Below are 144179 nucleotides of genomic sequence, written 5' to 3' on the forward strand. Positions count from 1 at the left end.
AGTTAATGGAATGCGTTGGATTGTTTTCCCACCCAGTGGGCGTGGTTTTCAGATTATGACGCGTGTCGCTCTGTCTCTATAGCTAGGGGAAGGAAAGTCCTAAGTCAATTCCACGCTGCCAGCACAAGAGGAGAGGGCGCAGACAATCAGCTCACACCAAAGCCTACTAAGCCTTTTTACATAGACTCTCCAACTTTAAGACAGCACAATGGCAGAAGAAAAGATCTCCATAGAAGATGTAAAGACGTCCAACGGTGAAGCGCACCAGGACGACCCGACCGTCGCCAACGGCTTGGGTGATCACACGTGGAGCGAGCCGGAGACCACCGGGCAGAAGCTGAAACGCTTCGTCATGGCCAATCTGCTGGTCATCCTGACGGTGTCCGCGGTCATCGTCGGCGTCTTCATCGGGCTCGGCGTGCGAAGCGCCGGGTTGAGCCGCACGCAGATCCTTTACTTCGGATTCCCCGGCGAGCTCCTCATCCGCCTGCTCAAGATGATCATCATCCCTCTGGTGGTCTGCAGTCTGGTGTCAGGGGCTGCCAGCCTCGACCCCAAAGCCCTGGGCAAGCTGGGCGGCTGGGCGATGCTCTTCTTTCTGGTGACCACTCTGATCTCGTCTGCCATCGGCGTTATTATGGCGTTCATCATACAGCCTGGATCCAGCGACGGGAAAAAATTATCCCAACTCACGCAGGATGACAGCGGCGTCCCCGAAGCCAAAGAAGTCATCGATTCGTTTTTAGACTTGATAAGGTGAGTCTAGGCGAGGTGAACCTCTAAAGTTACGCCAGCGAACACATGGCCGCACATTTAGCTACTATTAAAACCGAATCGTGAAATGGTCAGCAATGTACAGTAAATGCCAGCGCAGCACTGAGCTTTGCCTAACAGGAAGAGGAAAGGAACATTCATTAAATGTGTCAACGAACAAAAAAGGCTACATAACATCATGTAGCTCGTAAAGCTACACAAACTGCGATCTCCGATATGTGTAGGCTACTCTGAAAGTTGTTATTTCTCAGGAATTATTTAAGTATGGTAGGCTGTGTTTTAATAATCGTTTCTGTAATTAACGCTTCTTATTCTGACCTCGATGATCGTGACGTTAAATTCATTCAGCAGCATGTTCTGTAAACACACTCTTAAGTTGCATCAGCTGCGCGTGGCGTGACTGACGCAATTAATCCGTTTTGAAGAGGATGCAGCTTTAAGGTCAGTTTTATGAACGTAACACATACCTTCCCTTTCTGGGTGTGTGTGGTTTCTATTACTCGAGGAAGTAAAAGCCGAAGTTGGGTTTTAGCGGTAGCCTAGCCTATATGTCGAAAATGTGACTTTTAGTAATTCAAATAAATAGAAATTGTAAAGGACGCGGTCATTTATTCTTTCAGCAGAGGCAGAGATTCCGTAAGGAAACCTAAATCATACAGTTTGTGTGTGGGGTTAAGGGGCTGGTCCATGTTATCCTGTAAACAGGTCAAATTTCATGAACAGAATGATGTGAAGAGAACATTCTGTTCTCATTTACCTTCAAAAGCAACAGCAGCAGAAGGCATTCTCTAAACAACTTGTCAAATTTCTCACTGCCTCTGAAGACGAGCATGTTGTTCCGAATACATACAAAAAGCAAATATTTACGCTGACACAATTTAGGGTGACCCGACCCAAGAGAAACAGGGTTTTCCTGTTATTGGTGGCCTGTCCTTGGAAATATATTTTGGCCCACAAAGTCAAAAATTAAATGTGCCAGTTACAACCTTTGCTTATTTAAAAAAAAAAAAAAAAAAAATCACAGAGTAACTTAAGACCAATAAAGGAATAATGGTTGATAATTGTTGAGATTTTCAGTTGCTAACATTCCTGTATTCATTCCTATGTGACAAAAAGATCTAAAGAGCCAAAGCATGTTTTATAACGGCATTGAGATCACAGTTTAATTACTTAATTCCAACCAAAGTTAGATTTTCTGCTAAAGTTCTGTTGTTGTTTTTTCTCTTCCTGTAACATACAGTCTCTTTCTGGTGGCACAGCTATTTTAGTTTCCATGCGCTTCGTTGTTTCATACTTTATGACCAGTTTCTCAAAATATACAATTCACCAGAATTCAGCAGTAACCTATTGTTTAAAAGAGTGGTTTTGGCCAAAATTAGAACCCTAATTTAAAGCCAAACTGGAACCTTTGTAATGTTTCTTCTTTGGCTGTGTCTCGGCGTATGCCTGACGCATGCACACACATGCAGACATGCACAATAGAAGCAGGGTTAATTAGGCAGCTGATGTGGCTTGTGTCATCCATCAAAGTGGCTTCTCTCTTGGGGTTTCACTGTGACTAAATCCTGCCATACATTCGCAAGGACCACTGTGGAGCCCTGCTAATTTCACACTCTGACAAGTTGGATGGTATTTCTATAGAACGTCTACAAACAGGTTCTGACATGTTTAGTAGGTTTGCTTGACAGCATATATGTTTTAACTCTTACATTAGGCTAGATTTTTCGGTTTCTGCAAGTTTAGACTTGGTTCATCTGTTATCTGTAGTTGCAGTGCCTTATCAAGTTCAGTGCGACGGAAAGACCCCTGACAACGACAACATTTGTGGAACAAGCCATCCTTGCCCCCCGTTACGCAAAATATATAACCTTATAAAACCTTTATGGCTTTCTTTCTTTGTGGAACACAAAAGGAGAAGTTTTGAAGAATGTTCATGCTGCTCTTTTCCCATACAGTTAAAGTGAATGGGCTGTTCAGGCCAAAACACACTATTGTAATGGTTGACACAACTCATGCACTACATCTTCCAAGCTCTATACTGATTGGTTTATGCGGGAAAGAGCAGCTTGGACATTCTGCTAATTTTCTTTTTTTGCGCTTTACTGAAGAAAGGCAGTCAGATGGGTTCAGAATGACATGGCAGTCAGTAAATGATTTCTTTTAATGCACTTTTTTGTGAAGTCGTGGCCTAGTGGTTAGAGAGTTTGACTCCTAACCCTAAGGTTGTGGGTTCGAGTCTCGGGCCGGCAATACTACGACTGACTGCCTTGAGCAAGGCATCGAACCCCCAACTGCTCCCCGGGCGCTGCAGCATAAATGGCTGCCCACTGCTCTGGGGGTGTGTGTTTGTTCACTGCTGTGTGTGTGCACTTTGGACAGGTTAAATGCAGAGCAGGAATTCTGAGTATGGGTCACCATACTTGGCTGTATGTCACGTCACACACATACGCTTTTTGTACGATGCATGTGAAACCCACAATTTCCCCATCATGGCATTTTTTTTTTTTTGTGTGTAAATTTTGTGAAAGTTTATTTTAGACAGGGCAAAGTCAGAGTACATTTACCTGTTAATAGTTACTTTTAATATGTCAACAAACACTGAACCTAAGATAAATCTTTGACGTAAGCTTTAAAAAGGTGTGTAGAGTGCCACGTTTCGAAGAGGTCCTGTTTGACGTGTCTCACTGTTTACACTCCTACGTAGAAAGCAGACGCATCCATCACATCCTAAAGCCATTCTTGGAATGCAGTGAGTCATGGAATTGTCGTTGTGTGGTATTAGTAGTTGTGAATGTTGGATAAAGTGCTCGGCCCAACCAGCTCACTGGACTTGAATGTGACACTTTGAAAACATTTGAGTGCAACAATTAAATATTTCAACGGGATGAACTGGTTTTTACTAATGTTGCTATGCTGGTTTTGCATGCATCTTCAGTTCTAACTTTCCTCAATGTTCAGATGAAGGAAATTTGTGAAGGGAACGAACACTGGCATTGGTGTTTGGCAGTGACCTGCTGTCTGGGATGCAGCCTGTTGCACATAGCAAATTTTAAGCTGTTCTTTCCTCGGTTTTCCAGTCTCGTCTTGCTCCAGCTGCACTATTTTATGATAATAGTCTCCTTACACCTTCCAGGCTTCTCTAGATGTTAGAGGGAATGATTGCGATGTACTGGAAAGCTCCCTATGGGCAAATTCAGAATCTGAATTTTAGAAATGTAACTCAAGCACAGCTGCTTATGTGATTTTACTTGGAAAAAGGGTGGCACACAGGTTTCATTTTTATATGCACACCATATTAAGGTCAGGGATGCTGGAATATTCCTGAATAAATGTCTGTGTTTGGCGTTAATCCTCATCTCCAGTCTCCAGGCAGGTCCTAGTGCCCATCTCCATTGGAGGGAATGGGGTTATGTGGGAGGTAATGTGTGGAACTGGGATTAGTGGAGGGTTATAATCGGACTAAATTCTCCAAGTTATTTCCACATGAGGCATCTCGTGAGTCCAGGCCGCTTTGGGATTGGGTGTTCAGGACTTGCCAGTGGGCTGAATCTGTGTGAGGGGTAGAATTGGATCTTTGTTCTCTCACTACCTTGTTCTGGACAGTGTTTGCCAACCCCCCAAAAATATACTTCAGTTTTAATGCAAATGCTTTGCATATCTATACAGCCGAACTTCCAAAGTGTACACTATTTGATAGTGTGCGAGCACATGGGTTTGATGCAAACACACTAGTAGAGAGTTTCACTATTTCTGTCCAGGAGTTAAAATAAAAATATCTGTGAGTTATGAGTGTCTTTGACCAACTAACTCATCTATCGTTGTTGAGTCTCTGGTATTTCGACTGTGAAACATGGGGCCATGCAAGTGTTTCTTTTTTGTAATTCTGTGTTTTTTCATTTATTTTATATATAATATACTCCTTCCTTTCTTTGTCTTTCAGAAATATTTTCCCATCTAACCTGGTATCAGCTGCCTTTCAGTCGGTGAGTTTAACAGGCTTTGGTTTATGCTTTTGGTTATGTGTTTTCTATGTGACGTGCGATTTAAGACAATTCTGAACATTTCTTCTCCTTCAGTATGCCACTGGTTACAAGTTTGTAAAGAATGACACCAACTCGACCAACTTCTCTGTGGAAAAGGTACAAAGTCCTTTACCTTAGAATTGTCTTGAAAGTCCAGATTCTTTTTTTTTTTCTTAGAATTGTCTTTTTTTTTTTATTTTTTATTTTTTGTAGTAAATGAATAAATTTATTTTATGATTGTAATTTTTATTGTTTTTAATTAGTGGTTAATATAATTTTTTTGTGTGTGTGAGAATTCAGTCATTTATGTGTTTGTGTTCAGGTTCCAGTTGGCGCAGAGGTGGATGGCATGAACATCCTGGGTCTCATTGTTTTTGCTATGGCATTTGGTGTGGCCTTGAGGAAGCTTGGGGAGGAAGGAGAGATCCTTATCAAGTTCTTCAACTCTTTCAATGAGGCCACCATGGTGTTGGTCTCCTGGATCATGTGGTAAGGGAACATCATGTGCTTTCCCCAGTGTTTGTTTCGAATGTTTGAATTGTGGTGTCCTATATATATTCGCCTCTTCACTTTCCTGACACCATATCTCATGTTTTCCTGTCTGTAGGTATGCACCACTGGGTATTATGTTCCTGGTTGCTGCTAAGATTGTAGAAATGGAGGATGTTGGCTTGCTGTTCGCCAGCCTGGGGAAGTACATCGCCTGCTGCGTCGTTGGCCATGCCATCCACGGTCTTCTTGTCCTCCCACTCATTTACTTTGTGATTACAAGGAAGAACCCATACACTTTCTTGCTGGGGTTGGTCACCGCTTTGGCTACTGCCTTTGGAACGTCCTCTAGGTAAATTAATAAGCAGCTTCAACATTGGCATCTATGGTTCCATGAAGAACATTTAATATCCATGGAAACTTTCCATTGCCCAAAAGGTTCTTTATAGTGGAACTGTTCACTGAAAGGTTCTTCTTGGTACGGGTGTAACAACATCATTTTGAAGCCTTTATTTTGTATTAGTGTAGGCTGGTTTAAAACCCAGTATTTACATCAGTCTCTGATCCAAACACAAGTGGTCTGGAAGTAAGATGTGCCTCAGCTGTGACCACTTGTGATCAGATTCCTAGCCTTAAATGGATGTCTTTGATGTCTTATTACACCAGTTATACTTTGATTAGTTACCTTAGTTTGTTTACATTTTATTAATTGGATATTGCAATTGCACATCAGCTCCGCCACATTGCCCCTCATGATGAAATGTGTGGAGGAGAACAACGGTGTGTCCAAGCACATCAGCCGCTTCATCCTGCCCATCGGAGCGACCGTCAACATGGACGGCGCCGCCTGCTTCCAGTGTGTAGCTGCGGTGTTCATCGCTCAGCTTAACGGGATCCCGCTGGACTTCGTCCAGGTCATCACCATCCTGTGAGTTCATTGAATGTCTCTCAGCCACCTCCATACTCTGCTGTGATTGGAAGACGTTGACTTTGACTGACTGACTGACTTCTCATCTGTTTGTAGTGTGACTGCGACGGCCTCTAGCGTGGGAGCTGCTGGGATCCCTGCTGGAGGGGTGCTGACGCTGGCCATCATTTTGGAGTCAGTAGGCCTGCCCACCAACGATCTGTCCCTCATCTTGGCTGTGGACTGGCTTGTGTGAGTATCTGGTTTAGATATTTTTGGGGTTCAAGAGAAGGATGGTAAAGCTTTAGTATGGATAGCTGGGAGGGAGAAGAAAAAGAATGGAAAAAGTCTTGTGAATCCTAAAAGTTTTGACTTTAAGTCGGCAGTTTATTTTGAAAAAAAAAAAAACATAAACATAAATGCGCACACACACACACATAAGTATTTGTAAAAAATAATTTGAAACTAAGTGTAGTCGAGGATAAGATAAGATAAGATGATTTTTTTTTAATATAACTTGTATTCATTTCATGTCCTCATTATTTATTTTTTATTTTTTGGACCGTGAAGATAATATTATTTTTTCTTTATCTTATTTCTTTGTTTAGTGATCGCACTTGCACCGTCATCAATGTTGAAGGCGACGCCTACGGAGCAGGTCTTCTGCAGTATTTCGTGGATCGCACTTCCAGTAAAGAGGGGGCGGGGCTAAATAAGGTGCGCGTGGAGGAAGAAGATCCCGCCTCCCGGCCAGAAATTTCTCCGCTCATCGAAAAACAGGGAAGCCTTGAATTGGAAGAGGTCGCTGGACCTAAACCCTGTGAAAAGGAATCCGTCATGTAGACTTGCACACTATTTCAACAAACTTTCCTTTTGACCTGTCTGATCTCAATAAATCAATCTCTGCATCTACGCAGTGACCATTGGAGAGATACAGGTTTAGATTAAGACAGGAGAAAGACTACATCCTTTTGACCCTTCTCTATGCCCTGCTCTTTATGAAAGGAGTCTGTTAAAACTTATGCACGTTTAGATGGAAAAATACTTGAACAATTATTTATTAGAAGCTGGTCAGACATTTTGGATTTTCTCTTTATACTCTTTTTCTATGTTTGCTTTACACCCCCCCCCCCCCCCCTTTTTTTTTTTTTTTTAAGAAAACTCAGTCCGGCCTTTTAAAATAATCTATATTATTATGATCACACATGCCCTCGTAGTTCTGATTCTATGCGATTGAGTTAAACCTCATATTTCTCTCAACACCTCCTAATAAGCCAAAGCATCCGCAGAATCTCTCTGCATCTTTCAAACACACCAAATACATTTTAAGGTGGTTTAATGGTCCGTTATGCTGAAATACCTCATTCATGCTGATTCCCTTTATGCCACCTATGGCTCCTCAGATGTAGGTCCATCTAATACCTTCACTAAACTTTCTACTAGAGGAGCCAGAAGACTGGCGTAGAAGGCCTGACTGACAGTTAAGAGACAACATCTTACATTCTGCATCGTCTTTATGGAGTCACTATTACAGTTCACGGCGGGCTCTTCGGGGTCAGGTTGCACCCTAAGGTCAGACAGGAATGTATGCATAATAATATATGGCTCACATGCAAAGTAAGCCTTGTCTTAAAGCTCCAAGGCTGTTTGGGTCAGAGCCTTGAAGGTGAGCGAGATCCCTATGCAGTGGTGATACGCAAATAAACAGATCCGTTTTGATCCGTTTCAGAAGAAAGCCATAGATTAGAGTGTGAATTCAGACTGGAACTAAGGTTTTATACAGGTTTTTATTTTATTTTTTATTTAAGTTTGAAAAAGGCTAAGCAGCTTCCTTTTGTAGGGTTTGGTTTCATTTTCTTCCCTTTTTTATATATTTATATTTTTTTTTTATTTTTGTTTTTTTTTGTTTTTTATTGTTTAAAAAAAAAAAAAGCCCTTTTATGTAAAATATGCAGAAATGAAGTATTCAGTTTTGTTTGCTTTCTAAAAGCGTACTTCTGAGATCTTGTTTTTGTTTTTTTCTATGTATGTTATTGCAGAAGAGCACAAATATAAAATGCATGGCGGTTTGTGAAGGTAGTTAACTATATAATATAATATAGAAATGTTTTCTAAATGTATAACCTAAACACACCAGCTGAAAGAAAGTATCAGGTGACAGGGTGAGAGACATTTGACATTGTACTGTATGTTGACCAAATGTCTGTCACAGAAAGAAGTCGCCATAATAGTAAATTTTTGTAGAAATTGGTTTGACTCGCAGTTGATCAGTAAGAGGTTAAATCCGACCAAAGAAACATTTCTCATTTTTTTTATATATTAATGTAGCAATATATATAATTTAAATGGGTTTGGTGCATGTAATCTGCAATATTAACAGTCTCTCATTTCTGTTGTGTTCTGTTAGTGTTCAAGGTGTATTTCAAATCACATGTATTTTTTTCAAATCTCACAAATGTTCTGACATCACTCCTTTAAAAGCCAGTACTGTAAAGGCTTCTCATTCCAGGTGGCTGTAGTGTAGCTGCTCTGCTGTTGTGGCGATGTATCCGTGTACAAGTTTAATGGGTGGTTGTGTCATAAATGGATACTTGATGTCATCAGTGGAGCCAAAGAGTACTGTTAAGAGAACCAGTGAATGTACTCCACACCAACTGCAGAATAAAGTCTTTATTTTAAATAAATCTGCTGTGATGTTCTCTTTCTTATGAGTTAAATTAGCTAAAATTAGTTATGCATTGGGTCCCAGAGGATAACTGATCCACTTGTTTGGTTTTCTTATTTCTTATCTATAGCAAGTTTATTTTACAGCCCTGTGATGTACTGATTGGTTAGTCGTGACGTTCTGTGGTTAGGTATTTTGTATAATGGTTGATGATTTTCTACATAACTGTACTGGTTTGACATCATATCACGCTATACTCAACTCAGATTGAAATTTCATGATTTGAATTAAAACAATATGTTCAGTTATTTGGAAAGAAGCGTTTGATAAGCAAGATTATTCCAACATACACCCCTTTAGGGTGATACAAGACTACGTAGTTTCACGAGATATCAGCTGACTTATCTCTGTTTGATTCATTCAGAATGGGTTGTCAAATCCTTAAAGACCCAGAATGTGTTGCTGTAAACACAAGCATCATTTTTTAGGAAGGCTTTAAAGATTTGTCCTGTTATGATACTGTACAAACTGGGTAGGATATCAGTAACCAAAGCCCAGCATGAAGACTTCATGTCCTATTGCGCCACCTTGTGGTCTTTTTACAATTTTACTGTAACGTTTACAATAAAAATTCCAAAAGTAATACAGTGTGATGGTTTATTTCCAGACTTCCATCTTTAAATACACTGACATGTTAAGAAACTGTTTTGTTTGTGTTATGCTGTTTGTTAAATATTTGGTGGTCATGATGTACATTCAAACTAAATTAAGGTCAAACAGTCTGACAGTAAAAAACAAAAAAAAAAAAAACATCAAAAGTACAAAGTTATTATCATGTAACATGGTGCAAATATCATATGTGACCCTGGACCACAAAACCAGTCTTAAGTGTCAATTTTTCAAAATAGAGATTTATACATCATCTGAAAGCTGATTAAATAACCTTTACATTGATGTATGGTATGATTAGGATCAGAAAATATTTGGCCGAGATACAACTATTTGAAAATCTGAAATCTGAGGGCGCAAAAAAATCTAAATACTGAGAAAATCGCCTTTGAAGTTGTCCAAATAAACTCTTAGAAATGCATATTACTAATCAAAAATTACGTTTTGATATATTTACGATAGGAAATTAACAAAATATCTGCATGGAACAAGATCTTTACTTAATATCCTAATGATTTTTGGCATAAAAGAAAAATCGAAAATTTTGACCCATACAATGGTTTTTTGGCTTCTGCTAAAAATATACTCCAGAGACTTAAGACTGGTTTTGTGGTCCAGGGTCACATATGTGCATAAGACTGTAGCTTCTTTTCAATGGCATTTTTATTTCCATTTCCAAAGGAAAACCATTTAAAATTTGCCAAAAAAATAATAAAAAATGTTAAAAGGACATTTCAGTATCAGCATACACCAGTCACCATATATCAACAAAAAACATCCTACACTCTACAAAGTTCATTGTGGTCTAATAAAGACCACTAAGTTGAAAAGCAGTTAAGTCCTTTCAAGTTTTAATGCCGGTCTTGTTTATTAAGTGCTTAACTTGAGGACCTACAAACATGAATCAGTTTTCTAAATGCCAGCACTTACTGTAAATTATGCACTAATGCAATTGGTGATATAGACTCTTTAAAACTGTTGTTTCTCTGGCAATCAGTTTAAAAATTCTAACTTTTGTTTAGTGTTTAATTGTTACTGAAACCAATATATTAATATTCATCTATAACAAAAAAAAGATTTAACCTTTGTAATTTTCTTGGATAATGCAGTGTGAAATATTACATACTTATACATTTAGAACTTTTCATACCATTGTTACATACAGTGTGTTTAGACTACTTTTGAGACTTGTGACTCCCCAAACCACAACACACACATACAATAAATAAAATTGGCAATAAATATTAACATTCATGTGATCCGATACAGTTCAAAACCTTCAGTCTGATAGTATTACTTCTATTATTGCAATAGAAAAACAGTGTTGCATAATTGTGGCACATCGAGTAACTGCTTGCTACGATACTAACGTGCGACTCCTGTCCAGTCTTTTCTTGGCAGGGTTTGGATACTGGGGGTTCTCAATAACTCCTTCCCCAAACTTGAGTTCCAAGAAGGCACGGTGGTTGTTCGGACCGTAAGCAGTGATGCCGGCAAACTGCATTGGTACCAGGGGTTGCAAAAAATGCTCTGGGAACTCCACGTCTTGTTTGTGCTCAGTCCAAGTGTCCCTGGTCATAACGCCATTGCAAGGGTAGAAGGGCCACAAGTCCACATGCAAATGGTTGGCTTCACTATACTGCACACGGTAGAAGTCGCCTTCAACCGCTCGCTCCCAGACATAGCCGTTAGCATCCACCAGTGAGCCAGAGTCTAGGTTCTTTAGGTAGTCGCAATTCGGAACGTCCGCCAAGTAGATGCCCAAGTCCACGTCGTAGTCCCATGGGATTATGTCCTGGTGTCGGGCTGCTCCCAACAAGGAACCCCCTTCCAGCCAGTAACGTATGCCAGAGCTCTTCAAGATATTGATAACATATTTAGTGGTCTCTCGGAGGGCACGCAAGCAGCAAGGTGGAGTCCAGCGCTCTATGTAGAGGTATTCCGGTGTGTCGTCAAGCACTGTGCCGAAACATCGTGGAGTCTCTTTACTGCAGCCAAACCACTGATGCTGATCATCAGGCAGCACCACGTGCTTTAGGCCGAAGCTATGCATGAGGTGATCGGTGGAGTCTTTCAGGCGACTGTCTGCCTTCCACTGGTTGTGCGCTGAGCTAAATAGTGGCCGATGGCTTGCAGAGAACGAAAGTCCCTCCAGGAGCTTGACCTTCCAGCCACGCAGAGAAGTTTGGACAAACAAGGAAGACATGAGGGGGCGCCCTAAGGGAACTGAGAGATTGAAGAGGTCCTCAGTGCGGATAAGAACCACTGCATCTCCCTGCAGGGCTGTGCAGACGCTACCGCTGCTCCCTGAGGCCGCAGGGGTGTAGGTCGCAGTCCATTCCCGCAGATTCACACGAAGGTGCAGGCACTGCACCGCCGAGCGGGTCAGCACAGGGGCAGCAACAAGTCGTACCGGCCCGCCACCTTCCCCTTCCAGCTCCCGAATGAGACGCTCAATTTGTCGGCCGTGGTCCAGCTCCATGCCATCTGGGACCAACAAAGCAAACTCTGTCTGTACATTGAACTCCGGACGGTGAGTTTGTGGAGGCTGGTCAGGGCTCGGTGACAATACCAGGAGGCGACCTCCCACTGGAAGAGCCAGAGGAGGGTATGGTGGACTTTCGGCTACAGCAAGGAAGGGCAACTCCGGTCTCTGGCGGAAAAAGGAGCGTGCAACATCACCAACATAGTTTTCAAAGTCTTCAAATTCACGAACAAGGATTGTGATGCGTGGACCATGCATGTTGCCCTCAAGGCCTCCCATTTTGGCACCTCCAACCATATTTCCACCTACCAGATTACCCATAGCTCCCAGTCCTGCCCCAGGCCGAGAGGCCTTCTTTAAACCTTTACTTTGTTCCCGACGTTTCTCCATCATCTGCTGCTGGGCCCGTGAGACATAATATAGGATAAGCAAATTCAAAATTATTGCTCCTGTTAACAGAGCCTGTCAAAAACTGATACGCATTATGGCTCTTGTGGTTAAACACTTTTATGATGCATACAGTAAGGGAAATCTTAAATAGAAAGAGGACAGAAAATCTTGATCATCATAACCTGTCCAAATTCCTGAAATCTTGAACTTTATCATTTTGGTATGGCCAAAAAGAAAGCAAAGTGGAAAGAGTTTGGGAGCTGAATATTTGATGAAGCATCTTCTTTGACCAGATCAGTTTCTGCTGATGTCTTCCTCTGTGTCAACTGATGCCATCCAGGAGAAAAAACAAACAAACAAACAAACAAAAAAAAAAAAGAATGAGACTGACTGGCAGATTTTTTGACCCAAGTGCCTGTAGTTCACCACAATCCATTAAATAAATGCTATACAAAGACTGACTGGCAGATTCCATATTTTGACCCAAGTGCCTGTAGTTAACATTTTAATAAACAAATTCACTTTGAGCTCTTCAGAGTTTAAGGTAATTGTTTAGGAAATTCAGTTCCAAGTTTGCATTGCAAAAAGCCTTTTAGTCATCAACTACCAAGTCTAGCCAACAAAGATGACCTAGAAATATACAGAGTTGTTCCAAGCTACTGTCCCAATTAGAGATGAGCTCTAGATTTGAGTATTTAAGAAACTATAATATGATCTCTTGAGACAGGTCCTCCAAATATAGAACATGCATGCAAAATTAAACCCAAACAAGCCTTCAACCGTCGATTCCTGTAGCTCTATGCAGCCTCTTATCTTAAAAAGCATACACATAAAAAGACACGCATCTTCATTATGCAAAACGGTAGAAACCACGATTGTGAGAACTAACATTTTAAGGTTGATGCAACATTTTCCTCATCTGCACATTGTTTGCACGGTATTCTTGCTATTCTTCCTCATGCTTAATTCGGAAATGAGCAAAGGAAACATCACAAGGAGGATCACAATGTAGCAGGAAGCTTACACTACTGTGTCGCCTCGTTCAATCCCATAGAAATAGAACTAGCGCGTAGAACGACACGTAACGTGACCCTTGTGTTCTCAAATGGGCGGGGCTTAGGGGGAAACGTGCGGACGCTTCACCGTGTATTTTTAACTTGCGTGTGCTCGGATTAGATTAATTATTAATCATACAAAATATTTTTATATAACATTGATTCATATAAAATAAAAAATATATATTTTTATCTGCAACGTTATTAAAAAAAATCAATTAATGAATTATAAATTAGAATATTAACTTTCGCAGCGAACAATATAGAGCATATAAAACAAACGCGAATAAGTGTTGGTTCGTGTATCTGAAGAGAAACGTTAACTTTCGCAGCGAACAATATAGAGCATATTCGTGATGCACTCGTATTTAAAAAAAAACATCTTGCGTCCTTGTGTTCTCGCATATAACGCGAATAACCGTCGAAAAAGATTCTCAAGAACGCACGCATGGGAAGTGCCGGATGTGTTCTTGATATCGAGGATGCTCTGCAGACTTGAGAGAAAAGCCGTTAGAAATCACGTGACCCCTGTGTACGGAAGCCTGTAAGCTTTAAACTCGCTCTCTCATCGCTCTTAGTCAGGATGGATAAACCACAGCGCATTTTTTCGTGATGCTTGGACTCGCTATAAAATTTATACAATTATACGGTTAAAAAAATAATAATGACATTTTATAGAGATGCTGTGACCTATGTCTGAACGCAGTGGATTTACATTTTGTAGTCGTTCAGCAGCAAGACCGGTCTCCACGAGAACACTTCCGTTCTTTGCGTTCTTTGAGAAACATCCCAAAAAAGTCCGTTCTCTCGTATTTAAAAAAAAAATAATAATAATTTTATAGAGATTGCTGAAGTGGATTTACATTTTGTAGGTCAGCAGCAAATCTTTGTATTCAACACATTTAAAAGATTACACGTTTTAGCGGTCGTAGAAACAACAACAACAACAAAAACGTCTTTAGGTTTGAATTGACCTCAATAGAGAATCAGGCTTTAAGAGCCGCGAACCGCCCCCCTGCGGAAGCCAGCTTTATAACCTATAGGGAGCAGTTATGAGCTGGTAGCGTTTGCAGCCATTCCATAGTAGAAGTGGATCACTATTTGGCACTTTTCTGTGCGTGTGAGTACTCGCCTATCTGTCTGTATTGGGCAAGGAAACGGGAGAGGGCTTCGGTGGAGACTTCAAGCAACGGGGTGGCTTATTCTTCTGTTTTCCCACCTCCTGGCTCCGGCGACAGCTCGAACGCTCTGATGGAGGCGGAAAGATCCGGCGGGGTGGCGGGTGGAACGAATCAGAGCCCTGCAGGAAGCGGAGCGGGGCGCAATCCGAACGGGCCGAAGGCTATGCTCGGTCCCGCTCCCAGCGCAGCAGCAGCCGCCGCGGCCGGGGCGATGGCTGGATCCTCCCAGCCGCGAGATCCGCAGGACGGGGACGCGGGCCTCTCGTTGCCCGGGATCTTACATTTCATCCAGTATGAATGGAGCCGCTTTCAAGCCGAGAAATACCGCTGGGAGGCCGAACGAGACGAGCTGAGGGTAAAAAACGGGGTTTCTTTAATCGCTTGTTTTGGTCTCTTCCAGACGGATTCCTTGAGGAAGAGCTCATTTGCAGATAAGACGCAGGAAGAAGTCACGACCGCCTGCTATTGTCGCTGATTAGATGTAGTTTTGTGATTATATCGGGTTTAAGTATTCATTAAAAGTGTAGAAAACGTAACTGTAAAAATTATCCTTTTGTTGAATACCCATAACGTTACCCACCTTATGATGGGAATCGATTCTGGATCTGATTCATCTGAACGATTCGGTTCTTTTAGTATTTTTTGAGGGGGAAAAAGAAGAACAATCAAATATACAATTCATATTGTATTTATACTGCTGGCAGCAGTTTGTTGCCAATGAAGAGATCAGATTTCAAAAGCAGATACATGCATAAGCCTACATTAACCGGTCGTAACTATATCCTAACAATAATTACGAATTTGGTAACACATCTGATTAAAAACAAAAGTCCTATTGCGTATCTTTAACTACACGTTGTCATGTCATTTGAACAATAAATGAACAAGTCCACACTGATTGAAATCTGGTTGAAATATCACGTGTAAGCTTTTGCATAATTTCGAGTAGGGCATGACCAAACTAATAAAGGTATAATTCACCCAAAAATTAAAATTCTGTAATTTACTCCCCTTCAAGTTGTTCCAAACCTGTATGAGTTTCTCTTTCTGTTGAACACAAAAGAAGATATTTTGAAGAATATGGGTAACCAAACAGTTGCAGGTCCCCATTGACTTCCGTAGGTTGGAAAAAGAAATGCAGTGGAAATTCAATGGAAATGCAATGGAAATTCTTCAAAGTATCTTCTTTTGTGTTCAACAGAAGCTCATGCAGGTTGAGGGCGAGTAGATAATAAAACAATTTAAAATTTTTGGATGAACTGTCCCTTTAACTTGCAGTTCAGAAAGGGAGTTAAATGAATTCAGGAACTGAAACCAAATGTGTGTTTTGATTCTTTATAAAAAAAAAATAACCAGCTTGTTTAAGAGTCATCTGATACGTTTCATGTTTTTGATTTACTAAAAAACTGCTCATAAGTGTCATCTGTGCATGAATTGAACTAGATTGGCTGCTCTTCAAGTTAGATTGACTAAAAAAATATATATATGTATATATGTTTATTTCTATTTAAACATGACGAAAGGAATAAATTGAGGTTTAGTAAGTGATTCAGTTAAATTCAGTAAACGCTTCAAGTTCTTGTTAAATGTTTTTAACCGGATGATTTTGATTCATCTACAAGCATCATACAAACCATTCGTTGTCAAGTTATTTAGATTTGCCAAAAGAATTAGTTCATACAAGTCACTTGATGAATTGGACTACAGTGGTTGTGTACTTCGTACGATTTTGTGTTTTATAATTATCTCAAATAATCAGCTGACAAGAGTCGTTCATTCTGAAATCAGACTACACTGATATTTTATCTCGATTGATTATACAAAATATTTAATACAAGTCTTTTGTTTTGGAATCGGACTGCACAGGTTATGTACATTGTAGAAGTTTTTATTAAAATATATTTATGTATATTATTTTATTATTATTTAAGAATAGAGGTCACCTAGGGTTGCACAAAAAAGCAAATTTTTTGGTCTCCGTACAAAAAAAAGCCTGTGGGTACAGTACACTTAATTTCCTGTCCTTCACACAATTACAATGCTTTTCTGTTGTTGTTTTGCTGCTTTCTGAACCCTGGCATTAAGTGCAAGATAATTGAATCATGGCAGTTCAGAGGCAGCTCCGGCTGACATTTATTTGAAATTTACATTCGAATAAATGTTCTAATAATAATTGAATTTCTGATGTCATGTGACCCAATTGACTGCTACTTGTTTTGTAAATTATGAAGCTTCTCTTCAAGGCATGACGTAATGCAGTCCTGCTGGAGAATTAAAGCAAGTTTTGTTTTTTTTTAGTCCCAAGAGAGCCAATCTGTGTGTCTAGCACAATTTCGTCATTTAGTGCTATTACTTGCATCGTATTACAGCATCTGAGAGATGTATAGCTCAAGTTATTTTATCTGAAACCTAGAAACATCAATTCTATTAGGAAAGCTTGCACTTTGCGTCAAGAACATGTATAGAGAGCGGAGAAAAACAGTTTCAACCGAGGATTAGGGATTTGCCCCGAATAAAATTTGCTTAAACCGTCTTTTTTGAGTCTGGACTCCACTGGCCCAGTTTGCAGTAGATCTTGGCCTGAGAAAAGCTTTGCAATTAAGTGACCCCATTCAAACAGTGCCTGTAGTAGATTACATGAGGAGTTGCCAGTGTGTTCTATAAAAGGATAGGCCTTGTGGCTCTCATGGATGTGTGTTCTTCTGCCAGGCTTCTTCTGGACATGCCAATGGAAATGTGCACGGACTTCAGGAACCAACTGCTATGTTTTCCTTGTCACACACACACACACACACACATTGTTTTTGACTTGGTCTATAAAAGGGTAGTAAGGGACAGTTGTAGTGTGAGAGTTGCTCCAGTCCCCCTTGGTTTCCCCTGCCGTGGGGCGTCACATTCCCTGATGTTTTTTGTGTGGGACACCTGTGCCATTGTGTTTCCTTTGTGGCAGGCAGAACATGATCATTCAGGTATGACGTAATCTGATGCAGGGTTATTGTTAACTAAAACTATAAAATATAAAAATTAATTGAAAAAACATTAACATCTTATGAAGTGAAAAGCTGCATGTTTGTAAGAAACATACTGAAGCTACATGTGAATAAATCTGAAGCGTGCGTCTAAATAAATGAGGACATAAATACATGAGCAACATCCCTAGAACTACTCTTCATGAGCATTTTACCGTTTAATTTGAGAGAAACTATCATGTCATACACACAGGAACTTAAAGGTCCTTATGGCAAAAACCGTGGGAAAATGGCAAGAGATTTAAAACAACAACAACCTCTCTGTTGATTTTATGATTACTGAGAGAGGTTTGAGTAGTAATAAATACAATTACCACTATCCATTTTATAATTAGCCTTGTGTTGTCAATAAATATTTATTAAGCACTGTTTGTCATTATTACAACTCTTGCATGTAGTTTAATACTGTACTCTAATACTGATTTTTGCCACATAGTCAGCAACATATTATTCATGATGTGAATCTTTACTTTTTTCAGTCTAACAACAGGTAGCTTCACCTGTCCACTCCCTTACTGTCAATATAACATTGTATTGTCAATACAAACTTTTTTACATTTAAGCTTCACTAAAGGCTGAAAGACAAAGGTAAGCCCATCTAACTGAACCGAAGTGGTATAAAAACACTTTAATTTTCAGATGAATGAGTTCACTGGGTTCATATATTCTTAAAAAGGCTCGGCCCAGAAAACGTCTGCTGCTCTAGTTGTTGGACTGAGTCTCAAAGGGGTGCTAATGTGGAGAGAGAGAGTTTGTATGTGCCCTTGACCTGTTCCCACCCACAGGAAGTCACGAGAGGGATGGTCCGCCATATAAATGTGTCATGGTGGTTATACCGGCCCCTTCCCTAACCTTCAATGGCCAGAAATACTGTGTTTTTTTTTTTTTTGCAGCGCAACAACACAGTACCGAGCTTGTGTAACTAGAACTTCCTCAGTTCAAGTAGATGTATTACACTTTTGCTGCATAACTATTCTAAGCCATCGGATTTCTGTTTTATCCTTTGAGATTAATTATGTTTTTATAGGTAGATTGCAAGTGTAATTTCCAAGCAGTCTATTTCCTAGATTGACAGTGATGTCAGATTCCCAGTCATTGTGTGACAAGTATCCCAGTTTCAAAGGCCGAAAACATGGGCAATTACTTGCCTTTGTGAAAATGTCAAAGTGCTCCAAAGACCTGCCATAACAGGTTTCCTGCCCACACCATGGCAACCACAGTCAAGCCGGTCTCCATGAGGACCTGTGCCAACCTGTCATGCTTTGCTTTTCATTTTACTTTTACTTTTACTTCAAGTCAGCCTTGGAGACGGAGTGATTTTGAACATTAGCTATGGCTTGGAGTGTGTTCCAGTGGTGGCGTGTCCATGTGTCTTATATTTGGGCTGACTGGTCAAGCGCTGGTTTCTGGAATGCAAGGGGAGAGAACACGTTAGATTGCAGCTTCATGGAGAGTATGTCTCCAACACCGTCGGGCCTCACGCGGCTTATCTGGCCGCGGGCTGATGACTTCCAGTTGTGACCGATCAGCCCATGATGAGTACGTGCAGGTGTTCCTCGTCCGTTTCCAGGGCAACTCTGATGTGATGCTCGTCACAACCCCCCTCCCCAAGCCTGGTCCTGGTGGAAAAATATGGTGTTAACAAGGGGGATATTGGGGGTGGTTGGGGAGTGACCCCTGACAGACCTGCCATCTGTCCGGCCATCGGCAGTGGCGTTGGCTGCTCTGGTGTGGTGGCGGACGATGAAGTGGAGGACGAAGAAGTCCTGGAGCATGATGGTTCTATCACCCCTAACTTCAACATCTGCTGGATTTCGGTCTCAATAGCCTGCCGACAAGCTTCAGGGATCCGATAGGGCCGTTGCTTAACGATGTGTCTGCCCGGGTGTCATGGAGAACACATCGGAAAACTGACCGATCAGGTGTTGTAGCTTGGTTTTCTTGGCAGCCGACAGGTGGGGGTTCACATCCACAACTACGGGTTCTGTGGTGGCGAGTTGGTCCCTTGTCCCTATTCACTTTTTCAGCAGGTTCACGTGGTATAGTTGGTCCGTTCTTCGCCAGCCTGGCTGTCTCACTCGGTACGTCACCGGTCCAGTCTTTTCTAACACTGTGTACGCTGCATTTGCAGGCTGCAGTGGGGACCAGGACCATCACTCGATCACCGGCTTGGAATTCCCGCGGCTGGGCTGCCCGGTTATAATGGCGTTGTTGGGTTTGCTGAGCTTTGGCTTGGAATTCCCGCGGCTGGGCTGCCTGGCGTTGTTATAATGGCGTTTCATTTCGTGACCTTGGAGACGGACCGTGATTTTGAACATTAGCTATGGCTTGGAGTTTGTTCCAGATGGTGGCGTGCTCTCTAAGAGGACACACTCCAGTGTTGCAGCCGTGCAGGTGTTTCTCGGGATGTTTCCTGGGCAACGTATTCTGAGCCAGGTAGGTCTTGCTTGGAGGTAGTGATTTTTTGTCTGAATGATTTTATGTCTGTTAAAACAGGTGACGGTTGAGTTGGGTGGTGTATGTAGGGGTGTTTTGGCAGGTTGGTTTTGTTTGTGAGTCCAGGCCGGGCCAGTAAAAACCGGCTATATATAGCGGTATATCATATATGTTTTGTGTATATTATATATATATGTGTATATATGTGTGTATATATATATACATATATAGTGGCTATTCTATACAATATATTATATATAGAGGTTTGTATATATCGGCGGCTCCCTTTATATATGGCATGTTGTAATATAGCGGTACATATATATATCAAATATAGTATATATATAGGATATACGGGCACTGGGATATATATATAGTATGTGTTATATGTGCGGCCGTGTGTGTATATATATAAGATGTGTGTTGCATGTGCATATGTATATATGTGTATGTTTATGGGTATGCTGTGTGTATGTGGATGCTATATATATATATATATATATATATATATACATAATATACACTATCTATATATAATGATATATATATATATATGTGTATTGTATGATTTTAATAGTGTTTTGGCTGTAGTTAACCCTGTTTTATATTTATTATTATTATTGTTATAAATATTGTTAATATTATTCATATTGTAAATAATGATGATAGTTTATGTATTATTGTTTGAAAGGTAATGATGATATTCATTATATAATAAATAGTAATTTTTTTCACTATTAATGTTTTATATATAATATTATATAATATTGTACATGAACAAGATTTTAACAACAACAACAACAACAACAATATTAATAATAATAATAATGATTGTTTTGTTGTATTAACAAAAATCATTTGTTATTAATAGATTAAAGTTTTTGAAAATGATGATAGTTTGTAGTAGCTACAGCAGTAGTAGTATTAAGGGTAGTGATGGATTTATTTAATTGTTTGTTTTGCATTAACAACAATAGCTTTTTTATAGTTATTAATTTGTTGTAAATAGCAATAATGATGTCAGTTTTAGTATTATAATAGTGCATGATAATATATAATAGTTTATGTATTATAATGTATTATATTTTTCATAATTAAAAAGTTTTACAATATGTAATATTTTAAAACATTTATACATATAATATTTTAAAACATTTATATTGTTTTACATTAACAGTGTGATTTTAACAATAATAAAAACAAGTATATTTATAGTTAATTATATTATTATTATTATTACTATTATTATGTCATTTTGAATGTGGAATGTAGATTCCAGTGCCTAAACAGTTCTGTTGTGTGAGACACACACCGCTGATGTGGGGGTGTGTGATTGATTTCTTTGCCAGGGAGAAGTGAAAACAAGAATATGCCTGTGTGCTGACCAACTCTAATCACTGTTATGCTGAGTTCAAACTGCACGATTTTAGCCCTGATTTTCACTCGCCGACCAATTTTGAGAAATCGGAGGAAAATCGATGCTCGTTCACGCGAGTGACAATCACACAGTGTGAATTATCAAAGATGCGACCGATGCCCGTGAAATATTTGCCATGGTAAATATCTGGACCTTTCAGCGATCCAAAATCCTGCTGTATGAAGCGAGTTCTGAATGAAAAATACATCGGCCATGACCTGCAGCCAATGAGAGAGCAAGACACAAGGCAAGCGGGAAGTTCGGGGAGGTTTTTGTGCAATAACTCTGATCTCACATGTGATCTTGCGTTATTTCCTTATCACTTTTCGTGTGACAGTTGTTTGATTCTTCCTATTGTAACTTCTACAATAGACGACTGACTCCTTTTGCAAACTCATTTGAATGCCATTCTAAGAGTCACATTCTTTCACGGGGTCTCTGATTGGCTGTTTTTAATTTGTGTGGTCACAGGTGAAGAAATAGAGGTAGGACTCAAGTGAGGGCTCACCTGACTGTGAGGGCAAATTCCCCCCAAAATACATCTGAAAGACCAACAGTGTGTAACCTCTTGTCGCCGATCCATCGCGCAATGTGAACACATTAGCAACTGAATGCTACCCCAGATAGTCATGCAGTGTGAAAACAACGGTGTTCCGATGATTTGTGTGAATTCGACATTAGAGGTTTTCATTTACCTAAAAGCATAGATTCACTGAGTCGTAAAGCAGCACATTTTGTAGCAGAGACGTGCAAACATGATTAATAATCTGAAATTATCTAAATCAAAGCTATAGAAATATGCTTCATTAAAAAAAAAATAATAATACAAATAATAAAAAAATTATAATTCCCTGACCTGAACACAACCTTAGTTGTTGGTAATTTGGCATTTCTGATTGATGTGGGATTTGCGGTGGACTCTAGGGGGCGATTGAGGCCCATTTTCATTTATTTATCTGTTTTCTGTCTCTTTAAACCATGACAGACTTGGAAATGAATGGTTTGTGGTTTCTCCGACTTCATAGTCTCTTTTTTCGTCAACATATTTGGCTTTCATGATTCTGGTCAGCAGCGGTCTAAAATAAAGCTTGAGGAATTGCAGGGCTTTAGTTATCCGTTGCCCTCAGAATGTCACTGGTGGTGGTACAGTCACGAGGCTTCAGCATATAACCTTTCATTTTCTTTCAGATATATCTCGTTTGAACCCTTACTTTATCTCTCTCTTTCCCTCTATGTCATCCTGTGCTGCTGCCTCAGACTCAGGTGGCGTTTCTGCAGGGTGAGAGGAAAGGTCAGGAGAACATGAAGCAGGATCTGGTGCGGCGAATCAAGATGCTGGAATACGCTCTGAAACAGGAGAGGTGAGCTGACACACAGATGAGCCTCTTTAGCTCGCCGTATAATCTGAAACCACTGCTCAGTAAAAACACCATAAAACATTACAAGAACATGATAACAAATTCAATTGGATGAGCCATGTTAAGCTGTTGTAAAATTTCCTTTTTTTATGTTTTGTGTGTGTTTGTTTTGTTACTTTTTTGTTCTTTTTTGTTTTGTTACTTTTCTGTTTTATTTTTCTACTTTGTTCTTTTTTTGTTTGTTTTGCTACTTTTCTATTTTATGTAAATTTTCTGCTTTGTTCCATTTTTGTTTTGTTACTTTTCTGTTTTGTTGTTATTTTTCTGCTTTGTTCTGGTTTTGTTTTGTTACTTTTCTGTTTTGTTTTGCTGTTTTTATGCTTTATTCAGTTTTTTGTTTGTAGTTTTGTTTTGTCTTTTAAGTTCTCTATTTTTGTTGATTTTAATTGTTTGTTTTGTTCTGTATTTTTGTTTTTATTTTTGTTGTATTGTTTTTTTTTCTCCTTGTTTAAAATCTATTATTTATTAGTTTTGTTCTTTTTTTGTTGTTTTGTTCCATTTTTTTGCTTTGTATAGGGTTTATTTTTGTTGCCTTGTTTTTCTGTTTTACATTTTTTTCTGTTTAATTGTTTGAGGGAAGATGCTGCCCTGAAGCACATTGTGAGATCTGAGGATTTTTCCAAGAGTTTGTGTATTAATCACTTATAATCTTGTCATTTTGATCCCAGGGCCAAACATCAGAAGCTGAAAAGTGGCACTGAGCAGAGCCCTGGAGAGAAGAAACCAGAGACAGAAGCTGAACCAAGTAACACAAAAACTAACATTAAACACACAAACTTATGAAACTTGATGTGATTCAGATTTACCAAAACACATTAATCATGCCCAGGACAAGTACTGTATGCTGCAGGTTATATGTTTTCTTTGTGTTCAGTGACAGTATTCTGTTTCTCACAGTACCCAATGGGCCTGCAGATTCAGATTCAGAACCAACCAATCAGATGCCTTGGAAGGAGGGCCGTCAGTTATTGCGCAAGTCAGTGTATTTTGTTTGCATTCATTTTCAGATTTATTTATCCAAGATATTGTGCTGACCCTGTACATGTGGTGTTTTTGTGCGTCTACATGAGCAGGTATCTGGAGGAGGTGGGATATTCTGACACCATCTTGGACATGCGTTCCAAACGTGTTCGTTCCCTGTTGGGTCGCAACAGCCCAGAGGCGAATGGGCCTCCTCCCAGCGAACCGTCGGCAGAACCAGAACCTCACGGTGGAGGAGAGTCACTGCTAGTGCGCCAGATAGAAGAGCAAATCAAACGGTAAGAGCAACACGCATTTTTACATCTTAGTATTAAAGGGATAGTTCGCCCCAAAAATGAAAAATCTGTCATCTTAAGGAATTGTGGAATCTTAATCGAAATTAAACAATTTCTCTTATTAAATGCCACTCTCTGAAATCACAATTACACATTCAGTGATCAAATGTTATAAAATCAGTTGCCTACGAAACATGCTAGTTTTATCACTTTGGTCCTTTTTTTTTTTTTTTTTTTTTTTTCCTCTTCAAAAATTGAATACCCATTTATTTGTTATTTATTTGTTATTTATTTGTGCGATAAGTGGGATATTATAAATATATAAAAAAAAAACACTGAAACAGTTCTAACTTTACATTCTAATTGGATGAGCAATGTTTAAAGTGGTTGTAAAATTTATTTTGGTTTTCTATGTTGTTTTTTTGTGTGAGTGTGGGTTTCTGTTTTCTACTTTTTTTATTCCTTTTTTGTTTTGTGCTTTTTGTTTTGTTTCTTTTCTTTTCTTTTTTCTTTTGTTTTGTTTTGTTTTTTGTTGTTGTATTCTTTTTTGTGCTTGATTCTTCTTTGTTCTGTTTATGTTTTTTTTTTGTAATGTTCTATTTATTTATTTATTTATTTGCATTACAAAGATTTTTTTTATTTTTTTATTTTATTTTAGTTTAGTTTTGTTTTATTTTACTTCTCATATTTCCCACAGCTGAAGGCTGCTTTAAACACACACCTTTGACTGCACTTTGACTTGTGTTGCTTGGCAACTGCAGACAGAATTTAGTTAGGATAATGCAGTATGTTGCATGACCGAGGGATTGTTTATTCCTTTAATTGTTCATAATAAATATAACTCCTAAAAGAACATTGTGTACTTTATCATATTGCTATTCCTAGCAGTTTAGACAAGCAATAATCCACAAGAGGCTTGAAAGGGATGTTCTAATATCATATAAGTGTTTGCAAGGCCATTTTTGAAACTATAGTTTTTGCAGGTATGCTTGTTGTGGTAATCATGAAGAAATATCTCTCCTGCAGGCGTGCTGGAAAAGAGAGCTCTAAAGAACGGATGGGCAGCTCTGTCCTGGATAAAATTCCTTTCCTTCGTGGCTGTGAGGACGATGATGAGGATGACAGTGATGAAGAAGAGGACTTCCAGGGCATGACTACAGACTGCATTGACGGACGCAAAAACAAGAAGTCCAGGAGCAAGGTCAGAGTGTTCACATGAAGAGAAGGTCTGCATGCACAGATCCTGTTTTGTTGCTAACAGTGTGTCGCCTGTACGCATGTAGATGGGCGGAGAATCCATGACCACAGATCTTGACCCTGAGGATGACGATGATGAGGATGATTCTGAGGACGCTCTGGGCGAGTTTGATTTCTTGGGCTCAGGAGAGGAAGGCGAAGGGGCGGGAGAAGCTCACATATCTGGAGACAGCCGTGAATTAGGTATTGGAAATTTGGTCATGAGAAGTACTACTAGACATCTTGCCATTCCTGCACTTATTTTTGACAGTGGATGTGAGGGTTTCCCTTCCCTTTCCCACTCATTGTTTTCTTCTAATTTGCTTTTGTTTGTAACTTCCTGTTGACGGGACCTCCTCACGTCACTGCACGCTTTTTTGTTTGCCTGATATTCTCTTCAACTTTTCCGAAGATATCATCATACCACCAGCAATGGATTTAGTTTTTTTCCTGCTCTGTCTGGTGGTTTGTTTAGTCCTCCTCTCACTTCCTCTGCCCAGGTTCAGAAAACCGCCGGAATAAGTTGCAAGGCATTATGTCAGATTTCCCACCCAAACCCGCTCCACCTCCTTCTATCCCGGGCCAGACCCGTTCCGGAGAGGGTAAGACTAACCATCCGGCTCTCTGAATACACCCCCTATCCTAAACGGATCACTTTTAGATCATAAAAAAGCCCAACGTTTACAGCTATTTGCTTTGCAATAGATTAAAAGAGTCATTTGTTTATTTCCATTGCTCAACCATGACTTTTTTTAATGCGTTAAGTTTTTTTCCCCACATTGTATATTATATTATATTAAAGTGTTTTATACTGATTTAATTTTATATTACAATCTCACTGATATTATTGAATCATTTTTATTAATCAGTATAACAAACGCAAATATTCTTCTTATATTTATGATTATTAGCAGATGTTTGGTTTTTGGATGTATTTGTTTATTTGTTTATTAAGAAAATTTATTTAAAGCAAGGAAACTTTCAGCCAAACCATCTTTGTTGCCAAAAAACTACAAATATTAAATTTTTTAATTTAATTAAACGTGGGGTTTTTTAATCTTTGTATTTTTTATCATATTTGTTTTTTTTTTATTTTATTTTATTTTATTTTATTTTTTTTATATTTACACAGTTTGAAAGTTATAATCATTTTTATTAGTATAGCAGTGATTATTAATAAATTGTAATATTTCTTTACATACTGTTTTTTGTAAAATGCACGAGTTATATTATATTATATTGGCATTTTTCCTCATTGTATATTATATCATATATCATATCATATCATATCATATTATATTATATTATTTTTTATTTATAAATTTTGATATTTATTTTCATTTTTATGTTTTTTGTAGTGTTTATTAGTTATTTTATATTATATTATATTATATTATATTATATTATATTATATTATATATAGCAGTGATTATTAATAAATTGTAATATTTCTAATAAATTATATTTCTTTACATATTTAAAAAAAAAAAAAATTAATGTAAAATGCATAAGTTGCCCAATACGCTTCTTAGTGGGTGGAGAAGAAGTAAAATGTATAGCGAGAACTACATGATGCATATTACACAAGTAAAAATAATAAAAATCTATTTATTGAAATTGACATTTTAACAAAAAAAGCTAAACCAGAAATGCTTGTGTTAATGATTTGGACTTTTTTTTTTCTAATAACACTGAAGTATTTATAATCTAGAGACAACTAACATACTTGCGAAGTCCTTTGTAAACTAATTTGCAAAGTAAAAATGCATTTTAATCACAGTGGTATTCTTCCTGCTATTATGAATAACTATGTTTTTCCCTTGTCAATCTGTAGAATGTATATGCTGAATTTTCCATTTCCACTCTGTTAATTGTTGTACATCTGTCTGAACTAGGGGGAGCTCTTGGATTCTCATCTGATGTCTTCATTCTGGATGCGGTTGGAGGAGGGGATATGAACCTCGGAGAGCTGGCTGACCTCACTGTTGCCAACGACAATGACCTCACCATTGATGTTAGTATAAGAAGTAATCTTTCCTCCTCAACTGAACACATCTTTAATCGTCAGGGTGACATTTTATCACTATCATTTCTGCAGTATATAAAATACTCTATATCTGAATATTTCACACAAAAAAGGATTTAAAACTCAATTGAAGTGTCCTTCAGTTCCCACTTTATTCTTTTAAATATTATTATAGTTCTTTCCAAAGTACTTTTTAAAAGTATAATGAAGTGTAGTTTTTCACAAGGAATCGTATCTTTTGATATGATTAGTTGCAGGACAGTCGAGAAGAGTTCAAAAAAACGTGGAACCCTCGCTTCACGCTACGAAGCCACTTCGATGCCATCCGAGCGTTGACCTTTCACCCCAGCCAGGCTGTGCTGCTGTCTGCCTCCGAGGATGGGACGCTCAAACTGTGGAACCTCAACAAGGCAATGCACTCCAAAAAGTAAGAAGCACATCCTAACCCACTGGTCCAAAACAAGACGCACTAACAAGGCTGAGAAGACCCTTATGTTACTGCCCTCTTGTGCTAAGTTTGTGTTTGTGTAGGTGTCTCTGGAAGTGTGTTTAGAAATATCGATCCGTAAAAGATTCTTTTAGCACTGTCTCTCGGCATTCTAACATGGGAGCCTCTCATCTTTTCCTTCACAGAAATGCAGCGCTGGATGTTGAGCCCATTTATACATTCAGAGCACACAGGTGAGTGGGACAGGTTTATAATTAAACTGCGATCGAATCGTTAAAAATGAAACCGCATGACGTATGGCTAACATACTCTGCCAAGTGCTCAAGGCTAGATTATGGGGGTTTTAGAAAACATAGGATGACAATATTAGTATGAGAAATGCATGCAGTAACACTCTGCATCTGGAGTGTGGCTGCGATTTTCATAAAATGTCGCTCACGAGTGTGTATTTCCCTTGACATTTAACTGCATTAGCTTTGTTTTTTGGACATGCACCGTGGTAATATCATGGTATTCTTTGAAAATACTTGGATAAGAATGGTAAATGCTGTTCTATATGACTGTTGAAATCAATCAGCCACACAGTATATATCAAAGTTTGAGTGTGTTACCAGTACCACTACAGTATTTTTGTTGTGGTTTTTTAATATGTTGTGTGTGTGTGTGTGTGATTCAGTGGTGCTGTTCTTTCTCTGGCTATGGGGGAGGAAGGAGAATCATGCTTCAGCGGCGGTCTGGACGGCACCGTCCGCGGCTGGAAGATTCCAGACCTTAATGTAGATCCTTATGACAACTATGGCAAGTCAACCACTTACTGCACTTGCAAGTTACACGATGTGACTAAAAACAGTGGTTAACACTTTTTGTGACAGTCCTCTAGAGGGCGCTGAATGTAAATAAATTTGGTAAGGCATTAGACAGAGCTAGACATAAATGTTGTGTATGGATGTTTTCAGATCCCGGCGTGGAGAGCAGCGTGTTGTCGGGCCACGAGGATGCGGTTTGGGGTTTGGCCTACTCCTCCAGCTTGAAGCGTTTGGCCTCCTGCTCTGCAGATGGGACTGTGAGAATCTGGGACCCCCATAATTCCTCACCGTGTGTGTCTGTTTTCAACAAGGAGAAAGGTGAGGAGCAGACTTCTGCACGTTTGGATGGTTTGTCTTTTCTGTTTGTCCCTCTCGCTCATTGCCCGTCTGTCTTTCAGAACATGGCACTCCCACCTCGGTTGCCTTTGTAAACTCCGACCCATCCCAGGTTGTTGTTTCCTTTGATGTGGGCGAGACTCTGCTTTATGACCTCAACACAGAGCAAAGCATCATGGTCTTGGAGAACCAAGCTAAGGATGGTAAGTGCCAGTTCATATAGGAATACACATTAACAAATTATGCTTACCAGAAATAATTATATTAATTTATTTTAATTATAAAATAAAACGGTTACTTAAGGACTTTTTTAGACTGACATTTTGGGAAAAGTCATGTAAAAAGGTGTTAAAATTGCTTTAAATATATTAAATAATCTTATTCTTAAAATATGAATTAATTTGATAAACTATACTTAATAATAATAATAATAATAATAATAATTATAATTATAAGGTTCAGTTTATTTACATTTGTTAATGTTTTAACTGACTGTGACAATAAGCTATACATTTATTACAGTATTTAATTTTTATTTTTTTTTTCAGTTTAGTTCATAAAAATAAAGCTATGTTTCAACTCATTTCATATATTCTCATTTCTAATATATTCCAAAAAAAATAAATAAATAAATAACTAAGATCAATAAATTAATTTGTATTTTTCTGTATTTTTCATTGTTATTTCATGTTGATGAAACCACTGTAGGTAACTAAGTCTTAAGAAATGGAACCTTACTGCAAAGTGTTATATCGTATTATTATATTGGCTTGAGAAAGCCTGCATACTGAAATGCTATTTAAACTTCTTCCTCTTCTTCTTCTTCCCAAATAGCACACATACATCTGCAAGATGTCTGTTAGAGATCACTTTATCTGGAAAGCATCTGCTGTGTACAAACATCTGCTAGACATTTTCTAAACGTCTAGGAAACGTAACAGGAAATGCTTGCAGATGAGCAAACACTCTAAAAAAAATATGTCTTGCAGATGTAAATACAGATGTCAAATAGATTTATCCGTGATGTGCGTGTGCTATCAGGGTTCTGAGACCCAAATTTCTGACTGTATCTCTGTATTTCCCATAGACTTACATTGCCAGAGCAAAAATGTCCCCTCTAGAAGACAATTGCTGTCTATGTTATCAACTCATTTCCATTAAATATTACCGTTAAGTTTTCCTATTGGCCACTGCTCACGAAAGATTATCATTTGCATGTGTTTTTAAGTCTTGCAAATGAAAACATTCAAACGATTTTACACAATTTAAGCATAAGTACACATGAAAAGCCTAAATTTAGTGCTTGCGAGATGTTTTGTGTGACACAGAGAGATGCGTCCCATCTCGTAACAACACTCTCATCCTGAAACTCGTTCACTCTCGCTTCTCTCAGAGCTTGAACCAACAAGATACATACAAGTTACATGGTAGCTTGGCAAATATCATCGAAAATAGTCGTTCATGTCTCAAGTGAACACAAACTGTTGAGAAATAAATCTGATGTGGATCATTATATTGGTTTCGTTCATTAAAGCGGCCACATTTACCAGCTGCTGTCTGTCTTTAATGTTAATCCACAAAAAAAGCGAAAATCCTTCATTGGTCTTGGCTCCATTTTTTATTTATTTATTTTTTTGCTTTAACAAGAATCAATTTATATTTCAATATTATTTTACATTTGATTCTTCCATTTCTGCATCTGAACACCTACAAACCTGCTTGTTTGTGCTATTGCATGGAAATTGTGAAATGTGTCTGCTATTGCCAATTTGTTATCTTAAACTTCTTTATTAGAATACAATTCAATTTAGAATGGATTTTAAAGTTCTCTTACTGGTGTATAAATCTTTACATAACCAAGCCCCTAGTTATCTCTCAGAGCTGCTGCATTTTTATAATCCCACTAGAAGTCTAAGATCCAGTGACCAGAGTCTCCTTTTAGTTCCTCATTCCAGACTAAAACGAAGAGGGGATCAAGCTTTTTCTGTGGTTGGGCCTCGGTTATGGAATAATCTGCCGCTTGAGATTAGAGTGGCACCTCCCCTATCCATTTTAAGTCTCTTTTAAAAACTATAGAGCCTCGCACATGACATGCAAGAAAAAATAAATAAATTGTGCGCACGATTTATTCATTCCCTCGATGTACTGAAACGTGCACACGATTACTATTTAATTCCCTTGATTTGCTAAATTGTGCACACAATTTATAAATCGAGGGAACGAAATAGTAAATCGTGCGCACAATTAAGCCTACTATTTTTTTTTTTCCTGCATGCCATGTGCGGTGCTCTGTAAAAAACGCACTTGTTTGATCTGGCCTATTAATATCCCATTGTTATTACATGGTATTATGGTCTTGTTTATCTGTCATTCCTTGGGTTTTAAATTCATATGTTTTATTCTTTCTGTTTTATGTGTTTATGGTTTGATTTTAATGTTCAGCACTTTGGTCAGTCTTGTGGCTGTTTTTAAATGTGCTTTATAAATAAATGAACTTGAACTTGAAATGAACATGAATACAAAATATCAAGTGTCTGTAGAAAAAATATTATGAAATCAATAACTGTGGTACTTTTTTTTTGTGGCGGGGCAGCTCAAGAATGCCAAACACACAAGTTATCTGGCTATTTTTCCTCAAGGCTGCCCATGTTGGCTTTCTAAAGCCAACATCGAAGTTTGTTTATAAACTTTAGCTTCTAGTTATTATTATTATTATTAAATAATCCTGTCATAAAAAAAACTGAACCGTGATAAAAACACCCCTAACATATATACATGTACTTTAAAAATAATAGTTCTACACAGCATGTTACAAAAGTAAAATGGATTATGAATGTTGCTTCATGTTGACTTGATGTCATAAAAACATATATTGTGTTTTTCTTTACCGCCCTCTGCAGGCAGCGAGCTCATTAACCACGTGGTCAGCCATCCGTCCCAACCGATTTCCATTACAGCCCATGAGAACCGCACCATCCGCTACCTGGACAATAAAACAGGTGTGTGTGTGTGTGTGTGTGTGTGTGTGTGTGTGTGTGTGTGTTTGTGTGTTTGTTTTGATTTTTTGTAGCGTTTTTGTGTGTATTTTTAATATGTGTTTTTTGTGTGTTTTTGTGTTTTTGTGTGTGTTTGTGTTATGTATTTTCCAGCAGTGCGCTAGACCTCTCAAAGCAGTTAAAAAACCTCAATCGTATCATGCCAGACACCAACTTTTACTCACCAGTTTATATAGCAAGAGCACTTGAAGAAAAGCAAATAACATTCTTGGTGTGAAAGATTAGCCAGTGAAAAAAAAAAAAAGACAGCTGGAACGTGAATCTAGTGGTGCATTACCTGCGGCTTTGTTTTCAGGCATATTAGGATGTTTTTATTGATTATTATTATTTTTTTTCCCCTGGGAATGTCTTCATAATGGAAATTGTGTTAAAGGTAAATTGTGTAATTTGAGGATGAGTCACAATGGTTGACTAGTCGTCTAGTGAGGTTTATCTAGATTTTTTTTTTTAGCCTTTTTGTCAGCCAAATCCCTAAAGTATTATAAAGTATTATAAAATATAAGTTCATATATTAAAAATTTAAAAACAGATTTGCATGTTCACACTGCTCTGTTGTTGGTTAATGTAGGTAAACAAATAAAATGTATTTATTTATTTTTATTTTTTTTGAAAAAGACATTTTAATTATACTTTTAAATAATTTATTTATTAGTTTTGCAATTCTCTCATAAATCCCAGTTTTAGAAAGCTTGCTTTAAAGTGATGAATTTAGGAAAACAAACTTTAAACAGCGTTTTACTATTGGTCGAGCCAGAACTTGAAATATCAGACCATTTAGAAACAATATTGTGTATCAAAAATATATAATATGACCTAATCTTTCCTCCTTCCTCTTGCTGTGGCCACAGGGAAAGTGATCCATTCCATGGTGGCTCACCTGGATGCTGTAACCTGTCTTGCCACAGACCCTAAAGGCACTTACCTCATCTCCGGCAGTAAGTAAATATGCACCAACATGCAGTGTGTGACATCAGAGAGCAAAACAACATGCCAACTGAAGCCTTCTGAGCACATCCACGTCAACAGACCACATTCTCACGGAAATGTGAAAATCTCTGCAGCTGTATTTAGCGATTTCTGTTTTTCTCAGGTCATGACTGCTCTGTGCGTTTGTGGATGCTGGACAATCGCACGTGTGTGCAGGAGATCACAGCACACAGGAAAAAACACGATGAGGCCATTCACGACGTGGCCTTCCACCCCTCGCAGCCCTTCATCGCCAGCGCAGGGGCCGATGCGCTCGCCAAGATCTTTGTTTGATTTTCTCACTGGTAAATGCATATTCAAACATATTAAAACTGGATTAAGAGTGCGATTTGGCTGATATAAGCAAAAATGCGTATCATGATATTCTTTCATTTTATTTTTTATTTTATTATACATATATACCTTTTTAATAAAATGTGATTAAAAATTGCAGAAAAAAATGATAGTCCTATAGAATAGAACATTGCATAGAAAATCCCTCATGTACAGACATTCTTTGTCGCAAAGTGGTTTACTGCTGTGTTTATGTGTTTGTGAATCAAGCCAGTGACTAAACAAAGCAACGTCACACTCTTCCTGTTAGTAGTGTGAAAACCATCTGTTCTTTATATTGTGATTGTTATACATACAGAAAGTGATCAAAGAAAGATCACTCTCGTTTTAATCATTGCAGCAGTGCGAGTCTATCAGTGATTGGATTTCTGCATTTTTGCCCAAACTCCCATTATAATCAATGACACAGTTTACACTGCTTAATGAGTCTCTTATTTACACATTTTTTTTCACTGTTAGTTATGATGAAAGTATTGAATCATGACACTGCAGAAATCGTATTGCAATAAGGAAATCAATGCACTTTTTGCTCGGAAGACATGACTGAGTGCAGCTCAGCAACCTTTGATGCAACAGGAGTAGATCTGTATAATAAATTGCCGTAATCATCACTTTTGATGATTAGTTCATCTTGGCGGCTGTTATAGTAAAAGTTTTCGAGAGAGTTTCACATGTAATGCTCATTTCATATGCTAAGATGTTAGCCAATCGTAGCAGTGGGCGTGTCCATTGAAGCATCGTAGCCGACACGCCCCTTCCAATGGAGCGTTCAAATCAGAAAGGTACAAAATGATCATTTATAGCTAAATCATGACTGTTTTTGATGAAAATCCATAGTTAGATTAGAAGTGCACATCAGGAATCAAAAAAAGAAAAAAATGCATTTGATGTCCCCTTTAATTAAAAGAATGGCCCAAAATAGTCACTTGTTTTTAAATCAGACTACGCTGTTAGTGATGTATGTTTTTGTTTGCAACCATGAGGACAACTCGCTTCGGATTTAATTCACTCACAATACTTAACATACAGTGTCAACTTTTTCCATGTATCCGGAGATTCAGCTGTGAAAAAGTTGTCTGAATGGTCCGATTCAGTTTTTTATGTTTGGCGCATGCCAGCAAAAAGGGTGAAATCGCTTGCATCACCTTGTTAGTAGTCGTCGTAGGTGTGCATGTGTATGTATGTTCACATGTGATACCTGCAGCCTTGAGCTAATTTTTGCTTTTTTCTTCTCAGGGGATCCACCCTCACTACTGGGCCACAAGAGTGAAACACCGAGTATCTGCACAGACACACACACACACACGCTCACTAAATGAGGGGAACAATGTAAACAGGACACGACTCAATAACACATCATTTTTTTATGCCTCACACCTTGTGATACAAACTCTACTGCTTTTAATACTAATGAGTTCGCTGCTCATGTCCTGATTTCAGTTTTAGACTACACTAATAATAATCTGCACGGTGTGTCGTGAGGGATGTCCAATCTGTTGACGGATGGACTCATGCAAACACACACACCTTAACACAACTCACACCCTGGATTTTAATTTCATGCTCGGTTTAGGTTGATGATGTGAAGGCTCTCGGTAAACAAGACGTTACACAAGCCTGTACATTGTCTCAATGTAAATTGCTTTAGTGCTAATCTGTGAATTAATGTCTTCGCGTAACTGTTGCCTAGTAACGCGAGGCGATCGATGCATTTCATTCCAAAGACTGCTTTAGATTAGTTTTTTTGGTTGCGTTTTAGCTGCAAGTACAACACAGCTTTACCTTTAGCCTCACAGCTAAGAGCCTTAGTGTTTCAGCCTTTCGTAATCAGTTACACACATCTCATTCTTATGAGGAGTACACTTTGAACATTTTGCAATCACCATCTTCATTCATATCCAATCAGGTGGCGTTATCCATAATAGTCAGGTGACTGAGTAGTGTATTTATTGTAGTGTTCGGTATCGGTTGGAAGACTTTTTGGGAAGATCAGCAGTTGGATGTGTAACTGATTTCTTTATATAAGCAGGATGCGCTGTAAATAGCACACTTGACTCACAACATTGGTGCTAAGATCTCCTCTGAATCAGGGACCTGTTCACGATGTAAAGTATCACTTTTCGGTTGACGCCTGCCATTCCTCAGAGTCATTCTGTACGGTTCTTTGGCATTTCCGAAATACAGCCCGAGTGTCGGGAATTTCGGAGTGCTTCCGGTGTGCCGAAGTGGCTTTTAAGGTTTTTGTCAGGGTATATTTAAGACGATAAACTCCATATCCATGCTGGAGGATCTTTGGTTGATGATTGTCACCAAATAAAAAAAATTAAACCAACCGCAAGTTCCAGTGTTTTAGTACAGCTGAATTGTCGATTTCTGAGTTTTTGGACGTCTGTGATCTAGACCCTTTTTCCTGAAAAGTGGAGAACGAAGCAAAGCTCGAAAAGGAGTTTTAAGTGATGAGAAACTAGTGCCCCCTAGTTGTCAGTTGACTTACCAGAACGTCAAAACCCGGTGGTGAAACTTGGACAAATTCAAAAAGTCCTCTTAATGGGTTTTGTGCCGTTTGTGGTGGCAAGACACAAGGCGTTTCAGAGAAAAGCTCATATGGGCTCATTGAGAGAAAATAAAATGCTTTTATTGGCTAAGCAAGGAATTAAGATGCAACTCTGAAACTTGTTAGGGGAAACCAAGATGAGATGAAGAATCAAACCTGAATCTGATCTTCAGGTTTCTTAGTTGCAGGGAGCCTGCTCTTGAGGTCTGGAGATCAAAAGTCACATCTTGTATTAGCCGGTTTCCGTTTTGCTGGGTTTATTTTTATCCTTTACTGGTTTTCCGTGGTCATAGACAAGTGGCCAGAAGGCAAGTCAGAAGCAACAAAAAGACTGATGGGCCATAAAAAGCGCTCTTGCATAATAGAGCCATGTCAGTTCTTAACCAGACGTCCTACATCAAGAATCACTCCATCTAACCAACTCGGAAAACAAGGTTTCCTACTTGGGGTGTGATTTTTGGCAAGGAAAACCTCTTGGAGTGATTCTATTAATGGACAGGGTTATGTCTTGTCACTTGTTCAATATCGAGACCACAGATTCATTTTGGGCTATTCGCCCATTCAGTGAATGTCACATGACCACAGACTTGAGTTTAGTGGAATTCATAATACTTTGCTGCTTACCTCTTTACCTAGTAACTTCACACCGCACACTAACGGTTAGCTTTATGCTACACTACACGTGTAGGATCACACGATCGATTGGGTTCATCCATGTATCGCTGCATCGTTACGTTCTCTTCCAAAGACTGCCGATTGCATGGGTGTTTAGACGAGTCCTGCTGTCTCTTGTACACTTATTTCCGCACCCCTCGATGCAATAAGAGTCTTGAAATCGCAACAACAAAACACATTCCTTACCGAGAGAGGACGGGTCTGTGTAAAAATATAAATAAGAATGGAAATAAACCGAAAATGTTTATAAGTTTGAAAAGCTGCCAATGCAAAATGTAAGTTTCCCGTTTTCTGACTTGTTTGCTTTTCTTTACTAGACATATTATTATGTTTACTAGTAATAAGGTGTAAGATGACAGTAGTACCTTTTTTCTAGGCTTAATACTTGCTTGTGATTGTGTAAAAGCCTAAACAACTGAAAATTGTATGGACATTTAAGAAAAAAAAAAAAAAAAGAAAAAGTTTCAGTCCAAAGCCAAGGTAAAAGGACTTTTTGTTAAGTGTTTTTATTTTTTAAAAGCAATTTATCACTGTGTGATATTTTGTACATCATATTAAGCTGTATTCAAAATATATCCTCTAACTACAAGGGATAAAAAAGACCAGCCTTTTATTTATTTTGTTTTATTATGCATATTTTTAAACCGCTATCTAGCTTATATTGAAATACATCTTTTCTTTATCCTTTTTTTTTTACTCTGCAGGTCTTGTGTTTTATGTCATTAAAAAAAATCCAAAAACAACTTAATAAAAACATGTTTTTGTACAGACATTTCATTCTTGTCTGGTTTGAACTTTGTTGTCTGTGAAAAAGTTTAAATTAACTAATAATACTGACCACATTTCTTTGAATTGATGAGCATCATATTTGGGGTCCGATATAAGTTAACTAGGTGGAGGATGGAGTCAAAATCCAGGTATTTCATTTATTTTATTCATTCATCTTTCAGATAAAGATGATGAGTGTTAAATTATGTAAACATGATGAATTGAATTGAATCATTTTATCATCATTGCATTGAATACAATGAAATTTCACATGCCACTCCCATTGGTGCTTCAAAACATACACATAATCCACAATGAGTGTCATATGATACAGTACAATACGAAATAGCCCTTAAAGAAGAGCTATTTAACAAAGGAAACGGTGCTACAGTACATACACATGTAAACAACACAATCACATGACATTTACAAACTTGATATGCAGCAGGTAAATAAGAAAGTTAAGGATTTGAGTAGTTATTGCACAGTTCACAGTAAAGTGTCATAGTAACGTATATATATATTATATATACGTATATCCAATATATATATATTGGATAGCGGGTGTTTGCAATGTCCTGTAGTAAGTGGAGAGGGAAACCTATGATCTTTTGTGCTGTATTTATAACCCTCTGTAGAGCTTTTTTTTGTCACCTACAGATCAGCCCCTAAACCACACTGTGAGGCATTATGTTAAGACACTCTTTATGGCAGAACGGTAGAACGTTACCAGTAGCTTTGGACACAGATGGTTTTTCTTTAGGACTGCAGGAAGTGCAGACGCTGCTGTGCCTTTTTAACAGTAAATGTGGTGTTTGTGGACCAGGAGAGACTCTCAGATGTATAAATTCCAAGAAATTTAAAACTGCAGATTTTTTTTCAAGCAATCTACATTTATAAAGATGGGAGAGGGGTCAGCTCTGCACTTTCTGAAGTCCAAGATGAGTTCTTTAGTTTTCTTTGTGTTTAACGACAGGTTGTTTTCAGAGCACCACAACGTCAGTTTGTGGACCTCATCACGATAGGCAGATAATTTGCAGTCATGTGCAAATGTATTATGTGGTTGGAGGAGTATGTGGAAACAGTCATATGTATAGAGGCAGTAGAGTAATGGGCTGAACACACGTTCCTGTGGGAAGCTGGTGCTGAGAGTGAGGGTGGAGGAGAGGTGGGGACCAAGCCTGACATACCGAGGGCCGTTAGTACAAAAGTTGCTAATCCAGGAGCTGAGCTGAGCGGAAAGGCCAGGTGGATGAGTTTCCTGATGAGTATGTCCGGTATGATGGTATTGAAAGCGGAACTTTAATCAATAAAGAGCATCCGGACATATGTTCCTCTGTGTTCCAGGTGCTCCAGAGCCTTGTGGAGGGCTGTAGCAATAGCATCATCTGTAGACCTGTTGGCCCGGTAAGCAAATTGATGTGGGTCAAAGGTAGGTGGGAGGCTGGCTTTAATATGCCTGAATACCAGTCTCTCTTAACACGTTGTAACAACAGAAGTAAGGGCAATATAGACTGTCTACAGCAAGCTTCTTCGGGACCGGGATGATAACAGCCGACTTAAGGCAAAGTGGAGTGATGGCTTGTGACAGGGACAGATTCAAAATATTAGCGCTTACAGCAGCAACTTCATAGGCACAAGTACCTTTCGAAGCACCCCATCAGGTCCTGCAGCCTTTCTTGGATTAAACCGCTTGAACACCTGTCTCACCTCATGTTCCTGTACAGTCAGGGTCTGGGTGTATGTCAATACTGTAAGTATTGTAAGTCAGAACACAGTTCAGAATGACTATTTACTGAAATTAAGCTGCAAAACTGAGTCTGATATATGAAAGTCTGATATATGCTTTAACAGAAAAGCACCCACATTTAAATGTCGACAGCACCTATATGCCAAAGTTGACATAATTGTAAGGAGAAAATGTCTTTTCAGAAAAAATGTCCAGAATATTGAGGTGATAAGAACTTATTTTGCATAGAGTTACTTTTTTCTTTTTAAAGTCTCTTTAGAATGAGAAAATTCCCTACTCACAAACCCTGCCACCAACTGGCAACAGCAGGTAGAGAGATAACTTTTTTTGATAATTAAAAAAAAAAAAAAAATATATATATATATTATTTATATATATATTATATATATATATATATATATATATATATATATATATATATATATATATATATATATATATATATATATATATAACCTGAAACAGTGAAACAAGAACATTTCCTTTTTAAGAATGTCAAGGGTTTTTTTTTTTTATCATTTAGGTGTGTTTATCCCACACAGATCATGTATTTGCAAGTGCAAGTTAGCGTGGGCCCCCCAGGCAAAAAGAGAAGACACAATTATTCCAGGGTGGGGGAGTAAACAAGGCAAACTGTTACAACAAAGAGAAAGACGTAAAAGTTGAGAGGGAGGGAAGAAGGTGTATGTGGGACTGGGAGGAGGCAGAAGTGGATATGTATGATCTCATTGAGCCTTTCTTTTACAGCTTTCTCTGTTGCTGATTGGCTGAGAGATCTGTCAGTCACACCACTTCCTCCAGGGCTCTGCGAGGTTCAGACAGTAGGGAGGTGGAGGCAGGGGGAAGAGGGAGTGTCCTCAGTAGTTTTCTCACTGAGGCACAGCAGGCACGGCTCAACACGACAAGAAACTGAAACACAGTCTGTCTTGCAAAGCAAGCCTAACCAGGAGCTCTCTCCGGCTTGTTTCCTGTACTTGGAGGCCATCTTGAGTTGGCGGATTTACAGCTATAGGCATTTGTCTTGCTTTTCTCATTTGTTCGAGTTTCTTTTTTGTCCCCAGTGTGTTCCTTGAAGTTTGGACGCTTTCCTCTTCAAAGCTGCTTTGGAGTAGTGACGGAACAGGAAGCAGGAGGAGGAGAAGGAGGAGGAGGAGAGGACGTTTCATTTCAAAGCTAAACTTTATCTGTATTTCTCACCTGCTCCTTCTCTGGAATGAAAGCCATATAGAGGACCTTTCTGTGAAAGGGAGGGTGAGAAGAAAGAAGAGCCACTTCCTGGAAAGGGATCAGTTGTTTTAAGCTCTAGTAGACACGGGACACACAGGAGGGACGGCCACTATTGATGAGTGAGTGACTGCTGGTGTGTGTAGGTGAGTTTGCTGCCTTACACTACCCAGTCTTATCTCTTGACTGTCTTTGACTCTTAAGCATGGCCAACGTCAGTCCCTTCATGTCTCCGGGACCCTTGTCCCAGGTCTTCTTCCCCCCGGGTGGCCCATCTCCACCTGGGTCAGTGGTGATGCAGCGGGGGACACCGGTCTCTGTCCATACATCTCAAACTCCAGGGTTCCCTACCGTGGACATGGGAGTTGCCCCAGGTCCCGGCGGGGCATCTGGATTACCGCATGGGCCTCCGGCACCAGCCGGTGTCTCCTTCATGATACAGATTGGACTTACTAGAGAGTCTGTGCTTCTACCCCAGACTGCAGACCTTGCCTACGTCAAACAAATTTCTTGTTCAATTGTGGATCAGAAGGTAAGCACCATTCAGTATGTTGTGCCTTGATGTTGTTTGCACTAGTACATTTGCACATCTTTTAAAATTAGCAGGTTTGCCCCAAGTGTTTCTGTATTAAGTTCTGCAGAATTTATGTTTGGGTTTAAAGCAATTTATATCACCTTTGTCACTTTTTTCAGTCCTTGACACTCTAAGTCATACTTGTGAATGGCAAAAATATTTCTTTCTTAGCTCGCATGCACGGTGACCACAGAAATATGCAATGCATGCAGAACATGCTGTGGTAAAGTACGGCAACTCTTATCTCAGTGTCAGCAGTTCTTCAAATACAAATCCAACACAGATGTACACATTGACAATATAGGCAATGATATTTTAGCTCATGGAAGGTTGTAAAAACAAACAAACAAACAAATGCGTTAGTAAGTCCAAGCATTATACATGGAATTGCCAAATGTCAAAACCTCCAGGTGGGCCATCTTACCTGGGCTGAGTCGGATGAATCCCTTAATGTAAAAATTGGATTCACTTAATATCCTAGTCAGGCACAGAATATATCACTATACCAATAATCATGCTTTGTCCAATAGAGCTTTGCAGTCACTAGTTGGGATCTCAGGCTTGAGTTCTGTTATCTATATTAAGGTGAATGTCTTGAACTGTTGCTATAAAGAGAACTTTTAAAATTTGCCCCAGAAGAGAATCTACAGGGTTGGCCCTGTTTTAACCCTTATACTTTTATAATGTAGTTTGGATTTGGGAAACACTGACCATCACTACGTTTTTCCTATTAACTCACAAATCAGTTGATTACAACAAGTCCTTTGGGTGATTTGTGAGCTTGGATTTTGGCTACTTTCCTCATCTCCCCTTGGCGTCAGACAGAGTGAATCACAGCGTTCCCTATCTGTTTATTCAAATGGCTCCCTCTGTTCCATACACACTTTTTTCCATTCACTTGGAAGGTAATGTGGCGGCATCACTCAGTTCCTCCCCCTAGACACAATTTAGCCTCCTCTAGAACAAGTTTTCCTTTCCCTCAATCCCTCAAGAACTACCAAAATGTTCTGACATCAACAACAATTAAACCTCTAGAGTACCAGGCAAGGACCATCTCCATTTACTGGGCTTTCCCTTTTGTTCCTTGCCCAACCTATTTTCCCTGCTGGTCCAACATGTAAGCAATCTATTGTCCATGGGATAAAGAGGAGGAAATGAAGCCTGTTTCCTCACAAAGTAGGAGACCATGAGGTGTCCTCCACCTCTGAACCGCTCCCTTTGGCTTCCTCCTGGAGTTTGTTTTCTCACTGCAGGTTCACAGACAATGCAGTTACTTCCATCTCTGCACATCTCCATCCCACACACCTTTCCTTCTCCTATAGCTGTTTTTGGCTTTCTTTTGAGTAGTTTGAGACTTTTTTGCCTCCAGACAGATTTCTGCATGAGGTGTTAGGAGGAGTTTTCAATGTGGTTGGCCTTAAAATGAAACAAATAGTTGAGGGTTAAGTCACATGTCATCCCCTAGAGGGAGGAATGTGTGTGGTTTTATCTGGATCCCAGGAGGAGTGTGTTCTTTAAAATGCCGGAGCATTCCATCAATCTCAAAGAGGGCAGGTGTGTGGTTTTGTTTTTAGTGGTTTGGGGAAGAACAAATTGGCAAATAATACCCTGTCCTCTTTAATATAATATGTAATTATAATCACAGTTTGCAGCAAGCATGTAAGTCAGTTTATACTAAACAGAAGAAAGTTAAACAGTACAAAAATGTGTTTTTGACCTGTGTACCAAGATACTCATGCACTGGACTGTGACCAGCATCAAAACAAGGTTATGGCCATCTCAGTTCCACCACACTTTAGATCCATTGTAGATCCTGAGGGAAGAACACTTTTAAGGACACTGGTTGAAATGCTAGCAGCTAGCGTAAAATCACTACTCATTTGTTTTCTTACAAATGTGGTCACTGTAAAGCACACAGTGTCTGATATCAGGGGCACCGGCGGTAACTCCCACATGCTACAGTCATCTCACTCCAGCTCATTTGCATGGCTGCGGAGAGTCTTTGCATGGAAGGACCGTATTTCCTGGCGAATTTACCGCTCTGTGCTGGCTACCATTTGACTATTCAAAACACACATTTGCTCATGTGGCTATCAACAGGAAATGAATGACAAAAGTGAAAAGAGGAAAAGACAAGAGACGCAATCTTCGACCTTCTGTTTTGTTAGGGATATTTTCTTATTAGCTGAGCTTAGAGCTGTTTTGCATTTAATGTTAAGATTTAGATAAGAGTTGCTAGTCCTTAGATAAGAAGAAATCTGCTCAGTTTCTTCTTTGATTTGACATACAATGAACTTTGTGTTTGTGAATAGACTGATTTATGTTATATATACACTATTATGTTGCATGTTATGTTTTAATTTAACAATATATAAGTCCATAGTATGCAGAAAATTATAATTATATATATTTTAATTACCTTAATTAAAATTAAAATAAGTATGACGTGGCGAATGTAATGACCATTAAATGGCCCCCAATTACCAGATTATTTGATGTGAAATAGATCTTTCTTGTCTTTGACACTTCAGTTCAGCACCTAACAAAAACACATTTCCAGGTGTCAAATATAATGGGTAACTCAGTGGTACAGTACAGCGCCAGTGGCAGATCGCTTTACTCAGACAGGATTTTCTGGCATACACATTTACACATCATATAGGCTATTATGAAATCCAATATGCTTGTCCCTTATTGTGCTATGATTTATGGCTAAATTTAGGCTATGGGATATTCCTATGGTGTATAATGCAAACTTTGACAAAACAATCTATTCTTTTAAGCCACGCACACACACACACACACACACACACACACACACACACACACACACACACACACACACAAGGTACTTTCATATTTTGATTTTATGTAAATACCATTGTGTATATCGTGTGTATAATGTCTATAATGAATATGGCAGTCATTCAGTACAATTGGTGAATGCCATGATATTAGCATATTGTACCATGGCACAGCCACAGTGATTTTTTTGTATCACATGGCAATAATGTCATAATGCTGGACTGTGTGACATATTAGCTTTCCTTGTTCAGTTCAAAAAGAGAAAACAAACAAGATAGGAACAAAAGCAAACTTTTGTTTTATGCCTGGGGTGTGCTCAGATTATTCTTTCAGCATGTTGGGAACCCAATTATGAGGATGGTTTCTATTATCCGGGGCAGTTTGGCTTACCCAGCACCACAGTTTCCACCAAAATACCATAGTTAACATTGATTGTTACTGCATTAAAACTGTGCTAACATTAATTTATTATGAACTAGAATTTTACTAGAACAACGCTTGCCTGTGCGGTGTTGTGGTTGGTTGCCAGATGGTCACTAGGCTGTACTGGGTGCAATGATAGATATTCTTGAAAACTGAATTGTTGTAAACTTTCACACTGTGTTACAACATATTTAGGCTCTGTTTTTGATTTAGCATATCCATTAATTTTAAATAACTACATTTAGCTAGCGGGATGCTCACTCAGTTTAGCACATAGACACACAAACACTGTTTGTAAGGCCTTAATTCCACAGCTGGCACACCTTTTGGTTTTGAAACGTGTTGTTTAATGCCGTGCTGTGAGTAAATCGCTATGTTATTAACCCCATTAGGATTATATTCTTTTCAGACCAACCATGGTTTGTAATTGGTTTCTTTGGAAGAATGGAGATTTTTTATTTTTTTATTTTTTTATGGTAATGCAAATCAAAGCAGCTTAACTCCAACATGAAAAGAGCATAAACGAGTGGAACGAGGTGTCAGACTCACATGTGCTTGGATCGACTGTAATGTAGGACGGTGTGAACGTTAGGCGTGGGTGGAGTATGCATGCAAATTTGGAGAAGGTGGAGCAGTGTGCTTATGTGTGCATGTGCTAGGCATAAGAACTGAGGTTTTGTGTTGTGTGTTTCGAAGCCGGTTTGCTGCAAAAAGTTAAATGGGTGGGTTACCACAATGGGTAAACACATGATCTCAGAGTGAGGAGAGAAGTCTGGTTCCAGTCACATTGGCAGACGAGTATTTTGTTTGTTTTCAAATGCTGAGCACCCTGTTACCCTGTCTTTGAATACCCTGACATCAAATGTCCCATAGTTGAATTTATATTACATGCAACTAGCTAAACTGCTTTTCTGGCTCTTAAGAAGGCTATAACTACACCTTTATATGTAATTTCATAATTACTTCTATTGTCTTTGAAGTATCTTTAAAATGTACTAACTATTTATGGTAAACTAAAATATAGTTTAGTGTTATTTTTTTATTTATGCATTAGAAATGATGAATTTGCACTGTAGTATATTTCTATTATATAAATATTTAATATTTAATCTAAATATAATTGAATAATACAGCAGCTGCAGTTATAGTCAAGTACTTGTGCTTTAGTATGCTAGTCTTTTACACTAAGTAATACTTTTAAGATTTGACATGCACATTCAATACAATCAAGCACACTTCTTTTTCACATGGGTTATCAAAGTACTACACTATTAGCATCTGATACTATCACTGTACCACTGTAGCAGCACAATAAGAGTCTTTCAGATCTGTTTATTATAGATTAATTGAATCATTAAATATCTGGAATTGTACAACTGTTAAATTCCTTCCAATTCCCATCCCTATTTCCATTTCCATTCATTTGTATTTTTTTCTGTTCAAAGTAATAAGACCCTGACTATGGTTGGGGGCTCTGGGGATCAATGTGGCATTCCTGTTGGCTTACCTGCTTCATCATCCTGACGCCTGGGCCACAAAAGCCCATTTCAGCACAGTGGAGCACAAACTCCATTTAGTCCCCTGGCTGAGTCCCCTCCGCTTGCCAGCCATGCCTCTCGTGTTACCGTTCGCTTGAATAAAAAAGGGCTGCTTTGTTTTCCGAGCCCTTGCCTCAGGCCCGGGCAGCACACAGAAGTTTATAGGCTTAATGAAATCACTGTGTGTGTGTGCAGTGTGTGTGATTTCTGCATCTAAACCAACATGTTGTGTTCAGAAGGTGGACGGCTCCAGTTCACTTTCAGGTGCTGATTGTTTTTGTTGTTGTTGCTGTGCATTTGAAAAGATTTTGAGTCTCTCTTCAAATTCACTTTGTCAATGTTAAATATAGCAAAACTGGTGACTCTACTTAATATTCAACCTCTGCTGACAGTATTTGTTACACTGTTGCTCATGACAGAAAAAAATTTGGACTCGTCCCTCAATTACAAAAACAAAACATGTAACAGTAACACACTGAAAGTAAGAGTCTATCAACCAATTGTATGTACACAAAAAGAAAAAAAATTATATATATATATATATATATATATATATATATATATATATATATATATATATATATTAATATAATTATTCCATGCAAAATGTGGCATATTCTGTCTGAATAGTCTTTTGCTTATCTAGACCATATAAAGGTTATGCATTTGCAGCATAATTTCCTGTAACTGGAATTTGTTCTGTGGAAAGTGCTGCAGGGATCATTAAAACATGTTGTTATGTCTCTTCTTGAAATCCTTCCAATCATTTCACAGAAAGTACCAGGTTTACTTGTTTATATAGCCGTGACATTTTTCACAAAACTGCATGGACTGGGTTGGTAAGCAACTACAGTATATCACACTAAATTTATCATGTATAAACTATATGGTAATTGTATATTTTTAAGAGTTTTCCAGTGTACAATTCCCACTTTAGACATCCATAATAAATACTTTATGTGTCAACACAGTGTTTTTATAAAATTAGACGAGTCAAAATAATGTCTGTGGTCATTGACACCATGCCATGGATTCTATTGATATAGTTTCATTTAACCTGGAATATAGGGTTCAGTTTGGTCTATAAACAGTAATTTATAAAAATGTTTAATAAAAGTAATTTATTTGTTACTAGCCTATATAAATAAATGTCTAATGCTACAGCACAAATGTGACCGCTGTTAGTATGAAAGTATCATTGGTATTTGCACCAGTCCTGCAGGCTGTCGTGTTCTACGTAAAAGCTCTAGCATTGTGTGGAATGTAAATCTGGCTTTTACACCCTTTTCCATGACACAGATGTTCACCTTTGTTATTATATCTGTGTTATCTACTCATGACTAAAGGGAAAGTCGTCTTGCACCACATATACAATGTGACTGCATGGGGCTGACGCAAGAACATAAACAAAGAAAATAGTTGACTTAGTACCTCCACAGACTTTCCATCCTTGCCCTCTTGAACTTGTAAGAACACAAACAGGAAGTCAGGCTCTTAACCCTGATATTCTACATAAACATCACAGGAGTTTACAGACGTGGTGATCCATGGCCTGTTGTTGCTTTAGCTTTGCCCTTTTCTCTTCACTTGAGTTTATAAGAATGAAGATCCAATGAAATGGTTTGACGGACACAATCTTCTCTCCTGTCTTGATGTATTTCCCGTTAAAACAAGTTGAGGTGGCACGTACAGTATCGAAAGGCTCTTTTTATTTTGATTGACTAAAAGCCTTTAGCTTACAGCCCATCAGAAACATCATTTGCCACATGCTATGGCTGGTCCATTGCAAATTAGAGAGATTTGAAAGAATTATTTTTAATTCTAGAGAGCACTTTATTGGAAAAGTAGAGTTATTTTTATATTTGTAGATGCGCAAGTCATAAATGTTTTGCATATATCTGCTAGACGTTTGTTTTGTATTTTATTTTATTAGTTCACAAAATTGCAAATAAAGCTAAACAGGATTATAGCTGAACTTAAAGCCACACAACTTTGATTTATGGTGTCTTTCATTGCTTTTGCTTCCGTATGAAACACTGTACTTATATCTTACCTTGTGAAAAAGAAGCAAACATTATAAAAAGGGTACTTATGTAAATAAATGTTTTTTTTTAAGAATATACTTAACTGCAAATTAAATGTAATGTCTCTGTGCACTTAACTGCATGTTAATTGCAATTACATGAAAATGTATAATGTATTATATTTGTATTTATATTAAATTGTTTTTGGGATACTTAAATGGGACTTAAGTACATATTTATATGAGATTTCATAATTACTTATATTGCCTTTGAAATATGGTTAAAGTGTACTGCCGAATGTACTGACAAGCATTTATGGTAAAATAAAATATAATTTAATGTCTTTTCCATTAAAATGTGTAATGTATTAAAATATATTTGTAATTACACATTTATAACAATGAAGGTCCAGTTTAGTGCATTTAAAATATATTAACTTGATGTAATATTGCATAACACTAGTTAATTTTTTAATCAAGTATTTTACACGCTTAAGTCTGTTAGTCATTTACACATCAAAATGTAAAACATGACATAAACAAAATTATTTTAAATTTATTTTAAAGAATTTTTTTTAATTTGATATTATTCCAAAGTGCAGTTTTTAAAAGTGTACTTAAGTCCTGAAAGTGTACTCTAAGTGGCCATTTAATTTGATTAATATTATATGATATGCAAACACAGTTGTTTTTTAAATACTTTTAAGTTTTGAAGTACACTTTAAGTGCATATTCATTAAATGTACTTTCTTGTGCTTTAGCGTATACTATAGGGTTGCAAGTGGAACAGGGTGGAAGAATTGAAGAAAAGAGTAAGCCTAGAAGAGCCAAGCTCAGTAAAATAGAGTCTTTTATCCTATTGTGTTCCAGCTGACCTCAGCGTTGTGTTTATTGGTCTGAAACAGCTGCTGACATCATTCGTTTATTGTGTCATCTCTTGTGACGGGGAATTCTCATTCACTCTTGACACTCAGGTTGTTGGGCTGTGCCTCTGCACAAAAAACTTGGCATTTCTGTTATGTTTCTCAGCTTGCAGGTCCTATGACATCACGTGACCTAAAAATAAGCCAACTCGCTAAAAGCATTTGTTCCATCATGCACAAACACAATGGCTGGTGAAATTCCCGCTCCGAGCCAAGCAGTTGTTGGCTGCTAACGAGTGTAGCACGTTGACGTCTTAATTGCCATGGCTCCGTTTCATTTAACGTCAATACCTGCCAGGATCCCTAGGAAGTTTTTGTTTTAGCTGGTAACAGAAGGCTATTTCAAAGGTGATTACGGTGGAAGGCTTAGGAAGTTGCAGCCAAGGGTGTTGTCTCAAACATTATTGCGTTGTATTACGTTATTCTTATTGTTATTTTAAAGAGGAGCATTTTTACTATGCCTCTTCCAAGTGCTGTTTGCAACACTGTTAAAACGTTTGCATGCCTGACCTCCACTTCCTACAAACACCACAGTCCAGTTTCCGTCATTCATTTAACTTCATAAGGTCACAATGGAACAAATACTTATGAGAGAACTGGTTTTGAATAGATTATCTTTGTGAGATGGTAAGTATATAAACTGTACTGATTAGAAACAAAACTGGTATTTTGCAAACAATCAGGCATTGTTCCTAATATTCATTCAATTCGGTCTACCACTTTACACAATAATCTCCTTTTGTTTCACCCATACCACTTTAGTATATTTCTAAAAAGAGTACTTATCGTGGAAATAACTTTATTTATTTTTTTTAATGAATGTAATATTTTTGGACTCTTAATTGCAAGTTGATTTTAATTAAAGGAAAAACATGAAAATGTAAATTAAAACTAAATATTTATAATAAGCATGACACAAGGTACCCATAAAGACCAATAGTGGTATTGTTTTTTTTGTTTTTTTTTAATTTCTGTGCATTAAACTTATGTAGGCTGACAAAGGGTTAATCTTTATAGAAGTTTTTGTGCATACTCTAAAGTAGAGTTGGAAACATTGTAATTTCGAGTTCTGAGCACATATTTACGAGTGGAGAAACTTGATGATACTCTAGTTTCTGAAATACTGTGGAAACACTGATCTATTAAATAGATATCAGATATATACAATATGTATTTACCTAAAGATCAGTAAGTGGACAGAAAGTTTAATGAATTATAATTAAAGTTATTACAATTTCACATGCTATATTTAAATCATTTTAAAAGTGTGATGGACAAAACAGCTAACTTTCATGGTTCGTTTTATATAACATAAACATTTAGTTGTGATGTCATTTATAAATAAGTGATGGGAATGAATAGTTTTCATCTTTTTGAATTCAGATTCATTTGAATTTACTGTTCACAGCATTGTTCTTCCGTTTCGTTTAAGCTATGCCTATGTTATGTTTCCAACTTGAATGCGTGACATGCATGAATGTCATAATAACTGATGCCGGACTCAATGGTGTGAATTTCAGGTGCACTTGAAGGCAGAGTTATTAAATGTCACCTACTGTAGATCCACCTCAAATTATCACAAAATCTGGGTCAGTAATTATAATGTCATCTGCCTTGCTTGTTTGACTGTAGTAATAATTACTTTGCAAATAGTATCTTTAGGAATTATATTGCCATCTGAGTCGGTCATATAAGCACTCACAGCTTCTGGCATGATTCAGTGGTTGAGTCTATGTTACAACCGATCAATGACATCTGTGTAACAGCATATTCAGGCCTTGTGTTTGTAAAGAGCTCAGGTCTTTGTTTTTGTTCATTGATAGATTGAAAGATAGTATTGCAAATAAGATTACGTTTGAACATCTCATAACAGATTTAATAACCTGTTTAATCTGCTTGTTCAAAGTACAGTTACTGTATCTATGTCCTCTAGATAAATTCACAACACACCATCAAAGGAAACCGTCTCCAAGAGGTTGATACACAAAAAGATGCATGCTTCACATTTGACTTTAGTGCTGTTTTTAGGACTGTGCAAACTCATTTTCAAATAAAGCAGCAGTGCAGGGCATAAAAAGGCGCATAAACTGTGTGTATTGTCCACACTATGAAAGGAAATGGTGGTGATGATGAAAAGCGGAACTTGCATCTATTAGTTCAGGTTTCGCTCTTCTCTGTTGCTATTTTCGAGGCAGATTCTCATGCTGTCATACAGTTCTCTCTCGGTTTGGCAACCATGTTGTTTTTTTTTTTTATGCAACCACACCTTTTCTTTCACTTGCTATAATGTAGTGGGACTCAACATTGGGATCATGACCTCAGAGATGAGCAATAGATGAGGTTGCAGGGGATTTCTATAAAATAATTTTTCATTTAAAATGTTATTTGTTAATAAATATTAACCCTATAAAGTTTCATATTTGATGCACAAAATTATTGACATTATCAAAACTTTGCTGGAAAACCTGTTTTGCACAATCTACTTCATGCTTTCTGTTATCCGATTGACAGTTTATACTTTTTAGCAAGTATAAAAAAAAAAAAAAAAACTAAGATGAAAGAAAAATAAAAAAGTCCCCATTTAGATTGTGGTTCAGTATAGCAAGAATAACTTTCATATTATTAGTAATATTTCAAGATTAACATTAACTGGACTGAAGCATCTAATGTTTACTTGATTATCTATACATATTTCAAGATTAAAATTAAATGGACTGAAGCATACACACACACACACACACACACACACACACACACATATATATATATATATATATATTAGATATATATATATATTTTTTTTTTTTTATCTCATTGATTTACAATTAAGAATTTTCATCAATTCTCTTTTTGGCCATATAAATATCAGCAACAGCACCAAATGAAATATTTTGTGCCTTTGAATAATCTCTCTCTCTCTCTCTCTCTCTCTCTCTCTCTCTCTCTCTTCTAGAATATGATATTAGATTTTTAGTTAATCTTTGTCCTATATATGTCATGTTATATGAGTTTTTAAAGACGTATCTAAAGATGTATCTAAATAAATAAATAAATCAGGATTTTTCACCCTGACCACTATTTCATATGTCATGATATACAGGGTTAATAAATTAATGGGTAATAAAGCTTTAAATATTGTAAAATGTGGACTACAATGCAAATTTGAGATCTTAAAAAATGGGTTCTAGACCAAATCAGTCTTGATTAAAAATAGAAAAGAAAAATCCAGATCTCTGCAAAGGCTAATGTGAATCATTCTTAACACAAGAATCGTGTGCCAAGATAGTCAAGAGCTTACTCTATTATTTTTGTCTGTTTTCTTTTTATTTATTATAGAAAAAAAAAACATTGCTATGCTAACTGAGACTTGTTATAACACTTGCATATCATTGCTCTTTTGTTGATTTTGATTGCTTCCATTGTCCTCATTTGTAAGTCACTTTGGATAAAAGCGTCTGCTTAATGACTAAATGTAATGTAAATATAAATGTAAAATATAGCTGTGAGCAGCGATGGCGGGCCCAAGCCATCAGTGCAAACGACACCCCATATGCTGCAATGGCACTCCTGAAAGTGTCTCTCTGGTCTTTGAGTTCTGAACTGGAGCAATGGGCATTTCCATTACAATTAGTTGATGTTTGGATAGCACACAAAGGGCAATCTAAGAAAAAAGTGACTTCTTGCTCCTTTATTAAGGAGTTTCTTTGGTAAGAACAAGGCCTTGACGTGTGTGAATAATCACAGACTGAAGTAAGTCACGGTGTTGCAACCATTCATTCTAAAACTGTGGCCAAACTGTGTTCGCATTGTCAAACCATGGTCATGTGACCATGATCAGAATGAAGCCACAAAGTGGTTTAAAGGGGTCTATCAATAACTACATGGATGTGTGAGTGTATGTCCATATTAACAGACAGACAGATAGATTGCTATTATTAGTGTCAAAAGACCAAAACTTTCATGTAAGTGTTCCAACGTACATTTTCTCAACAGTGACAATATTATGAGGGACAAAATAAAATGTATATCATTTATTTATTTTATTATTATTATTATTATTATTATTTTATTCAACTTTTTATAAGAAGACAAAAGCAGTGTAAGAATTTCAGCTTCAATATATGTTTTATAGTCTGAGCTGAGAGGAAAAAAATGCCCTATTGTGAGATCATCTGTGCAGTTTATTTGATACATTTTTATTAGAACAAGCTGTTGCCAGGTCAGTCAAAATCCCTGGAGCACACTGGGGATCACCCTTTATTGGCACTTGATAGGTAATACGAGGAGAGAAAATACGTGTCACAGTTGGAAGTTGCTTTTAGTCATTGGCATTGGTTATTTATTTATTTATTTATATTTTTTTTATTTATTTATTTTTACCAGTACTCATGTCTGATGTGACAAGACGGGGTTAAAGTCCTAACGGATGTTGTGAAAGGTGTTTGTATAGACCGCCACTGTGTTTTCAAGAGAAGAGAAGAGAAGAGAAGAGAAGAGAAGAGAAGAGAAGAGAAGAGAAGAGAAGAGAAGAGAAGAGAAGAGAAGAGAAGAGAAGAGAAGAGAAGAGAAGAGAAGAGAAGGGTACAATGTTTTCCATAATTCATCAGAGTCATAATGGGCACAGCCGCCCGAGACCATGTGAGAAACATGATCCTGATCAACACAAAGCACCCTTAGAAACACTGCGCTGTCTCCAAGCAAAGCCCAGGGAATGGCAGATATGATTGCACCAGCGTCTATTGTTTGTGCCACTGTGCATACATGCCTAGGAACAATTGAGGATACATATGTAGCCGAGTGATTTGTGGCCGACAGTTTGGTCCATTTACTATAAAATATCTGGAAAAACTTTTTTGCTACCAGTTTAATTGACAAATAAAATGAGCACTGGGTTCGTACAGTTGTAAGTAGCAATTCTTGTTGTAGCTAATTAAAGTATACAGGCAATTTTATGACTCATATTTATTGTGTATTGTTTTAGACCAGTAAAGTACATACTTCATTTTATATTTGACACTGAAAATGTTGTTTGATTTAGAAATATCAATCAATACAGAAATGTTGCCTCAGGTTTTCAAATGAGCCTGATTTGTTTATAGGACATGGAAAAACCTCTTCAGTTAATTTAACATTCTGTTTTACATTTGTAAGATTATTTGTCAGGTCATTTGATTGTTTTGCTGTCATTTTTGTCCCTGTTTATATAAATTTTGAGGTTAAATGCAATAGGCCTATGGCTGCTCTTTTTATTTAACAACCCAGGGTATTCAATATTTTGTCGACAGCATACCTAAAATCCATTCTCCATCCCGGTGCGTCCAACTACCAGTGATGCATATAAAAGCCATGTAATGTAAGCAGAAATGTTTCATTCTCGACTTTAAAATCTAGAAAAAAAGTCATCCCGGTGCGTCCAACTACCAGTGATACCTTTGACCTTTAAGGTGTTTACATTACATGCTCTTTATTGTGGGTAAGTAAGGTTGTTTGTTTTTTTTGAGTAATTTATGTGCTTACTTTAAGGGTAAATAAGGTAAAAAGTTGTACCTTTTGAAACAGTACTGCCCCTTTCAATTGAAAGGGTATTTAATTTGACTAACCCCTTACAAATACAGTAATTATTCTTTTGTCCCCAAGAGTGTAAGCCCCTTACTGTCATCCAATCAGACAAATGTCATGTTTGTATAACCCTAAGATTAACAGTTCGGTAAAAACATGTAAATCTTCGCTTTCTGCTTTTTACTTGTGCCAATGTGCCTCAAGCACATGACCTGCGCATTCCATGAAGACGCGGAAGTTTCAGCAAAGGATAAATGGATTTGCAGTACTAAAAATCGCTTGCAGTAGCTCTGCTACTAAATTTATTTTAAAATGGCTATCCCTCCACAGCTATGATCAGCTGTTCCTTCAACTTGGCTGAGATTTCAGTGTTGTTACGGGAAAGGATGAAGCTGATTGGTTGGTTCTTGTCACATGACCTGCGGTGCACTTGCCGCATTCTGAAAGTTTAAATGTTTTTATCTCGATGCGGTGCGGACGCGTTGCTTCCATTATGAGCGCACCTGCCACGCATCTACATTTGAAATAACAAACTTGAGCACGCCAAAGACGTGATTTGTGAACGGCCCCTAAGGCAGTCATTGAACAAGCTGTGGCCTTTCTGAGACTGTGTAATAGATAAAGTTTTATACTATAGTTATAATTAGAGAGAAATAACTGTTTGACTCATAAGCCACTAAAGCAACTCCATTAACTGCAGACAAATTCTGAACAGACTTTGCCCAGTTTAGCAAGTGCCTCAAGCTACTGTGTGACTGTTTTCGCTCGAGGCCACCTGCTGCTGTCAAGTATGTTTAGAAGTTGCGGTAGCGGGCCGGGTATGGACTATAATCTTTTGCAGCAGCTCAAGCCTCTGGAAATAGACAAGATGGAGGGTTGTTGACTTTCTTGTGGAAGCTTCTGGGAGCGGGAGGGAGTCTTTAGAGCGGAATGCAGGGACCAGGGTCCGTTTCTTCCTTTGGATGATGTGGAGTTTAGCCACATGTGCTCTGAAAGGAACACATGGGAATCCTAGGGTTCTGGCGGTGGGAAAAACAGGAACTGGGTGGAAAGGTGTTGTTTTTTGTGTATGGAGTATAGTAATTCTCTATATTCTTTCTCTTTCCTTTTGTCTCAGTTTGTCTCTTCCTGTCTTCCGCAACTGTGGGGAGCTTTGAAGCTCTCTGAAGTTGTCTCTGGGTTTTGTGTTCTTACAATCCTCACTCTTGCACGGTAAATGGTTTTCAATGCTCGAATCACAACGTCAACATAATCCCCTGCCGGACTGTGCATCCTTCATTAAGGCCCTGATATACGCAACTCTGCACTCCGGTCAAGTCACACCACGTCATGTTTATTTATACAGCACTTTATACAATAGAATGCTTTAAAACAAGCAGCTTTAGAATATTACAAATGAAAAAAAAGTCTCAGTGATACTTTGAATCAGAATTACTACTTCAATTTCTACTATAAAGCAGCTTTCCTTTGTGTTCACATATTTACTCGCGTCTGACTTTGATGGACTGAACAGAAGAAATGTATCGGAGAATATATCCACTTCAAGGATGGTGGAGCCATGGAGCCAAACCTACAGTATTACATACCTATTATGGACCTATAACATAACTGCCATGTCTCAAATGTAGTTCAAAGGTGTTTACCAGCCAAAGCAAAGTTTTCCGAAAGGTTTGCAAGTGGGTTCACACTACCAAAGTGAACCGCAAACAAACTTCATTTTGGCATGAGTTTGTTTGAAATTCCATCACACACTTTCGTTCTTTGATTTCACTTTAAGTATGTTGGGGCCTTTACATATCAAAGAAGAAAAGCCCCAGAGCACACCTAACTATTAATTATTTACCATGGACCAATGGTAGTTTGAAGGTGTTTACAAGCCGGAGCAAACTTTTCTTAAGTCCGCTTTATCAAGCTGTTTGAACTCCAGAAACAAACTCTAAACCAGGGGTCACTGACCCTGCTTCTGCAGAGCTGCCATCCTGCAGATTTCAACACCAACCTCAATCAAACACACCTGAACCAGCTAATCAAGGTGTTCACGGTTACTTGAAATTACGGCAGGTGTGTTGGGGCAGTGTTGGAACTCAAGTTTACATGATGGTAGATCTCCAGGAGTAGGGTTGAAGATTCCAGTCGTGGAGGGCCACTGTCCTGCAGAGTCTGAAGACCTTGATTACATTGGTTCAGGTGTGTTTAATTAGGGTAACCCTACAGGACAGTGGCCCTACAGGAACTGAATTCTGCACCCCTGCTCTAAACGAACTTGCTTTGAAGTTTATTTTGTTCAAAACTACATCATATCAGTTTCTTTTTTGGAAAATCCCACCAAATTCCACCTTGTACTTGGATGTGAGACCAGCATACCATTCTGGTTGAACCTTTAACCTGGTTTTACTTATTTACAGGATTCTTTACACATGAATGCTTTTTTCAGTGTGCTATGATATCCGCCATGATTCCATGTTCCATAGTGGAAAATCCCACTGACTTTTCCAGTGCCAGTTGCACACCTACATTGACACAAGACGAGGGGCCTTCAGCAAGAGTCAGGTTTGGTATGCTGAGTTGGCTCACTGAGTTGTATAACATGCATTGAATGGCACATTATAAAGTATTCAGGAGATCTTCTCCACTGATAAGTCCCTATGCATTTGACTGACATTATCAAGCCTACGTCCCACACTCCTTTGACCTGTGGTATGGGGCGGCTATATCTTTTTTCATCCTTGTTGTTCTGTCATCCCTTATTTGTAATACTACACCTTTGTCATGCTATTGACTATGCCCAGCATTCTCATTTCAAACTCAATCCAAGTTGGCTTGTTCAGGTAGCTAATCTTCTCATACCAGGTAGTTGCTCAGTGCCAAGTGGGATTTCGCTCTACAATGATTGGCAGACGACGACTGTAATGCAGAAGTGCTCGGGTATCACACCCGACTGGCTCTCAGGCTTATATCACATCACAGTCACAGCTGTCAGCTTGAAATGAAAGGCAACCAACCAAATCCACCACACCAGCTCTCATGATAATTAGCACAGATAGGTTCTGAGCAACACTGCGTTGAAATCCCCCTGCAGGGTCTTCATCAGAGAGCTGCTCCTTTGCATCTTCTGCTGCTCTACATGCCTGATGATTAAAAGGCGTTGGTTGTAAATTGTTTTTGGTGGTTTAACATCGCCATGTGGTTTTAATTTTTTTTAAATTAAAATGCACCAGGCCACAATCTAAGGTCCCCCAAAATTCAAATTCTGTCATCATTTACTCACTCTAATGTCATTCAAACATGTATGACTTTCTTTCTTCTGTGAAACATAAGAAGATAATTTGAAAGTCACTGGGGTCCAAACAAAACTGTTCCTCAAAAGAAAGTCACTCATACAGGTTTGGAATAACAAGAGTGTATGTAAATGATGACAGAATCTTCATTTCTGGACAAAATCAGTAAAATGTTTAATGGCAAAACATAACTTTGGCAAAACTTACCTATATTTGTTATTGTTAGTTATATACTTACTGGAATAAGATCTACTTCTACTACTTCTCATGTTTATAAATAATAGTATCTATCCTACTGCCTCCTTATTACTTCAACATGACTGACTGAGCGACCCAAGTTTATGAACACTGAATAGGCATTGTTGGCATAAATGTTGGTGTGCATTAATCTGACATTAAAAATTCCAAAATTAATAAATAAATAATTCACAACTAACCATTTTTCCTGCATCATTTCAATAAATGAATATTTTGGACATAAGATAAGTAACTTGTGTTATGTTTACAAATTGTTTTGAACTTTTTCATTTCAAAAGTTTAGGGAAAATTTGATCTCCTAAAACAACACAAACAACATAAAACCTCTAAATCCGCTCAAAGGTCTTATGGCGGCTCTCGACACATCAGAGCTACGAAAATTAAAAGCTCTTCTCTGCAACAACAGGAAATCTTCAAAATGCAGCTGGCAGAAGCAAAGAACACCCCCGCCCCATCTTGATGTGCAACACTTGCATAAATAAGAGAGGAGATCCCTGATGGGTACACCTGTAAAAGTGCCACCATCAGAAACCCTTGCAGATGGCTCTTCATTAACATGATGACCACCAATATTAGTAGCTCATCTCAAAGTTGGATTCTCCATGTTTGTCCATGAGCCAAAAAATCTAAGGATGTTGTGGTTCTGATGAGCTACTTTAATGCGGTGAAAACTGTTAACAACAGGAAAAGAGAAATATTACATTAGCAGAGTGTAGTGGATATGTATAGATAGCTTATAAATGAAGCTAATCAATGTTTGTTTATTTATTTTTTTTCTTTGTTTTGTCCAGTTTCCTGAATGTGGCTTTTATGGGATATATGACAAGATCCTCCTCTTCAAGCATGACACCAACAGCAGTAACATCCTGCAGCTGGTCAAGGCTGTGTCGGACATCCAGGAAGGGGACCTGGTGGAAGTTGTTTTGTCGGGTAAGTCGATTAGTATAACTCAAAAGATGTTGAAACTCGCAGCAACAAAGCTAGAAGTCATTCATGATTAAGATATGATGATTTTTGCTGAAATTAATGACAGTGACCACTGGCCTGTGGAGAACTTTTTTTTTTTTTTTTCACCCGCCGCCATTTTTTATTATTGCAGTTTTTTTAATTAATCTCTTTGTATACAATGTAATTATATATTGTAGTACATGTTACACAGTCTTTAGAATGTAAAGAGTATTTAATAATAAGAATAATAATAATTGAATTGAATTTCATTAATTTAAATAAGACTGAAATAAAATAAAATATAAATCTTCGATAAAAATTAGAAATGCCTTGGCAACAAGATGAAATAAAATAAGTTTAGGATGAAGTACCAAAATGACTGACTGAAACTGAAATAAATATAAATTAAAGCTAAATTAAATATTAATATATATATAAAACAATAATATTAAACATATGTTAAAATATTTAAAATGACAAAAGCACAAAGTAAATATTAATTAATGCTATAATAGGATATAAATAATACTAAAACATCATTGTAATAATGAGAATTAGTAAATGCATCTGGGGATAATGTTAATTGCTAAAAAAAAAAAAAGAAATTTAAAATTAAATTTGACAAATTTGACAAGATGCAGATACAGTTTATATATATATATATATATATATATATAATATATAATATATATAGTATTATATATATATATATATATATATATATATACCAATAGAGAGTAACACACAGGGATTTTCAAGAAAGTGCTGGAACAAAAATCTACAGGTTGTGTATTCTTGTATCGACTTTAAAATGTCACAGTGAAGTACTGAAGTGATATGAATCAACAGTACAGTACATGACACAAAGTAATTTCCTGGAGGTTGACACTTTTTTATATATAATGATAAAATGGCTATAGTGTCAATAACCAAAATCTTAACAATAGCTTTTAACAAGAAGTCACATCACTGAACTGAAAGGATGTGACCTAGATCATATCAACGTTCCTTTCCGTTCATTTTATCTAATTGAGAAACTCACAAAGCTCCAGTTGTTTGTGTGTGTGAGCCTGATGCCTTAGAGCCAAAGTGGAAGATCAAATGTAATCAGCACAGAAGTGTTTTGAGAGCATGTTGAAATAACAGATTTGATAGAGATGGGAGATACTCCAGCTCACACGGCCTCAAATGCTGCAAATCATTATTTTCAGATCACTTAGATCACTTTACTTGGTCTTGAAATGTATTAAAATGTCTTAAATGTACCTTCAAAAAACCTGTAGAAACTCTAAAGAGGGTTCGAGTGACAATGGAGTAGTTCGCACTGATGTGTCCTTTTTGTGATTTTGCTCTGTGTTCTGCAGCTGCTGCTACATCCGAAGACTTCCAGATTCGCCCTCACGCGTTAAACGTGCACTCGTATCGTGCGCCGGCGTTCTGCGATCACTGCGGCGAGATGCTTTTCGGCTTGGTGCGTCAAGGACTCAAATGTGATGGTGGGGACTCTGTCTTTCACAATTTGTATTCTTCATGCTGTACTTGGTTTCATTCAATCATAGTTAGACTTGTTGCGTGCTGTCATGCAACTTCATATATTTTCCATGACCCAACTGGCTCATCACATACTGTAAGTGTGATAAATGTCCACAGTGTCCAATTTCCCCCCCTCTCACTGTCTCCCCCTGCAGGCTGTGGACTGAATTACCACAAACGCTGTGCTTTTAGTATTCCCAATAACTGCAGCGGGGCGAGGAAGCGGCGTCTGTCCACCACGTCCCTCACCAGCAGTCAGTCTCTGCGTCTGTCCACTGCAGAGTCCCTCAGTAGTCTCAACAGCAGCGTGACGTCTGAAGAAGTCAGTCTCATCCGATCACACACCCAGATGGTACAGCACACATTCAATTTCATGTTTTAGAAATGTTCAAATCAAGAAACATACTGTATGTTCTTGAGTAAAAAACAGCTGTATAAGAAATAAGAAATGTGCTAAATAGATACAAGTAAAATTGTACATAGCCTATTTTTAGTGCTGTTTTTAGAATTTTATTTTTTATGTATATGTATACTGGCAGTCAAAAGTTTGGAATAATTATTATTTTTTTGAAAGTTTTGAGAACCAAATCAGCATATTAATATGATTTGTAAACATCATGTCGATCTTTCTCCAGCCCCGCACCCCCAGTGAGGCCAGGCGCTTCTACACCGGGCGGCCCGTCCACCTGGACAAGATCCTCATGACTAAAGTGAAGGTCCCGCACACATTCGCCGTTCACTCGTACACGCGTCCGACTGTGTGTCAGTACTGCAAGAGACTGCTGAGAGGACTCTTCCGCCAGGGACTCCAGTGCAAAGGTCTGACATTCCATCCTGACTTACAAATTGGTATTAAAAACAACTAGGATAGGGATTTTTTCAAGTTGTATTACTGAATTCCTCTTTTACCGGCATAATGAAGGTAATGACAAGGTGATCACATTTAGTTTGTGGTAATGACTGGCTGACCGGACATTATTCTGCTTATTATGTGGCTACTTACTAAATAAATAAATAAATGCATGGACATGAAATATTGATTTGAGCTGAAACTGCATATTGATTTGAGTTGAAATTATGTCATTATCTTGCTTGTAGTTTAGATTAAAATAATCTACAAATAAGTACATATACTAAGACAAAGAGATCAAAAATTGGAGGTCAGTAAGTTTTTTTTTTTTTTTTAATACATTTAATAGTTTTATTCATTAAGCTGATCAAAACTAGTGACAAACATTTTTTGCAAACATTTCAATACATGCAGTTTTTAACTTTCTATTCTCTTTAAAATTGCATCACCTTTTCTCAAATGAATGAATGAATGAATGAGACTTTTCAACATTAATATTATTGAGACATGTTTCTTGAGTAGCAAATCAGCTTAAAATTCAGCTTTACCACAACAAGAATAAATGACTTTTTAAAACATATAAACAAAACAGATTTTAAATCATAATAATATTTCACAATATTACTGTTTTTACTCTATTTTGATGAGCATAAGATACTTTTAAGAGCATAAAATACAATAAGAGACTTTTAAAACATTAAAAGAATCTTACTGACCACACAATTTTGAACAGTAGTCTAGACTGTAGTACAGAAAATCATTCTAGCAACAGGACAAATATTAATAATGCAATATTAATTTTAAATTATTTTAAATCCACAGCACAAGTTAGTTTTCTAAAGACATTAGTTAACTTATAAGTATTCTATATGCATATTAATTTAACTTGTTAGCTTTCCACTGTTACGACCGCGGTACACTGCGTGCTTTTGAGGGTCAATTTTGTTACATACAATGACTCACTAAAAGAACCCCGCGTCACATATCTTTGGAAAGCTGAGATTCTTTTGATTCGAATGATGCAAACCATTTTAAGATTCAATCAACACAGCAGGTACAACCAGGCTTCATGCTGTGATCCCATTGTGTTTTCCAGCTAATAGCTCCCAGCTATAGTCATCTGCAGGCATCTGTTTACCAAAAATAAATAAATAAATAAAAATAAAAAAATTGTAGGTGGAATTTTTTTTTTTTTTTTCTCAGTGTGTTCAAAGTTCTATTACTCAATACCAGTAAGACTTACCGTGATCCTAAACAGAACAAACCTCAGAGTGTTGCCTTTCAAAAGAGACCAAAATCATGCATATACTCCAGATTGTTCAAGAACAGCATGCAATTTCTTTGGATATGCCTTTTTAGCTGTTTTAGGCTAATTTTACAGGAATGCTAAGGGGTTAATTTAAAAGATGTGTATTGTATATTAATTTAATCAAAACCTATTTATGTCTCTCTCTCTCTTCTTTTTAAAGACTGCAAGTTCAACTGCCACAAGCGATGTGCATACAAGGTCCCAAATGACTGCTTAGGGGAGACTCTTGGTAATGAGTGTGAGAGAAACAATGTTGACATGATGGACATTATGCAAGCATGTAATTATTGTTTGTCACTTCGTGCCGTTTGCATGTGAATTTTTTTACCTCTTTCCCATCGGTCTCTCTCAGACATATTAAGTCCAAGCACAGACACCGAGGTGCCGATGGACTACAGTAATGAGTATTCTGACACTGATAAGTCATCTCTGATGGACGACTCAGACGAGGCCTGCAGTATCCCTGGGTCTTTCTCCCCAGACAGCAACCAGGATGGAGCCAGCGGAGAGCAGAGGTAGTTAGACAGGTTTCAGACATCTGACAAAATTAAGGCCTAGTCACAGTAAACACAAAATTGGATTCTATTTCTGAAATGCCGTTATATGTACAATAAACATGTTATAACTGAGAAAATTACACACAATATTTTCTTTGAAACTACCATGAAACATACTACAAGAAGCACAATAGAAATGTAGGTAGAGTTATGCATTTCCAATGAGCATGGGATGGTTTTATGGCTTATATAAATCATATACACCAAAATTGCAAGGTGTACAAGCCCTTGTGTGAGAATTTGCAACTATGCATTCTCACAGTGAAGGTCAGATTCCCTCTGTAAAAAAAAAACAAATAAAAAATAAATGACCAATAAGATATAAGCTTTTCGCAAATGATTCACTTGCAATTGTAGTTGTTTTGGTGTGTCTCTCTTTGTATGAATAGGTTTTATTCAGCATACAGTTGCCTGCGTACCTCTATGTCTACCACACACCTGGATTCTCTTATAAGATCTCATGATTTATGACTTGAGTGCTGTGATGTTTCCGCAGTGCTAATATTCCTCTGATGAGAGTGGTGCAGTCGATCAGGCAGACCACACGTCGCTCTAGCACAGCCATCAAGGAAGGCTGGATGGTGCACTACAGCAACAAGGACACACTGGTACTTCTGGCTGAAAATTCTAACCTCATTTGCTCACTCTTTTTGCCAGTTTGATAAGTACTTTAAATAACACTCATAATCTATACATATCTATTATTGACTCTTGCAACCAACACGTTGACAATGATCTCATTTTAATACGTTTATGCATTTATTTATTTATTTAAATATTTATTTAACGGGTTAATTTTCAGTAATTTGGCCCTCTATAATAGCCCTGCATAGTAATATAGTGTGCGCTATGCGTATGCACCACTTTAATACATTCATTCATTCATTTAAAAAAAAAAAAAAAAATAAAATAAAATGTTTATTTAGTTGAGTCTTAAGTTTTGAGTCTTCTACAGATTTTGAACTATTGAAAGATGAGTAAATAAAGACATTTTTTTATGAACTATTTCTTTAACAAAGCCAGAGCTTTCTGTCTAGTCTGTATACTATCCTTACCTCACTTCCAAACACCCTATTGATATTTCTATATGTGTTCTGCATCAATCTGCACACTTACGCTATATTACCAGAAAAATCTTCAGCTTTTAAATCACAGGCTATTCTGAGCGTCCCCTGCATGAGTGGATATTGATTTGTAGAAATGAATAGCAGTAAATGTCACTCATAGTGCTTCTAGATGAGTATTTTCACAAAGAATGGGGAACAAATGGTTGAGGCTTTTTCTCAACATAGACATATTGACCTGTTCCCGGCTTCCTGTAAAACGTCTGAATTTCCGTGTTGCATTTTACTCCTCTTTAGCCTTTTCTTTCTAATTTTCCTCCTGGTTTTTCTCTTGCGTCCTCCTCTTCTCTTCAGCTCTGTTTACCCTTCACTTTCTTCCTCCTGTCTGCTGGGGTGAAGCTGACCCCAACACCAACTTCTTGTTGACTTATGACCTCTGACCTGTCACCCCACCCTCCAACAGAGGAAGAAACACTACTGGCGCCTGGACTGCAAATGCATCATCCTGTTTCAAAACGACACCACCAACAAATACTACAAGGTAGAATCTCCCTTTCTTTTATTAGTCAATGACTGTTTATTATGGAAGCCCATTACCGCCATGGGATAAAAAAGAAGTAAAAAAGTAATTGTGAATTTTATCTCACAACTCTGACTGTTATTCTGACAATTCTGAGTTTATATCTCACAATTCCTACTTTTTTCTTGCAATCCTGAAAAAAAAAAGAGAGATATAAACATAAACAAAAAACAGAATTGCAGGGTCTAATGTGTCCTTGTCTCCCTCCGCAGGAGATCCCGCTCTCAGAAATCCTGCAGGTCCGTCCGGCGGGTGATTTCTCTCTCGTCCCTCCCGGCACAAGCCCCCATTGCTTTGAGATCATGACAGGTACCATGATCTACTTTGTTGGTGAGGACCCCAACACCACCCCGTGCCCATCATCCAGTGTGTCTGGTCTGCCCATCTCCACCAGCCCCAGTTGTGTTGCACCCAATAGCGGGGTGGGGCGAGAGTTCGCCAAAGGATGGGAGACTGCTATACGTCAAGCTCTCATGCCAGTCATCTTTCAAGACAACCCTCCAGCAGAAGGTCACACTCCTCACCGTAAGTGAGCCTAATTCTGGAAGAAAGGTGTGATGCTGCATATATAATTGTAATAGGGGTAATATCACTGTTAAGAAACCTAAGCAAATTTAGTGAGATATGTTAAGGCTATGATATGATGATATAATATGATGCTCATTTGATGGTCATTTTTTAAAAAAAAATTTGGGCTATTTAAAATAAAATGAATGAATGAATCAATGTAATTTTTTTATTTTATTAAATTTATTTAAATTTAAAAATCAGATATTTTAGTCTTTTTTTTTTTTTTTTGTGAGTGGTTAGTTTGTGTGTTATGTGTGTGGAAAATATAAAAGTGTTTCATTAAAAAGACATTTTGCAAGAAAATTTTTTTTTCATAAACAAAGATATAAGTTTTAATTAAGAATTTTTAATTTTTACTTTTTTTTTTTTTTTCATTGAAACTGATTTTTTTTCAATTTAATATTACCATCCTTATTTGTCATTGACCCTCAAACAGAACAAGTATAATACTGAGATTATTAAGTGGAGCTAATATGGTTATTAATCTGATTGATTTTCAGGGCAGGCATCAGTCAGCATCTCAGTGTCTAACAGTCAGATTCAGGAGAACGTGGTGAGTACATTTGACCTTTAAAGGTGCAATATATCACATAGTGCGATGATGATGGCAAAGATGATTATAATTATGATAACGATTAAAATAATAATAAATGATGATGATGTACCCAACAGGACATTGGAATGGTGTACCAGATCTTTGCTGATGAGGTTCTGGGTTCTGGACAGTTTGGTGTGGTATATGGAGGTATGTCTGTGAATGATTTTTACTATTTCTAAACATAGGGTGTTGCTGTGTGGTTGCTAAGGTGTACTTGATTGTTGCCAGGGTGTTTGTGATGGTTGTTAGGTATTTTCTTACTCCGGACCAAGTCAAAAGAGCACATGCACCCTTAAGACTTTATGATATTCTTGACTGAAGTCAAATTTAGGACAAGTTACACTCTAAAAGGTTCCTATTGGCATTGATGGTTGCATGAAGAACCTTTAACATCCATGGAACCTTTAAGGTTCTTTATAGTGGAAAATGTTTTTAGATTATTAAAATGTTCTTCACACTAAGAAAAAATTCTTTAATTAATTAATAATTGTTCTTTAGGGAACCAAAAAATGGTTCTTCTATGGCATCACTGCAAAAATCCACTTTTTGGAACCTTTATTTTTAAGAGTGAACACACCAAAGATGGAATTGTTATTTGTATCTCTTGTCATAAATATATGCAATAGCAAGCAGCACTAATTATATGCAAGAATGGATATTTACAAAAGATCAAACATTATCATTTCCTCAACCCGCGCAGGAAAACATAGGAAAACTGGGCGGGATGTAGCTGTGAAGGTGATCGACAAGCTTCGGTTCCCCACCAAGCAGGAGAGCCAGCTGAGGAATGAAGTAGCCATATTGCAGGTGACCAGCAGGGGGCGATAGAGAATCAATTATTCAGCACACGTAGACCTGTGTGTCTAATGACTGCTGTTGTATTGACTGAATGATAATGATCACACACACCACAATTAAACCTACTGATTGTGAAAGCACCTAACACAAGTTTACGAATGCAAATAAGCAACAACATGACTCACGCAACCGCATCTCTTAACCTTGTCCTTTCAACCTCTCTCAGAGCCTGCGACATTTGGGTATAGTGAATCTCGAGTGCATGTTTGAGACGCCTGAGAAAGTGTTTGTGGTGATGGAGAAACTTCATGGTGACATGCTCGAAATGATTCTGTCAAGTGAGAAAGGACGACTTCCTGAGAGGCTCACCAAGTTCCTCATCACGCAGGTCAGTGCTGCGTTTAGAGCTTAATACATGCTTCTCAGAGGTTAAGGGCCGTTCATACCAAGGACTTAGAGTCCTCATAATCACTCTGAAGGCTTGTTCACACCAATAATGATAACTTTTCATCTGCTGCTTAAATGCTCGTTCAAGTCTGTTGGATTCTGATTGGCTGTTGAAGTTTTTATCATTTACCATCTAAAAAAAGAAGTGGACTTCACTGTTTTCATTTAATTCACACCTGTTCAAACCTGTTAAAACGTGCTAATAATTAGTTAATGCATGCACTTTTTAAGAACTAACCTTAAATATAGCATAAGTGATATGAATTCATGTATAAATAACGACCACCTTCACTATACATGTTAGTACATGTCTGTTAGCAAATATATTAATTAACACTTTGTGGTAAGATTTCACACATGAATTCATTGTTCATGCCTTAACTCATCATTAGTTCACATTTAATTCAGGTATTAGTACATGATTATTCATATACACTTATTTTAAAATGTTGCAGATAACTGTAAGGATAACTATACTAGTGTCACGTTTATTATAAGCACATGGTGTTAATAATGGTGGATACTGATTGGCTGTCAATGTTTTTATCATTCACTCACTGGAAAGTTCTGTAAGCGATTCCAACAATATCGTTATTCTTCCGTTGTGTCATTATCGTTATAGCTGTGGTGTTTATTATTTTCATAAAATTAAGGCCTGTTCATACTACGATGTTAACTACAGCTATACATTTCCTGCTTGGTGTATATGGGCCTTTAAACGTGCAGGAAGTGATTTCTGAGAAACCCTGTTGATATTTAAATGATTTGTAACACAGGCACCTCCACCATCATGGATGGACACGCCCCTTACTGGTGATTGGCTACAAGTGTGTTTGGTGCTCGGTCTGGTCCACTTCAAGCAGCATTTTTCAGTAATTTGTTGCTACTTTTTTTGGGGTTTTGTTTTGATATTATATTCTCTTTCACTCCCTCTCTAGATTTTTTGTGTTCTGTGGGGCATTTTCTTTTAAAAAATATTGTGCTGTGACCTCAAGCCTGAGAACGTGCTATTAGCATCAGCGGATCCCTTCCCACAGGTCAGAGAATTCAATGCAATTTAAACACATCCTTGAGCCATGGGAAACAAACTAGCACTTTTTTTCCTGTTACTAGCTCTTTTATTGTTTTTTTGTTGTTGTTGTTTGTTTGTTTTCATAATGCGACTTCTCCTTTTTACGTTTTGTTGACTCTTAACACTTCTTCCCACCCACACGGCATATTCATAGGTCAAACTTTGTGACTTTGGTTTTGCTCGCATCATTGGAGAGAAGTCTTTCCGCCGTTCGGTCGTGGGCACGCCAGCTTATTTGGCCCCCGAGGTCCTGCTGTGCAAGGGTTGTTATAATCGCTCTCTGGTGGTGTGTTTTGTATGTGGTTGTGATGTTTTTTGTTATTATTGGTGGTTTTTTCTTCTTCGAGGATGATGAAGATGTGTTTGATTAGCTTTCTGGACGTGGCCTTCATGTACCCACCCAACCCATGGAAACAGATCTCTCCTGAAGGTACAAACACTTACAAACACAGTAAAAGGACACTGAATTAAATACAAGTTCATGATGTACAATAAAATGTCAGATCAAATTGCGAATAGAAGTATATGAAAAGTTAAACGAGCTGAATAGAGAACACTTTGTGTGGCTCTTCCTGGAAATTGACTTCATAATAACAAAAAGAAATTTGATGCATTAAAAGCAGGCTGATCGTTGAGTAGCTCCATCCGCCTTTGATTTTCTGTCTACTGCTGTAAATCATTTAGCTTCAATCAATGCAGATTTTGTTTGTGTGATCTCTCCTTTTCTCCATAGCTATTGACCTCATCAATAACCTGCTCCAAGTGAAGATGAGAAAACGCTACAGTGTGGACAAGAGTCTCAGCCATACCTATCTACAGGTAATGCTAATAGCAGTCTCATGCTTTTAATCAAGTAATGGGTGCCACATATGGCTTTCTAACACACACACACACACACACACACACACACACAACACATTGAGTTAGTAGCGCAAAAGGTTGTGGGTTCAATTCCCAGGGAACACACATACTGGTAAAAAATAAATAAATAAATGTATATATCCTGGATGCACTGTCACAGGTCGCTTTGGATAAAAGCATAAATGTAAATGCATCATACTATCTTGAAAACTTTATCATGGTTTCCACAAAATATATTACAAAAACTGTTTTCAACATTAATAATACTAATAATACTAATAGTAAATGTTTCTGGAGCACCAAATAATCATATTAGAATGATTTATGAAGAATCATGTGACACTGAAGACTGGAGTAATGATGCTGAAAATTCAGCTTTGCATCTCATGAATATCTTGCATTTTAAAATATATATCACAATAGAAAACAGTTATTTTAGATTGTAAGATCATTTTACAAAATTACTGTTTTTACTACATAAAATAAATGCAGCCTTGGTAAGCATAAGAGTTTTCTTTAAAAAACATGGCAAAATCTTACAGACCCCCAAACATTTAAATTGTAATTTGTGTGCTATAATATTTTATATTTATTTGCGATTTGCATCTTTAAATAATAATAATAATAATAATAATAATAATAATAATAATAATAATAGTAATAATAATAATAATAATAATAATAATAATATTTATATTTATATATTTATATTTATATATATATATATATATATAATCTATTTAAGATACTGATAAAATAAAAGATTGAGTAATAGGTTTGAAATTAGCAGATTACAGATTTGGCTTAGTTTAAGGCATCACACTGTAGAGGTTAGTTAATAATGTAATATGAAATATTTAACACACACACACACACACACATACACACACACACACACACACACACACACACACACACACATACACACACACACTGTTTTATTCACATGAAAAAATTGGAAATAGGTCTGTAATTATATTAAAAGCTCCACATGAAAGATGGAAAAATGACAGATTTAAAAAACAACCCGAAATGGCAAAATCTAAGTATGGATTTGCAGTAAAAGAGAGTTTTATTTTTGAGAAGCAAATTACATTAAGGACTAATAAGCTTCTTAACCCCTAAGCCGTCATTTTCAGCATGAAGACACAAATGACATAACCAAAATAAAAAGGTTGCTGCTCATGAGTCTTTTTTACTAGATACATAATCAACATATGTTCACAAAGCTGACACTTCAAAGTTTATTGTTCAGGAATCAGAATTACTTGGACTGTAATGATAATAAAGATATATAAGCTCAAACATGAAAACAAAAATACAAATATTAAAAACACTTTTTAAATGTATCAAAAAAATAAGTTGCTGTAGGATATGATTTTACAAACACAATGAAGCTAAAACCTCAAGTCAACTAATGCTTCATTTGAAATTTCAGAACGTAATCTCTAAAACTGTGAATTTAATTAAATATTTTCTAAGACCATGTCATGTGTGTTTTTAGAAAAGTCTAATAAAAAAGACTAATAAAATTGATTTATGACCCCTGTAAGCTCTCCTATGTGCTGTGTCCTCAAATGGCTCGGCAAACTGCCCCATTCATGATTCTATTGTTTTCACCCGACGAACCTTTCACACCTCGGCCAGGTATGACAATATAATCCTCATTATTCCTTTATAATTATTATTTTGTTTTATTCAGCCATTAGTAACCTTTATTCTGGCATTACAAGGTTTACTAAATCGCTTCATTGCTTCAATCCCAGTATACATTTACCGGCCTATTATCAAAAGTCTTTCTATAAAAATACAACAAAACATTTTCTTACGACCTTACGTCTAAATCACTTTTATTATTATTATGACAAAATGCATTATGAAGAAGAGTTGCACCTGTTCTCCAGCTGCATTAGAGCTAACATTAGCATCAAGCTACATAAGACAACTTATGAGATTTTTAGTACACCTTTACTCAAAACTCACTTTAAATCACCATCGAGTGTTTGTAATATTTTCCTTTTGTGATCTCATGTCGAATTTGGTCATTTACTGTTGAAAAAAATATGCTATTTATAGCCTTTTATATCGCTGCACAAATTAGCATTTCAGATGTACACATTCATTATTGTTATGAAAATACCCCAAATCTCAAGAAAACCACATATAAACCATATGCTATCGTAATCCTGTGTTTATTATTTGGATATTTCGTGGGTACAGAGGTTTCTCTGTGTTTGCTGTGATCAGAAATCAACGTGGAAGAGTGAAGGAAATGCATCACAGGATGAGATTGGGTGGGATATGATGCACAGTTATGATTGACAAGGGATGGACGAATCAGGTCTCTGTCACTCAGAGAGTGCAAGAACGGAAGAGTAAACACACAGAGACAGCCCAGGGAGCGAGAAGGGTATAACTGCAGCCTGGAGATCTCCAGATGAGGGCGGGAATTCCAATATGGGGTGGGAGCTCCAAAATAGGGCGTGGCTTCCTCCCATTGACAGACAGGCACATGACACGCATGTGCAACCCTCCCCCCCATCCACATCAGTGCAAACTCCGCCCCACAGCTGATTCTAAAGATTTTATTTGTTGTGTCAATTAAAGTGTAGATTTTCTACACTATTCTACAAAAAATGCTAATACCTAAACTTACCCCACACCTGACCCTAACCTTAACCAGTGAAACTGACTGCACAGCGGGATTGGCATTGAATAGCGTGGTAAATAACAAGTGCCCCTGTAGCTCAAGTGGTAGAGCATTGCGTTAACAAGCGCAAGGTTGGGGGTTTGATTCCCCGGGGACACATGATAGGTAAAAATTGATAGCCTGAATGCACTGTAAGTCGCTTTGGATAAAAGCGTCTGCTAAATGCATAAATGTAATTTATTTAAATAAATTTAAATTTAAATAAAGTTGCAGTTCATGATATAAACAGTTAATAAGATTATGCAATATGAGATCGCTGAGCTGGGCCATTCCGTAACTCCCCAACCGGACCTCACTGGACTATGGCACCTTTTTAGTTACACCCAGCATCACTACTCCCTCCTACCCTGCGAATTTCGAGCCCCCGGGTGCCCCCATTGCTTAAAGCGATAGTGTAAAATCTTTCCCCTGCGCTGCGCTGGGATGGCTCGCGGGAGAGCTTGTGGGTGATTCCTATTTATATCATTAAGCAGAGGTTCAAACTCCAATCCGAACACCACTGGCCACGAGCTTTGAGCTCTGCTCTCACAGAGAACATTTACTTATATAGCATATTTTATTTTAGATGAACAAGAAACAATGTTTAATAATATACATTTTATTTTGAAATGTCGGTAACAATTGGCTGAAGGCAGAGCCAATGGTGAAAGTCTTTGTGCGAGGAGACCCCGTCCTATTTTGGAGGTTCTGCCCACTTTTGGAGTTCACGCCCCATTTTGGAGATCTCCGGTCTGCAGTTATACCTACTTGGAGGGAGTTGCTAAGTTTCATCAGATTGCGTAAATCAGTGGAAAATGAATAGAAATGATGATTCTGTCTGAAGAACTATGAAGTAAACATGAGTAAATATGTCTATATATCTCCATGTATATGCATCGTTGGACTATAAGTCCTTATTGATGCTGTTCAGTGAATCTATGTTAACACAAATAAACCGCTGCTGACGTGACTGAATATGAATGCGTGGTGAATTTCTATTCCAAATATAACGCGTACGGATTTATTATTTTGCACTCCTGACATAAATGACTAAATTACTGTCACTGCAACAATATTTTATCAAAACAGTGGTCAAATATCGAAGCTAGAGTCTTTAATCTTTCTACTGCTGCACAGTTTGTCCTGATCCAGTATGAGTGTGATGTTTAACTTGCTGTTAAAGTGAAACAATAATAATCTGGGGCTGCCTTCGATCTTTGACCACTAAGGGGTTAAGTAAAGTGCTTTTAGACACTGCAAACAAAATGAATCATCATTAGCTGTGGCGTCCTTCTGTCTTTATTATCTCCTTATTGCTCTCTTTCTCTCTCCCTCCACCACCCCCGGTCTGCTCTTTCAGGATTACCAGGCTTGGTTGGACCTCCGAGAACTGGAATCAAAGCTTGGGGAGCGTTACATAACCCACGAGAGCGATGACAGCCGCTGGCAGCAGTACGCACATGACCACACGCTGCCCTACCCTCCTCACCTGGTGCCCCCGCCACCTGCGTCCGACGATGACGAGCAGGAGGGTTCAGAGGACGCCGACATGCAGGGGCTGACAGAGCGTGTTAGCATCCTTTGAAGAAGAAATCGAGGAGGAGGGCAAGAGGAATGAAGAGTACTTGCCTGAACTATAGCAATTTTTAAAACTCCACGAGCATAGGATGGATGTAGTCACCTTTCGGGTGTCTTTGTCAGGCCATCTGAACTCTAACCTCCTTCAGCCAGGACTGCCGCAGAATTGTTTCTGGAATGCAGATATTAAGGCCGAGAAAGGACTGTTTTGGATCCCAACCTAGACCTTTACAAAGTCAGACTGTTCATCATAGGCATATGCAAAACTATTATTTGTAATTTTTTTTAAATTGACAAGTCGGTTTTAAGGAAGGGCTAATTTAATTTGCCTGGTTTTGGGTTAGTCGCACCTAACTAGACGTCTTTTTGAAGATGCGGTCACATTTATCCATATTCTGCATATTTTCGCAGGTGAAATCAAGTATGTTCAATTGAAATCCACATGATCATGAATTTCATGCGAGGACCATAGTTTGGATGTAAAACATGGACGTAGTGTCCGTGACGTCACCCGTAGGTTCCTGAAGAGCGTGTTTGAAGCTAAAAGTGGGCGGAACGGGCCGTCGCCAACTTTCAGCGTGTCACCGCATGTCACTCCAGGACAATCGAAAATGGGCAAAAAGGCGGTACCTGGTTGCTGAAATCACGCCCACCTAGCTTGACGGTGGTGACAGCAGCAGCAATCCACCTGTCACTCAAGTTGCCATGCCCTTAATTATGCAGAACTCCCTTTTGGAGCCAGCCTTTAGTGGCCAGTCGATAAATTGCAGTTTTAGTCACTTCTGTGTTGGTTTCACGAGAGAGAGCGGAAGGTTGCCGCTTGGTGAGGACGAAAGATTTCCCCATGCAGATTTCACAACTGGTTGAAGTTGGTCACACACATTCGCATTTACCAACAGAAAGCTGCTTGGTTTGAAAGTGAATTCTGTGTGAATGGAGCTTCATACTATTGACAATAGACAGAGAATTTATTTATTTATTTTTTTGCCTGCAAATTTTTTCTAATGTGACCGTACCTTTAGGGAACAAAATGGAAAAGTGCTGACCGAAAGATCTCAAGACATGGTTTTAAAATTTGGACTATTTACAGCATCTTAATAACTTGTTGCAGGACATTTAAAAAAAATGGTGCAAGATGTGATACAATGGCCAGAGACGCTCTTCTGAATGTGTTTCCTGACAGTGGTGCTTTAAAGGTGATGAATAAAAGACGCAAAATGTTTTAAGAGTTTTAATGGCCAAACTTTCTAAAGGTGTGGTCCCATTTACCGGTTCTTCTCGAAACTTTGTGGCCGAACTCCAGTCATTTCAATATGAATCTGTGTAATCGGACGTTTTGTGTGAAAAATTTCCCCAAGCAGATTGCACTTTCATTCATGCAAGTTAAAGTACTGGACTAATCGTTAATCGAAAAAAGTTAGTCAATCTCACTAATTGACCAATCAACCATCATGACTCATTCCTAGTTTGTTGATAACAACAGATTGACGTCAAGATGATAATCCCCAGGTCACAATAAATGTTTTAGTCATGATACAGTATGCAGAGGAAAAAACATCTATTATGCTGGATTATTTTCCTTTTTGTGCTCTGAGTGATGTCTCCTTTAGTTTCATATCCACTCTGTCATATTACTGAGAATCTTTTTGAAAAATAACCTGGAAGAAGTCCCACATTCTGGTGTTTTCCAGTATCAACATCGGTTTGCCCTGCAGGTGCAGGTGACTTAACCTCTGAGAATTAATCTTATGAGGACTGATAAGCGGACTGCCCTTCGGCCTTATCACCTTGTGCACAAAGACAACCTAGACTGTTCTCAGATCAGCTGCTGTTAGCAACCCACTAGTTCAGCTGATCTTTGTACTAGCTGTACTGGATGTGTATTCTTACTCCTAACTGACCCTAGACCTGAGGATAAGGCTGCATGTCACTGAGAATTATGTTTGCTTAAAACTTATTGCTATGAAGGACTATTTTGTACACATGTAACCTTAGATATTATGATGTAGTTTGTGGAAGGTAATGTCGGAGCATTTCCAGCAGGTATAATAAACATGGTAATGCATAAATCTGTTGAGATGAATCTTATTGAGTCATGAGGTTTGAGCCACGTTGATTTTTTTTTTTTTTATCCAGAGAGACTGACAGAATGAAAAACATTTAAATACATAGGGAACTTGTTCCAGGTACAGTAAGGCTTAAGCTTTAATGACGGCATCTGTGGGCACATAAAATAATTTCACCTTGTTTATAAAAATAAGCAAAAATGCTGAGTTTGAGTCAGATAACCCTGAAAAAAGGATCACTGTTTCCATAAAAATATTAAATTAGCATATTAGACTGATTTCTGAAGGATCATGTGACACTGAAGACTGGAGTCATCAAAGCCATCAAAGGAATGAAATACATTTTAAACTGAATATAACAGAAAACAAATTATTATAATACTCCACAATAATAATCTTAGTGTTTTTTATTTATTTATTTATTTTTTTTTTTTTATTTATTTAATTTTTTTTTTATCATTAAATAAAGTTTTGGTTAGCATTATTATGGTTTATTATTAGCATGGCTGTTTATTATTTATTAGTACTTATAAAGGACACATTAGTGCCTTATTCTGCATTACCATATTCTAGATCCCAGATACCTTACTCTATAGAATTGAAGTGAATTACTGTAAACATATATATATATATATATATATTTTTATGTATATATTAGTGCCTTAAACTAAGGGATCGATCACAACTATTTCATGTGATAATCAACAATATGCCATAGTGTTTCACATTAATTGAACTCATAACTGCTTTAAGTTTAAACTCAAATAAATATTTCCTGATTTAAACTGAGAGTGAAACATTGTTGTTTCAGATCTGCAAAAACGATTGTATCTACTAAGAAATGGAAAGCATCATATTTACCTTAACAGTTTTAGGGAAATGCCACATGTATAAATCAAGAAACAGCTGTGTAGTCTAGAAAACAGTCAGTTAGTAGCATAAATGAAAATGCAAACCAGCAGAAACAAGAAATAAAACTGTAATGAAGCCCAAGAACGGCAAAAGACAGCTAGTGTGTACAGCATTTAATTATTTAACAATGTGCTTTAGATATGAGTCTCATTCCTTCCCTTTATAGACTACATTATAGTCAATAATGTATGAACATTTCCTCAAGGAGTGGAACGTTTAAATAATCAATTAAAAGAATATTAAGTTAAATGCGTTTAAGTTTATATACGAATTTCCAAGAAGTCTCAGACTTTACCAGAACGTTTCAGACAGAGACACAGTAGATGGTTTGGCATTAGAGAACATCTTGTTCTAGAAGCATTGTTTGGTCAAAAAAACAACAACAACAAAAAACCTTTAAGTTTTTGATTCAGCGTTGATTCTTCTGTTCAATCAGATTTTACTGACAGTGGCGTCTTAAAGCAGAAAAATGATAGCGTGCTCATGATGCAAATTATGAATTTATTCCATTACAGCCATTAAGGCGGTCACAGAGAACATGTTTAAAAATGAGCCTGTAGTTTCTGTTTTCATAAACAGGAAGTTGTGGTGGCATTATGATAGACGTCTGAGGCAGACTGACTGTACCATCATTGTAAGTTTGTCATCTTCTGTCTGGAAAAAGGAAGTTTGTCATGTTCTGTCGTTAACCGTGCTTCTGAAAAAAAAAAAAAAAAAACTAATTGTGGTTATTTCTTACTCTATCACACGCAGCTCTATAAAAAAAAAAAAAGAAAACTTAGCCCAAGCCTAACATTTTCCAGTGGACATACATGTGCGAGACACATTTTATCTCTCCTCCCCTTTATCTCTCTCAATTCATCTCCTCTCCATCCACTCAGCCCGAAGTGCATCGGCTGCACCTGCTCTCAAAGGATCACTTTTGATCATCTCCGGCCAGGAGGAATTATTATAGTGCATGACACTCTCTTCACTTTTCTCAGAGGTCACATTAGACTGGAGTTGGACGGTTCTGGGACTGACGTTGTAAAGTTACACTGCTGAGACTGTGTGGACACCCTTCTCTGGTTGGAGCTGGTGGAGAACATTTTATAATCCGTCGTGTTGATTTCCAGGTGAGATTCTCTCATTTTTGGGGCTGGTTTTGTAACAATAACTATAAGAATAATGGTGAACGAGTGTGTATTTGTGAATAAGATAAAATCAGAGGGTGGACATGCTTGTTTGTTTCATGTGCTATAGATGGTAACCCTAGGAATCCTGTCATCAAATGCATTTGGGAGATAATTATACATTCAAAAAGTTAACAGTTGACAATTAATTTGGTATTAGATTATGATATTGTTAAACTATGAGGTTCGTCTTTTTTTTTTGAATTTATCAACTGACAGTCATATAGCATGCAGAAAAAGATGGGACTTTCACTTGTCTTTGAAGAGTTCTTTTCTTGAAATGATGGTGATGGTTTTGTACACACACACACACACACACATAGCATGCAGAAAAAGATGGGACTTTCACTTGTCTTTGAAGAGTTCTGTTCTTAAAAGTGCAATATTGCAGATCAGAAGATTTAGAATGAATAAAACAAAAGTTAAAAAGAAACAGGAAAAAAAAAAACTATTGTTGTGGAGTGTTTTTTTTTAAAATACATTGTTTATTAAGTGTTATATTTTATTGAAGAGAAAGAGGATTAAATAAAACTAAACTTAAAAAAAAACAGAAAAAAATTTTTTTGTTGTTGATATATTTATGTTCAGTTTTTTTCACTTTAATGTAATAGAAAAGGACCTATACATTGCTAATAAAGTAGAATTACTGAACCTAAACATATGAGCCTGATAAAAATGCTCACTTAAGAAGAAAATTTCAGATGGCACTCAAAGGCTTCTGCATCTGAACTCTTCATTTACATATAGTAAAGCTGCCATTCATTTATTTTTTATACATAAATGAGGGACACAAATGGCATATATTTTGTAAAATGTCCCCTTTGATTCTGGAGTGCACCATTCCCTCATCCTCCAATGGGTTTTTAAATATGTGAAGTGCTTAACTTGGTGCAAAAAGTGCAGACTAGTCAGATTTTTATGTGTAATCAACAATCTCCTCATTGTGCAACCCAAGATGTTTTTAGGGTCATATGTCTCTGCGCTGACTTAACAGAAGTTATAACATTGACATGAAAATGATGCGAGGTAAAAACACTGTTAGTTTCCCTCTGCACTTATGTGATTTTCCTGCAGACTGAGTATGCGCTTGCCTCAGGATGGGAGTTGGTTAGGGAGCGATTATGTTATTCAGAGGGGCTGACAGGAGGTGCAGCCCACCACTCTTCTTTACAGACCACTAGCCTGTGTCTCAGCAACTCTCACGGGTGCTCATTAAACCTTTAATCACAACAGCAAAACAAAAATAAAGCAGTGTAAACACGTTATATGTGAGCCAAGGGAAAGGAAACGGAAAGGAAATCTTCATTTAATAGATGTGTTTATCAGTACTGTACAACAACTGCTGACTGAAGAATCCCATGTTGTCACTTACTTCCTTTCTGGAGGAAAGCTTGAAAATAACTTACCCAGATTTTTAATAATACTATTGCTAAAACAGTTGTTGGAACATCCCTAACATAGAAAAACATCAGTGGAATATGCACCCTTTCATGGACTTTAAACACTTTTTTTGGGCCCTGGATGTGCAATTTGATGGTAAAAACATGCTGTAGAAACAACAACAGCTGTTCTTTTAAAGCGACACCAAATGCTAACTGTTTGTGAATGGTTTTCAGCAGCTGCATACTAGTGCTTGTGAAAAAAAAAAGAAAAAAAAATTACTTAATTATATTAAATGTGCACTTGTAGTGTACTTCAAATATTAAAAGTAGATAAAAAAACTGTACTTGCAGATAATTTAATATTGATAAAAAACGACACTTAAATGTACTGTACATAAAGAGATTACACTTTAATTTTTAACATGCTTAAGTACACTGCAATATTGTCAAAATTAAAGGTTTTAAAAAATATTTTGAATCTTTTGTTGTGTAATGCCTTACATACTAAAGCACGTGCACTTTGATTACAATTTTAATTGAAGTATGTTATTTGAAGTTACATTTAAGATTAATATATATTAATACAATTGTATATTTATAATTGCTGTTAAATAATATATTTTAACATGCAATTACGTGCTTTTTTTCTCTCTCTCTCTCTCTGTAATATACTTTTAAAAGTATGCTAAAGTGCACTAGTTTTTTTTTTTTTTTTTTTTTCAAGGAAGTAAGTAGAAACACAATAAAATCATGTTGTCCATTGCTCACTTGATACGTTTTGGGATTTTCACGTCAAAAATTCTGAACTTGGAAGATTTTATACTAAAGTACATGTTTTTTTTTTTTTTTTTTTTTTTCTTTACAGCCACTTTTTTGATTTGGATCATGCGGTTTTGGTTTAAATTAATTTTTTGGCTTCTATCCAGTTTGTAATTGTGAGTGGCAACATTGTGTTTATAAGTATTTGACATTTAAAATCATTTTTGCATCAGAGATATGTTGGCTATAAAGTTTGTAATTAAACAACAGTAAACAATGTCCACTTTCTATTTGGTGTGATATTTCAACCACAACCTGCTGCAATCTCTACACCAATTGCCCTCTTGCTTGTGATTTAAATTAATCATGAAGAAAAAAAAATAAACATTTGATCCAGTTTGTAATTGTGAGTTGTTGCATTATTGTGGTATATTTTGATTAGACTACATAGCAAGTGAATCAAAGAATCCTCATCACTGCTTATCCAGAAATAACCATCAGGACTTGAGTAATGATTCGGTACTATCGTCATTCACAGCAGAGCTGAGGGGGAGGCTGTGTGTGATGCAGTTTTCAAATTGTAATGTATTGTATGGGGGACTGTTGTGTATTTGCTGGTTCAATCTAATTCTACATCTCAAAGTCGTGTTAGAAGCTTTAAGAGTGTGTGCTCAGGTTACCCAGCTATTGATTTTTCCTCTGTTTTGCACTGGTAGGGTGAATTGCACACATTGCTTAAAAACCGTCGCTCAGTTTGACTTGAGAATTGAATTTAAGTGTGACGTACTGCTGGTAGGCCAATCACTACAGCAGCTAATGCTGTTAGTACGTCTGTATTTGATATTGTGAACAGATTAAGAAGGCCATTAAGATCTCAAAGTCTCTTACATGAAGCAGATGTCTGTGAATACATTTCATTTTGAAAAAGTCATTTGATACTTAAATGTTTTATGTGTCTCTGTTTGCAGCCACATATAGTGTACTCTATACTTGCACACAATGTTATATTAATGAAATATAAGGCCACTTAAAGGGATAGTTCACACAAAAAGTCATCATTTACTCACCCTCAAGTTTTTCCAAACCTGTATGAATTTATTTTAATTTTATTTATTTATTTTTTAACACAAAAGAGCATACTTTGAAGAATGTTGTTAACCGAACAGTTGCCGGTTGCCATTGAATTCCAAGGTATGGGAAAAAAATACTCTAGAAAAAATTACTCTAGTGTCTTTAAAATCAAATTTGTATGCATGTTGATAAAATGGCTATTCAAGTTTTTAATTTTAAATTACAATTTCTGATGTCAGTTTGGATGTACGGCTATTGATTTGTTACTTACTGTTCAGACTCATTTTGTGTACTGGTTCATCCAATTCATTGAACAGATCTGACCCAGAAGAGCGATTCCTTTACGAATTAAACATTGCAAGCCACATAATTTGAGTAAACATTCATGTCTGTAGCAGAAACGGAACAAGATGAATTATGCATCAAAATGTTATATTTAAGATTAGAGGTATACAGTCCCCAGGTATGAGCAATACTAATAGCAATATGCTTCTATTAGAAGCAAAAACAGGATATTTGCAGTGAAAGTTTAGATATAAGGCTTTTTGGTGTATGAATAAAGGTCCTGAAAAGAGGTGAAACTCAGGTCTTTCTTTGACTGTGGTTGGGCTGTTTGCTTTTCTCACAGGTCTTGCACTGAAGAGCAAGAATTGAGGAGCTCTAAAGCCTTCATGTGGTGACTGGCAGCTGTGTAAGATGGCAACAGTGTCTTGAATTGAATTCATGGCAAAGACTTGTAGCAAGTGAAAAGACTTTTCAAAGGTTAAAAACAGGTTGAGCAATAGCTCAGCCTAGAGAAGATGAACTCTAGGGAATATAGGGGATATGCAGGTAGTGATGAGGGAGCTGCAGTGTCTAGCTGTGAAATGAACTGAGCAGCACAGACATGAACCTATATTGATGATCTCCAAGATGTGTGCGAGCAAAGGTTGTTGGAAACCTTTCAAAAAAAAAAAAAAAAAAAAAAACAAGTCAAGGCTTCAATCCATTATAAACTCAGTCCAGACACACTTTACAAACTTCTCTTTCCTCGTCGACTCAAAAACACGTTTACTCAACCATGAAATTAAGTTTAACACCAAGTGTGACATTTTGCCTTTAATATCAAAAACAAAATATATAGCAAAGGAAAGAATCCTGGTGAGTTAATAGAATATCTTCGTCCTTCTGAGCTGATGTATCTTGTCAATATCTGTGCATTATTTAAGTGTTTACATGCATGCATATATGAAACCTTTTCTAGAGTATTTCTTAATTTAGATAATTATTATTATTTTTTTTTTCATGTTTAATTCTCCATCGTAATCATGGCACATGAAGCCAGTAGTACTGGCGATGACATTTTGCTACCTGTTTAGTTTTAAATGAATTACCAGGCTTCCTGCAAGCTGTTATTTTCTGATAAGAATGACTTTGCAACCTTTTGTGAACCTTGATTTGTAAGGGAGCGTGGTGTATAAGGAGGTGTATAAAATGTTGATTTTGTATATAAATTAAGCAAAAAATGTGTCTGGTAATGTATATATTTTCAGTGAACGCCATTTCATTTTCTTCTTCCTGAAATGGGTTTTATTTGATGTGAAGGTGTTGTTAATCTGAGATGCTTTCAGTGACTCATTGGTGTTCGTCTTGTCTTGTTAACCACTACAACTTGACGTAAGAAGTATAAGGTTTTGCGCAATCACATATGTTGTTCTGTTCTCATTGAAACCACAAACATTTTGCAACTTGTAGCGGCGGGTGTTTGTTGTTTTAGTTGGAGATGCCATCTCCAAGAACATTTTTGGTTATGTGCCTATTGCGCAATATAAATGCTGAGTAGTTAATCAGCACATTGTCTGAGCCACACTTTCAATAGACTGAAATTTCTTTCATTGCAATTATAATTAACAGAGGTGGAAAGAGTACAAAAATATTCTACTCAAGTAAAAGTACCATTACATAAATGAAATTTTACTTAAGTACAAGTAAAAGTACCCGTCTAAAAATCTACTCAAGTAAAAGTAAAAAGTAGCTCATTTAAAATTTACTCAAAGTAAAAATTACTTAGTTACATTTTAATAGTGGGAGGGAGGCAAAAATGTGTCAAACTCAGTTCCTGGAGGGCCACAGTCCTGCACAGTTTAGATATAAGCCTAATTAAACACACCTGATCCAGCAAATCTAATCATTTAGGCTTATTTGAAAACTACATGATATGTGTGCTGGAGCAGGGTTAGAACTAAACTCTGCAGGGCTACGGACCTCCAGGAACTGAGTCTGACACCCCTGGGATAGGCCTTTTAATCTCAAACTAGTTGTTTTTAATTAAAGGATTCAGTTATTTAGAATAATAAGACATTTGGGCTGTTACCAGCCAAATCAGTATCAACAAACTCCTCTTTTGAATGCAGAGGAAATGCAGAAGCTTCATCGGAAGTGGCATTTAGATTTATTTACACACTGTTTAATGCAGGACAAGAATGCATTTAACCTGCAGTTACAAATGCATGAATAATGTTTTGATATATAAGACATAAAATGTTGAATACTCATTTGAAATGATAAGAAATTAATTATTTAAAAAAAAATCAAAAGATACTTTAAATGTGAAATGAAAAAAAATGGCCAGTATGTGTCAGCAAGTCACTGTTAATAAGTGAGTCATTGCGATTGAACCGAATCATTTAAACGGTTGATTCATTCACGAACGAAACACTGTCATGTTGCTCAGAGACAAAACTGTGCTATGGTGGCTGTGTTTGGAATTATTTTTTGTTGTAGAAATAAAGCAAAAACAGGAAATATGGTGTCTAAAACACAAGTCTCTTAATTAAACTTGATTTACTGACCCGTTGTAAAAAAAAAAAAAAAAAAAAAAAAAAAATTTATATATATATATATATGTATATATATATATATATATATGTAATCACGATGATTTTTGGAGGAAAAGACGGCATTCTTTGTGTGATTTTGATTTACTATATGAAATGATATAAATATGTACGTTTTCTTTATCTTTAATTTTGTGATCATTCTAAATGCATTTTGACTGAATCACACAGTGAAAGTACGCACTATAAATGCGCGCGCACATAATTAAAACAACAATTATGATATTATTGCAGGCGATATATATCGCACACTCCGTAGCACTGTCTTTTTGGCTAATTTGTGCAAAACCTCTTGCTAAAATGTCAAAGCTTCATTTTAACCACCAATGCAACGATGTAATTATTTAGCTTACCTCTACATGCTTGCGAAGGGTTGATGTCTTGTCGAGATTTTATAAGCTGCTATTTTGGTCTCCCTAGGGAAGCACAGCTTACACTGCATAACAGAGCATAAATATGGCCAGGGGTTCACTTCATTTCCTTCGAGTTCAACTTCAGAATATGACGGGGTTTCGTTTTCAGCGGTGTCTGCACCACTAACGCCTGGTTTTGTCCGTCTGCATCTTTCTTGTGATTTTAGCGCCAGTTTGCTCTCCTGCCCATTATTTACTGACGTAGTTTCCAGGGAGCGATTTTTTATTTTTTTTTTACTCAGTAATTAATGTGTTTTAAAATGTGTTTTAAAATGAAGTACAAAACTTAATATTATTTATTATTAGTTAAATTTAAGATTTTAGAAATTACTTTAAAAAGTAGAAGTACACAAAAAAGCTACTCAATTACAGTAACGCGAGTAAATGTAATTCGTTACTTTCCACCTCTGATAATTAACATGTGAAATCATTCCAGATTACATGTAGAATCTGCATCAACAAAAATTATCAGCAAGAATGTCTAGCCAACTTTTAACTTCATAATACCTACGATCAGATTTTCAGAATCAGATATTGAAGCATAAAGGTCAGTGGTTTACCACTGTTTCACATGTGCTGAAAAGAACTGATCTATCATGCAAACTAACAACATCGGTATATGCTTGACTATGACATATCATTGAAAAGGTCAACTAGAAAAAATGCAATTACAAATATCAATAATTACAATTTAATTAGTGAAAACTGAATTTTTTAAATCAAAAATTTTTATCCTGGGAATGATTAAAAGTCAGAAAAGCTTGCTTAGACTAGAGCTTTAGTAATGCTTATGAAACATGGTAACACTTCATTGTAACACAAGTTGCATGTACTTACAATAATAGTAAAAGAATATTATGCATAGTTACATGCAATAACCCCAAACCAAACCCTAACCTGGTAGCACTTTATTTTACAGTCCTGTCCCGCATTACAATAACTGTGTAATAACTAGGTACTAACCCTGAACCTACCCCTAAACCTAACCCTAACCCATGCAGTTACCTTATTATCCAGGATTTTCTTAGGTAAGTACACTGTAAGTACAGATAAGCACATGTACTGTAAAATAAAGTGTAACTCTTAACCTTTAAACCATTAACTAGTAAGTACATGTTGTTAATATTGCTCAGTACTTAAACGTACTACTATATAATTACACTGTAAGAAGTACACTGCAGAATAAAGTGTAACCTGAAACTTTACCATGGTTTTACTCAAGCAACACTAAATGCAGCCATTAGGATATTTTGTAATGTTGTAAATTAATGTACTACACGGTCTATTAAGGGAGCCATCCATAGTTGTATATGTGGTGGTTACCAAGGTCTGACTACAAATATTACAGTTAAAATATGGTAAATTATGCAAGAACTTGTAAATTTTACATCTATTTTTTAATGATTAGATGTTTCTAATGACATAAATTTAAAAAAATAAATAACCAATTGCAACCAATTTGTCATTAATTAAATCTTAAACAACTTTGTACACACAGATTATGATGAACGCTACATCCAACACAAGCAACTCATCATGTGTGATCATGACCCAGCCAGCAGGTCACCTGCTGATGTCCATCTACATCATCGCCTTCATCCTGGGGCTGTTCTTCAACCTCGTCACCATCGGTCCCATAATTCAGCAGATCTGCAGAAAGAACATTTGGGGGATCTACCTACTCAGTTTGTCCATCTCAGATCTCCTGTACATCCTCACCATGCCTCTGTGGATATATTATTTCAACAACAACCACAAATGGGACCTCGGCCAAGGACTCTGTAGCCTGGCTGGTTTCTTTTACTACTCTAACCTATACATCAGCATCTATCTCCTCTGCTGCATCTCCATCGACCGCTGCCTGGCCATCACCTTCCCGCTGCGAGTCCAAGCCTTCCGCCGCCAGCGCTATGCCTGGATCATCTGCGGGCTGGTCTACATTTTGGTCATGGCCTTGCACTGTTTGGTGCTGTACCTGGACAAGTTAGCAGATCCACTGAACGACAGTGAGCAAACGTGCTACGAGACCTTCCCCATGACGGAACGCATTGCGATGTTCAACATGATACGGGTTGGAATTGGTTTCTTCTTTCCTCTGGTGGTCATCTCTGTCTGCTACTGGTTGATCCCAACCAAGGTGCAGCAAAGCAGAGGGGTGCGATCAAGGCAAGCGCAAAGTGAAGCTACTGTCTATGGGTGTCATTGGCATTTTCTCCTTCTGCTTTGCACCGTACCACATCCTCCTGATGGTAAGATCCATCGCCTACTTTTCTGTGGGAGAAAAACAAAGCTGCAATTTTGAACAAGCGATGTATTTACCCTTCACTTGCTCCCTCGCTCTATCTAGCCTGAACAGCGTGGTGGACCCAGTGCTTTATGTTTTGGCCAGTAACGGAGTAAGGGAGGACATGCGTTTATTCTGTTCGAAAACCAAGCAGAGGCAGGTGACAAGAAGCCCACTTGTTGATTCCAAATTAGACAAGGATAACCAACTTGTGTTAAAACCAACCTCAGGTCTTGGAAAATAACCATGCTCCTGATAGCATAAACACTGTTTTTAAACCCATTCAGAAATTTTGCAAATGAGTGACCAGCACAAATTTACCCAAATTGTTTGTTTTTATAGCATGGGCACAATCTTGTGAATGGGTTCATATTTTGTGAAGTTGTGGAGGGTCCAGCAGACTCCACCATTGTGATCCGAACACCTGAACTTTTTAAAATGCTGAAATGCACTCAACTGTGTGTCTGGATTATAATGTTTTTTATTTTTAATTTTTTATATTATTATTATTATTATTTGACAAATAACTAGCACCAAGACTGCAAACCGTTTGCGTTTCTGGTGGTAGTGGGCAAATCGCACCAAGTTCTGTGATACTGTATAATAAGTTTAATTTACAATGACTATGACTTGGACTGACAATACTAACACTGCAGCACTTTTTTTAATGCCTGGTTAAACTGGACTGTGGCTGTGAATAAGATGCTGTTTTTGTGCTAAAATACAATGTGCAGAAGTAATTGTTTAGTGAATTAGCTACTGTATGACAGTGTTTAGTCGAGCCCAGTTCAACTGAGTCCAACTCAGGACAGAGACCAGAAGAGGGTCAAATCCGAGTTAAGGCCAAGTTTACATGCTTCTGAGTCTAAGACCATATTGTCATGGTTGTGGCCTTTAAATCTTGAATTCAAGTCCAAGACCATATTTTTTCTGGTTCTGGTATTGGTCCTCAAGTATGAGTCCAAGACCATATTTTTTATGGTTTTGGTCATGTTCCTTGAGTCCAAGTCTAAGAATGTATTTTCATGGTTTTGCTTTTTGTCTTGTTCCTCAAGTCCAATTCCAAGATCATATTTTCAAGGTTTTGGTCTTGGTGCTCGAGTCCGAGTCTAAGACCATGTTTTATGGTTTTGGTCTTGTCCTTCATGTTCAAGTCCAAGACCATGTTTTCATGGTTTTGGTCTTGGTCTTTGAATCTAAGTCTGACAACGTGTCTACACTGGACACAAGTGCACAATGTGACGTGACAAAAGACCACACAACACAACACGTCAAATCCCCAACATTAAACTGATGCCTCATTCTATTTATGATGTACTGACAGAAAGTACAAATGATTTGTAGTGGTTGCTTTGTCATGTCCAGTGTAGACAACATATTTTTATGATTTTGTTCTTGGTCCAAGAGTCCAAGATCATATTTTCATGGTTTTGGTTTTGGTCATTGGGTCCAGGTATAAGAACATATTTTCATGGTTTTGGACTTGGACTAAAGTCCAAAACCACGAAAATATGTTCTTAGACCTGGACTCAATGACCAAAACCAAAACCATGAAAATATGATCTTAAACCTGGACTTTTTTTTGTGGTTTTGATCTTGGTCCTCAAGTCTGGTCTTGGTCTTGGGATGGACATGGAAGCATTTGGACTCTCTCTTGACACAGATTCAGTCCTCTTCTGGTCTCTCTCTTGAATCGAACTCCACCCTCTTCTGATCTTGGTCTTGAATCTCAAATCTGGTCTTAACTACATCACTGATGTGTGCAGACTTTTGTACTCAGACACCATTTTGTCCATTCGTGTTAAAAAAAGAGAGGAATTTTAACTTTGCCGTTTTATGCGAGATGTACATATCTGTGTCTTTAGGGTGTTTACAAATGGTGGATTTGCAGTGTATCAGGACCTGTATCCCTGTATTTGAAGGACCCTTGAATCACTTGAACTTTCTGTGTGAGAGCTGAACCCAGCCCAAGTGTTGTTATTGTGGGATAAAGCCTCGATTGTTTGTCCTAGTGTAATTCACAGATGACTCCCTGTAACTTACCGTTAAACCAGATTTAGCCGTTAAAGATTTAAAATGAATGTTAAAAACAACTTGTTGCAATGTAAGCAATTTCGATGCATAGCATGTTGCTACTCTCAACATTTTTTCTCATGTAACTGACCATTACCGCAAAAGAAAAGGTACATTATGAAATAAAAGAAATACTCTGATTCTGACTGTCATGCCACATTTAGGGAATTAAGTGATTCTTCCATTACAGCTTTTTAAAATGATTAGTGTTTTATTCAAGGGGTGGAACGTCTACTATCAGTGTAATCATGCTGCTTTCTGAAGACAGAGTGACCCATATGACACCAGCAAGTGTTCTTGAGTGCTGATGAGGAGGAGCGTTTGTGTAGAATCTCTAACCGGTATCGCCCACAATGTACTTTGCACAGCTTTGTTCACCCACCTTCTGCTAGCATGATTGCCTCTATAGATGAGTGGCTCTTATATGTCTGCAGTCTTCTGTAAGTCTGTGAGTAAGAATGGCCTTCTGCGCTACAGTAAAATGCTACAGACCATCTGAATGGAGTGATTTTGGAGTGTGAGCGAAGCAATGAATTGCAGTTTTGAGTACCTGATCTGCAGTCTGAATGGTTTAAATGACTGCTCGCTTTCACCTATCGTACCATACGCTGTGCCTTGGAAGATGGAAAAGGATGACATATATTGTTAGAACGTACTTGTTCATGCTGTCATCCACATATACGAGCCAGAGCATTTCTGCAAGGTTCATTTAAGGACAGAAAACCACATTCTTTCATCACAATAACTGTATTTCCTCTCAATATAACTAATGCGAGGTATTCTGCATTATACAATGAAGCTTCTACTGAGGTCTCACCGCAACAGGAAGTCTGGAGGGATTTAGACGAGAACAGCACAGAACACTGTGCTTGCTCGAACAATTGATTTGCCCCTTCCTGAATGCAGACAACAGATGGAGGTGAGAGAACATGTTCATGTAGGAGGCACAACCTGGCATTGCATCAAAATGCAGATAATCGATATTGTGTAAGTACTGAAGGAGTGAATCTTACGAAAACATGTCTGGGTCACGTTTCATCCGAAAAACAGTTAAGCACAGGACCTTGTATGTATATATTATTGTGTAAATGTTTCTGGGCTCATTCATTTTATCAAATATATTTTTGTTATTCATGAATTTCCAGCAGCCATTACTCAGTTTTCAGTGTCAGAAATCATTCTAATATGCGCATTTGTTGCTCAAGAAACATTTTATTTTTGATGAAAGATAAATTATATATATTTTGTTTTCAGTGTCAGAAATCATTCTAATATGCGCATTTGTTGCTCAAGAAACATTTTTATATTGATTGTCAAATTTAACTGAAACTTTTTTATTAATATTATTTATTTATTTCATCATTTTGCAAGTATTTATGTGTATAAATTAAATGATTAGTAACGTAAGATCTCTGAACATAATGTTGTTTTAAGTTAGTTTACATATTAATAAATAAATCTGGGAATTTTCCAGAGCCGCATGCTTATTTCTATGTTCACGTTTCTTACTAAAATAATCTCTAGCATAAAAGAAATTTCAGTCTGATCACTCTGTTAGGTCAAAATTTAATTACTATTGCTATAATAGCATTTATAATGGAATCTGATAATTGCAAGTACTTATTTGACTGTTTCTTTGTCCCTGCAAATATTGGTTCAAGGAGGATAAAAGAAAGGGGTTGAAGAAATAGTAAATGCACTCACCCCCATGTTGATCCAAATGCCTTTGATTTTCTCTCCTCCACAGATCACAAAAGGAAATGCAAGGCAGAATGTCTTGGTCTGCCTTTTCTTTACAATGAAAGTGCATCTGGGCTTTCCAAACTCCAAAAGTTACCAAATATAAGAAGTGGTTCTCAAACTATGTATCATATACGGCAGCTTTTTGGGAAGAGACCAACATTTATATTATTATTCACTGAAAAATTATTCAAAAGCTCATTCACATTTACATCAATTCAAATATTGTGACAGGTTCAATAACCAAGTGTCACTGATGATCAAACCTGTCATGGATAATATACTTTCATAAAACACAAGAGACAAATAGTGTCTGCTTACAGAAGATGCAGCAGATTTCCTGCTTACAAAAAACACAAGGGCAAACCAATATATCTTACAATGACTGTCTAGAACAGGAGCTTTATCATTCAATTCCAGCTTTTTCAGAAGAATTTTTCTGCTATTTGATAATAGTTGACCCAGTGACATCTATTCCTGTCGGGTCGAAGACAAATGGACTTGTAATATGAGGCATATACACACTGCCTCAAAGACACACAGCATGCGCTCTTAGTAAGAGGGAGAAAACTGTTCTCATAAAATAAATCTGTGTCATATGAGTTTCCTGTCTTGTGATGAAATATGTCACACCATGCACAAAACATGGAGATTTGAAAACCTTCAGACTATTAAAGGGATAGTTCATCCAAAAATGACAATTCTGTCATCATAATGTTGTTCAAAACCTGTATGCATTTCATGTTGAGGTGAACAAAAGAAAAATATTTTAACTGTTGCTTGTCCAATATAACTCAATGAGGTCCAGTGGTATTTTGGATTCCATTGACTTTCATTATATGGACAAAAACAGTTAAAATATCTTATGTTGTGCTTCGAGATGCAAAGTCATGCAGGTATATGCAACAAAATGAAGTTTAGTAAATAATGACAAAAATTACATTTATCATCTTTGAAGATACAGAAATTCTTTCTCATTGCTCATGACAGACAGTGATTATCATGTATTTTTGTGCAGTATGACTAAGACAGCTCTTTAAGTGTGAGATCTCTAAGTACTGCATTCAGAAATTCACTTGGGGCAAGTTCGCTGTGCATGACGGATCTATCTTTATTCACAGTGTATTTGAATGTGAATGAAATGAGATACCTCGACAGACAAGCTTATTTCTGAGCTCTATTCATCTCTCTTCCTCAGAGTGCTATTGATTAAGGTTTTTTTTTTTCTTTATTGTCCTTACTTACTTATTGAACGTACAGAGTACACAGAATGCTAAGAGCTCCTGATCGTTTCTAAAATGTCCAGACAGCAAAGCCTCCTAATCATCTCTCAGATAATTACTTGATAGTAATGCAATTTCACATCACACACCAGGGAAATTAAAGTGGTTCACATGTATAGGCCTACAGCTGTATAGCTAAAGCTATAATTTTAAGAAAACAAAATGCATGCAGATTAGCAGCTGATAGCTGTTTATGCATTTATTATTAGTATTTTTTTTTAAGCTGTGCAAATACAGCTTGCCTGTTTTTCAGTGTCTGGTGCATTTTGCCATTTGTCTCATTCATTGTTGTTTCCTCTTCTGAACGGCCTATGCAAATTTATGCAAATCCCCGCACGGTTTACCTTGGGAAATGTGGGGCAAACACTTGAAATTTCTGTAAAATAAATGCATCATGACTAGCTGACTACCCTGATTGTGTTTTGGATTATGGTTGAGAGGGCTCACAGCATAGTGGCAAAGGACAAAATTGAAATGGCAATGAAACTCCAAAATTTAAAGACGTTCCATCTTGTGTTGGTTGTTGTTATCTCTGTTGTTATGGTAGCTGCCATAAGGATTTGTACTTTGTGCAGTTCCCCAGAGGAATAAAGTGAAAAAGAAGGAGGCTACAACTGTGTGCTGCCAAATGAGAACAATCTAAATGAATATTACTTGAATGGCAACTTAAAAATGGTTGCTATGGTTTCCCCGAAGCACCATTTCACCCCTGCAATGCTCACTTACACTTCAGCTGTTTGAAACATTACATGTTGTGTTGTATTTTTTGTGGATTGGTTGTTTTTTTTTTGGTTAAGTGGTTAGGTTTAAGCGTGATTTTCTTTTGGCTCACAACGAATGCATGGGAGATTGAATTTATCAATTACTTTATGGCTGGAGTTCTTACATCAAAGCCTTGAGGAGGCTTTTAGGATGGCAAATTCAAATGCATTCATGCTCCTTAAAGCTTTTAGTTTTTCAGTGTTGTGAAATTAATTATCATATAATAATGTTAAAAATACATATTCCAGTTTAATGTGCAGAGACAACTGTATGTAAGCTACTGAAAGAGACTGAAGATTGATGACAGCTGCCAAATTTGGCTTAACCAGTGGTGTGAATTTGGGGTGGGACTATCTGTTTGTCCGACCAACGGATGGTTTGAAAGCAAGCATTGTCAGTGCATTTCCCATTTGGTCACCCTAGTGAGTTAAAGAAATCACACACTTGACTTTTTTAATGAATAGATGACATGGCAATTAATCAACAGAGCATATGTACAGTTTCTGTGAGGATGTAAAGATATGTTCACACCACATTGGAATTTACATACTGATGAGATTTTGGCTTATAAAATGCATTCATGCCCTCTAAAAATAAAAGAAAGACATTTAATATAGTTTAGCATACAGTGAAGATAGCACAGAGTTGGATAACTAATGCCTATTTTTATGCAAGAAAACACTGGCTAATGAAACACTGATATAGACTGCTTTACATCTTAAAGTTTTTTTTTTTTTTTTTTTAAGAATTTCTGTTTTTATCATGTAACAAATCAAATATTTTTTAATCTATTCCACACTCCTTAATTGCCTTTTTATCACAGATTGCCGTTTACCCCCTCTGCAGAATGAATGCATTCAAATGCCTCATGCTGATTTCATTTATACAAATGGTGATGCTTGTTCTCTCAAATAATTTGCAATAAATTACAGTTTTTTTATGCCGCTATGACATTTATTCATTTTTTTTAATATTTTTAATAATTTTTTTAAGCTCTTAAAGACCTACAACACACAATTGACAAAACAGTTCATTTCATGCTCAAAATCTCATATTGCAAACTAAACTCCAACACTAATTTTCAAATTACAATAATACTCTAACACAATACACTACATGTCTCAAAATCAAATTATTATTCCAAAACACTAACACATGTTCTCTTCCAACAGGAACATTTAGTCAATCATAGCACAATATCATAAAAACACTAACACCAAATGGAATTACAGAGACTGCGTTATTTTAGGTGTCAGGTCTGACCTTATACAATAGACAGTGTATTGCATTGATCATAGATTGTGTTTTACACTACAGTTTCTTTTTCTGTTGGGGTTTAGTAAATGCATGTATTTTGTTTATTTTGCTGCAGAAATTCAATGCAAAAATTGAATGACCCATCTCAGAGTAGCTTTAGAATGAACGGTTTATGAATGCAAGAAAACAAAAAAATATGTACAATATAGCTGTCATTTACAGTATTACTGTATGTGAAAATACAAATTACACAAACAGAAAAAGCCACAGAAGAGTAAAAAATAAATAAATAAATGTAATCTAATCTGCCTGGTCTTCTGTGTTTGGTCACATGTTCTCATCCACATCACACCTGATATCTTCTCTCGCAAGGCATCTTGGGAAGAATCTTTTGGTATGCCTTTTCCTTCCTTGTATTGTTCAGCTGTGATGTCTTGGCATTCAGTATCCACTGCATCCTGGAGGGACGATGGTGAAAAACCTTCCATCTCCAGGCTCAGTAAATGGGGTTGAGGAAAGGGAGAGACATCATTCTCGAATGGTTGTCAAACCAGGCTCTGACTGCTCTGGGAATAGTGGCATGCCACATTGTTCCATGTGATCACATATATTGGCAAGTGGTCTCCCACCTGTCCCATTTCTCTGGCACCAGTCTTTGGTACAAATCTTCTAAGATCTCACATTTATGCAGGAGTGCACTTTTCATTAAATTTACATTTACATTTAGACATTTAGCAGACGCTTTTATCCAAAGTGACTTACAAATGAGGACAATGGAAGCAATCAAAATCAACAAAAGAGCAATGATATGCAAGTGCCATAACAAATCTCAGTACACAGTACACGTAGCAAGGTTTTTATTATTATTATTATTATTATTATTATTATTATTATTATATAAATAAAAAGAAAACAGATAGAATAGAAAACGAATAGAGCAAGCTAGTGTTAGAGGCCTTTTTTGCTTTTGCTATTTGTATAATAAATAACGAGAAAACAAATAGATAGAATACAAAAATATAAGGAAAGCTAGTGTTAGTTGTTGCTGTTGTTTTTTTTTTTAAAAAAGAACAGGCAGTAAATGAAAAGAGTGCAAGTTTAAAAGGGACAAGTGTTATTACTTATTTATTTAATTATTTATTTATTCATTTATTTATTTATTTATTTTTTTAATAGTACTATTCCAGAATTTAAGAATAGTACTTTTCCACACAAGATCAGCCCAAAGAGGTGCTCTTTCACTGTATATCATATGGTCATGCGATTGAAAGAACCTCAACACCTGAGTGTGTTTTCTAGATGGGAATAAGCTGTAATTTACAAATTTGCATACTTTCAATCAGCTCTTTCTCATTAGCAATAGCATAAAATACAGGAGACACATTTGTGTTTCAATTCACCATATGAACAGCTGTTCACTTTGACTTTAGCCTATGAGTTAGTTTTAGAAAATTATGTTATCTGATCTGACATACAGTGTGAAAGCATTTGAAAATTTGGCAGTAAAATAACATTGTTTTGGTCTTGGTTGAGCTTGTGTGTAAATGAAGTTCAAGCATTTTAAATTTGTGTTAACTGCATGCATTTTGAGTCAAAGCAACACTGACTGTGTTAAGAGTTTAGGAAAATTGTTAAAAGTATTGAAAAAATTGTCATAGACATCGTAAAAAACTGTAACCCATTTATAAAAAAAGTGTGTCAAAAAAAAAAAAAGACACAATGCCTGACCTGCACACAAAGGCTGAGCTCTTTTGATCTCTGAGCTTCATTTTTCTGAGGTCTTGCTGAACATCGCTTGTTTGTTTCTTTGAGAACCACTTTAAGGTCCTTGTTAAGTCAAGAGGATAGATAGCACAAATCTAAAACCTGATACATTTTTTTGTTTGAAATAAGGACATGGAATTTCACTCCTTGAATCCCTTTTCTCCTCACTAACCTAGCTGATTTCTTTCCAATTGAATCTTAAGCAGCCAGATGTGTTTGACATCAGAACCACTAACAACAGCTGCTCTTTATGAAGCCTTCTGGTGCAGGCCATGAAAATGTGTTTGTTTCCACCACAAAATAATATTCGCATCTTCAAGTCTGCAGCATTCTTCTTTTACCTATTCCTTTGCAAAGCTGCTCTAAGCTTAATGACAACATTAGACCCACACTCTCACTTCACTGATTTTCCTAATACATTCTCTAGGAAAGCAAAATAGTCTGTTTTGCTGGTTAAAAAGTTTGGCCAATGATGTTGATGTACCTCATGCTACATTTAGCAGATACTGATATGTCATGTCTGAGTACTGGCATGGAAAAGAGCAGTCAGAAATGACATACCTTTAAAATTCAACAAAAGCCAACACTGAGATTAAAAGGATAAGAGTAGGAAATTCTGCTCTTTTAGAAGAAATCTCAACAATGTCGCAAACTGTTCTCAGATTTTCCAAAGACACCCAAGTGTGAAATGTCAGCTATGACTATATGCTTACTCATAATTCTCAACATGGGGTAACAAACTGCTGCTGCCTCTCACTGTTTCAACAAGGTCCTGGGTCTATTTGTCATCAATTATGAATCATGGCTAGTAGAATTGTTTCTACGGTGCTCCCTATATGCAAAGGGACCCGCTGCATGAAATTAGGTGGTCCAGGCATGTTGACTGCAGGGAATACACAAGTGTTTATTAGGTAACCCTTGGGGATCATCAGCTAGGTCCATTTTTTCCCCTGCATGCACTGGACATCTTGCTCTTGGTGGTCCTGTGCTGGGCTAGCAATCAGCGTTGGTGGCTATATTTGATAATTAGCATGCAGAGACATTCACAGGCGTATCTTGCCTGGCATAATTGTAACAACTTCTGCTTCATCCTCTACCCACTGTGACTGTATGTATTCACAAAATTGTTGGTGCATGCATTCATATGAGAAACCGATTATCTGTTGACAAAATAATTCATGTGACTTTTGTTACTTGCTTGTAACAGTGTGTAAACATATTTTAGTCAAATACTGTGTGGTGTGACATATATGATCATGTTAGATAAGCTTTCTAATAAATGACAAGACTCTTTCAAACACTGGTGAAAGTGTTGCATTTTACTCAAACATTTACAAGGTAACACAATTGCAAAAGGTCGCCCGTAGTGACAGCAGATGCTATCTATGTTATTGTATTCACACAGGTCATAACCACATTGTTGTAGCATAGAATCAGCGAGCCAGCCAGAAAACTACAGGACTGTATGCATTAATTTTTATTATTTTTTTTCTTTGTGTGTGTGTGTTGGGGGGTGGGGGGGGGTTGTTGCTGTTGTAATTCATGTCTAAAGCTGAGTGCACACTGTGAGATTTTACCATGATTTTATTTATTTATTGACATTTCAGGGGTCATTCATTTATTTTTATTGTTGGTCACAGGTGGCTTAGTATGAGGTTCCAATTTACTAAAATGTGAGATGAATCTTAGCTTCCAGTGAAGTTCATTGTTAGAAAGTATTAGAAATAATGAAGAACTAATAGGGAACAGCCATTGATGACAGATGTGTATGATTCAAATAAATATCTGTCAGTTAAAAAAGTTTAACTCTTTTATATGCAAAATAAATGTAACATTACTTATTTGATGTTACTTTCCCATATGATAATACTACAAACCCTCTAATTTGCTCTAAAGAATGAGCAGTCCATGACCTCTTTGTCCAGCCACAACTAAAGACATACTAGATAAAATCCCTTTTCCCCCCTAGCGAAACATTTCCACATTACTGCAAGAGGATGCTTGGGTTTGTGCAGTTTAACTCCAATTTCACATATAAATGAAAATGTAGGTGTTGTCAAGGATGAGGACTGAAGATATTTGATGTTGCATAGTCTGCTTTGGATTTTTTCCCTCAAGTTCTCACTAGTGTCACATCGTGCAATGTGACAAGCAACTATGATAGAGAATGCATAACAAAAAATGCAAATTGTGCACCCAGCTTGATAAGATAAGTATGGCTTTGTCACACGATCACTCATGCTAACATTCTACCATTGATTTCCATAAATCTTTTGGGTCATATACACTTGTTTATTTATCTGAGAAATGGTTGACTTGATGAGTAATGTAGTGTAGTGTGAATGCATTGTAGATCATCTAATTAGATCTCACACCTCAGAGCTGTCAAAATTAGATTAATTCTCACAGCTCTCCAAGAGAAACGACAAAACCACATAATAGCAAAACACCTGGCACTTGCTCCTGTGAAATTATCATTACTTTAGCTCTTTCAACCTATAAAAGGTCAGACTCACTCTCTTGAACATTTTATGGAAGTACGCCTATTTTCAGAAATGTAGGAGTGTTCCAGTGCGAGCTACCTCATATGTGTCTTAAAGCAGAGCATGCAGTCCATTATCAGAAGCGAAAGGCTGTCATTTGATTGAACTCCAATTGCTGGAGCCCTCGAGAGTGTCTGGACTTGAGAGTGAGAGGTTCTGAGGGGTTTTACAGCAGTGATCTATATCAGATGAGCAGTGATCCTTAGAGGCTTGTGAGGCTGAGAAGGTTTATAAGCCGTTTTGCATCATTTGTTTTTCCGGTATGGGTGACAGCTAAAGAAACAGCATTAACCACTAATCCTATAAGTGAAGATACAACAGGGTCAGATGTGATGGGAAATAGGTATCTCTGCCAAAAACATCTGATATTTCCCTGGCTACTTGCTAATAGTGGAGAGAAAGAGAAAAGAAGGGTGTGAAAAAGAGCTGTCAACATCTAGTTGTGGTTTGCTGATATTCCTCTTCACTGTGGTGGGTTCAAGGACAGGGTATTCCCAAACAGATTTACTCCTTCTGTAAAAGCTGGGCTGCAAATTTGTTTTTAGTATCAGGTGTTTTCATTCAAGGTCAAAGAGATGTATGAGGGAATCTTGAGCCTGGATCACTAATGTCCACAGAAACATCAAAACAAAGCGGAGAGCCTGAGTATTCTCTTTAGTCCTCATGAAAGAAAAGCCTACCAACAAAAAAGCCTTCGTTCTCATATAAGAATATTGAATATTGGCTGGAATACCACTCCGGTGGTATAATGTCTGAGTGCTCCTTCTGATTAGTCTGTGCTGATGTGCCACAGATCTTCAGAGGCAGCTGTCGGGGACGGGGGTCACAGGTGATTGGCTTTCCTTCACTGCTACTTCAGAGATGAGCGTCAAGCAGGTGGCAGGGTTGCGGGAGGCACAGCGAGATAGTAGCTCCTGTCTACTACGTCTGCAAGGGCACAGGTAACCACGCAGGTGCATGCGGACCTTGCTGTGCAGCGAGGCATAGATGAAGGGGTTGTAGCAGGCTGAGCTCATGGCTATCAGGTGGCAGCTGACCTGCAGCACGTTGACATAGTGCTTGTCCACGATCTGGAAGTCCGAGTCTAGATCCAGAAGGAGATTGAGGACTTGCAGCGGGAGCCAACAGAGGGCAAAGGCGAGGACAGAGGCCACCAGAAGGGAGAAAGTCTTGCGCCGCTGTTTGCTCCATCGCTGCTGGCTATGGGACGGCTCTCCAGGCAACGTGTGTTTGCGGAGGTGCACGCTGATGGCACAGTAGGAGATGCTTACAGACAGAAGGGGGATCATGTAGGACGCCAGCAAGAAGAAGCAGGAGTAGAGTAGGCGCTGTCGTTCGGCTCCCAGCCAGAACTCCTCGCATACTACCAGCTCCATGCCACTGGGTCGTAGGTCCACGTAGCGTGTGTGGAGGGATGGGGGAGCAGCGAGGGCCAATGAAACTGCCCAGACGCCCAATGCCACTGCGACACAGCCCCACACTGAGATACGCCTCCGTACTGGGTATGCCACCACCACATAACGGTCCATGGCAATGGCGGTGAGGGATAATACAGAGGTGAAGACAGTTGCACCTTGTAACAGAGGAATAAGGTGGCACATTGGACGGCCGAATGCCCAACCACTTGCATCAAAAGCATACGACGCTGTCAGTGGCACACAGCTCAGACACATCAGCAAGTCCCCAGCTGCCAGGTTGCCAATAAAGAAATTAGTGGCATTGTGGAGTTTCTTATCCGTCAGAATGCAGGCAAGAAGGAAACTGTTCCCGACACCAGCCACAACAACAACCAAGGCGTAGAGCGGAATAAACAGTGGTTTGAAGCGGAAAAGCAGCTGGGTTCCTGAAAATTTATCCAGGAGGTCTGTCCAATTTGAAGCTCCGAGGGTTGTGTTAAAACCCGCCAAAACTTGTTCCAGAAGAGGATCCATTTCAACCTGTGACAAAGACATTCATGAAAAACAAAGACAAACATCACGCACACACAGGTACACACTCAGTCATCGGTTAGAGATAAACTCATTGATTGGCACATGGAAACACTGTTGCCATGCTCTTTATGGAACCCCTTTTAAACAGTCTTTCTCCTTCTGCCTTGATGAGACTTGAGCACCCTCTAAGCGCAAAGCAGAAAGGCTGCATTTCATGGACCCAATTAATTGCTGAAGCAGACTTTTTTTTCCGAAGGTGAGTCATAAATTCTAATTATAGTGTTATTATTTAGTATTATCTAGAATAAACACCTAAGATATTTACCTTTATTTTAAGCCATGTTGTCTGAGGTTATTCACAAGGATCAACTGGCTATAAGGCCTTATGAATGGAGAAAAAAAATAGCGTTTGATGACTATATAATTACTTCCTGATATTAAACTCCATTATACAGAATTTCACAATGTGTGATTACATGAATGCATTATTACAGTAGCAATCATAACATATTCTCAGCAGATTTGAGTTGAAAAAGCCAAAAAGTACTAATGATTATAATAAAAATCAGATGTAAATGCAAATAATAACTAATAAATGCATTATCTAACAATTCTAGTTTTGCATAAATTATGATTTGCACTAGGAAACAGTGTGTTCCAAGTATGCCGTCTTTCTGAACAGTGATACAGATTAAGTACAAATGAAAACACTGTTATCAGTGTGTCATGTTAGAAATTATATCTGATGATGCCATCAGCTCCCAGGAAAGCCGTCAGACAGCATATGGTCAGAATGAGACAAAACAGATAGACTGATAAAATTTGAATTAGTTAAGATTAAAGCAATTGAATGAAAACTTAATTAATCAATTTGAGTTCAAAATCTCATTTTTTTTCTTTTTTTTATTAAATAATGTGACACTGATCTACTATGTGTGGAAAATAATTTAAAAAGTCAATCACAGCACAGTTTTGAAAAGGCATATGCAATGTGAATGACAAGCAAGCGCGTGTTTGTGAGAGAAAATGCAAAAAACATGGAAAGAGTACCTGCTGCACAAAAGCTTGATGTATTGCAAGGTATGATTTTCGATGTCCCCTTAGTGTTCTTCCACAGTTGAGATATTGTTCATCTCCAAATTTCCACATCCATAAATGATCCTCTGTGCCCAGTTTTCCATGCAGTAGTGTGTATCTGATGTCATTTACCACTGTCTCACAGGAGGAGAGTGGCTAGTGAGGTGCAGACCACCAACCCAATAGACTGTGGTGGAGGGGGAGCTGATAGAGAGAGAGAGAGAGAGAGAGAAGGGGGAGTGACTCTCTCTTCTGTCCTTCTGTCACAAATGCAGTAAAACTAAAACTGAAAAGAGACACAAAACCTCCTTTTTTCACTCACTCTATCTCTAGATTAAAATGTACACAGATGCTTATATTTCAGACACATTTTATTTATAAAATTTATAAAAACTCAATCTTTAATCTCTCTTTGAGATCATTTTTCTTTTCCCCAGCTTGGTATCTGTGAGCAGCTGATAATTCTGGAAAAGTCTGTATGGTAATGCACGTGTTTGGAGCACTAATGCACACCACACAGAATGACATATAGATATAGAGGAAAAGACACTGGTGGTTGTTGAATTCAGTGCGGCAGTTGGGTATTTCTTAATATGGGCATTTTGGACTTTTAAAAAACAAACTCTTTTGTTGTTGTGTGGTTAAGGTGGAAATCACAACACTACTAAGGGATAGCTAAATTTTACATAAAAATGTTATATTACACTGAACAAATTTATAAACGCAACACTTTTGTTTTTGCCCCCATTTTTCATGAGCTGAACTCAAAGATCTAAGACTTTTTCTATGTACAAAAAAGGACTATTTCTCTCAAATATTGTTCACAAATCTGTCTATATCTGTGTTAGTGAGCACTTCTCCGAGTGGCATATCAAGATGCTGATTAGACAGCATGATTATTGCACAGGTGTGCCTTAGGCTGGCCACAATAAAAGGCCACTCTAAAATGTGCAGTTCAGCTCATGAAAAATGGGGGCAAAAACTAAAGTGTTGCATTTATAATTTTGTTCAGTGTATATGCTAATTACTTAGGTGCCAAGACCAATACATATTTGATCAATTATTATTATTATTATTATTATTATTTACAGCAGGAACATTTTCGGCTGTCTGCTTTTATCAGTGTAACATTTCTTTCAGAATCAGAAATGGCAGAAAAATGTCATTCATAAACATAGTGCCCCCCCCCACCCCCCAAAAAATCCAATTTAATCCCAAAAGCGACATTGTCTGTAAATAAAACATCTAAAATGCCTCTCTTTGTAAGAATTTTTTATTTATTTATTATTTTATTTTTTTTTATAATCTCCACCCCTAGCCGGAAGTCATCACTTTTTCAAAACCTATATATATTTAAGCTGTTCAATATTGTGATTACAATCAATGCAGTGTCTAGCAATCGGAGATCTCTCACTTTGATCCTCAATGATCTTGACGTTTTCTCAACATACAGTACATCAATAGGCATGAACTTTGGACGTCGCAATTTAAGTGGAATATGTTATACAAAATTTGAAAGAATACACTTGTAAAGTTTGTACGTTTTAGTACAAAACAACATCATGTACAATTCTGACATGGAAAACAACTGTGATTGTGTACTCTAAATTTCACTAAAATGAAAAGTGATGTTTCAATCAGTTCATGGAAGTTAAGTTCATTCAAATTAATCCACGGTAAATGCATAATCTCCCACAAAGGACAGCTGACTTGGGTGTGTTTTCAATTTGGAAATTCAAACTGACACAGAGTGGATGTGTTTGGGGCTGGCATGAGGCTAAATACAATCAATTACCATCTTGTTGATGCCCTGAGAAGGGTGAACTAAAAATGGCCAAAAAGAGAGCGAACAGAGTGAATTTTGAAAGGTTAATTGCAGCTGTGCCTGTCTAAGTAAATGTCTTGGCATAGCTAGTGTTCTGAATTTGGCCATGGGCAAAGCCTTTAGTGTAAGGCAATCAACACTAATAATTTTACCCCTTGTGTCATGAGGATTTTGACCTCCTCAGTCACCCGACCCTTGTTCGACCCCAGTGACCGCTCTCACACTGTGAACAGTGGTGTCATGTGTGAGCTGTTGCTTTTGCTTGACGAGGGGACGAATAATAGGATAAAAGAGAGGAAAGGGAGAAGTTATAGATTCACTGGATGTAATATTGGCTCGGGTTAAAACTCATTTAATGGCACTGACTCAGAATAAGATTTCCGGACTCAAACGTTGACCTTTTTTGAAAGTGCAAATCCCTTTCCAGATCAGTGCGATAGGGCTTTATATTAAGCTTTTATTTTTTATTTTTTTTAATGAAACAGGATATTAAGCAAGAAAAAATGAATTTTATTCATTGGAAACTGATTGGTTTACAAAAAGTAATAATGCATCAAGTATATTTTTCCAGCTACTACAATGGCTTTTAATATGGAAGCTTATTTCCATATGTCCTTATTTCCTTTTTATTTTTATTACTGTATGCGTGTTTCAGTGTATGTGTCAATGTGTCGTTGAAGGTGAAGTGTGTAACTTGTGTGTCGTTATTTAATTTTTATTTTTATATAAAATAGAACAATTATGTAAATCTCCCCTCTAAGCTTAAACAGAGCACTATAGGGAACTGGTAGGAACACATCCATTTTAAACTCATTTCCATATAGAACAAACAATGACACAATGATCTGTGCACAAATGTCACCTTCACACAATTTTTAAAAGATAGTTTTGTCCCCTCAGAAGCTTTTTAGATGATTTCTTCAGTCCTTTTGAGGTTTTGTCATGCAGCCCAGCATCAGCTGCATAAAATTGGATCTTTCTGTGTTCGGCCATCCCATCAGTGCTAGTAAAGAGAACATACTTCTTTTCCACTCTCACCTGAAGCGTCCTCTGACCCCCTCAGGCTTTTAGCGTTCACTATGTCTCATAGTTTATTCATACCCACTCACACAAGAGATAAATAACATGGAGAGAACTTTGAAGGTGCTGCTCAGTCAGATGCTCCACTTTCTTCTGAAAGACACATAGAAAACAGACATACAAGAACTTTAATTACTATAAGCCCTAGAAGGAATGGAAAATTCGTGTTTTTTACTCTGTGCAGGTGGTTGAAAATGTTTTTTTTTTTTTGGTCTTCCTCCAAAGAACAACCTATAGGTCAACAAACAAGACAAATTCTACCATGACCATGTTTGTTACATCACAAATCCAATAATAGTTATGCTATGCATTCAGTGTTTCACTTTAAACAGACTGAGTGACTTCCCTGTAACTTAATTGACCACCTGATCTAAAGGCTCCTCCTGCTTGTTGTCCAGAAGGAGATCCATGTGTGATGTCATTTTATATCAGAATATTCATCTTTAATGTAATTTACCCCCCAGGATCCAAGTATAAGACACCCTCATGTCATTCAAATCCTGCATTTCTTTCTTTTGTAGAACATAAAAATATATATTTTGAAGAATGAACCAAAAGCAAAAGAAAGCAAAAAAGAACCAAACCATTTCCATTCCCACTGACTTTCATTGCATGAACCATGAAAAAAAAAAAAAAAACGAATATACCATAGTATTTACCAACAATACAATTCAATATAATATAATATAATATAATATAATATAATATAATATAATATAATATAATATAATATAATATAATATAATATAACATAATATAATATAATATAAACAATCATGATGTGGCTAGATGGCTTCTTCACATTTTGAAGAATGTTCCCTTTTTAGATTTTTATTGAGAAGTTGAACAACTTTTTAATGACATGAACATTGCATTATGTAGAAACTGGTTCACTTTTGCACAACCTTTGATGTTTGAAATTCTATTACCAGAAGCTAAACGTTCAAAAAAGAGCTGAGAGAGAGAGACAGTAGGGGATGTAAGAAGTGTGGTTCAAAGGATGCTGGACCAGACTGTGAACAAGAATTATATGGATTTTTAAGCTTTCATTCGGGCCTATTTTGTATAGAACATGCTGGAAATTCAGTTTTATCATGGGGTTTCCTACTAATATTTTAACAGTCCCCAAAACTGCACTTAAAAAAAAAAAAAAAAAAAAAAAAAAAAAAATTCCTATTTTTTATCTCCTATCAATTTTTATCTCCTATGAAAATTTTGGGTTGGAGGAAGAGAGGATGTGGAAGTTGACTAACCTGGACTGTAACACCACTTTGATGCCTCTGGCGTCGCAATGCATCAACTTCTACTGCTGATGTAACTGCAGATGCTCCAGGTAAGAAACACAAGCAACACAAATAGACAAAAAATGTCTCCTTGTGTGTTCTTAATTTGGCTCGAAAGTGCATATTTGTGGCCTGTATAACGAATGCAATCATTGAACCCATAGAGAGAAAAAAAAAAAACACTTGCATGACAGCGTATATCATGTAGGCTACTAACAGTTTTTTTTTCAATTGCTAACTAGCGTTTACCAATACTTAAAGTACTTTTTCTAAACTCTTAACACAGCAACACACCTACATCACACAATTAGCCAAATAGTTAATTTTCTGGCCAAAACTACATCTTATTAAATACAGTTTCTCTATGATTGCTATGACATTTTTCAATACTTATAACAATTTTTCTAAACTCTTAACGCACCAACACAATTGACAAAACAGTTAACTTCATGCTCAAAAATCACACATTGCAAACTAAACTTCAACATTACAGTTTTTCCTCGATATCTTAAAAACATTTCTTGAAACTATGCCTCATATTCTCAGAACAGTAAACACAAATCCATAACGTCTCACCCAATTCCCCAAACAGCCTATTTTCAGGTCAAAATGAAGCCATTCACTCTTGCTGAAAAAAACGTTTCCCTCAGGCATCACACACACAAGCCCTCAAAAACACAAACAACATAGTCTTACAAACTGGTGAGAAATTCAAAACAACATTTCCAAAACTGGTAAGTTATGTTGCCTTTTAATGTGGGATATATTTATTCATTCATGTACTACACAATACAACACAAATTATTCTGCCTCTGCATCCCGTCTTTGGTCTGGGTCAGGCCAGAGAATCTCATCCACATCACAGGCTATATTGGGCCTAGCCCGGAAGTGGGGGTAAAATCCTCGTGCATGCCTGATCCATCCCTGGCATGCATCTACTGTTATGTCTAGGCAGGCTTCTTCCATGGCCTGGAGGATGTGAACTCGGACATAAGGTTCTCGGTCATACACTTTCCACCGCTATGTCGAAAAAACCTCCTCTATCGGGTTTAGAAAGGGAGAGTATGCAGGCAGAAAGATGTTTGAAAACCTTGGGTTATTGGTTAACCAGTCACAAACAAGAGCAGTGCGATGGAAGCTGACGTTATCCCGAACAACATAATGAGGCTGCTCTGGCTGTGCTGGTTCCCTGAGGTCAAGCTGGAACATATGCTCTCTTAGATGGTCAAGGAAAGCAAGGAGAAGCATATACTGTATGTTATAGGGTCCTAGAATGGCATGGAGGTGGAGTAGCCCTCGTTGGCTTATGGCTGCGCACATAGCGACATTCCCTCCCCGCTGAACAGGGACATTTACTATAGCTCGATGACCAATTATGTTCCTCCCCCTTCTCCTTCTTTTGGTCAGATTGAAACCAGCCTCATCCACAAAGATAATTTCATGGGGAACAGGCCGGCCTTCAATTTCAAAGATTCTCTGCAAAACACGAAACACAGTAGAGTAAATCACATCCCTGAAGCACAGTTCAAGAGGGCACAAATGGCAACATAAACTGCTATACTGTGATGGTACTTCATACAATATCAATATTCATACCTGAACATTCCACTCGTTGGTCTTTCACCCTGTCAGAGTTTCGTTCGAATGGGACACGGTACGCCGGTTTCATCCGAAACTGGTGCTTTCGGAGGATGCGGTCAATTGTGGAGAGGCTGATGGAATTTATCCCTTGAAAATGATGATTATCCTCAATCACTCTCCTTTGAATTTCTCGCAAGCGAAGTACATTATTGGCAATGACCATGTTTACAAGCTCCCTCACTTGTTCCTCCGACAAAAGCCTTAGCCTGCACCAGGTGGTTGTCTCTATGTCCTACAAAAATAGAAGCAATCACATTCTTTTTATAGGAAAAATGGAAACATATTAAAACTCTGTCCATACGCAAAGCAATTTGATGCATTTCTTTATTACAGTAACATATGTGCAAAAGTGTATGTGTTGTCACAGAGTACAGCACTCAAAAGTTACTGTACAGAGCAGTCTTACTGTATGTACACCTACCTGTTTTCCTCCCTGAAGGTTCTGATGGAGGCGACGGTGAAGCAACTCAAATTTGACTGTATACATTGCCCAGCCTCCCTCATGGTCATACCATGGACAAGGACATGGTCAACTAAAGTGGCTCAAATTTCATCCGAGATCACTTGTCGTCGTCGTCGTCATCATCATCATCATCGTCATCGTCTCCTCCTCCTCCTCCTCGACCTCTTCCTTCATTTCTCCGTAAATCCATTGTTCCAAAACTCAATGAAGTGATTCAGGCCCTTTTATCTATCTATAGAAGGATATGATCAATGTGTGTTCAATTTTGACTCTAAATGTTTTCACCTGGGTAATTGTGTGCTAACTGAGCTCAAGCTATGCTGACTTGAGTGAACAATATTGAATGCTAGTGCTTTCTAAATGACCACATAGTGTAGACAATGAGAAATGAAGGGATTTGTTTGTAGAGTTTTGCAGTGACAGTTCAACAAATCTGATTAATGTGTCAAAACAGGGGAATAGTGTTTATAGTTTAGGGAAATGGCTTTTTGAAAAATGGCGTTATGGTTTTGAAATTTTAGTTCAAAAGCCTGGTTATAGTGTTTTAGCAATCGAGAAAAACTGTAATTTTCAAATTACAATAATACTCTAACACAATACACTACATCTACCAAAACACTGCAAACATGTCTCAAAATCTAATTATTATTCCAAAACACTAACAGATGTTCTCTTCCAACAGGAACATTTAGGGTCAATCATAACACAGTGTCATAAAAACACTAACACCAAATGGAATTACAGAGACTGCGTTATTTTAGGTGTCAGGTCTGACCTTATACAATAGACAGTGTATTGCATTGATCATAGATTGTGTTTTACACTACAGTTTCTTTTTCTTTTGGGGTTTAGTAAATGCATGTATTTTGTTTATTTTGCTGCAGAAATTCAATGCAAAAATTGAATGACCCATCTCAGAGTAGCTTTAGAATGAACAGTTTATGAATGCAAGAAAACAAAAAAATATGTACAATATAGCTGTCATTTACAGTATTACTGTATGTGAAAATACAAAATACACAAACAGAAAAAGCCACAGAAGAATAAAAAATAAATTAATAAATGTAATCTAATCTGCTTGGTCTTCTGTGTTTGGTCACGTTCTCATCCACATCACACCTGATATCTTCTCTCGCAAGGCATCTTGGGAAGAATCTTTTGGGGTTTAGTAAATGCATGTTTTTGTTGTTGTTTGTTTGTTTGTTTTGCTGCAGAAATTCAATACAATATATAATATAGAATGAATGGTTTTTTTGTGTGTGTGTGTGGGGGGGGGGGGGTGTGGGGGGCAGAGACAGAATTGCTGCAGTAAAGGTTTTATTTGCAACAGGACATTAGAAAAACAAAAACAAAAAAAGAAAACAAGAATGCAATAAAAAATTACAATATACAGTAGCTGTCATTTATTATGTGAAAATACAAAATATACATACAGAAAAAGCCACAGAAGAAAAAAATAAATAAAATAAATGTAATCTAATCTGCCTGGTCTTCTGCGTTTGGTCACATGTTCTCATCCACATCACACCTGATATCTTCTCTCGCAAAGCATCTTGGGAAGAATCTTTTGGTGTGCCTTATCCTTCCTGGTATTGTTCAGCTGTGATGTCTTGGCACGCAGCATCCATTGCATCCTGTAGGGACATTTGGAGGGACGATGGTGAAAAACCTTCCATCTCCAGGCTCAGTAAAACTCCTCAATGGGGTTGAGGAAAGGGGAGTAAGAGCAAGGGAAAAAAGAGACATCATTCTCGAATGGTTGTCAAACCAGGCTCTGACTGCTTTGGGAATGGTGGCATGCCACATTGTTCCATGTGATCACATATATAGTGTTTTGGTGCAGATCTTCTGAAGTCTCACATTTATGCAGGAGAGCATTTTTCATTACATTTACATTTAGACATTTAGCAGACGCTTTTATCCAAAGTGACTTACAAATGAGGACAATGGAAGCAATCAAAATCAACAAAAGAGCAATGATATGCAAGTGCCATAACAAATCTCAGTACACAGTACACGTAGCAAGGTTTTTTTTTTTTTTTAACTGTAATTAGTAAGTACTATTCCAGAATTTAAGAATAATACTTTTCCACAAAAGATCAGCCCAAAGAGGTCCTCTTTTACTGTAGATCATATGGTCATGCGATTGAAAGAACCTCAACACCTGAGTGTGTTTTCTAGATGGAAATAAGCTGTAATTTATATATTGGCATAATTTCAATCAGCTCTTTCTCATTAGCAATAGCATAAAATACAGGAGACATATTTGTTTCAATTCACCATATGAACAGCTGTTCACTTTGACTTTAGCCTGTAAGTTAGTTTTAGAAAATGATGTTATCTGATCTGACATACGGTGTGAAAGCATTTGAAAATTTGGCAGTAAAATAACTTTGTTTTGGTCTTGGTTGAGCTTGTGTGTAAACAAAGTTCAAGCATGCTATATTTGTGTTTACTGCATGCATTTTGTGTCAAAGCAACAAGACATGCATTAATTGTGTAGCCTACACGGACGGATGTTGGGCTAACTGTGTTAAGAGTTTAGGAAAATTGTTAAAAGTATTGAAAAAATTGTCATAGCAATTGTAAAAACTGTAAATACAAACTCTACATTTCAAAATGCTGAATACCTTTTTTCTACATATACTAACTCTATCAAAACACAGCAAACCCAATTCAAAATCGAGTCATTTGGACAAAACATTAACACCACTTTTCTATCCAATAGGAACATATAGTCAATCATAGCATAAAGACTCTCAAAATACTAACAGTTGATGGCTTTACAAAAACTGCTTTCTTTTACATGTTTGACATACATGTTTCAGTTCTACCTGCATATAGACAATATAAAAAACCTTTTTTTTCTTTTTGTAATATAGTTTAGTTTAGTTTAGTTTAGTTTAGTTTAGTTTATTTGTTTAAAGGGACAATGCACATTAATAAACATAACTGTAAATCTGTAGTCCCTTGACAGAATGTTAAAAGGTCACCCTAAAACAAAGACAAAGCATCATTACACATGTACACATCGTATGAGAAAATTACATATACATAAATGCACAGTAAAAAATACAATACACTACTAAAATACAAAAACAAGTTAATTATCTAGAGGAAGTTAAAATATGAGGGAAAGGAGAGAAAAAGAGAGAGAGAGAGAATGAGAGAGAGAGAGAGAGATGGCAACAGGAGAAGGCAACATAGGCAAGAGCAATTAGTACAAAGAAGTCTATTGTCAAGAATACAATACTAATGTTGACAGCGCTGAGTCGTCAGTAACCATTTTTTAAGATGAAACTGAAAAGATCCTAAAGTATGTAATCTTCTAATTATTGATGGGATGGAATTCCATTCCCTTGCAGCTTTGACTGAAAATACAGACTGACTGAATTTACATCTTTTAAGAGGAATAATACAGTCCCCTCTTTCCCCACCCCTTGTAGATCGGTGAGCAGTTGTTCTAATATTAATAAACTGTTTTAGTGGAGAGGTCGGGCTGTGTATAGTTTAAACAGTAGACAAATATGTACATAATTGATCAAGTTATCCCAACTTAGCAAATTATATATATATATTTTTAATATTGAACAATGATGAAACTCAACTGATTTCCGATCAAGAGTTTTTAATGATTGTTTATACAAAGATTCTAATGGTTTCAGAGTAGTATACTAGCATGCGACCAAGTAGTTAAACAATAAGTAATATGAGAAATAATCATGGAATGCACATACATCAAAGCGGCCTCGGACGACATGTAATCACGAATAAATCTAAAATTTGATAGACTAAATCTGACCCGGTTACAGATCTTTTTTACCTGAGCCTTAAATGAAAGTTTGGAATCAATCAAAATACCGAGGTACTTGTATTCAGATACAACTTGTAATTTTTCCCCTGATACAAATACATCTGGCACTACACTTAAACTATTAGATTTGGTAAAGAACATACTCACTGTTTTAGATATGTTTAACTGTAAACAGCATTTTTCAAGCTGTGACATGAACCAGAGATTGTGTAAGTTCATTTGCAACTTGTGACACACTACTTCCATGTATATAAACAACAGTGTCATCTGCATACATTTGATTGTTAGTGTTACGACAGACAGATGGAAGATCATTGATGTACAATGTAAAAAGTAGAGGACCCAAAATAGATCCTTGTGGAACACCAGTGGATATACTTAGGGGGGCTGACTTATAATTCTGTATACTAACATACTGTGTGCGACCTGACAAATATGATTCAATCCATCCTAAAGTATGTGGAGAAAAAAATTATTTAATAATTTAGACATAAGAATTCTGTGGTTTACAGTGTCAAAGGCCTTCCTGAGGTCAAGAAACACAGCCCCAACAACCCTTTATCTAAAATAGACTTTACTTTTTCAGTGAAGTAACAATTTGCCATCTCAGTTGAATAATTTGCTCTGAAGCCAAACTGCACTGGATGTAAAGCACAAGAACAATTATTCAAATGATTAGTGATTTGCGCAGCCATCAATTTCTCTGCAACCTTTGAGACTACAGGTAAAATACTAATAGGTCTATAATTACTAGCAGAGTGAGGATCACCACTTTTGAATATGGGCACAATAACAGATGACTTCCAAGCATAAGGGGACATCCCATGAGAAACTGAAAGATTGATAATTTTAGTGATAGGATTAACTAATGACTCACTAAACTCTTTAAGCATTACCACATCCATACCAAATATATCCTTTGCTCTGGATTAAGAGATATAATTGTTCTTCTGACGTCTAATTCAGAGACTGCGCTTAGAGTAAGGGCTTGTTCCACTGTATTAACTGGATAATCTTCTGTATACTTAGGAGAGAAACATTGAGCAATTGTGTCTACTGATTCAACTAAGTAATGATTACGTGCTTCTGCTACATTAGCTTGATTGTTAGTCAGCTTCCCATTTACCATCAATTCAATTGATGACCTATCTTTTCTTTTGTCTCCTTTTAAGTAGTTCAACTGATTCCAGATTGTTTTAGAATTACCTCTTGCCTCTTCAATTATTCTCATGAAAAAAATCTGCCTTTCAGTTACCTTCAACTGAAACCCATTTTACATTTTTAAGGGTTGACTGTGTTCATTCTTGGCAACATACTGTCTAAAACTGAATGAGTCATTACTTTATAGAATGCAGAATAAAAAAAAAACGGGTCCTCTATGCAGAAATTCAGTTGGAACCTTGATTGAAATCTCCATTGGGTGAGGGTTGGATGTGGATGGTGCTCCATGGTAGCTGATGACAGTAATCAACAAAAATTACAACATACATGGCCTTTGGTTACTATGCAAGCTTGTTTCCGTCACAGGATAAAAAAGTAAAAATGGTAATTGTGAACTTTTTATCTCACAATTTGGACTTCTTCGAATTGTGAGTTTACATCTTGCAATTCAGATTTTATCAGAATTGTGAGATAAATTCACAATTGCAAGAAATAAAAGTCAGAACTGTGAGATGAAAAAAAAGTCACAATTACAATTTACCTTTTATATTCCGTGGCAGAAATAAGCTTTCATAGGTTCCACATGTGTAAGAGGGAAAAACAAACAAACATAAAAATGCACAGTCCAGCACACATTCTTACCCCCTCCCTTACCTCTGTTTCTCCCTTTTTCTGATCCAACTACTCCTCTCCCTCCTCTCCCTCTCACAGGCTTTATTTTTTCTCTCTCTGATTCTTTGTGTTGTTCTGCATCCACAAAACCAATTCAAAGAGGTCTTTTTATTCTATTTTGATGTAATTGAAAGAGCATCAACACCTGACTATTCCTCTAACTGCAACTGGAACCAGCTATTTCTAAGTATTTTAGTGATCTGTTACTTAAAAATGCTTATCAGTTGTTACAATATTTTATATAGAGATATTTTTTCAATACTTTGAGTTGCTGCTGTTGCAAAAGTAGAGGCTTTACACTATATTTAAAGTTTGGAACATTAGGTCTTCATTTCTGTCATGCTGTGTTTAAGCATTTGTAAAAAAAGGTTTTGGTATGGGGTAAGCTTATGTGAAAAGAAAATTTAAGCATTTTAGAGACGTGTTAATTTACTGAATATTGTGTGAAAATAACATGAATTGTGCTAAAGGTATGGTCACAACAGACTGATGTTGTGCTAATTGTGCATAGTGTTTTGAAAATTACAGATTGGACAAAAGGATGTTAACAATTAAAAAAATTAAAAAATTAAAAAACCTGTAAGTGTGTGCTTGTGTGAACGTGTTATGAATAATACATGATTATTCTGACCTCTTGTGGTGAAGATATTCAGATGCTGACAAATTTTTAATCATGTTTATATTTTTAAATGAATGAATAAATGATTAAATTAATAAAAACAACTATAAAATTACGTCCACACACCTAATAAATATTTAATCTAGATGTCCATTTTATATAAATACATTGCAGATCACATTTAAATTTGATTGCTTCTGTTTTCATTTATTTTAATGTATTTGACCATAATCCACTTGCTCCTACAAATTAGAACTGTAGGTCAGGTTGAGAAGAATCAAAGTATGGAAACATCCAAGAGAAGTTGCCTACCGACAGTAGTCATGAACATGTAATTAGAATATTGAATTCAATGAAATTTACTAGAGCTTTGTACAAAAAAATGTCTCTAAATCATTTATACCAAAATATGAGTGGGCCTAGCAATTCATGGGAAAATTTCTGTTTCTTAGGAATGCACCCCTTATATATAGAGTCATAATGCATCATAATGTTTCTCGGGTGGTCCAAGCAACACATACGCAAAGTATAAAAATGTCTGTGTTGTATATATCTTAATTTGGCTTGAAAGTACATCCTTGTGCCACAGTTTTCCCAAAATTCGGTGTAAATAAAAAGAGCAAGAGTGACAGTTAGAAGTTTAAAATGTCATTATATGTAATAATGCATTCATTTATCATGATTTGAGAGAAGCATTATTACCAAACCAGTCAGTATAAAGTGTGAAATATATATGAATAAAGGTCACCTCCTGCGGGTAAATTACTTTCCTTTTTTTTTCTTCTACAGTGTTTTAGTAATGGCATCTTACTGTACTGTAACCTCACAACAAGAAGATCCCTGTTTTGAGTCCTGGTTGAGATAGGAAGCCTTTCTGCGTGGAGTTTGCATGTTCCCTTTTACAAAATAATGAAAAAATCAGTTGTTCATAGCCATCTTCCTTAAGTGTAATTAAAATATGAGAGAAAGAAATAGAGAGAGAGAGAGAGAGAGAGAGAGAGAGAGAGAGAGGACACAAACAACCAAACTAGATTTTGAAGTCATTTTTAATGAAATAATTTTGTAATTAAGTAATAGTGCCATTTTGGCATAGATCCTATTTGTAGAGTATCAAAAGACATTATGTTTACAGTGAGTATTACTCAGTTACATTTAGATTTTTACATTTAACACATTAAAGATGCAAATGATATCAGGCTGTATTTAAACCACATTATTACAGGAAAGTGTTTATCAATTCTTTCATCAACTGGCACACAAGTGATGAATCAGAATTTCACCTTCTGTTGATTTTATTTAGAGAAAATAATAAGAAAATAAGCTGCAGTAGTAAACAGCCGAAGTGAAATCATCAGAAATACAGGCAAGGATATAATAATGCTGGTGCAGGACATTATCACTCTGTGATTTGAAAGGCCTCTCTCAGGCTCTGTAGTGCCTCCATCTGAGTGATTTTTTCCCATGCTTCAGGTAATATTGCAGGTGCACACTGATATTTTTGAGCAAATTTACTGTTGTACCTCATGAACACGTACCTCCAGTAGACTGCAGCCCCATTATTCCTAGGATCTTCTGGGTAAATTTTCCAGTCTGGGTAGATGGATTGGTACTCCTTAAAGGGCAGAGACTGGCCTGCTGTGTCTCCATTTTGAAATTGGGTTTGTCCTGCAATATCTGCAGAGCAGGTGCTGTGGGACAGAGTAGTGGAGGTGGCATTGGTATAACACACTAGACCTTTGGGGCGATGCACAACAGCTTCGTGCACTTGATGTTCTTTTTCTCCCAGGTCACAAGGAGCTTTGCAGAAAGGACAACGCTTGTCACACCCCTTTACTTTTTCGAATAGCATGTCCTGAAGTTTATTGGGGAGGTTATCAGGGACTTCAATGACATCCTCATTCTCCATAAATTCCTGAGCAATTGATGAGGATAAGACAGAGACTGATTCCTCTAGGTTTGCAAAGAAATGCTCACGATGTGTACTCATGTCGAACAAAGGTTTATTCAAGATTTGTGTTGGTATAGTGATTTTTCCTAGACTCTCCAGGCTGGTACAAACTTTCTCAAGTAGTTGTCTAACATTATTCTGTGCCCCACTCTTAGATTCAAAAGCCTGATTCATGCACCTCTTCACCCAATCAAAGATTTGGTGCATTCGCTGTTCCCTGCGGTCTTCTATCATAACAGAACCTGACAGATGAGCTCTGACAAAATTCTCAATACTCTTCTGGCAGAAGCTCTCATGGGACTGAAGGTACTCATGGAAATTCTCAAAGTTGTCCTTTAGCAGCATTTCTTTAAGAAGACTGTAGTGGAACTTTTTTGGTGAGCTATAAAGCCGTGCATTTTGGTTCTGGAGCATATCATCAAATATCTGTCTCTCCAGGCTGTTGTAAATGAAGTCTTCGACTGCTGGCTTGAGGCACTGACTGGTGAAAGATTGAGCAGCTTTTTGACACTGGTCCCTTTTTCGAAACTGATAAATGAAACTCAACATGTGCCTGTCCCTGGTCTCATTTAGGAATCTCTCTTTAATGTCCCTTTCCCTTATGAACGACTCCTGCACCTCTTGAAAAGACTCTGCTGCTTTGCCACAGATGTATCCTTTGATATCCACTTCAAATCTGGGACTCATCGCAAATGGCTCACCTTTTAAAACTTCTAGACCCTTGTCCACAACTGCAAGCAACTCTCTCATGTAGCTATCTGAGTAGCCCTCTTTGTAGCACACTTTTTCTGAGACTTTCCTGTCACAGTCTTCTATCAACTTATTGGTGAATCTTTGTGCAACATTCTTATTGTACTGTAGTGTTTTCTTCATCTTACTACTCAAAGCAAAATGGGCAGTCTTCACTTTAAAGCCATTGAGTTGGTTTGCATCTCGGAGTCTTATGTTTTGTTTTTTTAGACCACAATCACTTAGGTTTTTTTTTAGCTGCTCCAACATCCTTGCAAATATTTCTTGTGTCTCTAGGGGGCGATCATTCATGCTGGATGGGATATTTTCCCAAACACTAGCAAATTCACGTTCAAGCTCCTTGTCTTCAATCACACAGTTATTGTTCTTGCAGGTCTGCAAGAGTGAACGTATCTTTACCTCCAAGGCTGCTTCAAGTGATGTCAATAAGGCATGCATCTTAACTGACATATCATGACGAATAGTAGCAGACTCAAGTTTCTGGGTAACATCAGATGTCATTTGCTCTTGAATGAGGTCTACTTTTTTGAGAAGGCTTACTTTGTAATTTTCCACAAGGGCAATATCAATATCCTCCTGCCTAAGGTGGTCCCAGAGACTTGCCTTAATATGGTCTCTCTCTGTATTGATTTGGGTAGCTGCTTTGTCTCTCAAGATTCTGAGTATCCTATCTGAATCCATACGCTCTCCATTTTGCGATTCCAATTCTTTCAACTCTGTTATGTGATCGTTCAATGCTTCAACCCAAAGATCCATTTGATCACTGAGCTGCTTCTCTCCCTGTACAAGTTTTGTACAGAGGCCAATGATGGCATCAGCTGTGCCTGTGTCTCCAAACTTTATGGCAAAATTTCCATTTTTCACTGACTCCCACAGACTTAACATATGCTCCATAAATGCACCCAAGCAAGTTGACTGTCCATTTGTTGCCTTTTCATGGAACATAGTCAGCAGTCTTTTCTTTAGCCTGAGAATTGCATCACTGCAGATTTGATCATTTTGTGAAGTCACAGAACTGCTGGTCCATGGGGTATACAGGTTATGGCTTATACCTCTTGTTTCACTTGTGGGATGCGCTTCTCTTTGAAATTCATTTGAGAGCTGTCCTGTGGTCAGTACATCAATTATACAACTCATGATTTTTCCATCCATCCCTGCTCCCTCTGAAACAACCTGAAAGGTAGTCTTCCTCTCCAAGTTTCGTGTGCAGAGAATAGCATTGGCAGCAATCTGAAGGTTGCTTCTTGTTTCGTTGCAACCCTCATCTGGTAAATTAATTAGTGTAATGTCACTCAGTCCACTGACAAAGGTAGCTAGTTCACTGTCATGCACAATATTTCTTTCTGTTTGAGGGTTCAAACCTTCTGTGCTAATCAGCAACAGAAATTCACAGTCCATCTCCATTCTGAAGTTGTCAGGCAGGCTGAGGAGAAGCATGTACGCCCCTTTGATATGCCTTCTACCCCACTTTGGGAAGTTGACGCCAAACAAGGCAGATAAGATCTCTGCGTTCTTGGAATTGTGAAAACCTAGGATTGTCAGAACTCTCATGCGACTGAACTTTGGTAGTTGCTTGTATACCTCATAAAGAACACTGTATACCCAGTTCATGGGAAATACTGAGGCATCCCCATCATAGAGCTCAAGGGGAACTCCATACAAGAGTAGCTCAGCACCTACATATGGTAAACAGAACATGTGGTACAAGTCACTGTTTGGGCCGCGGAAGTATCTTTCGTAGACCAATCCCATCTCTCGAAGGAAATGTTCAAGTCCAATGCAAGGTTCTCGCATTTGTTCCTCATCTGCTTCCCTATGACGGGACAGGTTCTCCAACTGCATAACTTCAAGTTTCACCCTCATCCAAGAGAGAAAGAATGCCCGCTTGGTTGTGTCAAATGAACAGAGAGCTGCAGTAAAAGCCCTCATGGCTGTTGTTAATTCATAATCAAGCAGTTGTTTTATAAGATTTTCCTTCTCCCCTGATAAACTCTGGGATGTATGTTGTTGGTGACGAGCCTCCTCCTTCTCCAGCTGACACAACTGTTTCCATACTGTACCCTGCAGGGGCAGCTGGTTGTCCAAATAGCTGGACACTCCATCTTCAATTCCACTGAGGACTTCTTCAACTTCACTGAATGCCATTCGACAGATCTCATCTTCATCAACATTCATGTTAAAGTCATTGGCCATACCAGCTGTACCTACAAGGTTTGTGGTGTGCAGGTATGGAATAAAGCGATTCAGAGCATCTCTTAAGTTTTCAGCAATTTCTTCCTCCTCTCCTTCACAGCCATTAAGCATTGTTCCATCAGGCAGTTCTAAATCCTTCATCAGTCTTTGTTTCATTTTCTCATTATGATTCTCTTGTCCATCCTCTACTGACGTTGAACAGTCAATTATAATCATATGGCTTGTATTGTCTCTCCATGAGGAAAGTAGTTCTCGTTCCTTGGCACCAAAACTTCCACAGAACACTATAAGGATTGCAGATGTGTAACACAGAAGACTCATTTGTTTTTCACAGTTAGCTGCATCTCCACGAAGATTAGCTACTAGCACGGGACGAGGGAAGACGTTGTCATGATTATCTCCTGAAAGCAAGTTCCAACACACTTCCACAAGACCATCAGAGAGGACTCGAGGCAGCTGCCCTCCCTCCATACCACAGTTTATGAAGCAGTCATTCACCTCATGTGGACCCCCAAGAACACGGTTGAGTACTCGAGATTTTGAGACTTTGCAGCAACCTAGCCTCACTGCTGAGAGAAATGGCATCCTGGAATCGGCCATGTTCTTAATGATAGGTCCCTCAGAAGGTGACTTCCACTGACCTAGAACACCTCTAAATGGACACAGGAGGACAGTTCCATTCTTTTCCGGGTGAATTGGTGGAAGATACAGAGGCACTGCAAAGTTGCACTGCAACATTCGCAGTGTGATCTCTTGCTGTAGGAAACTATTTGTTGTCATGTAGATGACGGCAACCAGGTCTAAAGGATTGATAGCGCATTGTGAACTCTCATCCATGACCAAACCATAATCTCCTACTGGTATCTTGCAGCAAGTGCTGCGGGCTTGGGGATTACATAGCCAGAGCCGCCGGAGAAATGCATTTGAGAGCTCTGTTGGGTCCTGTGGAAGGTCGTCTTCAGTGCTAAGGGTGCTTACATATTGCATTGTTGTGAGATCCAGAGGTGCAACCTTTTCCCTGTGAAGGTCCAGCATTTGCAGTAAAATATGCTTGTCCCTGTCAATTTCAGACACTAGAGGAGAAACATATTGGGTGTATAAATCCATTGTATCAGTGTTATAGTAATATCACAAGGTGTTTTTTTTTCCTACTCTTATAATAATCTTCCAATAATCATGAAAGATATGATGTTATCTTTGATGTTTCTAAAAAGCTTTAAAAAAGCTGAATAATGGGATAATATATACTGAAATCTGATGCATACAGTAACTCTTACCTATCTCAGTAGTAAGGGGCCCCGGGTCGGGGATAGTCCTCCGATGTAGAGACATTATTTTAGAATGTTTATTTGATTGTCAGTTACAGTTCGAAGGATCACAATGACCAGCTGGCCAGAAATAACAATGTTAAAGAGATTCTCTCTTTCTGCTACAGAAACTGAAAATAAATAAATAAATAAACAAACACCAGTACACAATATATACAACATGCAAATACAAAATGCAAGTTTTTTTTTTTTTTTTTTTTTCTTCACATGATAATAGATTTATGAAATGGCTTTTTTAAGACAGGAAGGAATTTTGTAAATTAGATGTTCCTATCCCTGACAGAGGATCAATTATATGCAACCTTTTCTAAACTGAGGAACACAGTTTAATAAAATTGTTGACATTTTGTCTTAGGGGTGAAAAATTATGGTAATTGTGCTGGGCTAATTACTTTCTGACAGTGTTGCGGCATTATTGGTTGGATGTCTAATAGTGTGTATCAGTGTGTTCTGTATATCAAAATCACAGCTGGGGTTTTCATTTATAATATGCCTGTGTAATTGTCAATGCAATCAATGTTTTATGTATTTTTATTTTTTCAGCAGAATTCATACATCAGCAACTACTTAACATGCATCTTTCTTCTTTCCTGAGGGTCATAAGTATGCTTATCATAAACCACACAGATAGAAAGCTAATTTCTCATTAAAATCAATGATTTTGCATTTCTCAGCAAGGATTATGCAGCCACTAGTGAATAATTCATTAAACATGATAGATCCAAAACCACACATCAGTTAAAACCTAATCAGCTCAAATCAAATATAAAGTACACATCTATACTATCATACCTATTCAAAATGAATGCAATTTCTCATTTAATAAAATCACTTAAATGCTAAACTTTGCCAATGGTTTTATACAATATATGTACGCATCATTGGTAACACTGACATCATTGTGGTCTGATATGAGTTACAAATAATCTGAATTTGCTTAAATTTATTTTATGTGTGTTTTTTGTTGTGTGCTGTGCTGTGCATGACGTGGAACTGACATGGGCATGATCATAACACTGAGCTCTTATATGAGTCCTGAGAGTGATAAGGTCTGTTTTTTTGGAATTTCCCACACCCCTTTCATTAGGTATGTACGCAGATACAGTTCTTGATCATGTACACACTCACCAAACAACAAGTGCCATGCAGCAGAAAAAGTACCAAATAATCCAAACAGATGTCCTACACAGTATTATGCAATTTGATCGTTTAAAACACTTCTATCATAAATATTTTGTCAACTAAATTTCGAACACACACACACACACACACACACACACACACACACACACACACACACACACACACACACACACTCTAGTCTATGAGTTTGTTAGCTTATGTTAAACAATTGGTTACAGAAGTTTTCACAGGCAATTAAATTCAAAAACTCAGTTTTAGTTAGTATTGCTCTTCATTGTTTAATGCATTTATGATATATAGCTAAGGATTGTGCTGCTATGTTTTTAAACATGATTGGCTTCCATGAAGGAGTGATGACTTCATTAATGACATCATACCTTTTATTGTCTATCCAGTTACTGACTGATTAAAGTCTGATTAGTTGAGAAGAGATTCTGAACATTCATGTACTTTGATAATATCTGTTTTACAGATTAAGCTGTTTACAAATATGATTTCTAATGTTCTGATGTAAATTTATTTTACAGAACCCCATAATAATAATAATTTCAATGCAGTATTTCAACTGCATTTGGAAGCAAACATAAGATTTTCAGGGACACTCAAACCAAATGGTTTCTTTGGGGAATGCAAACTGATTAAAAACCTGTTTTCTTTTTTTTTTTTTTTTACAAATAAAACACTCTAGATTTTTTCATCTCTAAATACATTTTTAGATGTATAAACTGGTGCTTGCCTTTGTTTTGTATCACTTTTCTGTAGTTCTAGGTTGTTCCTAACTATTCCTTTCAGTCAAGTTTAAAAATATATCTTTAGATGTATAAACTGGTTCTTGTTAAACCTCTAAGCGTAACCCCCCCCCCCAGTGTCGCATTAAACCTCTACCCAGAGGGATAAATGCTCATTGAAAAAAAAAGATTACATGCCTCCTATTTCTGTAACCCAAAGCTCTTTAAATGACTTAGCCGTATGAGTGTGTCTGACTGAACAGAAAGATGCAGCTCTAGATCCTTGACTTCTCAGAGTATAACCACGGTTGACTCTGAACAGGACTACCGGAAAGAAAAACACAACGATATACAGTAAATAGGCTTTCAAAATGCTGGTGACAATGCTTACAGCCATATACATGATGGTGAGAGTGGCTGAACAGGTAAGGCAACTCATTAGATTAGATCTTTGTGCATGTGTTGCCATTTGTCAACATACCACCTAAAAGCGATTTAGTTGACTGGAATTCTTGTCATAGATTCATATGCCAGACATTTTGAGTTATCTCAGGGCAATATCACAATTGTTTTAAGGTCAAGTCACCTTTATTTATAAAGCACTTTATACAATACAGATTGTCAAAGCAGCTTTACAGTGTCAAACAAGAAAATAGTGTGCCGATAATGTAGGAGGTGAATAGTAAACACGGCTAAAGTCATGTTTCAGTGATGTCAACATCAAGTTCTCCTCTGGCCATACAAAACCAGCATGGTGTCGAAACGTTGATGGCTGCAACACAAGTTAGATTGTGCAGAGGGCTTGTATGGTTTTATTTCTTTTCTTAATTAAATAGGTTCTTTTCTCACTGACTTGGAAATAAGATAGACCATCCACACATTTCAAAGCATTTTAGAACATATGGACAAAAGGAGAATTTTCATTAATGTTTTAACATTAAAACAAGGTGCTAAAATGTTCTGTGGATTTATAGGGGTGTTTCTCTCACTAGCTTAATATGTAAATGTCCAGCATTCGTGTATCACAGGAGGATTAGAATCACTTCCCCCAGCTGCTAGTCAAGGTGGAAGTGATGTCACAAATGAGGGACAGTCATACTTACTTTTTGTAAGTAGGTAAGTAAATAAATAAATACAAATTTGATTCAAATACAGTGCTGCCCACTAATATTGGCACTCTTGGTAAATATGAGTAAAGGTGGCTGTGAAAATAAATCTGCATTGTTTATCTTTTTGATCCTTCATTCAAAGAAATTCACAAAATTCAAACTTTCATGGGTTTCAAGAACAAAAAAACTCCTGGCTCACCCAGAAGCAAAATCCAACATATTATCAGACACGACTGGAACTTCAAATGGCACTGCCTTTTATGGTCGGATGAAACATAAAAAGAGCTTTTTGGCAGCAAACCCACCAGATGGGTTTGGTGCAAACAGGGATAAAAATACCCCATGCCCAAGGTTAAACTGCTGCATCTTTAATGTTTTTGGCCTGTTTTTCTGCTGGAGGTCCTGGACATCTTGTTCAGATACATGGCATCATGGATTCTATCAAATGGATAAAGATACCCCATGAATATGGTTATCTCTGCCTCTGTAAGAAATCTTATAATGGACCATGTTTAGATCTTCCATCAGGACAATGATGGAAAACAAACATCAAAATCAACACAAAAAATGTGTCACTGAGCACAAAATTAAGCTTCTGCCATGGCTGTCTAAGTTCCCTGACCTGAACCCTGTAGAAAATGAGTGGAGTGAACTGAAGAAAAGAAGCACCAACACGGAGCTGATAATCTGAAGGATCTGGAGAGCTTCTGGATGAAGGAGTGGTCTCTGATCTCTTGTCAGGCGTTCTCCAAACTCTTCAGGCATTATAAGAGAAAACTCAGAACTGTTATCTTGGGAAAAGGACGTTGCAATAATTGGGTGCCAATAACTGTGATTAACGTGAACTAGAGAAAAACATTTAATTCATAATGTGAGTTTCCCCCACTTTCCAATGTTTTACTTCAATGAAAGGTTAGAATTTTGAAAATTTTTGAATGAAAGATCAAAAGGATAAACAATGCAGATTTATTTTCACAGACACCTTTGCTCATATTTACCAAGGATGCCAAAATCATGGGCGGCACTGTATTTACAAATGGTTTATGCTTATTTCCCTTTTAGTTTAGATGATCATGACATTAATATTTTATGAGGCACTTTCACATTTCAAGACTGGATATAATAAAATAAAATAATTTGAAAAAATAAAATAAAATAAAATAAGGCATGGTAAAATGTTTAAAAGACAGTAATGTGGCAGAGATGTTAAAAGAAAAAAAAAAATTAAAAAGAAAAAGTAGTTCATAAAACACCCTTAAATACCATGGTTCATTGTGGTAATCATTTAGGACCATGTAGCACTGACACAACTCAATAATAATAATAATAATAATAATAATAATAATAATAATAATAATAATAATAATAATAAATGTTATATATGAAAAATCTTTAATTTCACATTTCCTCTCTAGCTGGTTATTCTTAAAACATCTTTGAGTCTCGGTAATAAAGATATTAGGGTGCATGACTTTGAAAATGCATGGCCTTAATACTCTTGATAAACAATGGAAATGAGACTGCAGGAAGTAGATCTCTTAAGTTTTGATACAGCTGTTCTATTTATTCCACAAGAGTTGATTTAATTCACAGGGGACAAGATGGACGGGTTCTAATGACAGCTTAGCATGCAAGATCATAACACATCATGAGTCAAACCAAAAGACCTGATGTCACCTTAAAGGGAAAGTTCATCCAAAAATGAAAACTACCCCATGATTTACTCACTCTCAAGCCATCCAAGGTGTTTATGACATTCTTCTTTTAGACGCATACAATCAGAGTTATATTAAATAATGTCCAGGCTAATCCATGCTTTATAATGGGAGTAGATGGTAGGATGGTATTTGAATTTTTGAAGTTTGAAAAATTGCATTTATAAGTTTTAAAGAAGTCTACAGGGTTCCATAATAAAGGCCTTCTGAAGTGACATGATGCATTTGTGTAAGAAAAATATCCATATTTACAACTTTATAAACCTTAATATCTAGCTTCCGCTAATTGTCGTACCCACGAGAGAGTGGCGTCCAGTGGATGATGTAGGACATCAAACGCAGTGATGAACGCGGAAGTGACGAACGTGGAAGTGCAGAGGAGAGAGCAAAACAAAACACCGGTCCCGACAAGGATTTGTAAAGAAAAATGTCAGAGGATTTCGATATATAAGCCAAGAGGACACCGGTGATCCTTTGCTGTAAACAAAACTTGTTTCTCACGAGACGCCAAGAGGACACCGGTGATCCTTTGCTGTAAACAAAACGTCCTATTGTCCTACGTTCTGTGTCCTATGTTCTATGTCTATGTCCTATGTCCTACGTTCTACACGAGACTTGCATATTCTCACCGGAGCTTACGCTACGTGGACGCCACTCTCTCATGAATGTGCAAAAGACAGTTAGCGGAAGCTAGATATTAAGGTTTATAAAGTTGTAAATATGGATATTTTTCTTACACAAACGCATCATGTCGCTTCAGAAGGACCCCCCGGAGCCATGTGGACTTCTTTTATAATGGATGGGTGCACTTTTTTGGACTTCAAATTTTGGGCTACCATCCACTCCCATTATAAAGAATGGATTAGCCTCGACATTATTTAATATAACTCTGATTGTATTTTTCTGAAAGAAGAATGTCATATACAAATAGGGTGGCTTGAGGGTGAGTAAATCATGGGGTAATTTTCATTTTTGGGTGAATTATCCCTTTAAAGAGGCAAAATGCGGACTCAAATGGAAAAGTGTACAGACATCAACAACATACTGTACATGCGAACACACACACAACAAATCACACACACATACTGTATATTATGCACACACACACACACACATGATTATGCTGTGTCTCTTGTGTTTTGGTTGTGTTTTGTGTGTTTACGTTGACAGAAGCCTCATCCATTGATTCTGCTGTGTCTCTTGTGTTTCAGCTGGGTGTTATGTGTTTTTTTTGTCAAAATCGGAATTCATTCGTTGTAGGTTAGTTTTTTTTTTATCTATTTTTCTGAATTGAAGAATCACTTAAACTTTTAATTCTTAATTTTATCACATCAAATTGGAATCTCATTTTTCTATATAAAGACAATATATTATGTTATTTAAGTTAAGATTACATTCCAGTTAATCTGTAGTTAAGGAATGACACTACAGGTGAACAGGGTAAAAAATGTAACTATTAGATGTCACCATATTTCCCTAAGTTTATTAATCAAAGTACATTAAAACAACTGTTTTGTATTACAAGGTTCTAAAATGTTTAGTTCAAACATGCAGGTATTAAACATGTTTAAATATGAGGCATTATCTAATTAATCTGAACACTGGGGAAAAAAAAGCGACACTCAAAGTTTAAAAAGAATTAACAGTTTTTACAGGATCTCCATTTACAGCCAGAAATAGAATGTTATATAGGCATATGTTATATGAAAGAATAAATAAATAAATAAATAAATAAATAAAAAAAAAAAAATAACATTGGAAAAAACTAAAGTTTGGTGCAAGTAAGCTTAGTAAAGTGGAGATTTCTGGCTCAGTGCATGAGAAAAAAAAAATTAATTTATAACAATAATTTGAGAAAACAGCCTTTAAAACATGTATTTTAATTGAAATATACGGATGCAAATAGATAAAGTAATAACACATAAATGTACATGTTGGATGTTTTCTTTCCACTAGTCTGAAAGAAGACATGTTATAGAAGCAAAGATAAAGTAATTGTACATGTTTGTTGTTTTTTTATTTTTTGTTTGAAATAGTATGTGTTATTAAAACTTCTCGAAAGATAAACCTTTGTACCTTAGCCCTAAAGGTTGGATATTAGTATCCTTAAATGTGTATGTTAGCAATTGAATTATACATATTAGTTCCTAAATAATACATATTAGTAACTTTTGAAAAGATACCACTACAGTTTAACAGCTTAACTTTTCTTTTTTTTTTTCTTCTTTTTTTCTGAAAGTGTAATATATGAATTAATTTCCATTTGTTGTTCCTAATTATATATTGTTGTTATATGAGTGTATGGTGGTAGTTTTTTAGAAGTTTTTTTTATAATAATAGAAGAATGATTATTGGGGGGATAATCTGTTGTTAAAGTCTCCTTACTAAAGACAGCAAAGTCGCTTTACTTTTGGCATGTGCTGCAACAGTCAAATCAGACTGCTAATGGTTTACAGTTAATAATTTAATAAGGTTATGACACCAGTGTACTTTCTTTGAAATAGCTTTCAAGCTCTTTGGTACACCACTTCTAATGTCTGTATGGGTTTTGTACTGTAGCATGTCAATCAGATTTAGGTTTACCGTTACTGGATGCCATTAAATATGACATCAACTAAACTACTTGGTCTCCAGTTCGAGATCAAACTTTTCTATTAAATGTAGTGTTATGTAGGGGCCACATAGTCCTTTTAAAGATTTATTTACGGGTCATACAGTGCCTTTGAAGAGAAATCGGTCAATTAAAAGCATCCAAGAAATACTCTCGGATACTTTCATGCACATTTCTTATTATATAGATTTTTTTCTGATATAGCCATCTTCCATTTGAGTGAAAATAATTACCTGTGCAAAGAGTAGAGCCCTCATAATGATCATGCCATGACCCCAATGGCATGTACACATTGAATCACGCAGTATCCCGCTGCAGTGGCATGAGTGGAATGTTCCGGCAGAGACGTCTCACACCTGCGTGGTCTGTCTGTGCCACCATGTCTCTCACATTCCGGCGGGAAAGACAGACAGGCGACACGTGTGATAAGACTGTCATGGCTGATGCTTTTGTGCGTTTAAGGACGCGAGGATGCACTGACACTTTCGTAGACCTCGAAATAGTGACGTAAAGGCAAGTGTAGAAGCATTTTTGAGATTGTGCAAATTTCTGAATCTTGTTAAAGGGACTGTTCACCCATAGTTGAAAATTATCATAATTTACTCACCCACGTGTCATTGTTATTATTATTTTTCTTAATATTCTAGCTTCTCTATTCATACAGTGAAAAAATATATACTACTACTACTAATAAATGTGGTCCATAAGACAAACTATAAAATAAAACATAAATCAAATTCAAATATAAATAATTTTTTGATGAAATCATTCTCTCCACAGTAAAGTTGACTTGCTTTCAAAGGGGACAGGGGACAGAAAATAAATTCTGACATCAGACTTGGAACAACTTCTTTCCAAAAGGCTTTCCAAAAAGTCTTCTTTTGTGTTCCAGAAAGGAAAGTTAGTTATTCAGGTTTGGAACAATATGGGGGTGAGTAAATCATTTTCATTCTGGAGAGAATTATCCATTTTAAGTGTGTAGTTTCTATGCAACTGGCATTACCAAGTGGAACTGCAACAGGACTCAAAGCCAAACATTTCCCCATCTATTATTGGTTGAAAAATAGATAGCCACGCCCACAAGCTCACGCTATTGGTTCAAGCCCTGTTGCTATGCCAGGCTGGTCAGGATGCTCAAATAAACAAAACAATGTTTTGATAGCACAGCAATGATTACACATTTTTGATAATTGAACCTACAGATGATTTAGTTGTCTATGCAACCTAGATATAGGAAAAAAGGATTTTATCAGTTCATTTTTCTTTTATTTATTTATTCATGTTTTTATTTTTTGCTTTGCAGTTTGAGGGCCAGAGAAGGAACAGCATAGGAGTTTACAGAAAGAGTAAGTAGGCCTATTGTATTCTGAAACCTAAACTGTAAAATTAAATAAAACAAATACATTAAAATATCTTGTCACATATATAAAATCACAAAATATTCTCTAAAACATCCTCTAATTCTCAAAATATTCTCTTGTTTTATCCGTTCTTTTCCGTGTTTTTTAGACTCCTCTTCCAGTAATGGACACACCAGAACCTCTGCCGAGAGGGCAGAGCCAGTACAGAACCAGTACAGGAAGTACCAGCAAAAGAAGCAGAAAGACCACAAATGAAGGTTCAACCAGGCTAAACTGTCTGCAATTGAAGCGTTCATCTCTGAGCCCTATAACCCCAGCAACTATCCACATGCAAACCTGGTCTCCATCAGTGTTAAAGGATGACACCTGTGAGTGGCACAGTCACGTTTCTGATTTACAGATAGCAGGCACCTGCACGAAAACACACGTTCAGACAATGACAAACATTTCAGACTATTTGCTGATAACAGACGCCACAAACTTCAGACACATAAACACTCACAGATCAGAAAATCTTTATGGTAAATGAGGATGGTATGTTCACAAAACATGCAGACTGCATACAAAATAACCTAACAAAATATCACAGGAATCTACTCCACACGTTCACTTTATCCCTTGAAATGAGGGCAAACCATAGACTTCTTTATTTATTTTTAATAGAAAGATAATTATATTTACTTTAGACTAACCCTAATAAAAAAAAAAAAAAACCTTTAAGATTGGAATTTTTTTTTTTTTTTAGGTTAACCCACATTGTGTAACAATGAATATACTCTCATTGTAATATTTCTATGTTATATACTATGTGGGTATGTGCCTAGGTGAGGAAGTGCAATGTGAAAAATACATAGCCTGCAGAGCAATGTGTATTTTTCAACTGATAAACTGTCATGGCAACAGTAAAATCACATTCAATAAACATTTTAAGTCCCAAGTTTTCCCTCCAAGATGTAATGTCATTCTTCCCTCTGCTGGTGAACTAGTGAAAGGCTCAAAAGTACACATTCTGCTACACATTATAGAAGCACAAGATAATGCTATAAATCTGAATGAAAAATAAAATAAAATAAAACTTCCATTTTTATTAGTTGTTTTCTAATTGTAGACACAGTTAGATAGATAGAATGTTTATTTTACATATAAAAAAAATCACACACGGGACAAGGCACTATTCATAGAAAGATAGCTTTATTGCACAAGGTGTTGGAGTACTCTTTTTTTCTGTTTTTGTTTTGTTTTCATATAAAAGAAAATCTGTATATTTAAACACAAGCAATTGCAAATTGAAGCAACTTTTCCATAAAAGTTTAGGAATCCCCTCCACATTTTTTAAAACTGTTTTTCCCCCCCTTTTAGTTATTTATCTCCTTTTCCTTTTTCTTTTAATAACCAGCAAAATATTCAGAGCATGCAATGCCATTTTTCGTCAAGTTAACCAAAAGGTAGAAACAAAACAAAAGTAAAAACAAACAAAATATCAACCAACAACATAAATGAATAAAAACATAAGACAAATTATAAAAAAGGAGAAAATAAATCAAACGCCAGACGTCTGGTCTGGGTTTATGTGCCCGATGTTATAACTCAAGGTGTAAAGTATTTTTTTGTTAGATTTTATACTGAATAGTCTTTTTAATCCCCTCACATTTAAAGTTATACCTTTAACCAGACTTATAATTGTGCCCTGGTTGCTAATGGAGATGTCGAAAATAGTAATTATTTATACAAAACCGTTTCATATATACAAGAGTCTTTATTTGTAGATTAGAAATTATGCTGACAGGGAGGGCTTGGAATTTTTAGGGGCTAATCGGATCATTCGGCCGGGGAAACCGGCGTGTGAGGATGGAGTTCTATTCCAGACTCCACCCCGTTTCCACACAGCTTCTCCTGTGATTGGTTGGAGTTTGGGGGTCCCTGATTCGACTGGCTAAACAGGCCTGCCCTGTTGCGTAACACAACTGCATTTTCTTTTCAACATAAATCATCATAGAACCAAACAAAAAACTATGTTGGATACATCTATTTTTATAAATAATGCAACTGAGAAAAAACAAATTAAAATCAAATTTAAGTCAGCAACTGTCTTTTAAATATGAAAAACTTCGGACGTGGGGGCTTTCTGGGGTGGTCAAGGGAATATTTTCACAAGATGTTTCACCTGAACAGGCATGAATACTGATATAGGTATCGGTCTAATCCTAATGAAACATGTTCATGGCAAAATGCTCTGGGCACGTCTGCCATCAGACAGACTTAACCCAGTCAGTGGGCATTTGAGCAGCAATAAGAGGAACACATACTTCTTTTACTGTTTTAAAACAAGTCCATATTCTTCGCAACTCTATCTCAAGTTTGGGTTAGATCTGGGTGATCAAATTTACACAACTTCGGGTACACCATAACACAGTCCTAATTTATCAAGCCTCTCTTTATGAAACATTTGCTGGTAAGTCAGATTTTTTTTTTTTTTTCATATGCCATAAACAGATATACTATCATTCAATCAGCTCAATTTTAAACCCAACACGACATGTCCCTACTTTGTACCTTAGAATTTGTTGTGTCAAGAACATGAGATGTGCTCAGGCGGCTGCATTAAACTGAATTGAACAAACAATAAATGTGTGCTATTTCCTGTGCTGAAGTCTGCAGGGGTTGCGTGTTCTAAGTCACCAATAAATATGCAATACATAAAGGTAGCAATCTTTCCCCTGATATACAAGATATGACCTTTCAGATGTGCTGAAAGCTTGAATTTTTTAAATCAGAGGAGCGATTTCACCTAAAAGGGATAGTTCACCCAAAAATTTAAATTCTGTCATCATTTATTCACCATTCATTAATTATTCCATACAATGCAAGTCAATGGGGTCCAAATTTTGTAAATTTTTAGACCTAAAATCTGATTTTCACTACACAATTATTGTGGCCAAAAGAGTTTACAATAATGATTATATTACTTTATCTATAGAAATTTTCGGAAAAATAAATATTGTAATCAAATTCATCTTTAATTTAATATAAAAAAAAATTTCTCTTTTTTAGCCAATGAATCTCACTCAAAATATGAGTGTAGGAAGGCATGGAGACAGTAACCATAACTGCACAAAAAGAATACAAAACAAGTTTTTGTTGTTCGGCATCTCCTGCAGACTTGGGCATCTAACATCCCATCTCCTGAAATCCCACCAAAAACGGTTCCTCGAAGACTAGCAAACATTTTTTTTTCGGTTGCAGGCAGAGTGCCTCGCTCTCGTCTGTCATCTGCTTTGAAATATTTTTTTTTTGGTAGTAGTAGCTACACACTGCGTCATCTTTATTTTACTATTTTAAGGTGAGTGGCAACCAGTATTAAGGCGCAATACCACCACATACAATGTTGGAGTGTCAACCACATAGTACTGGTAATGGATAATTTCCGATATTATGTCCAGTATTACAATATCATTCGTTAGTACCAGTATATTGAGACACCCCTACTTTCATTGTATGGCCAAAACACTTTAAAACATCTCCATTTGTGTTCCACAGAAGAAATAAAGACTTACAGGTTAGGAGCAACATGAGGGTAAGTAAATATTGACAATTTTTTTTCTTTTTTTTTTTGGGTGAACTGTCCTTTTAAGGACCTGAAAGAAAGCTCTCAAAGCACTGTGGGTATTTTAAACTACAGCAGAGATGGTGCATGGATCCAGGTGTCCATCTATGAGCTGGAGTTGCAGTGGCAAATTTCTATTGTTTCCAAGCAATTGTAGAGAGTGTGTTTGGAACTGTCCATAAATGTGTCCTTCATACCATACTATGCACTATGCAGCCCGGCTGATTATAACGATGACAGGAAGTTAGTTTGGGAAACTCAAAGGTCTTTTCAGGATATAGAAACACACTCTCTGCCGTTCATTTTCAATCTGTCTTAGTTATGTTACCCGTTTATCTCAGCATTTCGTGATCGACATCTCCTCTCGCTTACTGCTGCACCTCCCACTGAGCGATTGTCTTCAAATCTTTTTTAAAATAAATTTTTTCTTTTTCAATTAGATATGGCATTAAATCTCTGCTCTCACCACGTATATATTTACTATATCTTTAGATAGAAATATATATGTATATATTTTGACAACAAACATTGCAATATATTTTTCTTTTGTATTGCAGGAGCCCTGATGTAGTACTTTTTTTCCATTGAAATCATTGGGAGAGTTTGTCGATTTTTGGAAGTTTCTCTGTGATGGGGCTTTGCTTTGGAAACCGAGTGAACGAAGGAGGGTTAAAAGGCATTTCAATCCTTTTAGGGGTTGAATGAAACCTTCCCCTCCTACATTTCACTTATTCCCTCCTTAAGCCACCCCTGCGCTACCTAAAGCTAGAGTCTCTAAGACCTTTGAATATAAACGACCGCTAGAGTCTTCGTGTGGGGAAGGAAAGCAAAGATAAAGAGAAACAATGAATAAACGCAGAAAAGCTACACAGCGACAGCAGATATCTCTCCTTCTCTGTTCACGGGCCCGTCTGTCTCTACTTCCTTGCTACCTCTCTGCCCTCTTCCCGCCTTTCTGCCTGCACTCGGTCCATCCAGGAGAGGCTGTTAGGCGTTCACAGTGAGACAGAGGAAGTGGTAACCTTTTGGGGGAGGTCTGGGTGGGGAAGGAGGGGTGATAAGTATATGGCATCAATCACAAACAATCGAATGAACGAACAAACAGCAAAAAAAAAAAAAGAGCCTTTCTTTCATATCGAAGGGAATCGAGAGGTGATGAGAAGGGAGATACGTCTACCCTTTAAATACTCTATTCAACTTGTCCCCCCTTTTCAGATGGACTCTAGACCTTGTAACTCAGTGGGCGGCATCTAGCGTCTCCAAGTTGATCTGATGCCAAGAGACCAAGTGTGCAGGCCTTGCCGAGAGGTCCTTTAAAGGTGTGTGCTGGCCACATGTATACATATATATTAACACATATACATACACATGCACACACACGACACTCGTACACGAGCTTGAGAAAGCTCAGTGGATTCAGCCGGCCCTCCTTAGTGCTAAAGTTCAAAATGTCAAAAATAGAAAACCAAACAAAAAAATAAAAGTACAGTAACCATACATCCGCAGTGAAAATGGCTCCAGACATTTTTTTTTCAGGTTTTTTTTTTTTTTTTTTTTTTCGTTTGTTTACAAAATAGTCAATAACACTCTATACTGTGTCATCAATTGCATGAAAAAATCCCAAAATCTCGATTCAGGCGGTCGGGACTTTCGTCTTCGAGCTGTTTTTCCAGACCATTGTGGATCAGGAGGGGCGGAAGGTGTACACCGTGGTGGATTTGTTTATGCATAAGCTTTCCGAGGCAATGCGTTGCAGTATGAGAGACATAAAAAGAGACATTTTTTTGACAGCCTAAACACATCTAGACAGGTTGAAACAATATATCTCTTGAAACCGCTTTTTTCCTATTTTCTGAAGTTGAGAAATCAAATGAACAAGTGCACATGGAAAGCATTTCGTGCATAAGGTCCAAGGTGTCTTTGACAGAGAGAAGAGAAAGGAGAGTGGGGAAGAAAGCAAGAGAGAAGGACAAAACATAAGACAAAAAATAAAAAAAAAAATGCAAAATTGGGGAAAAGGTCCTGGGGTTTGTCATATTTAATCCTGGAGAAGGCCAGATAAAAAAAAGCTTGAGCAGAAGAATAAAAAAAAAAAGAAAGCAGAAAAAGGTAACAGAGAGGAAAAGAGAGAGAGAGAGAGTCCCGCCATTGTTCATTTCCGCCCCTGCCCAGACTCCAGGTGTGTGTGTGAACGTACTGTAGGTGTGTGTGTGAGCTACACCAGAGTGTAGGATTTGGAGTACGCCCCAGCATTCTGCTTTTGCAGTCTGCCCAGGCCAGACGAGCTGCTCTCTAGCAGAGAGTCTCTGGATCCCCCGACCTTGGAACTGCCAGGCGTCGGGCCGCTGCCTCCCGTGGAGCTTGTGCTGGCTGCTGCTCCAGCGGCGGCTGCCCCGCTTGGGGCCAAGGAGGTGGAGGAGGTGCTGGGCATGGTGAGAGTCCTCTGGGGCAGGGTGGCTGTGCCTGAGCTGATGCTGGAGCTCCCAGCGGCCCCGCTTGAAGCTGGGCCCGATGTACCAGAGGCCCCTGAGCTGGTCAGGCTGCTCAGGCCACCGTGGCTCAGTGTCAGGGCCTGCTGCTTGGAGGGGTCTAATGTCATGTGGCGGCCCTGTGTATGGTAGGCCCGGGCTGCAAGGCTCCGGATGGAGGCCTCGCGGGGTGGGACCACAGGGCAGGGGTCGTGCAGCTCTGCCTGTTTTCGGAAGAAAGGGTCTGTCTTCATGTAGAGGGGGAGGTTACAGTACTCACCTGCAGGACAGAGACAAGTGTCAGTAAAATGTTAAATCACAGCCTTTGTTGTTGGAGTCTTTTCTTCAGATATTGCTTTTAAAATAATTGTATGTAATTTTAGCAACAGAGATTTTTTTATAATATAGAAAAAATATTTAATATTATAACATTAAAATAATAATTATGTGTGTGTATGTATGTATGGATGTGTGTGTGTGTGTGTGTGTGTGTATATGTATGTATATGTATATATGTGTGTATAAAAGTAATTTTTTTTCTCCAAAATATCTGACATTTTAACTGAAATCATACATATGCACAACAAGAATTAAACATAAGATTATAATATTTAAATAATCTTTTTATTTATACTATATAATTTATTTATACTTTTTTATTTACATTCATACTTATTGTTAAAGTATTGTTGCTGCCGCCATGTTGTGGAGACGCTGTGTGTTTTGTTGTGAAAAGTAAAAATGTTTTGTTGTGAAAGGCCTTCCAAAAGAGGACACAACAAGAAATCAGTGGTTAAGTTGTATTTACAACACTGTTCTAGAACAGTTCAACCGAAATATTCAGATGTGTGTGGAGGACGAAGACCGTTTCCTGCCAGAGGAGCCTACAATGCCGGTGTCTGTTTCTATAAAGTGGGGCAATTCCAACTTTGCAAAGACAGTCTGGCGCTTCTGACTCATAGTCTGTAAGTACATTTTCATATTTAAAGAATTTGCCACTGATGATTCAAACGTGAGTTTTGAGTAGTGTAGAGTAGCACTTGTTTGTCGTTTCTCCAGACATGGTTTTACGTTTTTGAAGCGGGGTGATAAGTGATTAGTAAAGAGAGTGTAAGTCATTTTATTATATTATTTTGTTATGACAAATGGCTCGTTTATAATAGGTTTTATTTTTTTTGTCATGTCGCGCCGGGACACTCGGCATCACAGTATGTTAAGGGGCATAACGTTTCGGTCACACGCGTAAGGAATTCGTCCAATCACAACACACTGGATAGCTGGCCAATCAGCTTACACCTCGCTTTTCAGAACAATGAGCTTTGTAAAAAAACGACTCGTTTCAGAAAGGTGGGGCATAGAGGAACAACAATAATGTACATTGTGGAAAATTTGTTTTTTGAACCTTAAACCGCATAAACATATTGCGTGACACCAAATACACAAAATAATGTTCTTTTTAGCAACGTCATATGACCGCTTTAAACTTTGACTATTAAAGTGCCTTTTTTTGCCCGAATTCCATAAAATTTGCCATGCTTGTTTAAAATTGTTGACACTGTCGATCATAACATACTAATAGTTTTTGATTTTTTTGTTTGTAGTTCATAACATACTAATGACACTGTCGATCATAACATACTAATAGTTTGGTACTCATATAGGAGAGCATAAGTCTAAGTGGACGTCCATGACATGCGGAGTCCCACAAGGCTCAAATCTTGCACCGCTCTTGTTTAGCCTGTACATGCTAACACTAAGTCAAATAATGAGAAAGAACCAAATTGCCTATCACAGCTATGCTGATGATACACAGATTTACCTAGCCTTATCTCTAAATGACTAGAGCCCCCATTGACTCCCTTTGCCAATGTATTGATGAAATTAATAGTTGGATGTGCCAGAACTTTCTTCAGTTAAACAAGGAAAAGACTGAAGTCATTACATTTGGAAACAAAGATGAAGTTTTCAAGGTGAATGCATACCTTGACTCTAGGGGTCTAACAACTAAAATTCAAGTCAGGAATCTTGGTGTGATTCTGGAGACAGACCTTAGTTTCAGTAGTCATGTCAACGCAGTAACTAAATCAGCATGCTATCATCTAAAAAACATTCAAATCAAGACTTGGAGAAACTTGTTCATGCCTTTATCACCAGCAGGTTGGACTACTGTAATGGTCTCCTCACCGGCCTTCCCAAGAAGACCACTAGACAGCTGCAGCTAATCCAGAACGCTGCTGCCAGAATTTTGACTAGAACCAGAAAATCTGAGCAATATCACACCAGTCCTCAGGTCCTTACACTGGCTTCCAGTTACATTTAGGATTGATTTTAAAGTACTTTTACTTGTTTATAAATCACTCAATGACCTAGAACCGAAATACATTGCAGATATGCTCTCTGAATATAAACCTAACAGACCACTCAGATCAGTAGGATCGAGTCAGTTATGTCAGTTATAATACCAAGGGTTCACACAAAACAAGGGGAGTCTGCTTTTAGTTATTATGCCCCCCGCAGTTGGAATCAGCTTTCAGAAGAGATTAGATGTGCTAAAACATTAGCCTCTTTTAAATCTAGACTCAAAACTCATCTGTTTAGTTGTGCATTTATTGAATGAGCACTGTGCGATGTCCGAACTGATTGCACTGTGTTTTATGTATTCACTGTATTTTATGTAAAATAATTTTCTATGTTTAACTGTTTTAAATTCATTTTTAAATAAATGTTTCAATAATTTTCAAATCTTTTTAAATTCCTTGTTTTACTTTGTTGTTAATATTTTTTTTCTTTTATGTTAAGCACCTTGAATTACCATTGTGTATGAAATGTGCTATATAAATATACATAATATGCTGCTACTAAGTGCATCCCTAGCTAACCTGTTTCCCAGTAACCCTATTAGTAACTGGACTATTGCTGCTATATAAATATACATAATTTGATGATAATAAGTTGGTATTTAGATAGAATGTTTTTGTTTGTCATATAATTATCCTTAAGTCAATAAGTCAATCTTATCTCCATCATTTACCGCTGTCATGTTTCCTCTTGTCCCCCTTTTCTTGCTTTTTTCCCGCTTCTGTCTTCCAGACGGAAAAGTACTCTTCATGTTTAAATTGCCAAATGCATGAGTAAGTGCTGTGCCAGTTTGAAAAAGGCGGGCGACGTATCACAAGGAAAAAGCAAGCACATCCAGAGTAACGTGAGAGGGGGCCCCCTAGGGGGATGCAGATAAATTGCTGTACAGACTAAAGATTGAGTAGTTATAGCATTTTTTTTACTCTTATAGCGCCAAACTCCACGTGTTTTTTTTTTTTTTATACTATTACCTGAAGAATTGTTTAGAATTTGGTGAAGATATCTTATTCTGTTCAAGATTTATAGGTGTTTAAGTAAAATAGGCTCTGACCCTTTTGAACATTTCGGCATATATATATATATATATATATTACTGATATTTACTTTCCAGAGAATACTTCTACACCTTGTTTGGTTTCGATCAGGCGAAAAAACCTAGGACTAGTTCGCAAAAGTAGGTTTTGGGCAAAATTAGAAATGGTAGAAACTTTTGTGTACTGAAAATCAGAGGTAGCCGTTTTGTTTGTTTTAAGCCAAAAATTCCAATGATATAAGGACACCTGAGTCTATGACAAAAAGTTTAGGAGTTATGAGCCATTTATGCATTTTCATTGTGGCCGATTGGGGTGAGTCTTTGCCAGTCTCTCTCCAAATTGAGCTCTACCATCTGGCCAAGTTTCAGATCTCGAGGCCTTATGGTTTGGTCTGCACAATTGGTTTTATGGCAGTATTATAATACTAAAAATCCTCACAATTACAATAGGGTTGCAGCACTACACGTTTGAACCCTTAATAACAGGGAAAATTTTCTGAAAATTACACAAGCTGTACTTTAATTTGTGTCACGGCTTTTATAGCTCCAAAATGCTTAAGATTTAATACTTGAATCCTTAAAATTACATTGATTTATTGTTTATTGTTTGTTGTTTGGGGAATGGGCACTGCCACGTTTTTGCCGCGATCATAGTCCTGTGGTTTGGGTGGGGAGGCAGTGAAGCGACAGATGCCCGGTTCGGATGGTGTGCTCATAGAGGTCATGCTGTCTGCGTTATCGTTGGTGCCGGTGGTCATCTGATCAGAGGAGCTATCAGAGATGAAGCACTCTGTGATCTCGAACTTGGCGTGCTGCAGGTGCTCCTCCAGCTTAGCATGTTCGTACGCTCGGGCCAGCTCCTCGTATGTGGAAGACGCACTCTCTGTGGACACCATACTGTTTCGTCCCTTATCTGAGGACAGGAGAGGACAGAATGAATGTGAACACTCTGTAAAACTTCATATGCTGGTAAAAAAGACCCCTTCTGTCAAAGTGGGCAGTTTTTGGCCAGAATAAGACCAAGTCTGGCTAATGGGACAATAAATATTCTTAAAATCTGAAATGTGAAAAGTTTGTGGACCTGTGTCCTGGGACAGGCTGGCGCTGTAGCTGTCACTCTCTGTGACTGTAATGCCATGCTGGGAGCCCACTGTCCGCCAGTCTGAGGTGAGAGTGCGAGCAGGTGTGGACGCCTGGCATTTAGTCAGAGTCCACTGGCTGGAATAGCGGTTTCTCGTGCTGTGCGCAGACTTCACGCTCTTCCTCGATACTGGATCTGAGAAAGGTAAAAACAGAGAGTGTATGAAACATTCACTAATTGTACCATCTTCCATCTGTTATGGAATGAGTGGGTGAGCTGTGACGTACTGGTGCCCGGCCTGATGTCTGACATGTCAATCAATGGGCCTGTGTTCTGGATGAGGGCGGGGTGATGCACAGACACGCCTGTGCAAAAGCTTTGAGGGTTCACTGATTGGCTGAACTCAGTATCCGTCACAGGGATGGTGGCCTTGTCTTCACCTATTGCACACAACAGAGAGAAAAAAAAACACAAGTCTTGAGGAAATGTATTTTTTACTTTACTTTTTTATCAACGTTTCTTTCAGGAATCAACAACTGTTTCTCAGATTTTTTTTTAATGTATTGCAACATCATATGACTTGCATATAGGCAAACACATACACACTGACCTATCTGTTTGATTCCCTCTTTATCCTCGATGAGTAGTTGCACGCGGGGGATATCTATGTGCAGTCGAGGTCCCTGAGGTGGGCCTTTCACTGGAGTGTCAAAACTTCGATTGTTCTTACTGCTCCAGGTACAAAACAACCACAGACAGACACGCACAAACAAACACAGAGGAGAAAAAAGTATTGCCACTGCCACCTATTTATACACAAATTTTAATGTTTAAGTTTTAATTTTGGAGTTTAATGTGTACACGGACTTCTAAATATATCCTTACCTGATAAGCATCTCAGCCAAGCTCTTAGCATCTACAGATAGAAATCAAAGTAATTTTATTTAATACACCTGTAAAATTATTCTAGAAATGTGTAATAACTATATGTATATATACAAACAAATTTCTCTACATTTTTTTTCTGCCTATTTCTCTCTCACCTCTAAGCCTCTTGAGTCTCTTTTCTTTGCGTTTCTTGCGGATAATGAAGAGTAGGGCCATGCCCAACGTGACCAGGATGACAGGGCAGCCGATAGAGAAAAGCTTTTTAACATCATCCCCTTCCCCTCGTGCTGACTTAATAGGCGGAATAGTGCCTGCAGAGGAAAGGAAATATAGATAAGTACAGAGATCAAGAAAAAGCTCACGTCAAGGCCTCTTATCTCTAAAATTCAGACCTAAAAACAGCTTAATTAATTGATTTAGCTGCTAATTGTAAATGTTCTTTTGTGTCATTCTGTAATACATTCCCTGGCTCTGTAGGAAATATATTTGTACATCTGTACTAATGCTGGCAGAATTACTGGGAAATAAAACTTTCCTGTTTGTAAACTTACTGCCATCATAATCCAGCGTGGCAAACTGGGAGCTCTGGTTTCCACACCCAGCGCTGTTGCACGCCTTCATTTTGAGCTCATACCAAGTGGCCTCACGCAGCTCGGCAAGGAAGATGTCAGCTGAGGCGTTTGTGCGCACGCTCTGCCAGGCCCAGGTGCCTTTGGGCCGGAACTCTAGCAGGACAGCAGTGATGGGGCAGCCACCACTCGTCCAGCCCTGCAGGTTGAGGTGGGCATGGGTGGAGTTGATGTGAGTGAAAAGGGGCTGGTCCTTATTGAACTGTGGCTCTGCAAAACAAGAAAAGACCACATTTTACAATATACATTAATGTGTGATGTACTGTATTGATGCAATAGATTACCATATTATCTATAAAGATTTACTTTTCACTCACATGTCTAAATTTCACATACAACACCCAATTGATTTAGATGTATCCTAGAATTTTACATATATTTTTAAATGGGATATTCATTACTGTTCAAATGTTTTATGTGTTTATTTAAAAGAAATTATTCAGCAAGGACACATTAAATTGATAAGAAGTTATTAGAATGATTTCTGAAGGATTATGTTACACTGAAGACTGGAGTAATGGCTGCTGAAAATTCGACTTTGCCATCAGAGAAATAAATTACATTTACATTGATTACTTTTTGAAATAAATATTTGGTGAGCATAAGAAACGTCTTTCAAAAACAAAAGTTTACAGACCCCCGCATTTTTGAATGGTAGTGTATATAAAAAGTGGATCTTTCAGTATGAACACATACACTTTTTACAAAAGCTACAAAAAGTGTAGAATATATGGCATTAGAACCGCTCACCTCTGCCGTGAGTCTTGGCCTCAATGATCTCGCTGATGCGACCAGCTCCCACACTATTTTTTGCAGCAAGTTTGACTTTGTACCAGGTACCACAGCGCAGGTTGTCCAACTTGAAAGAACGTTCACTAGAACTAATGAAGACATCCTTCCACTCCTCAGTGTTATCTACTGAATACTGCAGCACGAAACCTGAATATGCACACACATATACAATAATACTATTATTATTATCGTTATTATTATTATTATATTTTAGATTTCTTGTTCATGCGATTGCTGGGAATCAAACTTGTGAAGCTGGAGTTGCAAGCCTAACTCAGAAGACTTTAATAGAGATTTCCGAACATCACCAATAGATGGCGCATTGACCTTACAGACTAATCACAGAGTAACACTCTCAGAAGAAGAGCTGATCAGATTGCTGTAAACCTCCATTAGTAACCCAGAGAGAGAGAAATGCTGACTGCACAGTTATGCAAATAGATGTGCAATATGGCGTCGCCCATCATTAGGAGCGGCCCAGATTTGGTGTCTCTCTTTGGCTTTGGCAGATGGCAAAATAAAGGGTGCCACATCAAAAGGATTTACCCACTGACAGCCTTGTGTGCTCCTTATTCTCCTCCCATCTTTCCACAAATAAACACCACATACATTTCTGTTTTTTACCTAATTTACTGAGTTGCAAGCAGATTGACAGTAACATGTGACACAGTGACAGATTAAACGCAGTCTGAGACAAAGACAGATAGATAGAGAGACAGAAAAAGACATAATAAAACTAATCTTAGAGATAGATAAATGAAAAAAGGGCGAGAGGTAAATATACTTGTACTTTGAGGAGCCCACTACATAAAAAGTGTGAGGTGACTGGAAAGAGAAAGGACAGGTTTTTCTACCTCTGATGGAACTTCCCCCGTTGTCTCCAGGGATCCAAGCCAGAGTGATTGAAGATGTGGACGTGGTGGAAACTGTTAAACGTGGTTGATCTGGAGGCACTATAATGACAAACGCCAGCAGTCAATTTTTCACGTTTTGGCCACCATGCTTTTGGTAGGGCGTGTTCTGTGGATCAATGTTGACTTATATGGTCTAATGTTGACTTATATTGACTTATATGGTCACATTGACTTATATGGTCACATTTATTGTTTGGCAAATTTTTGTGGTTGACATAGAGTCATCAATAGAAATCTGTGGAATGAAGAATTTTGCTCGAGAGTGAAAGATTTCCCTACACAGATTTTGCAACAGGTTTAAGTTGGTCACATGAATTTAACAAATTTACCAACGGAAGGCTACATACTTTGAAAGTGACTTCTAAGCTGTGCTTTATACATCACTATTGAGAATAGACCTTTTTTGCCTATAACATTTAGCCAAGTTTCATGTGACAGCACCTTAACCCTAAAATCAACCTTAAAATCTGACTGGTTGATAGGAATGTTATCCCAGGACATTGTGGAAGTATGCTATTTCTTACCTTGTACCAGCAGGTTTACGATGATTGTGTCAAACCCCAGTGTGTTGGTGGCCGTGCAGGTGTAGTACCCAGAATCCTCGGCTTTCACAGAGCGCAGCACCAGGGTACCATTTGAAAGAATATTCCGGTGACCATCTTGAGTGACTGGGATGGCGGTGTCCTCACTGTGAGGATCAAACATATTGACCTTCTCATCTTTTAATAAATTAGAGGTGAATGTCTAAGAAGAGTCAGAAGAGTAAAAAGGAGGTATTTGGGTTTGTAAACCTAAACCTGTAAGTGTCTATATTTCAAAGACTCATTGGAAAAACACAGTGTTCTCAGGAAAGTGACGAAAACTGATTCTAGACCTGTCTTTGGTCCATTTGATGGTGGGTGTTGGCTCTCCTACTGAGCTGCACGGCAGCCGGACTTCCTTCATCCATGGAGTGGTCACCGTTCCTCCAAAAGACAGGATTTTAGCAGGAGCTGAGTAGCACAAACAAAGAGTCATATATTAATATACTGGTGTACTAGACGGAAATCTTATTTATTTATTTTTAGACTTAGGCCCAATCCCAATTCTACCCCTTACCCCTTCACTTTCCCAATCTTTCGCGCATTCATGTGAAGGGGTAGAGGTGTCTCAATTCTCTTTTGGCTGGAGGGGTAGGGGTACGGGTACGGGGAAGGGCCAGATAGCCTTTCAAATGAAGATTTTTCAGGACCTCACTTCAAACGAAAGGGTATGATAAATTTCCCCGCATACGGCAATATGGCTGCCCGAGCAAGTAAAGAGACCCATACATATAAGTATTTTTTGGCATATATATATATAAGGATTTTAATAACAAAAAATAATTTGTTTTATGTTGCATTCAATCTTGTGATCATATGTTTGGTTATGTTCTTCGAAGAAATGTTTGCTAATGTTATTAATACACAATAGTTCCACAACATATTTTACTGATACCCACTGATTTGACAGCGTAAATACTAGTCTGGTGGCAGGTAACTTATCGTTTAACGCATGTCTGATCAGTGCATTGTTTTTATGTCCATGAATACGTGGAAGTTTGTGATAAACATCGCCGCATTTTCTTTGACGTAGAAACTAGCGACAATGTATGATGACGTGTAATGATGTAGTAGTGGTGTCCCATTTCTTAGAGGAATATTTTCAGCCTTACCCCTTGACACTCTGTTTCAGGGAAAAGGGTATAAAATAGAATTGGGATTGGGCCTTATTTTTGGTATTTTTTCCCTAAATTGTAATAGGACAGTATATAGACAGGAAGTGAAGTGGGAGCGAGAGAGGTCTCAAGTCAGGGTGCATATAGCGCAACGGCACTATATGTCGGCACACTGCCCACAAAGCTATCAGTGCCAACTTAGACGGACATATTTGACCATTGCGCTCAACTCTTTTGCAGAGTCTCACGCATTCTAAAATCATGATACTCAAGTTAAACTTTAAAAAAACGCCTCTTTCGACTTTGTTCCCCCTTTCCACTGCACTGCTCCACACATTTTTAAATACAAAAACACATTCTGTGTGAACCGGCCCATTAAAAGTATATTTCTACATTTTTTTTTTGACCACATTGGAAATCATACATACATGAAATAATCAGCCAACAAAGGACTCTTGCTCTTTAAACTAGCTGTGAATTAGCTATTAAATAAGAACACACACACATTCATAGATTCTCTCCCTGGTTTTCTGACCCAAGAAATATTGATTGAACTGCCCCCTTCATTGTCTGGCATATTGGCTGGGTCATTGTCTGCCATCTCTTTCTCATTTAGTTGCTTTTACTCCTCTCCACATAACAAATGACAGGCTTTACCTCTATCCATCAGGAGAAAATCA

The 144179-nt window shown here is 37.3% G+C and overlaps 6 protein-coding genes and 2 pseudogenes across 8 annotated transcripts in view; 4 read left to right on the plus strand and 4 right to left on the minus strand.

Annotated features, from left to right (window-relative positions):
- The first annotated feature begins 78 nt into the window (after positions 1 to 78).
- Positions 79 to 7994, plus strand: LOC109103829 (neutral amino acid transporter B(0)-like). Its single transcript, XM_042770969.1, has 8 exons — positions 79 to 756; positions 4715 to 4757; positions 4851 to 4913; positions 5119 to 5285; positions 5404 to 5637; positions 6019 to 6213; positions 6310 to 6444; positions 6801 to 7994. The coding sequence occupies exons 1-8, from the start codon at positions 209 to 211 to the stop codon at positions 7033 to 7035; spliced, it is 1620 nt and encodes a 539-aa protein (XP_042626903.1). The 5' UTR covers positions 79 to 208; the 3' UTR covers positions 7036 to 7994.
- Positions 7995 to 9992: 1998 nt separating this feature from the next.
- LOC109104273 (fukutin-related protein-like) lies at positions 9993 to 12795 on the minus strand. The gene is made up of 2 exons (XM_042770970.1): positions 12584 to 12795; positions 9993 to 12407 (listed from the first exon to the last, which is right to left on the minus strand). The coding sequence occupies exon 2, from the start codon at positions 12402 to 12404 to the stop codon at positions 10884 to 10886; it is 1521 nt and encodes a 506-aa protein (XP_042626904.1). The 5' UTR covers positions 12405 to 12407; positions 12584 to 12795; the 3' UTR covers positions 9993 to 10883.
- A 1671-nt stretch (positions 12796 to 14466) lies between these two features.
- On the plus strand, positions 14467 to 37129 carry LOC109104267 (striatin-4-like). Of its 2 annotated transcripts, XM_042770972.1 has the most exons (19): positions 14467 to 14576; positions 14695 to 14992; positions 22777 to 22880; positions 23606 to 23682; positions 23835 to 23913; positions 24011 to 24196; positions 25220 to 25394; positions 25477 to 25633; positions 25930 to 26031; positions 27325 to 27443; positions 27707 to 27882; positions 28089 to 28136; positions 28580 to 28701; positions 28860 to 29027; positions 29108 to 29248; positions 31946 to 32044; positions 32950 to 33036; positions 33192 to 33372; positions 34658 to 37129. In XM_042770972.1, exons 2-18 carry the CDS (start codon positions 14708 to 14710, stop codon positions 33359 to 33361), a joined length of 2295 nt encoding a protein of 764 aa, XP_042626906.1. In that variant the 5' UTR covers positions 14467 to 14576; positions 14695 to 14707; the 3' UTR covers positions 33362 to 33372; positions 34658 to 37129. The 2 variants fall into 2 exon arrangements, with proteins under 2 accessions (XP_042626906.1, XP_042626905.1); XM_042770971.1 differs by having other exon boundaries at positions 14477 to 14992.
- Positions 37130 to 39739: 2610 nt separating this feature from the next.
- LOC109062806 lies at positions 39740 to 75310 on the plus strand (annotated as a pseudogene).
- A 746-nt stretch (positions 75311 to 76056) lies between these two features.
- LOC109060663 lies at positions 76057 to 88373 on the plus strand (annotated as a pseudogene).
- A 7379-nt stretch (positions 88374 to 95752) lies between these two features.
- Positions 95753 to 100763, minus strand: LOC109083587 (prolactin-releasing peptide receptor-like). Its single transcript, XM_042770973.1, has 2 exons — positions 100566 to 100763; positions 95753 to 99521 (listed from the first exon to the last, which is right to left on the minus strand). The coding sequence occupies exons 1-2, from the start codon at positions 100662 to 100664 to the stop codon at positions 98382 to 98384; spliced, it is 1239 nt and encodes a 412-aa protein (XP_042626907.1). The 5' UTR covers positions 100665 to 100763; the 3' UTR covers positions 95753 to 98381.
- Positions 100764 to 114178: 13415 nt separating this feature from the next.
- Positions 114179 to 120272, minus strand: LOC109060822 (interferon-induced very large GTPase 1-like). Its single transcript, XM_042770974.1, has 2 exons — positions 119319 to 120272; positions 114179 to 119114 (listed from the first exon to the last, which is right to left on the minus strand). Exons 1-2 carry the CDS (start codon positions 119371 to 119373, stop codon positions 114547 to 114549), a joined length of 4623 nt encoding a protein of 1540 aa, XP_042626908.1. The 5' UTR covers positions 119374 to 120272; the 3' UTR covers positions 114179 to 114546.
- A 9393-nt stretch (positions 120273 to 129665) lies between these two features.
- LOC109059267 (Down syndrome cell adhesion molecule-like protein 1 homolog) overlaps positions 129666 to 144179 on the minus strand; it is a 127657-nt gene continuing 113143 nt past the window's right edge. The window contains exons 22-33 of one of the 2 annotated variants that reach the window (XM_042770976.1): positions 142678 to 142795; positions 142328 to 142491; positions 141744 to 141842; positions 140848 to 141036; positions 140020 to 140307; positions 139624 to 139779; positions 139466 to 139496; positions 139191 to 139312; positions 138868 to 139020; positions 138581 to 138775; positions 138103 to 138412; positions 129666 to 134390 (exon numbers count right to left, since the gene is read on the minus strand). In XM_042770976.1, the coding sequence (XP_042626910.1) occupies positions 133856 to 134390; positions 138103 to 138412; positions 138581 to 138775; positions 138868 to 139020; positions 139191 to 139312; positions 139466 to 139496; positions 139624 to 139779; positions 140020 to 140307; positions 140848 to 141036; positions 141744 to 141842; positions 142328 to 142491; positions 142678 to 142795 (2360 nt within the window). In that variant the 3' untranslated portion in view covers positions 129666 to 133855. The remainder of the gene's footprint in view (positions 134391 to 138102; positions 138413 to 138580; positions 138776 to 138867; positions 139021 to 139190; positions 139313 to 139465; positions 139497 to 139623; positions 139780 to 140019; positions 140308 to 140847; positions 141037 to 141743; positions 141843 to 142327; positions 142492 to 142677; positions 142796 to 144179) is intronic. The other variant, XM_042770977.1, reaches the window with a different exon arrangement.

This window comes from Cyprinus carpio, chromosome A15 (assembly GCF_018340385.1).
Source record: "Cyprinus carpio isolate SPL01 chromosome A15, ASM1834038v1, whole genome shotgun sequence".
Taxonomy (NCBI): Eukaryota; Metazoa; Chordata; class Actinopteri; order Cypriniformes; family Cyprinidae; genus Cyprinus; species Cyprinus carpio.

What these genes read in the sequence shown, in the direction of transcription:
- LOC109060822 (XM_042770974.1), bottom strand. Translation starts at nt 119,373, where the DNA reads ATGTCTCTACATCGGAGGACTATCCCCGACCCGGGGCCCCTTACTACT. An exon ending in GCCCCTTACTACTGAGATAG is followed by an intron (nt 119,115 to 119,318) that starts GTAAGAGTTACT and finishes TTTCTCCTCTAG; the next exon opens with TGTCTGAAATTGACAGGGAC.
- LOC109083587 (XM_042770973.1), bottom strand. Translation starts at nt 100,664, where the DNA reads ATGTGGAAATTTGGAGATGAACAATATCTCAACTGTGGAAGAACACTA. An exon ending in ATCAAGCTTTTGTGCAGCAG is followed by an intron (nt 99,522 to 100,565) that starts GTACTCTTTCCA and finishes TCTTTGTCACAG; the next exon opens with GTTGAAATGGATCCTCTTCT.
- LOC109104273 (XM_042770970.1), bottom strand. Translation starts at nt 12,404, where the DNA reads ATGATGGAGAAACGTCGGGAACAAAGTAAAGGTTTAAAGAAGGCCTCT.
- LOC109104267 (XM_042770972.1), top strand. Translation starts at nt 14,708, where the DNA reads ATGGAGGCGGAAAGATCCGGCGGGGTGGCGGGTGGAACGAATCAGAGC. An exon ending in TATACATTCAGAGCACACAG is followed by an intron (nt 28,137 to 28,579) that starts GTGAGTGGGACA and finishes TGTGTGATTCAG; the next exon opens with TGGTGCTGTTCTTTCTCTGG. An exon ending in AGATCCTTATGACAACTATG is followed by an intron (nt 28,702 to 28,859) that starts GCAAGTCAACCA and finishes GGATGTTTTCAG; the next exon opens with ATCCCGGCGTGGAGAGCAGC.
- LOC109103829 (XM_042770969.1), top strand. Translation starts at nt 209, where the DNA reads ATGGCAGAAGAAAAGATCTCCATAGAAGATGTAAAGACGTCCAACGGT. An exon ending in TCGTTTTTAGACTTGATAAG is followed by an intron (nt 757 to 4,714) that starts GTGAGTCTAGGC and finishes TTTGTCTTTCAG; the next exon opens with AAATATTTTCCCATCTAACC. An exon ending in TTGGCTGTGGACTGGCTTGT is followed by an intron (nt 6,445 to 6,800) that starts GTGAGTATCTGG and finishes TTCTTTGTTTAG; the next exon opens with TGATCGCACTTGCACCGTCA.